The following is a 118301-nucleotide window of genomic DNA, read 5'->3' as shown; positions in this document are numbered from 1 at the left end:
AATTCCGCGTAACGCCGCGGAACTGCGGTGTCCTCGGCGGAATTCCGTATCCGTGCATACCATGCACAATGACGGACGTCAGCCGCGGAATTTCGGCACGCCGGTCGGAATTCCACCGGGACGGGCGCCATTGCTGATGCTCTTAGCACACCTAATGGCATATTATAGGTAATGCATGAGGCTAAAGGTTTCGGATTCAAGTATATCATGACATAGTCTTTAAATTTATGTTTATTATTATACCTGACCTAAATGTGGATATTATTGAGTGTGGGGATGATATTAATTATATAGTTAAAGACGTTTTTTAAAAAGCTACTAGTATTTAAACTTAAAGTGATATTTTTTCTATTTCGAAGTATTGCATTAAAATATAGTACTACTATACATTTCTCTTTTCCAATCTCTCAACATCTAACTTATAAATAGAATCATAAGAGAGATTTTGATGACAGCAAAATCCAATGTGGATCCAACAACAAATGGGGTATGCACAACTCGAAAAGAGCCTGCAAGTTGTATGGATGTTACATTTTGGAAAGATCAGTTTACCATATAAATAAAAAATTTTGATACAATCATAAAAATAAATAAATAGCACATATTTATTTTTCTACTTATTAGCTATTAAATCAAAGAAATAGACCACATCTTTGTTAGAACATGCAGTAGCCATTAATATTATACAAGTGGCAATACTCTTAACAATTGGAGTTCTATATATACTTCTATATCTCCAAGTCTCAATCATCTTGCTAACATCCTGAAAAACTGATCAACTATGAATAAACTTGATTAATTCGTACACAAGATGATGTTTAGGAGTAGTATTATAACACCAGCACCACATTTGCAAGTTTTCTCGGTTAGAAAAATGTCATTAATTCAGTAAACATTACGATATACATCAAGAAACGGTAAAATAAAGATTTGATTTTAGGTGTTAGAAGTCGAGTTGTTGCAACGGATAACATCATGATAAATATATTAAATTGTCATTTAGGGAATTGAAATTGACAATGTTAAGGGTATAAAAATATGTTAATAACATATTAATTGCAGAACAATATTGACTAATGAGGACATGCATGGTGTTCGGTTTGAATGAATATTGCTTATTTGGATAAGCGGCTAGCTAACTTTTTATGAATTGAGAGTTTGTTGAGTTCTGGAAAAAAAATTAGAGTATTATATTCAATTATTTATTCCACCTCAAAATTCAATGTTAGATCCGCTATTGACTATATTCACATTTAATTAATTTGATTAAAAAAATAAAGTTTAAAATTTAATTCAATCAAAAGATTCAAACTCTAGTGTTGTATCCAACGTAGACTTCTAAATCAAATGAGTAACAATTATTTTGTGAGAATGGACTATAGTGGGATTCCTCGCAATACTTCCTAGCCATAGACTGCATACCTTATTATGATAACATAGATAACACTCACATGCCTCATTATACTATCTGCCTGCTCATTTTTGTATATATGATGAGTGCATGTGATCTCAAGCCACAAAATTTGCATATATGCAACATACCAGCCTCAACAAAAGTAGAGTCATGTCTTTATTAGCATAATATAAATATCATCAACATTAAATAAAGTAATCTCTATTACTACTATATATGCCATCACTTGCTTCACCCTATATATATTCTCTCCATTTATCTCTCTCTCAACCTCAAAACATCACACCAATTTGTTTTTTAACTATGGTTAGCAAAAAACCCAGGGTGGTTATAATTGGCGCCGGAATGGCCGGCCTCACGGCCGCCAACAAGCTGTACACAGCCGCCGCGAGCTCCCTGGAGCTCACGGTGGTGGAGGGCGGCTCCAGAATCGGTGGGCGAATCAGCACCGCCGAATTTTCTGGAGACCGGATTGAGCACGGCGCCACGTGGATCCACGGGATCGAAGGCAGCCCCCTTTACGAAATCGCCGGAGATACAAACTTGCTCATCTCCGATCAGCCGTGGGAGTGCATGGACGGCGCTCTCGGAGATCCCGTCACGGCGGCGGAGGGCGGCCACCTCCTATCCCCGGCCTTCGTCGACCCGATTTCCCGCCTCTTCACCAGTCTCATGGATTTCATCCTCGGAAAGGCCGATATTCAATGCCTTGTTAACGGCGGCGATCTCAGCGTCGGTTCCTTCCTCCGCCGCGGCCTCGCCGCGTATCTGGAGAAGGAGAAGAAGGGTATATCTGTGGGGAGATGGAGCAAGCGATCGCTGCAGAAGGCGGTTTTCGCGATGCACGAGAGCATACAGCGGACCTACACCTCCGCCACCGACCTCTCCAGCCTCGACTACAATGCCGAGAAGGACTACGTTCTCTTGCCCGGCGAGGAGATCACCGTCGCCGGCGGATACTCCGGCATCATCGACCATCTCGCCTCCGTCCTCCCGGACGGGGTCATCCAATTAGGCCGAAAAGTCGAAAAAATTGAATGGGCCTCGTCCTCCTGCGAAGGCCGCCCCGTCGTTCTGCATTTCAGCAACGGGACGGCCATGTCCGCGGATCACGTCATCGTGACAGTGTCCCTTGGGGTGCTCAAGGCTGGAACCAGCAGCGAGGGATGGAATCTGTTCCATCCCTCGCTGCCCAGCTGCAAGGCCGGAGCCATTTCCAGGCTCGGCTATGGCCTTGTTAATAAGGTGTTTTTGCATCTTAGCCCGAGTTACCGTGACAACGACGGATTCCCCTTCTTGCAAATGGTGTTCCATCCCTCGGATTCCGAGCTGAGGAACCCGAAGGTTCCTCAGTGGATCCGAAGGACGTCGTTTCTATGCCCTATTTATAGCAACTCGAGAACTGTCCTATCCTGGTTTACAGGACAGGAGGCTCTCGAGTTGGAAAAGCTGACCGATGATGAGATCATCGGCGGCTTTTCGAGGACGGTGTCGAATTTGTTGCCATCACAACAACATAATGAAATCAGCCAGAAATTCGATGAAGTGTTGAGGACACAATGGGGGAGTAATCCACTGTTTTTGGGATCATACAGCTATGTGGCAGTTGGTTCGAGTATAGATGACATGGACACATTGGCTGAGCCGCTGCCGAAATACGGCGGCGGGGATTCAGCTCCGCCGCCGCTGCAAATCCTTTTCGCCGGCGAAGCAACGCATAAAACGCATTACTCGACAACTCATGGAGCCTACTTCAGTGGCCTCAGGGAAGCCAATAGGCTGCTTAAACACTATAATTGTATTAATTGAAATATTTTGTTTGTTGCAGTATTAGAATTTTTTTAAGTCGGGGAGTTTTTATTTTGGAAAGTGTTTTTCTTGGATATTATGGTTATTTAATTTTTCTTTCTCTACATTCAATTTGGAAAATATCTTTTTAAACCTTCTTCTCTGTCCTTGTAAAAGATGTTGGGGAAGGGAGCAAAGAAAAGGAGAGATGGGGAAGCATGTTTCAATTTCATATGTGGTGAATTGAAATTAATGAAGCTTCGTTTTCAATATTTTTGAATTGATTCTTTAATTGAGATTAGTCTTGGTTTATTAGTATTACTATTGATAATTCTATGTGACAAAAGTACTTTTTGAACCTATGCTTTTATTATTCTGGAACTGATTCTTTAATTGAGAGTTGAATACCAAATAAAAGAACCGTGTGATAAATTAGATAAGATTGACTGTTACTAATATTGTTTGGTTGAATAAATGTTTATGTTATTTATTCTCAACAAGAGGTTAGTTTTGGTAACTCAAAATGTTTAATAGAAAATCAATGATGGGATAGAAAAGAGTAAAAGAGGACGTTTTGAATCTCATTTTGTGTAGGTTTGATGGGCTGTTTTTTAAGCTATGGGAGAGGACAGGATCCGTGAAAATCGGCTAACATTTTCCGTCTCCATACCCCCTCCCTCCATTTTTGTTTTTGTGGGGTATCTTCAAACTTCTTTTCCTAATTTTTTATTATTGTTTTAAATCATTATTTAATTCGTGCATTACATAAACGATTAGTTCAGCTAGTCTAGATTAATCATTGACTTACATATAAGTTGACCTAATTAGTTTGTTAAAAAAATGTGGAATCTTGGACATCATCATTTGAGGGGGTACCCCTCTTTGTATATGACCATGTTTTAATTAAAAGTGTAATTCCATTATAATGATAACGTGTGTGTCTAGTCATATGGAGTAGGCTTGTGGCAAATTGTGTAGATTTGAATTGTTATTAGGTTATCTTGATAATGATATAATTTAATAAGGTCTGTTTCGAATTTGGTAAGGAAATTGTCAATTCGAACATAAATTTGATCGGCAACCTTCAAATCTAAACATGATCCGCATGCATACAATACAAACTTGTTAACGATACAACATAACATGAGTGGTACGGCATAAACAACATGATAATGACATTAACCTGACTTGCACGATAAAAATATAACATTGCACGACTAAACCTGATTTACATGAACTAATATTTTTAAATGAGTTATCCAGACTCAACCCAACTCGATCTATAGGATTCTAACGGACGAACCTCAGTACACGAACTCAATAAGGCTCGAATCAAACTAATTAATTTTGTGTGTGTTTGTGTCAATCAACCGTCATAATCTCAAGAGTGACTTTATAAAAAAGTATTTATATCGTTAATTATTAATAAATCTCCCTAAATATATCAATATCCTCCCAATATCAATTTGTTACCTGGCATTGTGGCCTTTCCTGCAAATCATAACCTAGTAACAAATCAACCAATTGACATAAAGTTTCGGCCACCTTTTCAATAATTACTAAATTGACTGGAGATTTCTTTTCATGTTAGCCATTAATTCATCAACAAGTAATTTATGTGGTGATGAATGCATAGTCGCTGCTGCTTATTCCTCAGGTTAGAAGCATTGTTTTCAATTAGTACATCAATTACAATTTACAATAAAGGAAAAAAATACCACACATTATAAGTATGTAGGACAATAATCGAGTGAAAATCCTAAAATTAAAATGGGAAGTTGGAATCCATTTAAAGTATTCCATTCAACATGATGATATTTAATAAGTACTAGTATGAAATATGGACCATTTCTTAAATACTAACTATGGAACCGAAAGTGTGCCTCCCACATATATACTACTCCATTTACAAAGTATGTAGGACATATAAGTGCACATTTTATTTTTATCTTTCTTACTTTACTATTTATATATTAAAATTGGTATTCCTTTAAAAATATTTATGTTTTTGAGAAAAAAAAATTAGTTCACATACGGGTATGCAAGTAGAGAGGCAGAAATTTTATACTCCATTGGGGCCAAGAACACATTGCATAGTTCCATCAATATGACTTTTATATCAAAATATCATCTAAAATATTAAAATTTATATGTTATTTACAATTTCTGTACATTAATCTTGGAACCAAGCATTAGAAAGAAAGGGAAATTAGTCGTGACCCATCAATTTTAAGTTCTAACATGAGATAAGTTTCGAAATTCTCAAATTTAGTTACAAATTATATAAACAAAATAAAATAATTAAAATTTCTTATAAAAATTCAAAATTATTAGGGGTACGTGGACTCATAATTACATTTAACTTATTTTACTCATATTTTATTGTTGAAGTAATATAAGTAACACATAGTATTACACTAAATTTTTTACTCAATGCTATACTAGTACTAGTACTAAATGCTATTTACTCCAAATATTATGCCGCAAACATTTACTCCAAACATTATTATTCACTTTCTTAATATAGAATACTTAATGTAATATACTACTACTACTACTACTAATTCATTCTTATTCATTCTCTTAGAATAGTTCTGCATTTTGTTTTAAACACAACTTGATGCCTTGCTCCAAATATTATGCCGCAAAATCAAATGAATATTCCCTACTAATATGCATACCCATACAAGGCCAGATAATAGCATAAATCCACTTCATTTCTACATATTCAACAGAATGATGTCATTGTCACACACAAGTCTTGGAGCACTCACTCACATGGTCTTTGAATTTCTGAAGCTCAGCCAAAACTTCATCTTGAGGTAGGGATAGAAGATCTGTCATACGCCACATCTGCAAAACAAAACGTAGCATAATGCGGGATGAGTCAGATTTAAAGCCTATCAGGACGAGACGGCTGGAAGATGTGTCAACTGCCAAACAGTATGATACCTGAAGAGTACCACCCCCACCGGCGAATTCCCCATCATCAGATACACTAACAATTGTCCATGGATCATCAACATTCCAATGGAAGTCAACAACCTTATCCCTGAAACTCAAAATAACCACTATTTAAGAAAAAAAACAACCTTATTCCAATGCACGCATTCGATATGTTGTAATTATCCTCACAGTATATCATTCATATATAAAACACAGCATCACACAAGAGTAACAGAAGTGCATAATAGTTATGGCCATTCACCTGTGCCCAGCATGTTTGAAAAACAACCCTGCTGGAGTATCAGGGTCTGACCCTGTGTCTTCCTTCTGACCAACCTGTGTCGCAAAATAGCATGCACATATCAACCAAAGAGTGAAGTAAAAACAAGAAGCATTCTTTTTCGGCACATGGTTTTATGCAATGTTTTTAGTGCGTTAATTGGAGATAGAATAAAGTAGAGAGGATGGCATTTCCATTTTTAGAAATGTGTCGCTTTGAAATGGCATCCCAAAATGGAAAAAGCATCACTTTGAGTGGGACGGAGGGAGTATACAGTATTTATATTGCAAAAATATCACCTAAAATCCTCATAGTCCCAGATGTTTAACAAGCCATCTTCTGCACAGCTCCCAAATACAGAGCATTTGTCAGGTGACAACTGGGATTTCCAAACATTTAATTGTATTAGGATAAGAAAACATACTATATTCATTGTGAAAGGATGTGATACACTTATAAGAAAATGAAATACCTGGACAGAGAGAACAGCTGCACTGTGACCTGAAAATTTATGGACAGGGGCACTTACTCCACTCGCTGAAACATGCACCTGAAAATTTACATATTAAAATCAACATAAGCATATTAAAATCCTTACATGCCCACTTAGAATATAATTCTCATCATGCGAATTCCAATCAATGCAATGAATATCAGCATCGTGTGCCTTCTCAACCTAATAGTTTGAGCAACATCTTAGGGTAAGGAAGAAGTAAAATGAACTAACAGAAACAGCTTTACTTGAAAACAACTACCAAAGAAAACACATATTCAGGAAGATACGATGCATAAAAAGGAAAACTTCAATAGAAACACAACTATTTATTTGACCAAAACCTTGAGCTCCCTCCTTAACTTTCACCATGAAACAACCAGATACATTATATAGTTCAACGATTTTGGAAAATTAGGAGGCAGTTTTGATTGTCTAATGAATTACACTCGAGATAAACTACACTACTTTGATCTACTTCAGATCAATCAAATCTCTTTATTGGTTATGTTTTGAAACTGAAAGACTAATTATGAATCAGGACAAGCTGACTCCCAAGATCCAACTGCTGTACACAGACTACTAGTTTCTGAAGCTAAAGAAAAGACAACAAGCATGCAGATAAAAAAGAAATCAAGAAAATATCCACCCAACCTTAACAACCGGATCACTTCCAATCCTTGCGTCCCAAAATATCAAACAAGAATCATCTCCAACACTACAAAATTGCTGAGAGCTACAAAGTGCAACGAATATGACACATCAGCAAAGAGAAATCGTTTACTAACACTTACTAGTATGGAGTAGCAGAAACATAATAGAACAGACACAATTTAGAGAAAGAGAAAGGCATCTGAAAGCAATTATTAAAGCACATGCAAAAAATTAAAAACAAAATATTAGTACTATGAATTAATGTAATAGGTAAAGAGAAACATAAATAGGTGTATACATACAATACTCATCATATCATTCAATATCAAGGAGTATTACCTTGATGGACAAAACTGAACATCCTCAACTGTATCAGTGTGGCCTTGGAAGATCCCGCGTGAGCCAACTGTAGAATTATCAGCAGCCTTTATGATTGAACTAGCAGACTCAGCAGATTGGGTTCCAGCATTGGCAAGTGTTGAAACATGATCCTGAATACTCCACAACACAACAGATTTATCCCTCCCTGTAAAAGAACTTGTAATTATAATCTTTAAAAAAGAAAACCCCCAAAAATTATGTGAAAAAACTCCGTACCTCCAGAGAGCACAAAGGGTTCGGCTCGGCACATTGCAAGAGCAAATTCTGCAATGTCTTGGTGTCCTGATAAGACCTGATATATGTGAAAAGTTTAATTTTCAATGTTCTTAAAATCATTAAGTGTGGAGAATACAGAAAGGTAATCAAAATAAAATATATAGAAATTCTCAATTCTAGTATGAAAAACAACATGGTTCCAATTATTAACAACTCACAAACCAGAGCAGAGAATCTAGCATCACATTACTAGACCAATGTAAATATTCAACTCGGGAAACATTATAAGACCCAAGTAAAACATTAAACATATTAGATAGTCAATAAAGAAAGAACCTAACATTAAACATTATAAGACCCAAGTAAAATAATTAATTAAGCACCAAATCTGGGCGAGACTCCTCAGCTCCAAGAATAGCTCGCCGATTAGGTTGTGCCTCCACGTCCCAAATAAAAACCTAATATAAAAAAAATTCAAGCAAAAGATCAAGCAGTTCTTGGGTAAATAAATTTCTAAATAATGTGTATCAAAAGAGAAGATAAACCTAAATAACACTTGCTACAAATACACTAATGTAAAACAATATGCAAAGAGTCAGGACAGATGCCTGGATACAAATACAGGGTAGGGTACAACAGAATCAAGTTCCATATTGAATATAAAAACATAGAACCCATTTCAAAAGCAAGAAAAGAGATAAGTATATGATAATTTAAACCAAGATTTTAAAATTATACAGGCTCTTGTTAAGTAACGTGCTAAAGACCTTCATGTGCTGCTTAAGCACTTTTGACCTCATTAATGGAATTAACTACAACTGAGAATTATAGAAAGTTCACCTGCTCAGACAGGTAAAGTGTTGCATGCATAATCCACATATGTGCATGCAACAATTCGCGGAATAGCCGCGTTATGCAATGAAGGAATAAGGGTCGTATGCGGATAATAATAGGTCCACATGGACGTCCGAGCTGGCATGGGAAAGAGGAGTACGTGAGTTCGCTGAGCAAAGGCACAGGGGAATATAGGCGGATGCGGTGTGCATTGCGTGAACTATAAAAGGAGGGACCACACTCTCATTTTGTTATGTTAGTTGTGTGATTGTTGATTTGGGCTAGGATCCGTGATCCGTAGCAGTTCTGAGTTTTCATTCTCATTGTTATCGTGGAGTTATTGCTTTGTTGTTGCTAATTGTAATTCCTCTTTTGCAATATACATTCGATTTCCCAGATCTATCTATCTTAGCTCGATTACTCTGTTGCGTGAAGTTGTGTTGCTTGCTTTTGCTGTGTGATTTGCAGTGATCGTTGCGGTCTCGCTGGCTTCGAGCTCGAATCGCAACAAGTGGTATCCAGAGCTACCGGTTCTCGGTGAAATGACGCCGGTGAGCACGAGGGGATCGACAGAGGCGGAGAGGAAGGTGATGGAGTCGGAGAGGCGGGTGATGGAAATGATTGTGGAATTGGGTCAGAAACAGGAGAGAGCGGAGCCGAGAATGGAGGAGATGATGAAAACGATTGTGGCGATAAACGTACAGAATCAGACGGCGGGAGTGAGAGGGGAACGGGAGGTCGTAGGCGATGGTGGAGGTAAGAATGAAGGGGGAAATGATCTCGGCCGATCTACTCGGTAAGAATTCCCTAAGTTTGATGGAACTGGACTAGAAGGTTGGGTGATGAGATCGGAGTTCTTCTTCGAAATCGCGAAGGTGACGGAGGATAGGGAAAAGGTGAAAACAGCAGCGCTGCACCTAGAGGGGAAGGCATTGCAACGGCACCGGGGGTTTGTGAGTTTGCAAGGGGAAGGAGCCTACGCAGATTGGGGTGGATATGTGAGAGCTATGTCAGCGCGGTTTGGGACACACGCCTATGAAGATCCATTAGCTGATCTGAGAAATTTGAGGCAAACCAATTCGTTGCCGGAGTACATGGACGAATTTGATGAGTTATACCCGAGATCAAAGGTGTCGGGAGAGCAGGCGCTCAGTTTCTTCCTGTCCGGGCTTGTGGATGAGTTACAGCTGCCCGTGAGGATGTTTAAGCCGCAAAGCTTAGACGATGCTTATGCCTTAGCCAAGCTGCAGGATCTCACTGTCAAGGCGATGCAGAGCAAGCCTAAAGTGAGCCAAGGGGGAGGTTCGCAGGGGAGCAGTTACAGTGCGAATAACAAATCACTGACGGTGACTACCACCAACTACAAGCCGAGTGGAAGTACGGGCGGCTATGGGAGCATTAAGGAGAGTGATAGAGGGAATTCAACGAGACCACCACTTAGACTTCCAAGTAAGGAAATGGATGAGAGAAAGGCTAAGGGCCTCTGCTTTTGGTGCCCAGAGAAATTCACACCGAATCACCGCTGCTCTAAAAGGAAATCCTACGTGATGCAATTGCTTGAGGAATTGAAGCAAGAAGAGTCTGAGGAGCAGGAAGAGGAGGATGATTGTGAAGCTGCCCAGGACTTGCAGCTATCTTTGCATGCTATGTGGGGAATTAATGGGGAAAGAATTATGAGGATGAGGGGAGTTTGTCAGAAAAAATACCTTAGAGTTTTGGTGGATACAGGAAGCGCGCACAACTTTTTGAGCCACATAGCTGATAAGATCAAATGCAAGTGGACACAAGTAGCACCCGCAGCAGTTGAGGTAGCCAACGGGCAACTACTGCAGTGCACAAAAAAATGCAAGGAGTTTCAATGGGAAATGCAGGGTTCTAAATTCACTACTGAGGTTCATGTTATTAACTTGGAAACCTATGATTTGATATTGGGAGTGACTTGGCTATCTACATTGGGGAATATTGGCTGGAATTTTAACACACTCAGTATGGTGTTCAAGTTAGATGGTCAGTTGTATCAGCTGCAGGGAGAGAAGTGGAATTCTAAGGAGAAGCAGCTCAATTGCATCCAACTAATAACTCAAGAGGAGGTCTCTGGTCAACCAGTAAAAATGAGCCAAGTGGTGACAGCGGTGGAGGGAATTACTTGGCAATGTAATGGAATAGGTAAGGAAGAAATGTGGCCTGAGTTGGAACAACTACTTGAGGAGTTTGCTGAGATTTTTGAAGAACCTAAAGGCCTACCACCACAAAGGGAGCTGGACCATAAGATCATTCTGAAGGAGGGAACTGAGCCTATCAATGTGAGGCCCTATAAGTATGCAGCTCATCAGAAAGATGCTATTGAAACAATGATTAAGGAAATGCTAGAAGCCGGGGTTATAAGGAACAGCAAGAGCTCTTATGCTAGCCTTATAGTCTTGGTGAAGAAAAAGGATAATACTTGGAGAATGTGTGTAGATTACAGGGCTTTGAATGCAGCCACTGTGAAGGATAAATATCCTATTCCTGTGATTGAAGAGCTGTTGGATGAGCTAGGAGCGGCTGGTTGGTTCACAAAAATTGATCTCAGGTCAGGTTATTGGCAGGTCAGGATGAATCTGGAGGATGTGCACAAAACTGCTTTTAAATCCCATGAGGGCCACTATAAGTTTATTGTCATGCCCTTCGGCTTGACAAACACACCAGCTACTTTTCAGAACTTGATGAACACCATATTCAGGAAGTACTTGCGGAAGTTCGTGTTGGTATTCTTCGATGACATATTGGTATATAGCCGAAGCCAAGCTGAACATGTTGGGCATCTTAGGGTGGTGTTGGAGTTAATGAGAGAGCATTCTCTTCTAGCTAAGAGGTCCAAGTGTGTTTTTGGTGGAAAGGAGGTGGAATTTTAGGCCATATAATATCAGAGAACGGGGTGGCTACAGATGAAGCTAAGATTAAGGCTGTCAAAAACTGGCCTCAGCCTAAAACGGTTAAACAGGTTCGGAGCTTCTTGGGTCTAACGGGGTATTACATGCGATTTGTTCAGGGCGATGGTGCTATAGCAAAGCCTCTGGTGGAAGTTATCACAGGGTCGACCTTTGAATGGACAGAAGCAGCCCAGGCAGCCTTTGAAAAGTTGAAATTCTTGATGAGTTCAACCCCTGTTTTGGCCTTACCGGATTTCTCCAAGGACTTTGTGGTGGAAACTGATGCATCTGGGGTGGGAATAGGAGCAGTATTGATGCAAGAGGGGCATCCAATTGCCTTCATCAGCAAGGTATTATCTCCTAGGTATCAGTCCTTATCAGTGTATGAGAAGGAATTATTGGCTATTCTCTTGGCCGTGAAAAAGTGGTATCACTATTTGCAATGCAGAAAGTTCGTGATTATGACTGATCATCAAAGCTTGAAGTACCTTTTGGAGCAGAAACTCACTACACCTACACAACAAGCTTGGATGGCTAAGCTAATGCACTTCGACTATGAAATTAAGTATAGGAGAGGAGTAGAGAACTCTGCAGCTGATGCCCTCTCAAGAGTTCCTGAAATTATGGTTTATGCTCTCACCTCTTACATCATTCCCTTGGAACTCATAGCTAAAATCAAATCTACATGGGAGAAGGATCTGCAGCTACAACAGGTTATCTCAGAAAAACAGCAACACCTAGAATCCCATCCGAAATTTAGTTGGCAGAAAGGGGAGTTGAGGAGATATGGGAAGTTAGTGGTGGGAAATGACATCCAGTTGAAGGCACAAATATTGGCAATATTTCATGAGTCTGCTCTAGGGGGGCATTCTGGGGGGCATTTTGGGGCTCTGCCTACTTATAAGAGGCTATCAGCCTTACTATATTGGCCTAAGATGATGAAGGAAGTAAGGGAGTTTGTGAGGCTCTGTGTCGTTTGTCAAAGATTCAAGGCAGGAAACTCTCCCCCTGCTGGGCTACTACAGCCATTGCCTACTCCAACTTCACTCTTTACTGACTTAACTATGGATTTTGTGGAGGCTTTGCCAACTTCTCAATGGAAAAATGCCATACTGGTGGTAGTGGACAGGCTGAGCAAGTACGCTCATTTCGTGGCAATGACTCACCCTTTTACCTCTAAACAAGTGGCTAAAACTTTTATGAATTCAGTTTTTAAGCTTCATGGGATGCCACTAAAGATAGTCAGTGACCGGGGTGCAACGTTCATGAGTGCTTTTTGGGCTGACTTCTTTGCCTTGTTGGGAGTCGATCTCCTGTACTCCACAGCCTATCATCCGGAGACAGATGGCCAGTCCGAAGTAGTTAACCGATGCTTGCAATGCTATTTAAGGTGTTCAGTTGGGGAGAAGCCGCATTCATGGCATCAATGGTTAGGTCTCACCGAGTATTGGTATAATACCTCGTACCATTCGAGCATCAAAATGACTCCCTTCGAGGCTCTGTATGGGTATGCTCCACCTCTACATGTGCCGTATTTGCCCGGGGTTTCACGGGTGGAGGCAGTAGATATTGCGTTACGGGACAGAGAGGAAATGATTTCAGTGCTCAAAGCGAATATGCAGAAGGCTGCGGACCGGATGCAAAGGCAAGCCAACAAGCACAGGGTGGATCGCGAGTATGAAATTGGTGATTGGGTGTGGCTGATGCTGCAGGATTATCGACCAGTGTTGTCAAAAACGCGCCCGGGGCGCGCTCGGGGCGCGGGTTGCCATGATCGAGGCCGGCTTCGCCCCAACATGGGTGAGCCGAGCGAGATACGTGGGGCGCCGTCGGGGCGCGCTCAGGGCGGTTGGGGCGCGCTCGGAGCGGTCGGGGCGACTGGAGCAACTGCTAGGGCGACGATGGCCGTGAATCTGTTTTGTGTAGAGGGAGGAGAAATATGACTTGTTTTCCTTTTTTAATACTAGTACTTTTAATATGGAGTAATATTTTGATAAAATCGAGGCATTACACCGCCTCTTTGCCCATTAAATCATTCCAACTTTTTACTTTTCCTCTTTTCTATACTTCAACTTTTTACTTTTCCTCATTTCTATACTGCTATTAATTTATTATTTCTTCCAATCTTTCATCTTTCCAAAATGACTCTATTATAAAATTGAACTTTAAAAATATTTTTTTTCCTGTTATGTAAATATAAGTATTTTTATTATAGTGAATTATCTTTAATCATTATTATTACTAATATATAAATAATAAATAATTTTGCGCCCCGATTCGTGGGTCCCTCGCCCCGGCGCCCCATCGCCCGCGACCCGGGGTCCAGCCTCATCGCCCCGGACCGACCCGCGACCCTAACAACACTGTTAACGACAAAAGTCCATCCGAGGCAAGCAACATAAATTTGAACCGAAGTTTTTTGGGCCATACCAAATTCTGGACAAGATCGGCAAGGTGGCTTATAGGCTGAATCTTCCTCCATCAGCCACCATCCACAATGTGTTCCATGTTTCTCTACTTAGGCCGGCTTCTCAACCTACTGGTCCGGTGCCCAACCTACCTGCTATATCTCACATTAAGGATGCTCTGCCGCAAGCTATACTTGAACGAAAAATGGTGAAGAGGCACAATCAAACTGTTACTCAGTGGCTCATACATTGGGAAGGGTATCACCCGCGGATGCTTCGTGGGAATATGCGGATGAAATCAAAGCACGTTTTCCTTGGTTCCTTGAGGACAAGGAACCTTAAGGGGGATATTGTTGCATGCATAATCCACATATGTGCATGCAACAATTCGCAGAATAGCCGCGTTATGCAATGAAGGAATAAGGGTCGTATGCGGATAATAGTAATAGGTCCACGTGGACGTCCGAGCTGGCATGGGAAAGGGGAGTACGTGAGTTCGCTGAGCAAAGGCACAGGGGAATATAGGCGGATGCGGTGTGCATTGCGTGAACTATAAAAGGAGGGACCACACTCTCATTTTGTTATGTTAGTTGTGTGATTGTTGATTTGGGCTAGGATCCGTGATCCGTAGCAGTTCTTAGTTTTCATTCTCATTGTTATTGTGGAGTTATTGCTTTGTTGTTGCTAATTGTAATTCCTCTTTTGCAATATACATTCGATTTCCCAGATCTATCTATCTTAGCTCGATTACTCTGTTGCGTGAGGTTGTGTTGCTTGCTTTTGCTGTGTGATTTGCAGTGATCGTTGCGGTCTCGCTGGCTTTGAGCTCGAATCGCAACATAAAGTCGTTGTATGTTCTTTTGAGCTCCTCGTTCAAGAACAGGCCCCCAGCTGCAAAAAAAGGAAGTTGAAATATTTTGATAATAATTAAAACAGAGGCATTTGAAGTAAGACAGAATTCAAGAAAACACAAGGCACCAAATGTGAAATTCATGAGGCGTAAAACCCTAAGTTTGGGAGACGTAAAACTTTTTTTTTCTGAGCAGTAAATGTAATTGCGGGATTAAAGATAAACAAGATATAGATTCGCAGAAGTTGCTGTGTTCAAGAATGCGCCAAACAGAAAAGGAGCAAGTGCTAAAGGCGTACCGGCAGGAGAGAGAGGGCCAGGTAAGATTGTGAGAGGCGATCCAATCATAAAGCACGGGGACGAGCTGTGCTTCCAGTGGTTATAACCCTCGTTAACGGCGGGCTTCCTCTTGTGGGAGGCAGACGGTTTAATTCTGGAGGGCGTTCCGGCGGCATCTTTGCCCTTGCCCATGGAGGATGTCGTCGATCGCTTCAGCCTCCCGCGCTTCCTTGGTGGAGTCCTTTCCATTTTCGACTTGTGTTTGTATTTTGGTTCCCCCCCTTTTTTCTCTCTCTCTCTTCTAATTTTGATTTGATTTTCTTCATCCGCTCCTCACTATTTAAAGCACCTCACTAACTAACTCGCATTTCATGGAGTAACCGTCATTTTCTTGCTCATAAAAACTCTTTCTTTATGAGATGTTTTAAAGGCTTATATATAAAGCTACAAGATATAAAACGCTCATTCCTTTTGTTTTATATTTAAGCAACAAAAAATTGAAGAATGCAACAAGATCAGTAAATTGTCGAATCAAATCGTGGCTCGTAGAAGCAGACTTGGCTGTTGTAGGATTGAAGATCGCATCCAGCAATCCAAGACCACGCCTTCTTATCCACGTCGTACAGAAGACCTTTCCCTTGGTTCCACGACGTGAAGCATATCAAATTGTCCTGTCCGAAGCATTCAAATCTCTCGGCTGAGAGTCTCAGAAGAGATCGAAAGAACTTTGGTGGCATCTACACACCTCGGCCAAAATAAATTTTGTATGATCAAGCTCCCAAATCCTCATACTCTGCAGAGTACTGTACAGTCCGATTCTTCCAACTAGAAACAGGCGTTTCTGAGTCCCGGCCACCAAATATCCATCCAACAAAGACCGGGGGAACTTTGCAGGTATGTGCTCCCAGTACCCTGTATCGAGCCGATACATCATTGACTGAGTGGTGAAAGAGTCTCCAGATACAATCTTGAGTTGCAGAAAGCCATTTTTGAGGAGCACATGTTCACAGCAGGCATGGTTTGGTGAATTGACCATTTGTCGAGCTTTGAGTCATATACTTCAGTGGGCAATGACTTGTCGCCATAGATATCGCTAGTGGCTATGACTTTAAACAATCGATCCTTCCTATCAACAACCATAATCAACTGCCTCTGCTGATTAGAGCATCTCCAGTGGTCGGCGAGCGAGCGGCTCGCCGATTTTTGGCGCTCGACGAACTATTGCAGCCGGCGAGCGCCAAATCGGCGAGAATTTCGGCGAGGCTACGCCGATTCTCTCGCCGATCGGCTCGCCGCTATTGCAGTCTCCCGATCGGCGAGGAACCGGCGAGCGATTTTTTTTTTAAAATTTTCGAAACACTATATATACGCAATTTGCACGACATTTTCATTCACACCACTTGTTTTCTGTACAAGATCAACAACAAAGCAAAATGAGTAACGCGGGTGGTAGTAGTAGTGGTAGTGGTGGGGATGCTGAGGAGTACGAACGGCGTTTGAACGAACATTTGGATGCCTATACGTCCCGAGAGATAGACCGGCTGCTACAACGGGCTTCGCAGCCGGCGGTACCTCAACCTCGACCCGTTGTCCACCGCCGAGCAGTGATTGACCGGGATCACGTAGCTGCACATCAGCGGCTATACGAAGACTACTTCGCACCGGAGCCGCGGTTTAACGCCAACCTTTTCAGGCGGCGTTTTAGGATGAGCAGGGCCTTGTTTATGCGTATTGTCGACGCTTTGGAACGTCGATATCTGTGTTTCCGCTTCAGGCACGATGCGGCTGGCAGACCCGGCCACACACCTATTCAAAAGTGCACTGCGGCAATCAGGCAGCTGGCCTACGGAGGCGCGGCAGACATGTGGGACGAGTACCTCCACATCGGCAAGACGACTGCCCTTGAATGTATGAAGTATTTTTGTCAGGGCGTGGTTGAAATATTCGGTGAGCAGTACCTTCGAAGCCCAACCCCCGAAGACTGCCAGGAGCTGATGCACGGGGAGAAGCATGGGTTCCCCGGTATGTTAGGCAACATAGATTGTATGCATTGGGAGTGGAAGAACTGCCCTGCTGCCTGGAAAGGGTTCTACACGACCGGCTACAAGGGAAACACTGTGGATGCTCTTATAATGCAAACTTGGCAAAGTCCTCCAAGTTTGTGTTAACGGGTTACAAACCAACGTCTTGAAAGTTGTACCATCCATTCCCGAGAAACACACCAGACCCCCGGAAGAGCCAACCAACCAGAAAGCCCACGGTGGTAGAAAATTAAACGGAATCCTGAACCACTGCTTCATTGGCAAGCTGAACACGGAGCACTGAAGAATCTGTGGATTCCTCCAATAAGTAAGAAGGCAAGGCCCGTGAGACGGTACCTGTGAATGAAATCTCAGAAAGCTATTATCCTGCAAAATCGAGTTCCATCTTTTGCAAACAGAACGGAGCCTAAATATCATGGACGGTGGAATTCTAGCCAGAATCTCATTCAATAAATCCTCAGGCAGCATAGCCCAAATGGTATCCTCCATGCATACATCTGGCCGAACAAATTTACAAAATGTTGTCTCAGTTTCTTCGTCCAAACCCCGGGGTTTCGTCTTAATGACTTTCTGCCTGGAAGGGCTTGTGTTCCTAGACCCCAATCGGCCGAGAGGGCTAGTATTCTTAGCTCCACTGCTCCCATAGGTCATCTGCCGGAGAAAGCGCTCGTCCTCACCACACGAACTACTTCTCGCCAATCTAAAACTCAACATTCTGGACCCGGGTTCAGATGCCTCCCCTAATTCAATCATTGCATAAACATTCAAAGACTACTCCGCTCACTGATCCCCAATGCCCAAAATCTTGCTCCACACTCTTGGAACCCTGATTAGCTCCAATTCAGCTGAGGTAATTGAACATTACCAAGTTATCAAACATAAAAGGACCAAGAATTTCATAACAAATCACACTGCCTCTCAACAAACATATCTAATAACCCGATTCAAACAATAAGGCTATCAGATTAGAAAGCTAGAGTTGCTGCATAAGTAGGCAATCTGATGAAATTGGGAAGTGGAATGCGCAGCATAAAACAAGCTAAGTAACAAAAGCAATGCTCGATCAATTAGATCACAACCCAAGTCTTTGAAGTGCAAAATCGAATCAGTTAGGCAGAAAGACTGAATCTTTTGAAGCAAAATGGTAGTATTAGAAATCAGTTTAGCAGAAAGACTGAATTTTGACGCAAGTCTGAGATGATGAATTACCTTTCTGTAGTTGAAAACTCTGATTATGACGGAAGGTCAGCAGATTTCCTCCAAAATTGTAAAATTCGTCAATTCGAATGCAATCAATGTTTTCATTCCAATCGCCTCTATCTGATCGTCTTTTGATTTTTGAATATATATAGGTGCGAATCACCTCAATTCAATAATATTTGATCATAGATTAGTGTATAATCTGCAGAATCAGTACAAAAAAATTTGGTAAGTGTTGGTATAACTAAATTTTTTATTTGAAGTAACTGACCAAAACATTTGACTCGTAATCAATTTATAAAATGTAAAATAAGTTCCAAAAAAGGTTATATGTATAAGGGATGTATTAATCTGACAAAAAAAATTTTATTGTAACACCATACCATTATTTTAGACTTTAAAAAATTAAACTCTTGATTATGATTTAATTTTCATAATCCTATAAGTAACAGTAGTATTTTTTTCAAAAATATATGCTGTAATTCGTTATTTTTAATTTACATTTTCAATTTTAACTGTATTTTATTTTAGTCAAACGCCCATTATTATGTATTCGAATATTGAGAATATTTCAGATGGGATTCAAGTGCTATTTGTGAAATTTGACGGAAAATAATTTGTTATGGCCCAAAAAATGTATATATCTACTACTAACATTTCACAATATTCCTTTGAGTTTTTCTTCTGTTTTTTTTTTGTGAAATTTGAATGAATTTTGTTTTATATAGTTCAAAAACTTGGTAGAACCAAATCGATTAAAAACGTATAGTGAAATGTTATTTATTTAAATGTTTTCATTGAAATTAACAATTTTAGAGTCACACGGCTAAGAAAATAATTTAGAGATTTTTATTTGAGATCGGATTCAAAGAATATTAATAACCAGGGAAGCAAGCTCCAACTCATGTTCATTTTTACGTGTGTAGTACTCCCTCTGTCTCGTTACAAGTGAGACGTTTCTTTTCGGCCGTTGTTTTGCGAAGATGATAATAAATAGTTATAATAAAGATAAAGTAAAGTAAGAAAGAAAATAATTGTGACATCTCTAACCCAAAGAAATACATCATTTTGCATATTTACATATTTCATTTGCAATGGCATATTTTGTGTTCATTTGCAATATATATATATATATATATATATATATATATATATTGATCAAGATATAACTAATCTTAAGTGTATAACTAGAGAACAAATCTCAGCCACACATCTTAATGGAACAAATATTATTTATTTTAATAATATAAAATAGGCAAAGGGTATTTTCGTAAATTATATTATGAAATTTAAATATGGGATCAAATTACTCGGTTTGTTCTCTCCTTCACGTCTAAAATGGCAACCTCCCTCTCGAGCATCTGAACACTGGCTCTGTCCCTCCCCCTCCGCTTCCTGTACAAAAGCGGCGGCGGAATGTGCTTTCCTCTCTGTGGCGGAGCTGCAGCAGGCTCCGCCCACTCCGACGCCAGCCCTCTGGTGCTCGTCCCTGCGATTACGTCAAAGTAGTCTGCAATTCTAGCATCTTGGCCGTCCAATTTCTGGAGCTGGGATTCGAGGAATTGGATACTCTTGGCAGTGATGATGCCGCCTCCATTACGCCTGAGTATGGCTTGTTGCGGTCGTCCATTGCTTGAATCGCGGTTTCCTCACGGATCGTCGGAGAATCGCACGCAGTGGATGTGTTTTGCGAGTTTTAAGAGAGAGAAAGTTGGTGCTAACTATGTTGATACAGATCTGTAAGCAGAGATTTGGGTGAAGAAGAAAATTAAAGGAATATTTTTGTAAATCTTATGCTACTAAATATTCATTTCTGAGAGAGACAACTTTCATTCCTATGTATTGCAAAAGAAATTAATTGCTTTACGCGTGAAGGATTGCTTCATTTATTCGTTTAATCTCAAAGCGATTAATACAGTAATAAAAGAGGTATAAATTGGGAAACAAAAAAATACGGATAAAATATTTGATTGATATATTGATTACTTGTTGTCATCGCTTTGATTTTTGACATGATTTTACTTCACTCTTATTTACAAAACACATCACTCTTATTCTGATTTTACTTCACTCTTGTTTACAAAACACATCACTCTTATTCCGATTTTACTTCACTCTTGTTTACAAAACACATCACTCTTATTCTGATTTTACTTCACTCTTGTTTACAAAACACATCACTCTTATTCTGATTTTACTTCACTCTTGTTTACAAAACACAAAGAACAACACATAAATATGAAGTGATCTAATTCCAAACTCAAGCACCATCAAGATTCAAGAAATCAAATTCTCATAATAGTAGTGATCAAAAATAAATCCTATTGCAGCAAACACAAAATTGAAGCAAATTAAGTGCATTATTTAGCAACAATTATCCAAAACTGAAACTTTAATCAACAAAAATCAATGATTTATGTGAGCATGGAAGTAGAATATGACAGCAGCAGCAGTGGCAATGGCTGTGACCATCCACCTCCTTCCACCGCCGATCTCCCTAATCACCATCTCATTCTCATCAAAGCACCTCTGCATTTCCTCCTCCGCCAAATCTTCCGATTCTAATTTCTCCACAATCCTTTCCAAAACCTGGATTCTCTCATCTCTAGCATTTAATTCCACCATCAGCTACGTCTTTTTCCTCCAATTCAGCGTCCGATTCCTGCAGAACGTGACGGCGACGGCGACGGCGACGCCAACATCGACGAGAAGGTTGAATCGCACGAATTTTGCAGAAGAGAGAAGAGAAAGTTGAATCGCGCGACGAGGTTGAATCTCTTACGTACATCCATCTTTTCCATCACATTTTTGCTCTACATTTCGTAGTAATAAAAGCACGTCAACATAGTGTAACATTCGTTTCTAAATAATGACATTTCGAACCTGGCTTTGTAAAGCCTTACCTTGTTGTTGTCATAAACTACTACCATTGTTGTTGGCACTGGAGTTGCTGTGACAGGCAAGCCATCATTTGATTTGGCATTCAAACCCTCATTCACGAAATCATCATCGACATCTATTTCTTTAAACGCATCCAATACAGACTGTATTTCCGCCTCCACACTAAAATTCTATTCAGCAAAGTATATGTAAACATTTTGTTTCAACTATTACCAATAAACAAAAAGTCATACTTTTAATCAAAATTTGTACATGTACTCCAACATCACTTGGCTGATTATCTTGATGTAGCCTGGAATTGCTAGTTGTGTTTTGTACATAATGGTCTGCGGTTGTCGTCGTAAGAACACCCTGACAGTTGTAGTAGACGACTCCAGTCTTTGGCTGAAATACTTCAGCCAATCTCAATATTGATTTCATATTATAGAGAATTTGGTTCATCATATATGATCATCCATTACACAATAAGCAATTGGTTCATATAAATTTATACATGTACTCCATTATCCTTTGGCTCCTTTTCTTGACGTAGTATGTCGACGGACGTTGTGTTTTGTTCGATATGGACAGCGGTTGGTGTCATATACACGTCCTGTCAATTGTATTACCCGAATTCAGTAAATGGCTAGATTTCTTCATCCCGATACCGACTTTGTTACATATTATGAAGAATTTGGTTCATCAAATTTGCTCTATCATTAACTAATCAACAATAGGTTAACAGTAGTTCAGTGCAATCGGACTATGTTTCAGACTATAGAACAAATTAGCTCCCCGAATGCGATTACAATATTTCGAGAAAAAAAGTTCATTCATTTAACATTTACGTTCATCCTCAAGACATATTATTTCAAAACAATCTAATAAGTCCAAAACAATTTTGCAAGAGAGTTATTTACATTATCCAGAACGCATGTTTGGCATTTTTGTTTTGAAGAACGAGACTCATTTGAGAAGCAGTGTTTTAAATTAACGCAACTTGTTGGTGTAGTACGATCCTGCCAATTGTTACATAGTAAAAAAATTAAAGATATCCCCAATCAATCACACCACACGAAAAGAAAGTATATTAGGTGCGAGGGAGTTGAATCATTATACAAATTACATATTAATTTGGTTCGCATACAGTTCATCAGGGGCCATATTTAATTAATTACATACCATGGTTAGATGTGTACGAATTACATTCCCCGTTAACAATTACCAAAAAAATAAAATTAACATCACCACAACAATTGACAAGTCAGTCTTCAACCTACCTGTTTACCACCAACGTCAAAACCATGATCGAATGATGGTCCATCAGTTGCCCATCTCTTCCTTGCCTCAGCCACGTGCATCACCTTCTCCAAGACAGAAAGAAATTCAAGATTGACAATTTCTTCTTCCTCCATAGCTTGCGTCATCTTTTCTACTTGATTCGCATCATCTTCTGGCTCCATTTCGTGCACGCCTATCATCTTCAATGAAGCCTTTGCTGCAATTTTGGAGCACTGGTCATCCTTCACATCAATAGAGACCTCTTCCATCATTCTCATCAGTTCGGCAATGGCATCTGCAGTCTTGTCCATGGTAGCCATAAAAGCACGCCTACGTTTTTCACGTGCATTACCAATAACGCTCCCCTATATATATATATGGATGTAATCAAATGCAAACCATATATATTGTACAAACCCTATATATCACTACATTATGTGTGTGTGTGTGTGTGTGTGTGTACACAGAGGCAATGGGACCTTCGGGTCATATACAATGGAATCCTGGGCAGATACCATACTTGATTTGTCACAGAATAATAAACTGAACAAAGTGGCATGTGCATATGTATATGAATTTGTTTTTAAATATTTGTTGGTTATTGCTATATATTGGTTAAAGAATATGTGTGATATTTGGGATATGGAATTAAAGGTAAGGTTTATATACACTGAGTTGTGGCTCATATAAACCAATAATATTTTTCAGGAATAAGATATCAGTGAAGTTTTTGATTGACATGGGTCGTAGGAATTGCACGTGTTGTCAGGTTCGGCGGCTGGCGCGTTTTGACAACCTTCTTTTCCTCATCATTTTTGCATGTAGATAAATGTATAGTATATCGAGCGGTGAGAGGGTCTCACTACTGTTCAGAATGTTTTGAATTATGTACCTGATAAATGTGTGTTTTTTAACTTAGTAATATGTGTGTTTATGTAGTCGACACGTGGGTTATTTATTTTTAAATTTTGAATTTATTTATTCTATGTGCATACGTCATAGGGGGTTGGGTGTGACAATAATATAGAAGAGAATCGTATATACATTATTCTCTTACTTAATTTACTACCTCTTCATTTTAACTACTCCCTCCGTCCCAGATAATTCGTCCCAGTATTCCATTTTAGTCCGTCCCACTTCAAACTTTCCATTTTTGGCAACAAATTACTCCACTCCTAATCAACCCTCGGCTACCCAAATTACCCAAATTCAACTTCATTTCATCTCCTTCAACTTCAAATTCAATACTCCACCGATTCCCCTTCTTCCTCTTAATTGCTGGTTCACCTACCCCAATTGCACCATTTACTCCACTTCATTGCACCATTTAATCTCCTTCTCCACACAACCTATTCCCCTTCTTCCTCCATAATCTCCCTCTGAAAACCCTAGATCTACAAAACGCCTCCACCATTTTCATCCGCCTCCACACAAAATCGAACCCCATCAGGTCCAAATACTGGACCTACGCTTTCTGAAAACCCTAAATCTACGGCGATGGGTGATCATTCTGACTCTCCTGGCATTTTATCGGCCGATCTGGACGTTCTCGTCGTCCCAGAGACGCCAGAGTATATGTGGGGTTCCCCCTCCGCCATCGATGAGTCTGTCGTCGCCGGAACCCTAGCTGAAACTGTTGTTCCCGAAACCCAACTGGAATCCTTCATTCCCGTTGATGTTTGGCCTTCTCAATCCGCCATCGATTACTTGGACTGTGGTTGCCCCTACTACGGGCCGCCACCAAAAGCCCCACTCTACAACCGTGTACCACCACCTGCCTCCGATGGTCCACCAGCCACCCCCTCCGATGGTCCACCAGCCACCCCCTCCGATGGTCCACCAGCCACCCCCTCCGATCCAGCTCAAGCCCCTCCCGTCGTGTATTCGGACTTTGAGAGGCAGATGCTTGCCATTTTGCTGCCTGGTTATTTAGATTTAATCTAAATGTATTGTCCCTCACATTTGTTGGGTTGGGTTAGAGGCTGTGGTTTTTTTATAGGGTTGGAGGCTGGTTGTTTTTTTTTGTGTGGGTTAGAGGCTGGTGGTTTGTTGGTATGGGTTGGAGGCTGGTGGTTTTTTGGTGTGGGTTTGAGGCTGGTAGTTTGTTGGTATTGGTTTGTTGTAGGCTGTGGTTTGTTGGTATGGGTTTGTTGGAGGCTGTGGTTGTTGGTATGTGTTGGAGGCTGTGGTTGTTGGTATGTGTTGGAGGTTTGATGTTGTGTTGGCTGCTGTGGTTTCATTTGTTGATTGAATGTTGCTGGTTTGTTGGCTGCTGTGGTTAAACTAGTTGATTGAATGTTGCTGTTTATTGTGTTGATCATACCCTATGATGATTTGCAGTGTGTTGTTATTATAGATATGTGTTGAATATTAAGCCACCCCTATTGTTTGGTTAGGAGGCTTACTTGTGAGTTGATATAAACAGCAATATCTGAGGGAAATAAAAACCACACACTGACTTTACAACAGCCACCCCTTTACATGGTTAGGAGGCTGTTTTGGTAGTATCCCCAGCCCTATGATGACAATGTTCTGAGGGATTAGGATTTTAGAAGCCACCCCTACATATGTAGGTTTGGAGGCTTTACAAAAGTGTACAAAAAACAGTTGATAGCATAAGCCACACCTAATCTTGAGGCTTCCACATTCAACTGCCAAAAAATGTTCCTTACCTTACTGATCTTAGAACCCTACAACTCTACTGATACTTGAGATGTCATATGAGGTGATCTCATTATTTTCAGGCTGCTGGAGGTATTCCACTGCAGCTTTCACTATGTGTTCTTCAACCTCCAATGTCTTTGGCAGTATCCCCAGCCTTGTCAACCTTTCTTTGTTAATGTGTGGAGTTTTGTAGCCATTCCCCCCTTCCCCCTTCAAAATCTCAGTTAAACATCCTTGAAGAGTCAGAAAAACCTTGTTCAATGTTCCTGCACTAAGTTCATCAAAGACTGCTTGCACATTAGCCACTAACTCATCCACTCCCCTAGCCAATTTGTCATCCTGTATAGACTGGATGGCCCTGAAAAATCCTAAATCCAAGACATTACAATCAGGAGAGTTAGATGGCTGGCAAATGATATGGAATCTGAACCCATCTGTGTTTGCAACTGACTGAAATTCTGCATCATTATGCATGATGTGAGGTCTGGCATTGTCTTGTTGGATGAATATGTCCTTGCTTATGTTATCTGGCCATTTAGCCTTGATTGCTGGTATGATCTGCATCATTATCTAAGTGTGTGAGGTCTGGAGTATGATTAGATACAGTTTGACTTAAAAAATTGATGCAAAAATAGTGTACCTTATGAATAAGGCATTCTCTCATTACATCCTTGTTCACTGATTGAATGGGCTTGGTCTCCAAGGTGCCTCTTGGCCTGTTCTTTGATTTTCTCATTGCTGGCTCTTGTGTTGTGAATGGCAAGATGGCTATTTTTCCATCGAATATGACATCTCCACTGTCTCCAACGTATGGTCTACACACTGCACACATAAACATCACTTTTGCGATGAACCTCTTTGACTTGCATGACCTATATGGTTCTTCCTCATCTGGCAGCAGGTAGTACCTATCTGTAGTCTTTGTCATGAAAAATCATTTTTCATCTATATGCACTACGTTGTGCATTGAGTGGTATTTGAGCATACCATTGTTAACAACAGGCTGCACATGAGTTAAGGCCCATTTCATTCTTGATACCTTGTTTACGGCAGTAAGCACCGGCTTAACAGCATTTGTGTGTGGCCTCAGATCTCCACATTTCACCATTCGGCCTACTGTGCTCTTACTTAAATCTAGCTTGAAAGCCATTTTGCGGATGGTGGATCTTTCAAGAACAGACAGAGCTCTTACCCTGTTTGATCTAGCTTAATTTGATCATTGCGCTTGAAGCCTTTAACACGATCTTTTATGCTCACAGGTTCACCACGTTGGATTTGCTTGCTGGCCTCTGCCCAGATTCGATGGACTGTCTTCCTACTCACTCCAAAGTCCTTGGCTGTTTTGACAAAACCTCCATATGGTATTTTACCTAAACGGCTTCCTTGTAGCATGCTTTGTGCTATCAAATTCTTGGTGTTCACTCCTATCATTCGCGAGGCTTTATCTCCGGCTATGTCTCCGGCTGTCTCTCCGGCAGTTTCTCCAGCAGCAGAATCCATAGCCCTATGATGAAAATTTTCTGAGGGCAATACTTCTACAACTCTCCTTTTGTTGTGTAGGTAGTCCTTTTATAGGTAGTGGTAGTTGGTATGGGTTGCTGCTAAGTTCCCTCCATAAAATTTTGGATCTTGGCATTTCCCTCCCAAAACATGCTGTGTGTACTTTGATTCAAAGCTCAATGTTGTATGTTGTGGAGTTGAATGACAAAAGAAATTGACTTCACTGATTCGAATTTGTTAACTGCACAGGTTGACAATTTTTTTTAGCAGCTTGTTTATGTAAGTTTGCTAAGCATTTTGCAATTCTGCCATTTAATCCACATTAATTAAAAATTAAACATTGAATATAAATTTTTAATTATACTCAAATTATAACCAATTCAGGATTTACATGAAATTGGCAATGAAAAAGTAACAAGGTGGGGTCCATTTTCACTACATACTTCAATTAAATCAAAGTCAAACAAACATTTCTTAAAACCCGTGCCCGGTCAAACTGACCCCAATTATCTGGGACGGAGGGAGTATTTATTAGTATCATTTTTGCAAAACAATGTCCGAATTGAAACGCCTCACTTGTAGTGAGACGGAGAGAGTATATATTTGTGGTTCTGTAAAAACTGAATCTTAGATATTTCACCCATTTTGTTTGTTGATTCTTTTTATCAATAAGTACTGTTTAAATCAGAGGATATCACAAATTTTACTGCAACTTAACTTGCAATTCATTAAGAGCAATAATTTGATTAAATTTGAATTGTTTGATTTGTATCACAATATGTTTCAATGATATAAATAACATACTTAAATTAATTAGAATTTCACGCTTGGCCTAATAATGCTCATTCCCAATTCTTTTGGAATGTGAGCTTCAAGCAGAAAACTGATATTCTTGCTCATTATCAACTACTACTACTCCACTTATTTATACCTTCAAAAGATGAAAAGTAACATGGGTATTTTCACAAAAGTCTAATTTCAAAACAATGACTACTTGCATAATCTAGATAAATGACAGTAATTATCAGGGAAGATTGAAATTAATTTCAAAAGCAATACCTCAAATTGCGGCGAATCTCCTTAAAGTCCCGAAAATTACCCCTTTTTTTTTAAGTGTTCGAATGAGAAATATGATTCGTTCCGACGCAGTTAGGGGTAATTATATGTTTCATACGAAATGTTTTGTCTTTGTTTCAATTTAATACAAAAAGTATTAAGTTTATATAGTATTTCATACAAAAAGTTACATTAGTGTTTTAAGTTAATACATTCCGTCAAGTTCCTACAAACACCGTTACTTCCAATTACATCCTACATACACAAAGTTTCATCAATCTTTCAAATTCGTACAAAAAAATTTAAATTAAAACTTTCCATTAATTATTTCAAACACAATTATTTTTATTACTCACAAAAATGAAAAACACATACAAAAAAAATTACCACTCTTCACCATCAAATTAGTGAATTGCATTTTATTGTCAAATTTTTCTCATGTAACAATGGAGAATACGACTAAAAAGATATTGAATCTTTTTTGTAAAAATTAAATATTGACAAAATTAACCATTTTGTAAAGATGAAATATGGACTTATTTTATAGTGTGTTCTATAAAGAATACAATAAAAAAATAGAGTATATTGAGAGACATAATTTTTTTAACCATGATCAATTGCGGGAAGAATTAATATTGACGGTTATTTTTTAGAGTGATTAATTGTGATAAATCTCTAATTATTCTTTTATTATGATGATAAGTTGGATAAAATATAAACTAACTAACGGTGTTTAAAATATTTAACAGAATATATTAACTTAAAACACTAATGTAACTTTTTAAATGAAATATATAAACTTAATACTTTTTGTACTAAATTGAAACAAAGGTAAAATATTTTGTATGAAACATATAATTATCCCACGCAGTTACACAACTTTACCTAATCGGGAATTTTTAAAAATGGATAATCACAATTTAAGTCATAATTTTTTATGAACTTATGATTAAACTAATAACTTAACTTTTGAAATCGAAATATAAAATCACAATGTTAAAATTTTTTCTCAATTATCCAACAATTAGCTAAAATTGAAATTAAATTAGTAAAATAAAATGCAATACGAAAACAAAACCAAACAGTTTTGGATATACAGACATCTTTTAACAATAAACAAAATACAATAATGTTGTTTAGAATTAACATCACTTTGTTATTATGTCGTAGGGGTCCTTGGTTTTCCATATTTATTTCAATTTTGATTAATACAATTAAAAATATTTTAAAAATACTAATATTTTAAAAAATTAGTACTGTACTACATTAACCTAAAATCAAAAGTTTTAAGAATAAATGTCTAAAAAATTACTACAATCTCAAAAATTGATTACCGCCCTAACTCACAGCAGTGTGTGTTGATCAGTAATGGCGGAGAAACCCCTACCAGTTCAGGTTCTCTACTGCGGCGTATGCAGCTTGCCCGCTGAGTTCTGCGAATTCGGACCCGATTTTCAGAAATGCAAGCCCTGGTTGATCCAGAACGCCCCCCAACTTTATCCGGATCTCATTAAAGGTTTTTCGCCCTAATCCTTTTTCTTATTCGCTAATTTTAGTTTTAGGGATTTGCTGCTTCAAGTTCGCTGCTTTTTGATGCCTTTTTCTTCTGTTAATTTTCTCTTCCAATTTTCAGATGCTGGTGAGAAGGACGGATTATCTGATCAGCTTCAGTCTACTTCTATTTCCGATGGTAATACATACTGTTGTGCTTATCTGTGCTTGTGGGTGTATTCATATTCCTGCAAGTTAAGTTTTTTCTATGTGTGTGTTGTTTGTTGTTTGCTATCTCTTTTGGGATACCCTCTGGCATATGTTTTTCTGTGATTAAATTGATTTTCTTGGTTCATGGGGGTTAGTAAATGTGCATTTTTATGAATTCAGGGGTTAAAAGTATTAATTTGTGTTCATTTTTTATGTTGTTCAGTTCATAGAATGTCTGAACAATATGTTCATGAAGCAGACCACAGCATTTTTTGAACTTCTTGTATATCTCTTCTTCTGTTCTAATTATAACGGTTATGTTTACATTGGGGAATCATACTGTTGTGTTCTGGATGGTTAGCTTCATCCCTTCATCCATAATTAAAGTATGTGCTGCATTGTACCATGTATGCTGAATTTCTTACCTCGGTTGCAGCAGGTTCTTTAAAACCCAAGGAAGAAGTCAAACGTCTGCCTGGTGGGAAGATTAAAAAGAAGGTAAGCCTTTCAGTGATCATTCTTCTCAGACCATGGGAAATGTCATTTGTTTGCAGGATTTAGCTCCTTCCACACGTACCTCATAATACCTTTTTGCTTGTGCTATATACATTCATGTGATTGCATCTATGATGGGAAGCTGGGAAAGTCTATATATTTGATTGAACGTCATTCCTTAAGGAGGATTGGTTGGTGCATAATTCGTAGCTACTTCAATAAGTTTTGTCTCGCATTAGCACTATTTTGTCGTTCAGCTTTGAGTTCAGCTTTTGAGGGTTAATATTCAGAATGTGAACTTCCAATCACATTAGCACTATTTTGTCGTTCATTCTTTTTTTGGGCTACATGGGAGTTATTGCGAGGTATGGAGGGAATGCTTGTGTGTAGTTTTTTTTAATTACAAGGATTACAAATTAAAATCAGTCAACTTTTAATTTTCTAGTATATTATTCACAGGATCTATTTTGCTGGGTTGGTATTGACTAGAGTTTATAGATCCATACAATTCAAGTTTTTTTTCTGAAAGCTAGAATTAAAAACTTTTGGTGGATTTGAAGTAGCATAATTATAACAGGTTCGTATCTGTCTGATCATGTGAAACTGATAACATCACACCTGTCCATGGAAAATTATTGCATGCCAGTTGGTGGATACTTATAAATTTACATTTTGTATCTAGTGACTGGTAGTTACAATGAAAATACTAGTTAAAATTCCAAAATTTGTTTTCCTTCCTCAGATCCTTATACATATTTTGACTGATTAATGTATTTCATAAAGTTGCTTGTACTCTTATGTTGGTAGGATAGGATTTAGTGCATAAATCAGCCACTGACACAGCTCATTTATTTTTCACAGGATAAACAAGAAGTTATTATTGAAAAGATGACCCGTAACAAACGAAAATGCATAACTACAGTTAAAGGCCTAGAGCTTTTTGGTAAGGAGGTGTTTCATGTTCTTTTACTATCATATCTAATTCATCTTTCTGATATTTTTATACCATTTTGCAATGCCACGTTACAGGTGTTAAACTAAATGATGCATCAAAGAAGCTTGGCAAAAAATTTGCCACTGGAGCTTCTGTAGTTAAGGTTGGTTGGGTTTTCGGAATTGAAATCCTTTGGACACTGAGCAACTGTGAACGAAATTTGATCCGTTTCATTCTGTAATTCCCACTAGGGCCCTACTGAGAAGGAGCAAATTGATGTTCAAGGAGATATATCCTATGACTTAGTGGAGTTCATAATAGACACCTGGCCAGATGTAATCTCATTTCTCTCAATCATAATTTTGTTTGCTCTATGAATTTACTTTTAAGTAGTTTTGTCTGCCTTTGTGTTGCATATCTAGGATAAGTAATCAATGGCTGCAAAAATGTGGCTGTATCTTATGTAACTTCAGCTAAAGTCGCCTGAACTTTACATGTCTATTGAGGTATAGGAATCTTATAAGACCGAAAATTGGTTAACTATCAGTTCAGGACCCTATGGATGAATTATAGTACTATCAATTTAGGACTAGAAAGATCTATATGATCAATTTAAGGCTGACCTTTTAATGGTGTTAAAAGACCATAAATTCTATCGATTTAGGACTCTAGATAAAAAAATTTATTAATTTGATGACTTATCTTAATGCTATTGAAATATCATCCAATGGAAGCCGATGTGGCTGTCTAATAATAACCACTTCATGCAGACACATCATTTTCTTCATGAGTAAATTAAAAAATTCAAAATACACAATTAAATTTGAATAGCACAATCTTAGTGTTCTGCCTGTGTCATATGAATTTTAGTTGAATTTCGAATGAATTTTAATCGAGAAATCTCCTTGGATACAATTTTGAATGGAAAGGTTTTTCTGATTGCTGCAACTTGGTTGACATGTCCTGATGGAATCGTATGTGGCATGTGTTTTGTTAATAGTTTTTTAGAAGTTTTGTTATTAGTTACTTAGTCAGTTATTTGTTTGATTGAGCCTTGGTGGTCGGTTGCAGATTGCTAAAACCTGCCCCAAGTGAGTGGTGCACTTGTTGCTTTGATGCTGCTTTTTTTTGTTAATAATATGAATAATCTTTTAAATGATTCAAATTGGTGATGGTGATTGCGTAGTCGGATATTAAGAAAGATTGTTTGTCCTTATGAGTTGCAGCAGCGGTGATTGTCTATGTATGATCTCACATCCCTTATTTTCTTGTTATTTTCACATGCAATGTAACGACAGAACATTTTCTGGCGCTGAAAGAGGTCTTTGAATGAATAGACATGTCGTTTTAAGACTTTTGGAAGGTTCTACATGTTGTATGGACATCTTCATGTCTGGGAATTCATGGTCTAGAAGCAATGGCTTTTGTATCTAGTGGTGATAACTTTATTTGCTGGTGGCATGCATTTATGCTTTACTACCAGCTAGATATTGAATTGCTCCTACTTTTTTTCTTGGATTTTTAGGTCCCAGAGACTGCAATTTTCTTTATTGAGGATGGGAAAAAGGTGGCTGCCGCATAGATGCGAAAAGGCTAAAGAAAGGAGATATTGAAGAGATGTGGCAAAAACAGACTTTGCCTTGTAGTTGACGATTGCATTGAACAAGTTTTTTTGCTTGTATAGAGGTAGAACAAACTTTGCCTTTTTATTTCTGTATACACATTCACTAATCCAATTGTACTTTGCTTATTTATTACGAACGACTAACTCTCATAATTAAATCAATTAAGGAATCAAACTTTCATTTAAACTTTCATCATTCTTTTATTCATTCTCGTAAATAGTTATCATTCAGTTTCGTAGCTTCGTATAGCCATTACTCATACTTACTCCACCACAGATTTAATCTCCTCACCTACATTTGCAATTTGTAAAATATTACTACTTTGATTTATTACCTGAGATTCTTTTCTCAATATTTTTCGACAGTAGAAACGAGATTTGCACATTAAAATTAGCATCTGGTTGTTAGGTGATTTCCTACGGCCGTAAGCTACCGATTAGAGTAAAATATCCGTATTCAACAATTGAATTACACCCTTGATATATTTTTTTAAACTATATATTCAGCCCTATTTATTCTAAACTGTGCAACACTACAAAGCAAACAGAGTTGTGATTAAACTTTTTTAGCTGTGCATTTTTTTAAAAATTTTAAAAAATCACAATTCAAATAAATATGTAAAATAATGATGAATTAAAAAATAGAGTTGTGATTAAAAATTTTGGTTGAATTGTTGGTGTTTACACTAAACGCGAGATGGTAATATGGCAAGTGAATAGTAAAGATGTAACTAAGAATTTGAAGTTAAGTTGTGGATGGCCTAAACCGCCGCCACCCTTGGTAACCTTTACTTGACAATAATAAATTCACAAATGAGAGGAAAATGCATCATTTCTCTGCTAACCATGAATTCTGCTATCTTCAAAAGATAACCACAACGCACGTCTCAATCTCATCCATTTTTTAAATTACAAATTCCAAGTTGTACTTGAATTTTTGGAAGTCATTACTCACCTAATAGTGGTGTAGTAGTACTTATTAGCTATCATAAAACACCTTCCAAATGATAAGCCAATGTTTTAAGCACAAATGATGAGTTGATTCGCATAATAATCGGTAACGGTCTAACAGATATTCAAGTTGAGGAAATCGACCAACTTAACTGGGAGGCATGTATTCATCGCTTTGCACACATTTCCTTTAGGAAAGGCAAAACAACTGAGACCAATTCATCTTGATGTGAAGAGTATCCATGATTGGCTCCTTCTATGATTTTTAGCTCGTGGTTGGGCAAGATCTTGGCGAACTCTTTCGCATCTTCCAGTGGGATAATCTCATCAGCTGATCCATGGACTGTCAGCAACCTTAACAATACACATTTTCATAAGTTAGGTAACTTCTGCTAATATTTTGATCATTACTGATGGGTAAACTAGAAATCAAGCACACACACTAAAAGTAAGTCCTTCAAGAAAAGACCTTCATGACAAAATGTCAACTTTATGAATGCCCATGTTTCTTCTTTTGTTCAAGTTGACTCTATAGTACATTTGCTCTAATACACAAGTCTCGCTTCAAATTTATAGATTTTTAAACATCTTTATAACTAGTGCTGGGGCACATTTATTTTAGATGAAGAAAACAATACATCTTGCTTGATTCCTGATGGAGCCATTGTCTCTGGTACACGCATGCATGTATTGCCTAAAATAATAAACAGTAGGATAAAGAAAACAAAGGGTTAAGATTCTTGAGAAAAAGTTCTCATAAGAAACATCTTTTACACACTTTCCAGAATGGACTTTTAAAATTCCGACGAGAAAGGAATGAGAATAGTATTCAGAAATTACTACTGCACATTTGGCCATTAAGTTTGTGATTTGAGTGCTTAGGAAAGAGCGATGTTAATCTTGCGAGTTGAGCATGGAGGCACTTTCTTTCACAGTCCGCAAAGAAGGTAAAATAAGAAACTATTGTAAAATAGAATAAATTAACATTAAACTGACCTGCAGCTCGGATCAATTAAAGGGCATGCTTCATGCATGTTTGTATTAAGTCGCTCCTTCATGCTTTCTTCAGTGACTCGGTATTCAACTTCTCCTATTAACAAATGTTAGGCTTTATTTACTGAAAACTACATTGCATGCGCTAGTATCCAAAATGAAAAAGAAAAATAAAGGTAGTAAGTTGTGCATTTAACATTCCATTTTCCTTCAAGATCATTCACCTAATGCAGATGTACATATGTATAAAACCGTAGTAGCTTTTAAAATAATAAAGGAGAACCAGTTTTCCATTAAGTAAACTCTAATAATATAAAGCTTAGAAAAGAACCATGATACATTTATGTTCCTGTATGACCCTTCCTTCCGGAAACATTCATCAAATGCATTTATATGCATATCATACAGAAAGAAGCTTTCAGAAGCATTTATCTCCAAGTGAAGTTGATGAATGAGATGTTAAAGAAGCTGCATAGAAGCATATGTGAAATGATAATTAGAGTTAAAACCTATCAAGTTTAGAAAAAAAGAGAAGAGGGGAGGCTAACAATCCACCTTATAAGGGACCTATTCTTCAATTCAGGATATCAAGAAGGTTTGAAAGAAAAGTAAAATTCATCAAAGAAACTTTCAGATCACTCATGAGTGATAGAAACTCCAGCCCAGACCTAGGGTTCATTCAGTAACAAACCAAAAAATACCTTATAGTTTCAGAGACAAGCAAAACCAAACAATTACCTTTTGTGGTTTTAACATCTATGTATCCGTCCTTCTTGAGTCTTTCCATGAAATCATTACCAAACCGTTCCTCAATTCCTCTTTTGAGATCATAACGACCAGAAAGGTTTACCACAGCAGGTACATCATGATATTTTGATGCATACAGAAGGACAACATCCCCTCCTTCAAAGTGGAAAAATTATTAAGAAGATCTAAGTCAATGAAACATTTAGATAGCCAATACTATTATACTGGGTTGACAAAGTGACTAAATGGTTATTTCAGTTTAACTGGCATTACAACAGGATATAAAGACAACACTGCCCACAGCAACTATACAAAGATTTTTTTTATTTATGTTTTTTTCAAAAAAGAAGAAGAAACAGCAAGAATTAGTAGACTATTGAAAAGAGGACAGGAGGCCATCCCAAAAACCAATTAATTGCTCAATTACATAATGATATCTACTTTCTAGAAAATGCTATCAAGATTCTGGTGGTTCCAGGTTGTTTAAACTTTAAAGTATAAAGAACATACAAACAGAAAGTACTATCCACAGTCTATCCTCAAGGTAAATTAAGTGTTATTATTTCAGAGGTTCTCAAGATAGTCTAAGATACTACCGAGATTAGTAGCTTCCACTGTAGGGTAGAGTTAGCGGTTAACTTTATTTGATTTGATTTGATTAAAATTACAATTACAAGCACAGGAAGAGAAATGTGACTCTACTAGCATAAAATTCACACATTCACTGTAGAAGATTTGTTCTTTGTGTATCTGGAGACATCAAAACACAATAAAACTTGCAAACAGACACTCTTCCTCCTCTCTTTCTCTTTCTATCAAATGAATGAGTAAACTTTATGTCATTAATAGCCAGAAGTAAATAATCATGAATTACATGGTAGAAATAATTATAAAAATTATCAGAATATGTGACTGGATACTAAATTCAGACACCGGATGCACGTGTTACACCAAAATGGATATCATTTGGGAGGAATAGGTTTAGCTGAATCTTATCCACTCTCATCTCTAGGATTGAGTGAGTGGAAGTTCTTGGTTCTCTTGAACTTTTCTGATCGTCATTCGTCATTTAAGCATTCTAAGATATTTGGATCTAGATACTCGGTATACCTTTACTGTGACCAAGCACTGCAATGGTTGAGCGGTTTGACCCAGCAAAGTAATCAACCACAGATCTCAAGTCATCAACCTCATCAAAGTAGTTACCGAACTGAAATGAACCTTCACTCTCCCTGCAAATCAAGTAAGCACATGAAATCCAGAAATGAAAAGAAAAATCAAATTCAGGTGGTTAGCAAATAACAAAGAAAATAACTGATAACATATCATGTTCTAAAACCATACCCATTTCCAGAGAAATCAAAGCGAAAAGCACTGATTCCTTCTTTTTCTAAAGCACCAGCAAGATTGACCATTATTTTGTATTCCTACAAAAGGAAGCATGATTTGAGTTGAATTATTAAAGATAATCTGATTGTAGCTGCTACACTGAGATTTCCCAGACTTCTAATACACATACTCGTATGAAAATTCTAAATGCAGGATGGGGTTATGTTTCATGAGGTTCTAATGCATGACCCTACTATATTTCATGAGCCTCTGAAAGTAAAGTATGACCCCACCGTATGCCTTATAACCAGTGGACAAGATTATTCTTGTCTTCAGTGCACCCAATATAGGAGTATCTTTTACTTAGAGATGGATATACAGGTCCAGTCAGTCGTTAGTTAAGACATATCAAAACTAATCATCTTAGACCTGGATGCTAGATGTTAACTTCTGCTAGTTGCTACAGGTTAAGATTCTTCAAATTGAGAAATCGAAATGTGAAGTAAATCAATCAGGATTTGAAATGTTCATATACTCAAAAGAATTGAGACCTAGTAGTTACAAAAGGCCAATGCAGGCATCATGTACTTGAGTAAGCAAATATCCATTCCACACATATAGATCCTATATGACTTCTTTTGGCACTTGCAGCAATCAAAATATCCACGAAAGTTTATCTGCGTCGCAATTCAACCTTCTTTTCAGAGAGAAGAGGAAGATAGATAGACAGAGAGAGAGAGAGGGAGAGAGAGAAGATGAGGAGGAGGAGGAGGAGGAGGAGGAAGAGAGAGATTAGACCTCAGATCCCAACAAGTTGAATGAAAAATGAGTTAAAAGAACTGGATATCAGTGAATAGAGACATACACCAACCAAAGGTTTACGCCCATACATCTAAAAGTCCAAATACAAAAATAAAAGCATAATAAAGCATCTCCCACCAAAAACCATCTTAACATCATACTGCACTTAAAATATCCAAATCCATTCAGATGTCTGGGGTCTCAACCAAGAGAAATCTTACCAAATTTATGCACCATTTATTCCAGAAACACCATAGATATGATACAGTAGCAAGTTTAAAGTAAGCAGACATAAAAAGCTCATGATATTTAATGAAATATTAATTCACATGCAATGGTTACATCACTAGCTTGCATCTCAAACTTATCTCTAATAGAAAATCTCATAATTTTTCTTTATGCAAGGAGGAAGGTGAAATCTTGTTCATGTGGCTTAAAACTTGAAAGTAGATCTGTATGAAAATCTTAAATTCTATTAATTCAATCACTAAAAGCTCAAGAAAGTGGTCTACCTTTGTGGACCTAAAACCATGGCAGAGAACAACTAGTTGTGGTGATCCCGTGTCATGCAATAAGCCAACAAGTTTTTTACCATGCTTATTCGGTATCGTTACTTTCTGCTGCATAGCTGCTGAAAAACTGCAATTGATATGAATCATCCAGCAGAAAAAATTATGGTTATTGCGTTTACTTTGTGTAACAGAACAGTCACGATCGAGATTCGAGCATATAAAGGATAAAATGATCAAACAAATTCAAAATCGATCAATTCATCAGTTGTAAATTTAGGGCACCTAAATACCCCATCGTGAGATCAACGGCTATAGTAGTAGAAATATGCGAAAAACAACCTTCCGACTACTCAAAAACCAGTTACATACATAAGAAAAGAAGAATAGATATAATCACTCCAGCAAGGAAATCCCCTCTCTCATTCGATCACATTCAACACCCATGATTCCACCAAACCAATCAGGTTTTTTCCTACTTGATTGGGGATTCAAATAGTATATCTTACCAGAGTATTGAGCTGCGACGAAATCTCTGGGTTGAACGCAGTTTAAAAGATGAGAATCGAGAGCAGTCCTTGAATTGTCAGTTGCTCAACATTTTCAATTACAATTATTATTCGATTAGAGCCTCGGACTTCCGCCATTAGGCCACTCACGCGCGGATACGAAATTCGCATGAGGACATTGCAGGTCCGCGCCCTTCCGCGGAATTCCGTCCTGACGTCCGCCATTGCGTGGACGGTCACGGAATTCCGATTTTTGCATTTAATTTTTTTTATTTTCTATAAATACGTCTCGTTGAACTTCATTTCATTCGCACCACTTGTTTTAACGACTATCTATCTCTCTAAATACATTTCTTTTGAATCATCAATGGAGCACCACGATAGCGATTCTTCTCCCGCCTCGGGCGATTCACCGGCGTCGCATTTTCCCATCGGCAAGGAGTACGCAATTTTCCCAGTCGATGTCCCAAATTCCGGGGATGCTGCCCTAATCTCAAATGCCATCGGGCATGATGTCGGGGTACTACAACATGTACCCACAATGGTATGGGATGATGCCCCAGATGTCGGGGGTGATGGCCCAGATGCCGGGGACGATGCCCCAATCTCAAATGCCATCGGGCATGATGCATGGATCGTCTGGCGCTCCGGGGGGAGTAGGTCGTCGGTCCCCCAATCGCCGGTGGACAACGTCTATCGGCCCTTTATGGACTTACTGTCGACAGATAACCCGGTGAGTCCTCCTCTCGAGACTCAGTTCACTGGGGTCGACACGTTCTCGTTCAAGGAGTTGGGGCTTTCTCCGATCCGGGAGACTCCGCCGGCGACAGAGAGGAGGGGGAGGCCTGGGCGAGGGAGGGGCAGGGGACGGGGCGTCCCGACGTACGCTGCTGACGTGGGGGAGGGATCCAGCCGGACCAAGCGGACCATCTGGAGATCAGACGAGTGCGTCGTGCTAGCGAAGGCGTGGATCAGTGTGGTTGAGGATCTATACGTCGGGGCGAACCAGCACATCGACCGGATGTGGTGGCGCATTAGCCAGAGCTACCTCGAGTTCAAACCAGCGGCGGGGAAGCCCCACAGCTTCGAGCAATGCCGGAAACAGTGGGATCGGTTGAAGAAGCCGCTCAGCCGATTTGCCGGCATTTACACAAACAACCTCTGCTCGGCAACCAGCGGCATGTCTGCCGAGGATGTGAAGCTCCTGTCTCACCAGCAGTTCCCCGACTCCGAAAAGGGCTTCGGAGAATTCAATTATTGGGATGTGTATCTCGCGGTGCGGGTGTGGAATCCGGCTGGCCGAAGCGGACGAGGATCGGCGCATCCGGAGATTACAGCAGCAGTGTTGGTTCCACTGAACTCCCCCCGCTGATTCAGAGTTCCCCACTCCCACATCCTCCGCCCGCCGCCGTCGCCCGATTGGGCAAAGGGTCGCGGCGCGTTTGTCGATAGGAAGTCCCAGCGGTTCCGCCTCCGCCGATGCCCAATCGGCAGCACCCACCCAGAACGAGCCGGATCCCAAAAACCCCTCCTATGCCCGCATCGCCGCACACGATGCCTTGTTACGTGCGATGCAGGAATGGCGCTCGGCGACCGACCCCCACTACAAGCGGCAGCTTAGACCCGTCGTCAACAGTATGCGCCGCGACTTGGGGATCGACGCGCTGACGGATAGCGACGGCGAGGGTGGCGGCGGCGGTGACGGCGAGGGAACCGGCGGCGATGGATCCGAGGAGTGACGAGCCGGTTTTTATTTTAAAAATAATGTACTTTTTTTTAAATTAATTATGTATTTTTTTTAATGAAGTATGTTTTTTTAAAAATAAAGTGTGTTCGTTTTCTCCGTATTTGCGTCGAAATTTTAATTCCGTAAATTATTTACTTCCGGAAATTGGTTAATTTGTGAATTTTTTTAATGTGGGAATTCCGTCGGGAATTCCGCCACTGTGCAGTGGGAAGTCCTTATGACGTGGCAGAGCAGTGGGAGTGACAGTGGAAATTCCACGGGGAATTCCGCCGGGACATCCGCACCACTGCGGATGCCCTTAAAAGAATGGACGTACATAATAATAATTTGAAACAAATTAGGAATCTTAATGTATTAATTAGATCGATTTTTCTCCTTTTTAAAATGAAATTTAATCAAGTCTGTAATTAAGTTGTGAGTGAAGGAACAAGAGTTAAGAGGCTCAAAATAACTCAGTCAGAGCCGGTAAACGAGCCAAGCTCAAGCCGCATTTGAGAATGATGGTGCTTGCTCCTCCATTGCTCTGGCGAACCTTCAATATTTGGATTTGTTTGTTTAATAACATGATCATCCTGAGCTTCTTTGCAAACCTTCAATCAAACTTTCAATTTTTATTGTATTTCACAAGCTTTTAGATGTTGTCGAAATGAGATACAAGTCTTGCCGGGCGAAAATTACAATGAAAATAAACAAAGGAAAATTACACGGAAAAACTGAAACAATTATACGGGAAAATATCTGTGGAAAGCGGTAAGCCGAGTCGAGGAGTCCTCTTTCCGCAAGACGAGATACGCCCCGGTAGTGCTCTCGGTTTGGCGTATCGTCCCCAAAGATAAAACGGCTTCGTCTCTGAAGTAGCAGCACCGCTAGCAACAGAGCTCACGCGAGTAAGGCGGGGGCAGAGCTTCGACGGGAAGATATGCAGAGAGGGAGAGAGCGTGTATGCAGGAATGCTTGTGTATTCTATGTCTAGAATGCAATGGATGCATGCCTATTTATAGGTCAAGTCCACCTGCAGGGCATTGATGGAGTCAACAGCCATTATGTGTGCCATGATGGCTTGACCGTAACCGCCGGGGGTTATTGACTGGTGCACTAGCCAGTGGGAGCTGAAGAGACACGACGCACCTGGACATGCTACACGACGGGATACACCATGGACCGTCGGGGTCCATCGGGGACCTTTTATCTCCCGTTATGCGTCGGGGTCCAGCGGGGACCTTTTGACTCTCGTTGTGAGTCGGGGTCCAGCGGGGACCTTTTGTCTCCCGTCATGCGTCGGGGTCCAGCGGGACCATGACGTGGACCAGACCCGTCGGGGATAGCGTGGAGTTTGGGGTGGTCTAAAAAGAACAAGCGGGGCTCGAACCACGCTCAACGACCAGCTCCAAAGAACAGCCCAAAGACCACCCAAAGACCAATTGCCAAGATCCAAGGCACAAGGCACCAGGCACCCGGTGCACGGGGCACGGGTCACGGTGCGCGGTGCGCGGCTCGCGGGCGGGCGGCGGCGGTGCGCGCGTGTGGGCTCTGTCACCCGTCTTATTCCACGATAATTATTACACATAATAATTCATCTGATTAAATACTCCATCAAAGAAGTCTATCATCCCCGATGTGGGGATAATTAACACTTAGTTAATTAATCTCTTAGTCTTTTCACATAGCTCATTTCTAGCTTTATTGTGACCAACTTTAATATATTATTTCTCACTCACCGGGAATCGGATTTGAGAAAATGAATATACTGCGGTCATCTACTCGGAACGTAGATCGACGTTATTACATTTAATTTCATAAAATTAAATGTCTTGTAATATTTATTATTAGTCAAAAATTATTTGACCAAGCACGATTCCAACAATCCCCCACATGAGTGGATATTGCCAAATGCATATGTATGTAGACACAAGCTCAACCCTCAAGAGGTATGTAAGCATAAGGATAAGTAGTTTTTTGCTTTGAACCATCCATAGTCAACACCATCGGATACACAAGCGGACTAGTAGCGCGATGCTTTGAACTATTCCTCCATGGCTTGCACCGAGACAATGATGTTAACACTTAAACACCTCAACCTCATCCGTTCTCATGTTTTGTGTCCATTTCAGGCCTTGGGCACCACTTTGGATTCATAAGTGTATAGTTTGAAGCGGCCCCACTTCACACTTAAATAGGTGATTCCTCGTTAAGTATCTTGCCATACTTAGTCTCCTTGAGAACTTCATCTCAACGAGATCCTTTAGGAATTATTAAAAGTCATAGACTTAACCTCACCACTAGGCAAGTTTTTCAAACACTCTATTACTCTCTAGGGAATAGATATAGATGAGTGTTTCACACGAACTCTCATAGCTTAGTTTTTCCTAGGGCTGGCAATTTTCGACACGACACGATAATCTGACACGAATCCGCACGAAATTATTGGGTTGGGGTCAAGTCTTATTGGATCCGTGTCCTTATCGGGTTGACCCATTAAGAACTCGATAATTTCGGGTTGGGTTCGGGTCGGATGCGGGTCGGATACGGGTAACCCATTAAGAAATAATATTATTATTTTTATTATTATTTATAAAAATATATATTACTTTAATTTTTTAATTTCTTATAAATTAGGTTTAAATAGTATAAAACGAATTTTAATTGTATAAATTAGGTTAAAAATTAAGGTTTAATCGTGTAATATTAGGTTTTAATCGTGTAATATCAGGTTCAGGTTGTTATCGTGTAGTGTCAACCCATATTATATCGTGTCGATAACGGGTTCGTGTCGGTGCGGGTCGTGTTCGGATTTGAAGGTAGCAGGTCGGGTTCGTTTTCGGATTTACAGTTTCCTTAACAGGTCGGGTTCAGGTTAGGCCTTATTGGGTTGGGTCATTATCAGGTTGACCCGATAACGACCCAATCCGCACGATTTGCCAGCCCTAGTTTTTCCATTGAACCAAGTTCTTGGGATCTCTAGTCATCATTGTTGGGTTACCACTATGACAATTCTTTAGTTTGTGGATTTCAAACTCATTCCCTCTATCAATTTATTCATTTGATCATGATTTAACCCTTTGGTTAGCGGATCCGCTAGATTATCCAATGACTTCACGTAGTCAATTGTAATCACCCCTGTTGTGATCAAATGTCTCACGGTATTGTGTCGTTGACGAATGTGTCGAGACTTACTATTGTACAAGCCACTGTTTGCCCTCCTAATAGCGGCTTGGCTATCACAGTGAATTAACACTGGAGGCACGGGCTTTGACCAACATGGAATATCTTCAAGGAAGTTTTTAAGCCATTCGGCTTCTTCCGCGGCTTTATCTAAAGCTATGAATTCAGATTCCATGGTGGATCGGGCTATACATGTCTGTTTCGTGGATTTCCACGAGACAGCACCACCCCCAATAGTAAAGACATATCCACTTGTTGAAAGTGAGTCTTTGTTATCGGATATCCAATTTGCATCGCAGTACCCTTCAAGTACCGGGGGGTATCTCGAAAAGTGTAGCCCATGATTTTGAGTATACTTGAGATATCTCAAAACTCTTACAAGAGCTTTCCAGTGCTCTTTGCTTGGATTGTTCGTATAACGGCTCAACTTGTTCACGGCGCAAGCAATATCAGGTCGAGTGCAATTAGTAAGATACATAATGCATCCAATGACCCGTGCATAATCTTCTTGTGCAACGGGCTCACCCCTGTTCTTGCTCAAGTGAACATTGAGCTCTATAGGCGTCTTAGCCGGGATGCCATCATAGGCATTGAATCTCTTTAATACTTTCTCAACATAATGAGATTGTGTTAAGGTGATTCCTTCGGATGTTCTTAGAATTTTCATTCCAAGAATTACATCGGCTAGACTCATATCCTTCATGTCGAAGTTTTTCTTCAACATGGCTTTCGTGTCGTTAATCACTTGGGTGTTACTACCCATGATTAACATATCATAAACGTAGAGACACACTATAACATATCCATTATCAGTGTTCTTAATATAGACACATTTGTCACATTCGTTGATTTTAAATCCATTTGATAACATCACGTTATCAAATTTCAAGTGCCACTGCAATGGCGCTTGCTTCAATCCATAGAGGGATTTAACCAGCTTGCATACCTTTTTCTCTTGTCCAGGTACTACAAAACCTTCAGGTTGTTCCATATAGATTTCATCTTCAAGGTCACCATTTAGAAACGCAGTCTTAACATCCATTTAATGAATCTCAAGATTGTGCACAGCAGCAATCACGAGAAGCACTCGAATTGATGTAATCCTCGTTACAGGTGAGTATGTATCGAAGAAATCGTACCCTTCCTTTTGTTTAAAGCCTTTGACTACCAGTCGAGCCTTATACTTGTCCACTGTTCCATCGCCCTTAAACTTTCTTTTAAGGACCCATTTGCATCCTAAAGGTTTAGCACCTTCAGGTAGATCAACCAACACCCACGTGTGGTTTAGCAAATTTGACTCAATTTCGCTTTGAACAGCTTCTTTCCAATGCAACCCGTCTGGGCCAGCAAAGGCTACTTTTATCGATGTTGGTTCTTCATCCAACATGAATGCAATGTAGTCAGGACCAAATTTCTTTGGTGTTCTGACCCTGCTACCATGTCTTGGTACCGCATCGTTTGGATCAGGCCTTGTTCGCTTGCGCGATTCTGGCTCTTCATCCGCTGATTTAGAACTAGTGGCTTCATCCTCAATTCTCGTCTCAGAATTGGGTGCAATATTTTCCTTGTCTTTGCGAGGAAATATATTTTCAAGAAATACAACATTTCTTGACTCGATTGTTGTTCCCATGGTCACAGTCGGTATTTCAGACTTGTGGACAACGAATCGATATGCACTACTATTAAGTGCATACCAAATAATGATACAATCAACCGTTTTAGGACGATTGTAACTTCTTTGGGAAGACGAACCATTACCTTAGCCAAACTCCCCCACACTTTGAGGTATTTGTAGGATGACTTCCTTCCCTTCCGCAGCTCATAAGGAGTAACGTCCTTACCTTTGCGTGGGATTTTGTTTAGGATGTAGTTGGCTGTCAAAACAGTTTCCCCCCACATGTTCTGGGGCATCCCCGAACTGATCAGTAACGCATTCATCATCTCTTAGAGAGTTTGATTCTTGCGTTCTGCAACACCATTAGATTGTGGTGAATATGGTGCAGTCGTTTGGTGAATTATACCACATGCGTTGCATAATTCCTCAAACGGGGCTACGTATTCACCCCCTCTATCACTTCAAATCATTTTGATTTTACATCCAAGTTGATTCTCGACTTCATTCTTATAATTTTTGAACGCTTCTATTGCTTCGTCTTTACTTCTTAAAAGATATACATAACAATATCGTGTGCAATCATCTATGAATGTGATAAAGTATTTTTTACCACCTCTCGTTTGCACAAATTTTAAGTCACATACGTCCGTGTGAATTAATTCATGGGGTTTCGTGTTCCGTTCAACCGAATGAAACGGTAACTTAGTCATTTTTGCCTCAAGACAAGTTTCACATTTGTTTTGAGTTTCTACTTCATTTGCCTTTAGTAAATCTAAACTTACTAATCTTTTAATGGCATTTTGATTTACATGTCCCAATCTATTGTGCCACAAGTTAGAACACTCAGCCAAGTAAAAAGAAGTAGATGCATTCTTATTATTAGCCAACGGCTTAGGGACATGGCGTACAGCTACACTAAGCTTGAAAAGTCCGTCGGTTACAAAGCCTTTTCCGAGTGACTTTCCAAACTTGTACAAAGAAAACCTATCAGATTCAAATACAAGTTTAAACCCCTTATTCACTAGTATTGATCCTGACACTAGGTTCTTCCGGATGTCCGGGACGTGCAGCACATCCTTCAAAGTGATGGTGACCACAGCAACAAGGTCACTTTCATCCCAGTCCTTGAATTTTTTTTCAACAACGTGGGCAGCCGGCTTCTTCTTCGGCTTGCGGCAGTCCTTGGAAAAGTGGTCAGGTTTGCCACAGTTGTAGCAGTTGCCTTCAACCTTCCTCGCAGGCTGCTTCTTCTTGCCCTTGTCCTTTGCAATTGGACGGGAGCGTTTGTTGGAGGGACCGCCCCGCTCCAACAGATTGGCCTTTGCAACAGGTGGGCCATGGCCCTTAGCCAAACCATCGCGTTTGCGCACGTCTGACTCGATGCTCAACTTCACGATCAAATCTTCAAGATTCATCTCCTTTCGCTTGTGCTTAAGGTAGCTCTTGAAGTCCTTCCAGCCGGGTGGAAGTTTTTCAATGACCGTGCCCGCCGTGAAAGCTTCAGGCAGGGCCATTCCCTCGACGGCGAGGTCGTGGATGATGAGCTGGAACTCTTGCACTTGGTCCATGATTGGTCTGGAGTCGACCATTTTGTAGTCCAAGTACTTAGCTATTACAAATTTCTTAGTACCCGCATCATCACTACGGTACTTCTTATCTAGCATTTCCCACACTTGTTTTGATGTGTGAATAGTACAATACACGTTATAGAGACTATCATCTAAAGCACTTAAAATAAAGTTTTTACAAAGATAGTCTCCTTTGCGCCAAGCGTCATACTCGACGTACATCTCGTCACGTGCCTCATCCTCGCTTGGAGGGGTTGGCTCGTTCTCCTTGAGGAAGTTAACGACGCCCAACGTTGTTAGGTAGAACATTATTTTCTGTTGCCATTTCTTGAAGTCCGTTCTAGTGAACTTCGACGGCTTCTCAGCGGGTGGCATCATCCTTGGTGCCATTGGTGCCGAGCTTGTCCCATGAAAGAGACCAAGTCCGTTGCCCCCGTAGGAGCTAACAATTGGTTGGGGCACAGTACCCCCCACAGTTGCGTGGAGCATGGAGGCCCCCGCATTTGTGCCGACCCCGAAGGATCCAGCTCCCGTGCCGACCCCGAAGGGTCCAGCACCTGTGCCATGCCCGAAGGCCCTGACACTTGACCCAATGAAGGATCCAATGGAACCACTGAAAGTGGAACCGACCGACCCACTCGAGGTTAATCCAAAAACCGTCCCAAATGGGTTGTCAAACACCCAAGGGGCTGTTGATGAAGAGGTTGAGAAGCCTGGAGTCGGAATCATCGTTATGTCCGACGACGTGTTGACGGGAGCGACGGGGGACACGGTGGATGGAACGGTGGCAGCGGCGGTAGACGGGTCAGTCGACATCTCCAAGCAAAGGTGTTGATTCCAGTTTAGTTGGTGTGTGTAAAGTCCTTTAGTGGCAAGAATATCTCGTCTTACGATTGTTGTCGAAATGAGATACAAGTCTTGCCGGGCGAAAATTACAATGAAAATAAACAAAGGAAAATAACACGGAAAAACTGAAACAATTACACGGGAAAATATATGTGGAAAGCGGTAAGCCGAGTCGAGGAGTCCTCCTTCCGCAAGACGAGATACGCTCTGGTAGTGCTCTCGGTTTGGCGTGTCGTCCCCAAAGATAAAACGGCTTCGTCTCTGAAGTAGCAGCACCTCTAGCAACAGAGCTCCGGCGAACGGGAGTAAGGCGGGGGCAGAGCTTCGACGGGAAGATATGCAGAGAGGGAGAGAGCGTGTATGCAGGAATGCTTGTGTATTCTATGTCTAGAATGCAATGGATGCATGCCTATTTATAGGCCAAGTCCACCTGCAGGGCATTGATGGAGTCAACAGCCATTATGTGTGCCATGATGGCTTGACCGTAACCGCCGGGGGTTATTGACTGGTGCACTAGCCAGTGGGAGCTGAAGAGACACGACGCACCTGGACACACTACACGACGGGATACACCATGGACCGTCGGGGACCTTTTGTCTTCCGTTATGCGTCGGGGTCCAGCGGGGACCTTTTGACTCCCGTTGTGAGTCAGGGTCCAGCGGGGACCTTTTGTCTCCCGTCATGCGTCGGGGTCCAGCGGGACCATGACGTGGACCAGACCCGTCGGGGATAGCGTGGAGTTTGGGGTGGTCTAAAAAGAACAAGCGGGGCTCGAACCACGCTCAACGACCAGCTCCAAAGAACAGCCCAAAGACCACCCAAAGACCAATTGCCAAGACACAAGGCAATAGGCACAAGGCACCCGGGGCACGGGTCACGGTGCGCGGCTCACGGGCGGGCGGCGGCGGCGCGCGCGTGTGCGCGCGTGTGGGCTCTGCCACCCGTCTTATTCCACGATAATTATTACACATAATAATTCATCTGATTAAATACTTCATCAAAGAAGTCTATCATCCCCGATGTGGGATAATTAACACGTAGTTAATTAATCCCTTAGTCTTTTCACATAGCTCATTTCTAGCTTTATTGTGACCAACTTTAATATATTATTTCTCACTCATCGAGAATCGGATTTGAGAAAATGAATATACTACGGTCATCTACTCGGAACGTAGATCGATGTTATTGCATTTAATTTCACAAAATTAAATGTCTTGTAATATTTATTATTAGTCAAAAATCATTTGACCAAGCACGATTCCAACATTAGCAAGCTCGAGCTTGAACGCCACTCTTACTAAACTGGTTGCATAATGTTATTGATAAATACACGTATAAAGAAGAAAAAAATATACTTCACCACTGTAATATTGTTAAGTCAAAAACAATAAACAATAAATGGCTTCATTGGGTAAGAAAATATTTAAGACAAATAGAAAATCAGATGTTTGGATTAGGAAATTGTTGTGAACATAGTAGTTTGTAAACAACCCCAAACATACATCATAATCATATTTTGTTGAAATTTAAAATGTTCAAAGTTGCATGAGTCTTTTCTGGATGTGATCACCGAGACACTGATCACAATACTTCTGAATCAATCCCTGCACCCTCCACTCTTAAAGATGGTAATCGAGAGTGGTGATGATAGGCATTGAGAACACAGAGAGAATTGGGAGTAGAAGATCGTTTGTGTGTATTCTGTTATATCTTTTCAATGTTTACAGCTCCCAAATATATAGGGAAGAATAATTCCTATCTATGGAAAATAGTATATGCCTCAATCAATTACATTATTCTTTCTCAATCAAATATTCTTTCCTTAATCAACTATTTCCTCAATCTTCTTCTTCTTTTGCAGATTTCTCGGTTGATATCTTTTGACACTCCCCCTCAAGTTGAGTAATGGTATCCCCAATACTCAACTTGTCCAATATTTCCTTGAAGACTTTTGGATGAACTGCTTTGGTAAGGATATCTGCAAGCTGTTCTTCGGACCGAACGAATGGGAACTCTATAATTCCTTCTTCAAGTTTCTCCTTGATGAAGTGGCGATCAACTTCGACATGTTTGGTTCGGTCATGCTGCACAGGGTTCTCTGAGATACTGATTGCTGCCTTATTGTCACATAACAATTGACTTTTCCTCGTAGGTGGGAAGCCAATCTCTGTCAACAACCTCCTTAGCCACATTATTTCCATCAGCCCACTTTTGATTCCTCGGAACTCGGCCTCTGCACTAGATAGAGCTACCACTTTCTGCTTCTTACTTCTCCATGTAACCAAGTTCCCTCCAACGAAGGTGAAGTATCCCCCAGTGGATCTTCTGTCAACAGGATTACTTGCCCAATCAGCATCGGTATATCCATTGATCTCCAAGTCATCTTTTTTTGCTAGGAATACTCCGTATCCAATAGTTCCCTTAAGGTATCTCACAATCCTTAAAGCAGCTTCCATATGATGACTTTGAGGACGGTGCATGAACTGGCTGATCACACCGACTGCATACGTGATGTCAGGTCTGGTGTGTGAAAGATAGATGAGTTTCCCTACCAATCGTTGGTATCTTTCCCGGTCTGCCAAGTCAACTCCTTCTTCAATCTTCAGTCCGTGGCTAGGAATCATTGGAGTTTCTGCAGGTTTGCAGTCTAGTAGTCCTGTCTCTGCAAGTAAGTCTAGAACATACTTCTTCTGCCTCAGAAATATTCCATGTCTAGATCTTAACACTTCAATCCCCAAGAAGTACTTCAAGGCTCCTAAATCTTTCATCTCAAATTCTCTGAATAAGTTATCTCTCAGGTTTTGGATTTCCTCGGTATCATCTCCAGTAATGATCATGTCATCCACATAAATGATTAGACATGTCACTTTTCCATTTCTCCTTTTTGTGAAGAGTGTATGGTCTGAATGACTTTGTTTGAACCCGTGTTTGACCATTGCTTGACAGAACCTTCCGAACCATATTCTCGGAGATTGCTTCAACCCATACAGAGTTTTCCTGAGTCGACACACTTCACCCGTTCCAAACTCCACAGAACATCCAGGAGGGACTTCCATATACACTTCCTTGTTCTTCTCCAACTCACCATGAAGAAATGCATTTGTGACATCGAATTGATGTAGAGGCCATTCCTTGCACGCTGCCACAGACAACAACGTTCGAACGGTATCCAATTTGGCAACTGGAGAGAAGGTCTCATCGTAATCTACTCCATACACCTGTGTGTATCCTTTGGCCACAAGTCTCGCCTTGTATCTCTCGATTGACCCATCTGCACGTCGTTTGATGGTAAATATCCATCGACATCCAACAGGTTTCTTTCCCTTCGGTAATGTACACTTCTCCTATGTCCCATTCTTCATGAGAGCATCTATCTCTTTCTTCATGGCTTCTCTCCAATGTTTATGTTTTGATGCCTCCTCAAATGACTGTGGGATCTCCTCTTCTTCATATAGGGCAGCTTCGAAAGCACGCGCCATTTCAGTGAGGTGCCCTTGTGCAATGTTTGCCACAGCATATCTGGTTTTCCTTCCTTTCCATTCTGGTGAATATCTCCGTGGAGGAACTCCCCTTGTAGTTCTATGTGGCAGCTCAAATGGCTCACCAGAATCTCCGTCTCCACCATTGCCCGAGTAGTTTTCTCCATTGTTCCTGTTCACGTTAGTATTCTCCAACGGTACATTATCCACATCTAAACCGTTTACCTCAGGAATCGAAGAAGGGGTCGACGGTTGAGCAGTGTCACTTAACTCCACGTTTTGTTCAATGGGGTTTGACGGCCCGGCGGTATTGCTACTTTCCTCTGTTGGACCGACTTCTGTGACAGGGATTGATTCTGACCCTCCCCCTGACTGGTTTCTCCCCTGACTAGGCATGGGTATAGGTAGCCAATTTAGTAGATCACTGTTAGGATTATTATCCGGTTGTATCTCCCCCTGACTACTAGATTGGCTAAAGTAATATTCCCCTTCGACAAAGTCGCAGTTCATGGTAGTATGCATTTGACCAGTGGTCGGATCGTAGCACCGATAGCCTTTTTGATTTTTTCCATAGCCTAAGAAGACGCACTTGAGGGCACAAGGTGAAAATTTTGTACGTTCATGTTTAGGAATATGGACAAAGACTGAACAACCGAATATCTTAGGCTCAAGGGACAGTGATGAAGGCATTTCAAAATGGTTGGAAAATATGTCTAGGGGAGTTTTGAAGTTCAGGATTCCTGTGGGTAGACGATTCATAAGGTATACTGCAGTGGCTATAGCTTCGGGCCAAAACTGTCTGGGTATTTTGGACTCGATGAGGAGGGCTCTTGTAATTTCAAGGATATACCGATTTTTTCGTTCGGCAACCCCATTTTGTTCTGGAGTGTAAGCACAAGTAGTTTGATGTACTAAACCATTTTCCCGAAAGAAATCTTGCATTTTCCCATTAACAAATTCCCCCCCGTTATCAGTCCTAAGGATTTGGATTTTCTGATTAAATTGGGTTTGAACAAGCGCATAGAACTCAGTAAACTTTTCAAAAACATCGGATTTATTTTTCAAGAAATATACCCACGTCATGCGAGAATAATCATCCACAAACAACAGAAAATACCTAAATCCCTGACCCCCAGTAATTGGTGCCGGACCCCACACATCAGAATGAATTAAAACAAAAGGATTCTTCATTCGAGTATTGTTCAATTTAAAAGAGTGTCTATGGCTTTTGGCCAACAAACAAGTGTCACAATGAAAGGAATGTGTAGAAGAAACTAACTTAGGATAAAGTAGACGAAGATATCCTATAGACGGGTGTCCTAACCTACGATGCCAAAGCCAAGCCTGTCTGTCAGTCAGTCCGTGAGTCAGCATTGCAGTACTCTGTTGGGCTATCTCATCCACGTAGTACAATCCGCGTTGCTCAGTGCCACGCCCAACTATCATCCCCGTCTTGATATCCTGTAACAAACAAAATTGCGGTTGCATTAGTAATTTGCAATTTAGTTCTTTAGTCACATGACTAACGGATAACAGTTTATGTGATAGTGACGGAACAAAAAGACAGTTAGGTAGGCGTAGAGTGGGGGAAATATTAATCGTTCCCGCCCCCTGGACTTGCGCTAGGTCTCCACTGGCTGTTTGGACATATGATTTGGAGGATTCTGAAATGGTTAGGAAATCTGAGGCATCAAATGACATTGTGTCAGTTGCTCCACAATCGAATATCCACTGGGTATCTTTTATACTGGACTGGGAGGTAGAGGAACATGCAAGGGACTCAAAGGAATTTTGGCAATGAATTGAGGGCTGAATTATGAATTTTTCGGTTTGTGGAGGTGAGATTTGTAAAGTTCTGGCAGTATTGGGGTCAGTTTGATATTTCAAAGAAGTTTGAGGTGGCTTTTGAGAGGTTTGGGTGGTATGGGGTTGTTTTTGGACAATATTTCGGGGCTGGGGTATAAAATGGGATATTTGGAAGTTGAGGGGGTCGGTTTTGAATTTAGGAGAAGTGGAGGCATTTATCGGATAATGCCCCTCATTCTCCCAAACCCTAGCCGTCACCCCCATGGGATCCGAAACCCTAGCGCCGCCCTGTCCGTCGGTGGCTGCTTCCGTTGCGGTCGTTTGACCACCGGAGACGTTAATTGCTGGTCGATTACCTTCGGTCCATGCTCTGACCACCGAGGCTGATGCCACTGGCTTCTTCTCATCGCCGTTTCTGCTTCTGTCTTCTCCGGTGGCGATTGGAGTCGCGATGCTGCCCGCCGATGGAGTGTCGGCGTAGGTAGCTCGCTCTCCGACCGCTATGGCTGCTCTGCCTCCTCCCCCTCCTCGATTTGAGTTTCGATTCGCCCTTGCCTTCTTCATCTCATCCCACCACTCGGGATATCCGTGAATCAAAAAACATGTGTCTCTGGTATGCCTCTTTCCCCCACAATGAGTACACGTGAGTTTATTCTTGTCTTCCTCCTTGCGATTCGACTGGAATTTGGGTTGGTTGAACCCTCTGTTCCTGTCTACCGCACTGAGTCCGATCCCAATATCGGAATCCTTCGTTTCTGTCTTGGATGATCTGATTCCAGCGTTGACTGCTTCTCGCCTTATGATCCCATAGGCGGCTCTAACGTCTGGGAGTGGTTCCTTGTTTAAAATTTCTCTCTTGATTGGATCATACCGATCATCGAGAGCCCACAAAAACTGGTAGACTCTGTGCCTTTGAATGATTGAGTTGTATTTTTTGATGCTTGAGGGTGTATCCATTGGATTGGGGTCGCGGCTGTCTATGGGTAACCATAGGTCCTGGAATTTATTCCACAGTGCCTCCAATGTCATTCCTCCTTGCTTCATTCCATACGCTTGTCTGTGTAGGTCCGAGACTTGGAATGGGTCTGCTCCGCTGCCGTATGTGATGGCTAGACCTTCCCATAGGTCTTTGGCTGTCTCGTATTGAGAAACCTGGTTTACCAGAGACGGATCGACGTTGTTGATGATCCAATTGAAGCAACAATGGTCGCGTTGCTGCCATTTCGGGTAGATCGGATCGGTTGGTGAGGGAGGGGCTAAAACTCCAGTGATGTGAGATGTCAGGCTCTTCCCTCCGATGGCTCTTTCCATCATTCTCGCCCATAGAGGATAATTGTCCCCGTCGAGCTTTGTGAGGAGTTTGATATCTCCCAGTGATTCTGGTTGGGGTTCGTCTGGGGGCTGTTGTTTTGGAGGTTTTTCAGACTTGTGAGACATACTTAGTCTCAAAAGTTCTGCAAATTGGTCGGCAGAGAGAGTTACAGGGGTGTTTGAGAGTGGAGTTTTTTCTCCGGATCCAGAGTCAGATTCTGACATCTTGATTTTTGGCTGTTTTGCAGGTTTTGGAAAAGGTCGGGGAAGGTATAGTGAGGCTATGATGATATTTTTCTGAGCCCCAAGCCCGGATTAACCCGCTCTGATACCATCTTAAAGATGGTAATCGAGAGTGGTGATGATAGGCATTGAGAACACAGAGAGAATTGGGAGTAGAAGATCGTTTGTGTGTATTCTGTTATATCTTTTCAATGTTTACAGCTCCCAAATATATAGGGAAGAATAATTCCTATCTATGGAAAATAGTATATGCCTCAATCAATTACATGCCTCAATCAATTACATTATTCTTTCTCAATCAAATATTCTTTCCTTAATCAACTATTTCCTCAATCTTCTTCTTCTTTTGCAGATTTCTCGGTTGATATCTTTTGACATCCACATGATGAGACCTAATAGCAAGCACCAAATATAAGTTAAGATTAGCAGAAAAAACCAAGAACAACTTTTGAAGCACGTAAGATCAAGAGATCGACATACCTGAGTGGAGGCGCGGCTCATGCATTCCTTGAGGAAAAAGCCAGAACAGCTGAGTCCATCTCTTCTTGATGTGAAGTGTATCCATGATTGGCCCCTTGTATGATTTTCAGCTGGTGGCTTCGTATCATCTTGGCGAACTCATATGCATCTCCAACCGGGATAACCTCATCATTTGTCCCGTGCACTGTCAGCACCCTTGATTCAAATTTCACAAGTTAGAGCCATTGCTATACTTTGTTACCATTAACCAATGACTGTTTCTTCATTTGAAGAATAAATTAGCATAATGCTTACCTGTAGTTCGCATCAATTGAACGGCAGGCTTCACGCATGTCTGTAAAAGATTAAATTTCAGTTCATCGAATGCAGATATACACCTCCAACAGAAGATACCGTGTAATTTCTATGTTCATCTATACCAGAATTAGTACCAAACGATGATTTACAATGCGATCCTTGAAAAGGTTTTCATCTATTACATCTCAACAGAAGGTGATCAAAACTTTCAAAATCGAATAGGTCAATCCTTTCATTATTTAAACTCTAGCAATATAAAGGTCACAAGCCAACCATTTCATTTAGTTCATTAATAGTAACATCTAAAATTATGACATTTATATGCAACTAGAAAGACTAAACAATTACCTGTCTTGGATATAACATCCACATATCCATCCTTGGTGAGTCTTTTCCAGATATCTTTACCAAACCGGTCCTCCATTCCTCTTACGAGATCAGGACTAGAAAGATTCACCACAGCAGGTATGTTTCTAAAATTTTAAGTCATACTACTATTTGAATAACTTTGTTGAATGGAGACCGTGTATTTGGTATCAGAGAAAAATCGTGAATATAGAATTTAAATATCCACATTCAAAATATGAGTGTGCTCTAATACAGAAAATTAAATCATAGACAAATATTCACTATTTATATTCAGTGTTTGCAATACTATTAATAATTAGACAATGTTATGATCGCTATACAATTCATTTATTCTCAAGTATTTTGTTGTAAAAATAATACTAACAAAAAAAAGTTACAAACAATTCATATATTTTCTTCATCACAATTCGATAATACCAAAATTAATCTATATGTCAATTCATGGTGTAATTTCTACATATTTGGTTGTACGAATTAGGGCTGGGGGAAAATACCAAAATGTCGAAATACCGGCCTTATCGTACCGAAGAAATACCGAAAATATCGAATTTTTGGTATACCGTGATTTTCGGTACGGTATGATACCTTACTAAAATATTTCGGTAAGGTAAATGTATGAATTTTTATATACCGCGACATACCGAAATTTGGTATATACCGTAAAATCTAAATATAATAATATATAAAATATTTTATATATTTTTAAATTATAAAATTTATTGTGAAATATAATATAATATAATATAATATAATATGAATAAAATATACTAGTATTTAATACCCGTATATTATTTAAATTACTATAAAATATAAATAATATTCTAAAAACTCAAATATTCAATTCCACATTTTCTTCTTTATTTGAAGTGAAATTTAACTAACTCTTTAATTAGGTTGTAAATGAATTGGCTCCCCTGAAAACAGCTCTTTAAAGTTTGATTTGAAAGTGAACAAGCCCAGTTTGAGCTTGAAGATTATTTGAGCCAAGCTCGAGCCTGACGGTGCTCAGATCACTAGACTCGCGAATATGTTCAAATTCGTTTGTTCGCGAACATGTTCGTGAGCTTTTTAATTGAGCTTGTCCCCGAACCTTCATTCAATCGAGCTCATACATGAGTCTCGGATCAAACCTTCAATTGAGTTCGAGTAAAATGTGATCAAGAGGACATTTTGAATATTTTTCGAGCCTTTCACAAGCTATTAGCAAGCTCGACCTCGAACACCATATACACGAATATCAGAGAAGTCGAGCTCGAGCTCAATTCAAAGACAATGTTATCGAGTATCATACGAGCTGAGCTCAAACAAAGATTAAGCTCGGGTAAATAAGTGGCGATCAAGCCTCGAACATCAATATAGAACCTCAAGTGATCAAACTCAAACCAACAAATCGAAAAGCAGAGATTTGGATTGGGAAATGTTGTAGTTTGTAAACAACCACAAACATACATCTTAAACCTCTTGTCTTGAAATTTATAAAGTTCAAACTTGCACAAATGTTTTCACAAGAACAAAGGATGGTGCATTATTATTTAGCAGGATTTGATCATTGCACTTTTCAATCAGTCATTGCACTCACTGCACCCTCCACATGATCAACCTAATATCAAGCACCAAATATAAGTTAAATTAGCAATAAAAATCAAGAACAGCGTTTGAAGCACGTAAGATCAAGAAATCGACATACCTGAGTGGAGGCGCGGCTCATGCATTCCTTAAGGAAAGGCAGAACAGCTGAGACCATCTCTTCTTGATGTGAAGAGAATCCGTGATTGGCTCCCGGTATGATTATCAGCTGGTGGTTTCGTATCACCTTGGGGAACTCGTATGCATCTCCAACCGGGATAACCTCATCGGCTGTCCCGTGCACTGTCAGCACCCTTGATTCACATTTCACAAATTAGAGCCATTTCAGTATTTTGTTACAATATAGATGAATTTAGCATCATGCTTGCTTACCTACAGTTGGCATCAATTGAAAGGCAGGCTTCACACATGTCTGTATTGAGTCGCTCCATCATGCTTTCTTGAGTGAGACGGTACACAAAATCATCTGTTAAAAGGATTATATTTAGTTTTCTCTGTTTTATGTGAACTCTGCTAATAGGAAGGCTAGAAGACACCATGCCGTTTCTGTGTTCATCTGTACCAGGCGTGGTACGAGATGATACAAGCCAACCATGTCATTTCGACTCATTTATAGCATCTACACTTGTGACATTTATATGCAACCAGAAAGCCTAAACAATTACCCGTCTTCGATTCAACATCCACATATCCATCCTTCTTGAGTCTGTCGAAGATATCTTCACCAAACCGCTCCTCCATTCCTCTTCTCAGATCAATAGGATTGGAAAGATTCACTACGGCAGGTATATCGTGATATTTGGACGCATACAGAATGACACCATCCCCGCCTGCGAAGCAGAAAAACAAGACATAAAAGTAATGCTAAGAAGAGCTATGATGTGGAGTAAAGGCAGTTTGAACACAAAAATAACAAGACCAGAGGAAAACAGAAGAGAATATCTGGAATTTAATCTCAAATGAAGAACAATCCTCCGAAGAGGTCTAGGGTTGATACCGTCCTAAATTCTTTACTTTCTTAGATATATATATCTAGCCTAGCACTTCCGAAGAGAAACTATTTGTTGCTCTAAACTAGGAAAGTAAATCACTTATAAAGATAAACAAGGACACAAATTATCAAACATGGAAAATAAGTGTAAGCATTAGAATATATTTGGATATAAATACTGGGCATACCTTTACTGTGACCAACAATTGCAATTGGAGAGCGGTTTGATCCAACAAAGTACTCAACCACAGATCTTATGTCTTCAACCTCCTTTGAGTAGTTACCAAACTGGAAAGTACCTTCACTTTCCCTGCAAATTAATCAACTCTAAACATGAAATCTATAAATGAAACACAAAATCACATAACAACTCAAATGCATTTACTAATTTACACTAAAACATAGTATCAAGAAGAAAGAGAGATGATTGTAGTCAAACAATAATTAAATTTATCCTTTTCACTACACAAAATACTGTTCAATATATCAGTTTGTGAGAATCATACATACCCATTTCCGGAGAAATCCAAGCGAAAAGCACTGATTCCTTCTTTTTCTAAAGCAGCACCGATACTCACCAAGATCTCGTCGTTCTGCATTAGAAAGTGAGCATGCTATGATATGAATTGAAGTATTACAAATAATCAAATTATAGCTTCCACAACAGAAGTGAATGCAAATGAGAGAAATTAGAGGTTCAAATACTAAAACTGAATAAATGCATTAATTGTTGTTACTACATATCTTGAAAGTTGCAATTAGTAGTGAATGAAAATCAAAGGTTGAAGCAGTTGGTGTACCTTCGAGGATCGAAAACCATGGCAGAGAAGAACGAGCTGAGGAGAGCCAGTATCGTGCAATATGCCAACGAGTTTCTCGCCATGCTTGTTGCGAATCAATAGCTTCTGCTGCGTAATTGTGCAGTTCATATCCATTGTCGCAATCAGCAAAGAAATACTATGATTAAGAGAAAGGAAAAAAAACTAAAAACTGTAGAAGGAACATACTCTCTTTCGCATTAAATATCTTCACGAGATAACGCAATCACTTAGCAAGTTTTGAAAGATTCTGAATGGAGTTAATGCACAGCACAGCACCATGTTGTGCTACAAATATACATGATTAGTACTTATCTATATGACTCTATCATCATATCAAATCCTAATCAATTCAATAATCTTTGAAATTAAAATATTAAATCACTAAATTTCAACTTTTCCCTTTCATGCATGTTGATAGAAATCCGTGGGTTCCATCCTAAAACTAATTGGTGATAGGAAGAGGGGCCCATGAGACTTATATACTAGTTTCAGTTTTATCTTGACACCGATGTGGGACAATTATATGTTATATTTTTAGTTTCAATTGTCAACACATGTAATGGCGTCTTTTGAAATAACATCATTTTTAACATGATTTATTCACGAATGGAATAAATGAGGCGACAAAATGAAAAATCTTAATTTAATATTCCGACTGACCAAAATTTGACCAAATTTCATAATTTAACCGACTATTATCCATATATATATATATATAACCCTCTTTAAATAATACTATTAGTAATATTGTTTTGTAAATAAAATTATGTTGCCTGCAAATTTTATTGATATTAATGCATTTGAAAAGACGATGTATTATGGAAACCAGAATATTTTATTATGAATAGTCATTTTGAAACTATTTGTGTGCTAATTGTCTTTTCGAAATAGATGTAAACCTAAATATTTTATTATGTATAGAGAGTCGTTTTAAAAATATTTGTGTAATCTACAACGAAATATTCATGCATCAATTTTAATAAAATTTGCATGTGTACACAAATTTAAATCATACTCTAGTAAGTAGTACTACTAAATTACTAGCTATCTATGTTCCGTGCTTATAATATTAAAAAATACTAATCGGAAATTGCAATTTAATTTCCACTGCTTTTTCTGTGAATATGAGTTGTCAAAATTTATATACACGTAAGTATGAAAGCACTACCAAAAAAAATGAAAACATTGATGCTGGAAATTTAATCGTTCATTCTGTTCCCACACAAACAAAATCAGTTACACAAAATGAAAACAATGATGCTGAAAATTTAATCGTTCATTCCATTCCCACACAAACAAAATCAGTTACACAAAATGAAAACAATGATGCTGAAAATGTAATCGTTCATTCCGTTCCCACACAAATAAAATCAGTTACACAAAATGAAAACAATGATGCTGAAAATTTAATCGTTCATTCCATTCCCACACAAACAAAATCAGTTACACAAAATGTAAACAATGATGCTGAAAATTTAATCGTTCATTCCATTCCCACACAAACAAAATCAGTTACACAAAATGAAAACAATGATGCTGAAAATGTAATCGTTCATTCCGTTCCCACACAAACAAAATCAGTTACACAAAATGAAAACAATGATGCTGAAAATGTAATCGTTCATTCCGTTCCCACACAAACAAAATCAGTTACACAAAATGAAAACAATGATGCTGAAAATTTAATCGTTCATTCCGTTCCCACACAAACAAAATCAGTTACACAAAATGAAAACAATGATGCTGAAAATTTAATCGTTCATTCCGTTCCAACACAAACAAAATCAGTTACACAAAACGAAAACAATGATGCTGAAAATTTAATCGTTCATTCCGTTCCCACACAAACAAAATCAGTTACACACTCTAGCGCGAGGACACACAGGAATCAAATCAGTTACTCCCTCCGTCCGTGAATAGGAGTCTCATTTCCTTCTGGCAGGGTTTTAATAAATGTTAAGAAAAGTGGGTAGAAGAAAGTAAATGGAATATGGACCTCACTTGTAGTATTAGTTTTAAATGATATGTTAGTGGACAGAGCGGATCACCACTCCAAAACACTAATCAATTTCCTACTCCACACTCACAACAAAATAAAATGGACCCACCATCACTTATTAAAATTGCTCATGTTTATAAGATTATTTTATTTTGTTGTGAGTGTGGAGTAGGAAATGGATCGGTGTTTTGGAGTAAGTGATCTGCTACGGTTAGCGGAATGAGTTGGTGGAATGTGGGGTCTCTTTATCATTTATAGTAATAATGAACCGGGATTTCAATTCGCAGACGGACCAAAATGGAAAAATGAAACTCATATTCGCGGACGGTGGGAGTATTATCATAAATATTTGTTTTCTTGCACTTGTTTTAGAATATTCCACTAGCATTATTTGTGTGAAGCTTGCGTGAGCCACATGCTAATTGTATTGTGGAGTTGTTATTGCTAGTGAAATTTAGCCTAATATCTGCAAGTATTGTTGATTTGCCGTTGTAAAGATTGCGTGAAACGTTTTTAATATTCTGCGAGTATTGTCATTAAAAAGATTACTATATTAAATCTATTATGCAAGTATCTTGAGACGTGTGATTTTTATACTTTGCTCCTTGCCGGTTGTAATATATACAAAACTAATTCCTAGTGCTGAACTATCGAACCAACAAGGAGTTTATGTAGATAGCACGGAGTTCATTTTAAGATTGTTTAGACTCCGTATAAAATAAACTAAAGCGGATAAAAATGAACTCCGTGTTATTTAACAGGTTCTAAAATGAACTAAAACAAACTACAAATAAAGGGTTGCTTCGGCACTAGAAATTAGTTCGATATTGATTATAATCCTTGCTCTATATTGATTAAAAAAATTTGTTATCCCATAATTATTGTCTCAAAATAGTACTCTCATACCGTGATTAGAAACTGATGACATTAGATGCGTGGCTATGCGTATGACATGAGATGATGTTTTCTATTTTTTTCAAAATCTTGAAACATCACTACTGACTAGAAGATCATTTGGAAGTTGAGAGAGAGAGAGAGACCATTTATTCGAATATCATCAGACGAGTCAAGCTCAAGCTCAAGCTCAAGGCCTAATATAATATTTTCTTGTATCACACGAGCTAAACACGGGCTGAGATCAAACTCGGGTAATCAAGTGTCGAGCCAATCTCGAAAACAATGAATATGCATAATTGGACAAGAAAAATATTAAGACAAATTGAAAAGTACGAGGTTTGTATTAGGAAATGTTGACAGTAGTTTGTAAACAAACACAAACATACATCTTAAACCTCTTGTCTTGAAATTTAGAAAGTTCAAACTTGCACAAGTCTTTTCATGGAAGCAGGCAAACATAAACATAGGATGGTGCATTATTCATTAGCAGGACTTGTTCATTGCACTGTTGGATCGGTCACTGCACTCCACTCTCCACATGATCAACCTAATATCAAGCACCAAATCTAAGGTAGATTAGCAGAAAAAATCAAGAACAACTTCTTAAGCACGTAAGATCAAGATATCGTCATACCTAATTGGAGGGGCTTTCTTCGCAGCTCATGTATTCCTTGAGGAAAGGCAGAACAGCTGCGACCATCTCTTCGTGCTGTGAAGTGTACCCATGATTGGCTCCTGGTATGATTATCAGCTGGTGGTTCCGTACCATCTTGGCGAACTCTTTTGCTCTCTCAACCGGGATAACATCATCAGCATCCCCGTGCACTGTCAGCACCCTTGATTCACATTTCACAAGTTAGAGACCGTCACCGAATAGTAAAATAGTACTCTCATGAAATTAGCAACACGCTTACCTGCAGTTCGCATCAATTGGAACGAGAGTGTCGCTCATGTCTGTATTGAGTCCCTCTGCCACGCTTTCTTCTGCGAGACGGTATTCAAATTCACATGTTACAATAGTTAATGAAATCCCAAAATGGAAATGAAAACTAGGAATCAGTTCTCTTTTATGTGAACATCTCAGCAGAAGGTGATTAAGAGCTTTCAAAATAAAAATATGTCAATCCTTTCATGTTTTAACACTTGTAATGAATGAAAGTTTACAAACTAACCATCATTTAGGCTCATTTATAGCAACCAGAAAGACTAAACAACCTGTCTTGGATTTAGCATCCACAGATGCATCCTTCTTGAGTTTGTCCCCGATATCTTTACCGAACACTTCCTCCATTCCGCTTTTGAGAAAACAAGGACTAGAAAGATTTACCATGGCAGGTAAATCGTGATACTTGCATGCATACAGAATGACGGCATCCCCACCTGCAAAAATCATCGAGAATTAAAAAAATAACATATTCTAAGCAAAATGAAATACAGAAATAACGAGAAAAGACAATCTCAAAAGAAGACTATTATGCCTCAAAAGGGGCATACGGTTGATACTGTCCTAAACTAGGATTAAAGATTAATAAGGAAACAAATCCTCAAATAATGCTAAGAGAATCTTTATAAACTTGGTTTGATTTTGGCAGATGAAACAACTTGGACAACATAGAATTAGCATTGAGAAATTCAGCACAATCATACGTTTCTCATGACTGTCAAAGATGACTCTCTCATCCATCTATAGGATTACAAGAGGAAGTTCACGGTCATCTTCGACATTTACGAGGGTCGTTATGCTCTACAAGATATTTAGATCTAAATACTCAGCATACCTTTACTGTGACCAAGAACTGCAATTGGTGAGCGCTTTGAACCAGTGAAATACTCGACCGCAGATCTTATGTCTTCAACCTCTTTTGAGTAGCTACCCAACTGGAGATCACCTTCACTTTCCCTGCAAATTAATCAACTCAAAACATAAAATCTAGAAATGAAAAAGAGAAGTGGATGATTAGCAAATAACAAGTTCAATGCATATACTAATTTACACTTAACATATCAAGAGAGCATGTACATGAACAAGAAAACACAATAGACTTAAAGCCATATGTATAAATATAATAGCTATGTTATGATCAACCAATCATACAAGTTTATTCTTTTCACTACACAATATAATGTTAAATAGTAGTATATCATTTTCTCAGAACCATACCCGTTTCCGGAGAAATCCAAACGAAAAGCACTGATTCCTTCTTTTTCTAGAGCAGCAGCAATACTCACCAAGATTTTGTCATTCTGCGTAAGAAAGTAGTCATGATAAGAATTGAATCAACAAAATCAAATTATAGTTGTCACAGCAAAAACAATGAAAATAACAGAACCAACTGGTTTTAAATACTAAAATGCACAATGGAATATTTGTTTATACTATACTTAGCATGAAAGTTGTAATGAAGATACAAGATTCAAGCAATCGGTGTACCTTTGAGGATCGACAACCATGGCAGAGAATTACAAGGTATGGAGAGCCGGTGTCGTGGAGTATGCCAACAAGTTTCTCGCCATGCTTGTTCGGGAACGATAGCTTCTGCTGCGTAGCTGCAGAAAGATTTGCAGTGATATCCATTATAGCAACAAGCAAAGCACTTAAAGAGGTTTTGAAAGGAGAAGAAATTTAGAAGGAAGGTCTCTCTCTCTTTCTCTTTATATATGTTCATGCAAGCAATGGAGTTAATGCACAGCACAGCACAGCACAACGCTGTGCTACAAGATGACGCCACTTTTTTGCCAATTTTTAGTTTTCTTTTTGTAGCTTTTCATTTTTAGCTCAAAAATGTGCCAAAATAGCATACTTTCTTTCTGTGCCACAACATGATAATTTTTAATTAAAGACTCTCTCTATCCCAACGATGACTATCCATTTTCTTTTTCTTTTTTTGCCTATCTCATCTTTCTTGTTTTATTTTCTCTCCTTGACACTTTTTTTTATAAACTACAGTAATATTTTCTAACAAATGATAGGAGTGATAAGATGAAATGAAAATTATACTATTGGTTTTTAACTTTTCATCAATAATGATATTGAGTTGAAATGATAATGATATTGTATTTTACTTTTGGTGTAATTATGTACTAACTAGTACATTGAAAAATAGGAACCGATCCCAAAAAATATATACATGCTCATTTTCTTGTTAATAGAGATGTTTCTTTTTGTCATTGACAATAATGAAGCCACGTAGGGACCAGATGGGTCCCCACCAATTACATATTTACTAGTACTTCCTCCGTTCCATCTAAGTTGAAACAAAACTTTTGAGCACAGAGATTAAGAAATTGTGTTGAAAAGTAAGAGAGATGAATAAAGTAGAAAATATAAAGAGAGAGTAAAGTAGATGGTGGAATAAAGTAATAGTGATGGAATATTTTGTTTTTTTGTTAAAAAATGAAATGACTCAACTTAGTTAGGACATCTCAAAGAGGAATACGATACGACTCAATTTAGTTGGGATGGAAGGAGTACTATATAGCATGGGCGCACCAAGTGAAGCTCATATTTTTTTTAACATTTTTCTTCTATAAATTTTGTTGGCAATTGAAACTAAAAATATAACATATAACTGTCCCACATCGGTGTCAAGAGAAAACTGAAACTAGTATATAAGTCTCATGGGCCCTTCCTCCTATCACCAATTGGTTTTAGGATGGAACCCACTGATTTCTATCAAATTTTTTAGTATATTTTTTCAAAATTTAGTGTAAATTATTATGCAAATCCATTATCAATCATCTAAATTATCTAAAAATGTGCTTTCAAATAAAATTTAGAAAAGATAGCCCTTGTCAATATTAGTTTCTATGTCAGCCCTGTATAGTTTTACTATGGATAACTAGCCGAGATATGGTTGTTGATTTTGCCTTTTTCCCTAGTGTCATGGGGATCAAGAAATAAAATAGTTACGTAAAAAAGATAATAAAATAAGAAAGAGCAATTGTACTTCCTCATCCACGATTAAGTATCTCAAGTTTTCTTTTCCGTTCGTCCACAATTAAGTGTCTAACTTATTTTTTATAATTTTTAGTAATGGACCTCACGTTCCACTAACTTATTTCACTCATATGTTATTTTAAATTTAATATATAAAAGTAGGATTCACACTCCACTAACTCATTTAACTTATTTTATTTTAAAATTAATTATATAAAAATAGGATTCACGCTCGCTCCATTATCTTATTCTACCCACTTTCCACTATACCGTTTGTCAAGTCAACTTAGGACACTTGATTGTGGACGAGTATTCTCTCTGTTTCTGTTAGAATATCTACCTGCAAGCACTAAGCAGTGAAAGATCCTCTTGTTGTATATGCAATGGAGTTAATGCACAGCACATCAACACCATGTACTAAAAGATGATGCCACTTTATGCCAAATTTTCGTTTTTATTAGCATACTACATTTTATTTTCAGCCTCAAATAGGATACTTTGTTATCTGGGCCACAACATGATAATGAAATAAAATGCATTTTAACAAAATTGAGAAATTTTGTAATATCATTATCATAAAATTCAAGGTGAACATATTTCAATTAGTATATCGTTACCATGCTCATAAAATTACTTTTAATTTAATATTATATCTTGTGAAAAAATAATTTAAATTAAGATCACTGTGTAAAATTAAAAGTAAAATAATTTTAGGAGAGAGAGTGTGTGATTAGCTTTAATTTGATGTATGTAATTAACGTCCGCTTGGAGAAATTCGGGTAAACAATTAAATGAAAGAAAGGTGGTTCTTGCTCCATTATTATACACTCTAATCTCAACATTTTTCTTTGTAGCTCTTGTAAGTGTGAACATATTTTTTTTCAATTTAGTACTCACGACTCAAACTCAGGTAATAAAATACAAAAATGAAAAATGGACTCTGAATACTTGTTATCCAAAAGGTAGGTATAGATTTAACATGACAATTTCAATTAGTCAAATGAACAGTTATACAATCAAAATCATGAAAATGCAAATGATGAAATTGATTACTTGAGTGACATCTTATTAATGCATCTGATATTGAAAATGCTTGTGTTGACGAATAAAAATATATTCCTCATTTTGATAATTATGATCGTAAAAATTGGGAAAATCTTGAAGTAACCATTGAATTCAACATGACTCAAACGCATCCTTTAGCTGAAATCATACAATCGGCTTCATTCTGATACTAGAAAGCAAAAAAGTCTAATAATCAATAAAAAAAAGAAGTTAGTTAATACAATGCATCTGTTCAAGCTTTGTAATGTTTTATTAAGTAATCACAAATTTGAAGAGCTGAGCTACGAAATGATAGATAACTACACACAAGAAATATGTTTAAATGGCCCTTAATAATTTTACCAGAACGAAAGAAACAATGAATCGAAATGGACAAAATGTGCAGAGGCAGGTACCTCACACATCACCATTGTTGAATGCATTGAAAGAAATCTTATGTACAATACAATCACAAAATTAGTTAGGTGAAATACGATCACAAAATTTTCATGCTCTACTGACCTGTAATGCATGCGAAGGGCAATTTACTTGCAAGGCTGCAGTTTCAAGATACTAATGAAGACCGGAAAAAACATGGAATGGGCCATGAATTGTCCCGTCGATTTTCTGTCAATGTGCAAAATTTCTTCACTCTGAAGAGTACTATGCCAAAGTATATCTTGGCCATCAGTATTTATGCCTCAGCAGCAGCAGTAGCTTCCTCATCGGTCATTTCAGATGCAGGAACGTCCTCAACCAACTTTTCACTGTCTTGTTCACCATCTGTAATCTTCTGTCTTAGGTTCGCCATAAGTTCGTCTCTCACACTTACATTTTCAGACAAGTATCTCTTGAAAGCATCCTTCCCATTAATAACCTGATCATTTATATGATAGTATGCTATGCCAGTTTTTGTGATCAGGTTATATTTGCTTCCCAACTCTATAAGCTCGGCCTCTCGAGAAATCCCTTTCCCAAACTCAAGCTCAAATTGTGCAGTTCTAAATGGAGGTGCGTGCTTGTTCTTGACGATCTTTACAGCAACTTGGCTTCCTATAGTCTGCATTACAGTTAAGGAATCACTACAAATACATACACTATTTTTCATTATTCGACAAAGATGTAGAAAAATGTACTACTTCACAAGATTTAACTGCAAGCATAGAGTCCCAACTTTATAAAAACACACAAATATCACATGACAGCTCTCTACAAGATATATCGGTATATGTTAATAGACATGGTGTTTCTGTATAATTCGGGAGATTACAAGTGTTTTTATAAAAATCATTATGAGAGTCATGAGTACAAATGCACAGATATATAGTCCTATGCATTTCGTAATTAGATTTAAAGCATTCAAGATGAAGTTTGATAATCCTGGAACCTATGGGCAGTGTCAAAAAAGTTGATCCAAGTCCAACATATTCCAAGTATTGTGAGTACATTTCATTAACCATAGTGAAGATTGTGTTGCACTTGGTAGTCATTAAACGCAAGCTGTAAGCTTATTAGACTCAGCATGCACAGAAATACCAGCCACATATTTTCAGATTTGAGATTTTCCAAAAGTAATACTACTATATAAGTTATAACCAAGCACCTAAGAAGGTATATTAATCGCAACTGACACTGTTAGATCAAGTTAACTAGGCAAGTTTGTATATGAGAAACATGAGAGATCAATACCTCTTCTCCCCTCTTTACCATCCCTATTCTCCTGATATTGAGGCGTACAGAAGCATAAAATTTCAGGGCATTTCCACCACAAGTAACTTCGGTTGGACCGCCAAATCCAGTAATAGAAAGCTTTGCTCGAACCTAATATCAATTGTAACTAATCAGGGATGAAAATTAACTACATGAACTTGCCCTTTTTAAGCAAGCCCTAAATAATCTCACTTTGCCATGAAAATTTAGAGAAAATAGCACAACATACATATATTAACTAGGCAATAAAGTAGGGCAGATATGCAAAATATGAAAGGAAAAAAAATCACTCAATGCATCAGAATAATGCCTGATTTGTGAAAATTAAGATTGTCTGTGAAAGAGAGAGTGAGTGGCTCAATTTCCGAAGTGCTTGACTCATAAGTCTAGCTTGCATTGCCATGTGTGCATCACCCATTTCACCATCAAGTTCGCCTTTAGGGACCAAAGCAGCTACCTGCAAGGAGAAATTGTAAATAAAAATATAAGTATGTCAAATTGTCAATCCCCTTAGCTCATGACCAAAACATGCAGAAACTATTCGTCTTACACTATCAACAACGACAACGTCAACAGAACCACTCCGGATTAAGGTATCCACCAAGCTGAGAGCCTGCTCACCAGAATCTGGTTGGGACAGAAGCAAATTTTTGGTGTCTACACCAATAGCCTCAGCTAATGTTGGATCAAGAGCATGCTCAGCATCAACGAAAACACAGTAGCCTGTATATAACAAAGAAATTAGAAGGATAAATTTGGAAGAAGAACACTGTAAACAAAGTAATATGAAAAAAAGAAAGTTGCAGTAGTATATATGTTCACAAATTATTGTTTATTAATAAGCTCATCTTCCATGCATGTACCTGTTTTCTGTAGCTTGCCTTGCAGATAACCTATTCTGCCTTATACAATCCTCATTCTTTAATTTATCTCAAAATTTGTATATTTAAATTTAGATATTTCGTTTATAAATAAAAATAACTGAGTGCCTCTAAAAAATGTCTCAAACTATACCCCAAACTATCAAACTATACCCCAAAAATGCCGCATCATCATTTTAAGTATGTAGCACATAACGACGTAGTTTTGTGTCATCAATAATAATAATAATAAAAATTTCAATGTGGCATCCGACGAGCTATGTCAAAATTCCGGAGGCTGAAAAATTGACGCAAGATAATTTTTATACAATGCCAAAAGTTTGGGGTTTAATTAGTACGGATTAATTCTTATAGTCCGGGACAATTTTGATAAGGTGGGTATAATTTGGGGCCTAAAGTGATAATTCCCCTTCTAAATTATCAATAAAGGGAGAACTTCATTTTGTACACTAAAGCAGAAGAATTGAAGCTATCCTAAGGATTAAGAAAAACAACAAGTTAAGAAATTTTATTTTTTTCATTTAGATGGTTCACATGAATCACATCCTTATCTAAACTATAAAGAGTCAATAGACTCAATACTTTGTAGTTACAATTGCAACGTAAATTTAGCCAACTAAGGTTCAATAGCATTGGTACTTTCTATTCAATTAGTTGGCACTAATGTTGGTAGCAAAATTTAGTTTTATAAGCTAATCAAGTTCATTAGACATGACTAACATCACGTCAAAAAATATGTGAATAACATCCTTAGACATAGACTAACATCAAGTCAAAAGTTCTCTATAATTTCCCAAGACGTATATCACTATTGTATTCCGAAATTCCTTAGCAAGACAATCATACATGCCTTGACACTTGGGTGCTTGTTTAAGCATGTTATTATTTTTTAATGTTAAAGCGTCTTAGTTTTTAGTTTGATAAATAGTAAATAGAATCTTCAAGAGAATTGTGAGCTCAGCAAGCAATATGGTGTTAAATAAACATTCAGTGACCCGGTCATGATTAAAGTACCTATCATATAATCAATTGAAAATTCTTGACATGTAATACTACTAGTATTAAACAAGGTTTTAATGGACAACATCACAAATTTTTAATAAGACAACCAAAGAACAAATCCAGATAAAGCAAATGAATAGATACAAGCCATGTTATATCTCAGAACACTTCACCATAATAATGATATCCTAACACCTATACAGTCTGAAATAGGATAAATACATGAGTTCAATATATAGATATAGTGCAGAAATATGTCACGGACATGCCTATAAGAAACTGATGTATATGGAGAATATTGGTCTGACAACGAATTTACATGTTCATAAAATATTATGAAACTAACCTCCTTGTTTTTGTGACTCAGCGATCACATGCAAAGCGAGGGTTGTTTTCCCAGAAGCTTCTGGGCCATATATCTCCACAACACGTCCCTGATAGAACTCTGTTCTGTTATAACTCCAGATACATAGATAGACCATATGGCTATTTAATGAAACAATCAAACGTGAACAATTTGATTATGTGTAATTTAAAATCAGCTGAAAGGGAGTGAACCACATAAATAAACCCCCAACTGTGAACATGCCGCATATACATAGGGAGGGTGAAACACAAAGGTTATGCAGGTCTACGCTAGAAGGAAAATTATTACTTATATCTACACAAAATATTCAAGAATGAGTTTTGGAAAGTAAATGGTATCATGATAAGTATGCATCAAGGAATCTTAGAATGATATGATTGGTTGCATATTCACTGACAAGCCCAAAGAATAAACCAGCCAAGTTTCTCAACAAACGACCATTTTATAATTGGCCAGCATTCAAAATCTTAGTTTAATACGTTATGTTATGTTTATTGTGCCTGACACAACAATTTATATGTTTAGGATGATACATATATGACCCCGCCTCTTATGAATTTAAATTCTGCAGGTCTCACAAAATAAAATATGAAAGTGTACAATGAATATAAATAATCTAGAGTTTTCTTATACTATATGATACCTTTGGTAGTCCTCCTATTCCCAGTGCCATATCCAAAGTAAATGACCCAGTGGATACCACTGGAGTGTGTCTATAAGACTCAGAGCGGCCAAGCCACATAATGGATCCTTGTCCAAATGATGATGTTATCTGATCCAGAGCTAGCTTTAGAGCTAAATCTTTCTTTGACATATTCTCTTCTCCAGAATCACTTGCATCTGCCTTTGATTTCCTTCTACCTTTAGACATAAGGAATTATTTGAATTCACGAAACTTTCAAACATAAGAGGAAAGAAACCCCAATGGTAAAAGCTTTAAGAAGGGAAACAGCTAAAGCAACCTAGGCAAAAGCAAGGATAATACAGAGACAAAATCCTCATAGAGCAACCATTAATGCAAAAGTCATCCTTATCAATACAAACCCGATACACACCCATGGAAAAGATGGAACCATTCAGGTTATATGCTCAATAAGATACAGATAAGGAGCAGAGGAAGTCAATATATTTGGTGACCCAATTTTCTAACTAGAGTCCATTGTCCACATGAATATAGATAAAAGCAATAAAGACTAGTGACAAAATAAACCTAATGTTCAACTAAATGCATCATTACATTACCAGAGTCACCATACTCTATTCAATGAACAATCGACGAAAATATAGTACTACTACTTCATGGCTGAATGTACTTTCAGAAAATGACCTACATATAAGACCTTAACAGCCCTTAACCGAAAAAAATGATAGGACCAAAATATACATTTTACTCTCTACTCAAGAACTAAATGTAAAGCATATTAACCAAATGAGGTATCATGCAAGATGATTAGTCGAATTCAGGGAGGAAACATCTCAGGATACTTTCAGTACCTTTAGTGGCAAAGTAACATAGCTGAGTAGAAGTTTCCAGTGATCCTCTCCTATCTCCCTGCAAACCAATACCAGCACCGTTAAATGTTCGATCTTGCAAAAGTTATTTTTATCCAATTTCTCCAGAAATACCCGTAAAGATAAACAAATACAAACAAGACAACAAACAACATCAGTAAAAGTAAAAATAAAGCATTCAAGGAATTCCAAATTCCTGATAATAACTAGGTTCTTCTCATTCCCGCAAGAGAAGGCGAAAAAGGAAATTTGAATTAAAAACAGATTCACAAGCATGTGCGCTCGGGCATATGCAGCAAATATTTAAGTGAGAAAAGAAATAGAAATGGTAGAAACTGTAAGCCAGGTATCCAACATGCATAAACAGAGAGCGCTCAAAAAATATTTTACTTCATATGTCTAACAAAAGCAGCAATTAAGGGCGGATAAATTGAAGTGAAAACTTCATATGTAAGAGCTAAACTACACCTGCAACTGAGAAAACAAACAGCGCCTGAGAGAAGAAGCGTTTCGAAGAAGCCGAGCCATTTTCGATTCCGGTTGAAGAGAGCTACAAAAATTAAGGGGAAAATCTCTTATTTTGTAGTATCAGTAAACAGGTAGGTGTTCACTAAGTGAGGCGGCAAGCATCTTCTAAATTAGAGATATCCATGAGCAACTATCTCAGAGCAACCAATAATCCAATTTGTGAAAATTGTCAACAAGTTTTTCAGTTCTAGTGGAAACAAACAGGGTTTCTAGGGTTTATAGATTTTCCCTCCTTTTGCAGGCAATTACCGTTACTAATGTTTTTTTTATTTTCATCCAAAATTGGATCATTTCTAACAATTGTGTTTTTTTACCAATTTACTTATGATAACATTATTTTTGCAGTTGAGTATATTAACTAAAATACATTCAATAATATGCATGTACAAAATTCATCTGACTATTCTTATCCAACTTCCAAAAGGAGAGTTTTGAAGATATTTATAAAAATGCTAGTATTTCAATAACAAAATTGTTACTTATTTAATTAAATCTATTTTTTGTTAATGTATTTGCACATTTTTTAACCGCCTGACAGTTTCATATATAAACATAATTAAAAAATTAATTTCCATCAAGCAATCTTACAGAGATAGAGGGATGAAAGGGGCGAGAGGCCATTAGGTAAAATGTATTTGTTGGGCCATATGAATATTGAAATATGATTTGATTATGTGTATTCATAATTTGATTTCATTGAGGTAATTATTTTAAGAAATATTAATTGTACAATTTAATATAGTTTCGTATTTGCTATCATAAACAATAGAATATGGCTGTGAATTTACTCAATTTATCATTTTTCGTACAAGACTAAGTTATTTTTAAAATACGTATCTATTTATATAATTGGTGCTTACAATTATGGATGATTACTGCTTAAATTTACTGCGTAAAAATTATATATCATTATTTTTATGGTATATAATTACTTCTTGAAAAATTAAGCAAAACTACTTAATTTGATCGCCATAATTTTTTTGTAAATGGTTTAAAATCATAGGTGATTTCAATTTATTCAATTTTACATAGACTTACCAATATGAATCAATTAGTTAAATGCGAATCTGCGATTGCGTTTTATTATCAAACTAACTCTAAAGATTAATCGTTTAATTATTTGAGTAACATTTTGATTAGTTATATGAATATAATTAACAAATTTGTTAATTATATTTATCTGTATATAGAGAATTGATAATGAAAAGAATGTCATAATGTGTTTTTTAATGATTATTAAATAAAAAGATTATACTATTTATTTTTGTAATAATTAGTGGAAGTGAAAAAGTTTTTAAAATATTAAGAGTGACATTATGAATTTTTTAATATAGTTAGGAAAACGAAAAGATTTTGTATAGTACATTACAATTTCCATTTTATATACTATTGGAGATATAGCTATAAAAAACACTAACCGGACGTAATACAACCCGAGAGAAGAGAAATAAAACAGAAACGAAAATTACAGTGGAAATTCGAAACTGTAAAGATGAACTTAGCCGAGTCGAGGAAGGCCTCTTTCCGCAAGACGAGATACGCCCCGGTAGTGTTCTCAGTTTTGGCGTGTCGTCCCCAAAGATAAAACGGCTACGTCTCGTTCGTTGCAACACCGCAGTTGGAACGAGCTCCGGCGAACTGGAAGAGGAAGAGGGCAGAGCTTCGAAAAGACTTATGCAGAGAGGAAGTATGCTTGTGATATTTCTGTGTATGTAATGCAGTGGAATGTCTAGCATATTTATAGGCCAAGCCACCATGCAGGGTCAACCAATCCATTAAGGCTCATCATGGCTCATTCGTAACCGTCGTCGGTTACAAGCTTGTGGCAGGAGTGTGCCTTTCGTGTGTGGAGAGTGTGGATTTCTCACGTGGCAGCTTTGATTGTGCCACGCTTGACGATGTGTCAAGCCACTTGGATTGTTGACTCAGCGGTAGTCTAAAAGATTAAGTTTGGGTCAGGGACAATCCCAAAGACCACCCAAAGACCAATTGTCAAGATCCAAGTCCAAGTCCAAGTCCAAGTTCGAGATCGAGATCGAGATCGGGCCCGCGTCCCGCGGGCGGCGGCGCGTGTGGGCTCTTTCACCCATCTTGATCCACTATAATTATTAAGTAACATAAAGTCACTTAATTTAGACACATTAAAAGATGTGTTACTTCTCCAATGTGGGATAATTAACACTATTTAATTATTCCCTAAGCTCAAACTTCAAGCTTTAATTAAAAGCTAATTATGCCCAACTTTAATCCACTATTTCTCACTCACCGGAAATCGGATTAGAGAAAGTGAATATACTACATTTATCTACGTAAAATGTAGATCGACGCTATATCATTTAATTTCACAAAATTAAATGTCTCGTCACATTTATTGTTTGGTCAAAATGCATTGACCGGGCATATTTAATCCATGATTTTACAATCCCCCACAAGAGTGGAAATAGCCAAATGCATATGCATGCAGACACAAGCTCAACCCTCGAGAGGTATATAAGCATAAGGATAGGTAGTTGTTGGCTTTGAACCCTCCACAGTAGACACCATCGGATACACTGGCAACTTAGTAGCGCGATGCTTTGAACTAATCTCCCACGGCGTGCACCGAGACAATGGTGTTAACGCTTAAACACCTCAACCTCATCCGTTCTTACGTTTTGTGTCCATTGCGATCTTGGACACCACTTTGGATTCATAAGTGTGTTTTATGAAATGACCACACTTCGCACTTACATAGGTGATTCTTAGTCAAGTACCTTGTCATACTTGGTCTCTTTGAGAACTCCATCTCTTTGAGATCTTTAAGAACCATTAAAAGTCATAGACTTAGCCTTTACCACTAGGCAAGTTCTCCAATACTCTATTGCTATCTAGGGAATAGATATAGTTGAGTATTTCTCATGAACTCCCATAGCTTAGTTGTCCCTTTGAACCAAGTTCTTGGGATCTCCAGTCATCATGGTTGGGTTACCACTATGACAATTCGTTAGTTTGTGGATTTCAAACACATTCCCTCTAGCAACTTATTCATTTGATCACGGTTTAACCCTTTGGTTAGCGGATCCGCTAGATTATCTATTGACTTCACATAGTCAATTGTAATCACGCTAGTTGTGATCAAGAGTCTCACGGTGTTATGTCATCGGCGAATGTGTCGAGACTTCCCGTTGTACAAGCCATTATTCGCCCTTCCAATAGCGGCTTGGCTATCGCAGTGAATCATCACCGGAGGTACAGGTTAAGACCAACATGGAATGTCCTCGAGGAAATTCTTAAGCCACTCGGCTTCCTCACCAGCTTTGTCTAAAGCTATGAATTCGGATTCCATGGTTGATCGGGCTATACAAGTCTGTTTCGTGGATTTCCACGAGACAGCAGCACCCCCAATGGTAAAGACATATCCACTAGTGGAAAGTGAGTCTTTATTATCGGATATCCAGTTTGCATCACATTACCCTTCAAGTACCGGGGGGTATCTTGCAAAATGCAGCCCATGATTTTGAGTATGTTTTAAGTATCTCAAAACCCTTACAAGAGCTTTCCAATGCTCTTTGATTGGATTACTCGTGTAGCGTGCTAGCTTATTCACGGCGCAAGCAATATCAGGTCTCGTACAATTAGTCAAGTGCATAATGCACCCGATAACCTTCGCATAATCTTCTTGTGCGACAGATTCGCCTTTGTTCTTGCTAAGGTGAACATTTAGCTCTATAGGCGTCTTAGCCGGCGTGTTGTCATAAGCATTGAATCTTTTTAGCACTTTCTCCATATAGTGAGATTGTGTTAAGGTGATTCCCTCAGATGTTCTTAGAATCTTCATTCCAAGAATTACATCGGCTAGACCCATGTCCTTCATGTCAAAATTTCTTTTCAACATGGCTTTAGTTTCGTTAATCATTCGGGTACTACTGCCCATGATTAACATGTCATCAACGTAGAGACATACTATAACATATATGTTATTAGTATTCTTAATATAGACACACTTGTCACACTCATTGATTTTAAATCCATTTGATAACATTACATTATCAAATTTTAAGTGCCATTGGAGCGGCGCTTGTTTTAATCCATATAAGGACTTAACCAGTTTGCAGACCTTATTTTCTTGTCCAGGTACTACAAAACCTTCAGGTTGTTCCATATAGATCTCATCCTCGAGTTCACCATTTAGAAACGCAGTTTTTACGTCCATTTGGTGAATCTCAAGATTGTGCAATGCAGCAATCGCGAGAAGCACTCATATAGAAGTGATTCTCGTTACAGGTGAGTACGTATCAAAGAAGTCATGTCTTTCCTTTTGTTTAAAACCCTTGACTACTAGTCGGACTTTATATTTATCAACTGTTCCATCGGCCTTAAATTTCCTTTTAAGGATCCATTTACATCCTAGAGGTTTAGCACCTTCGGGAAGATCAACCAACACCTAAGTGTGGTTTAGCAAAATTGAGTCAATTTCGCTTTGAACAGCTTCTCTCCAATGCAGCCCGTCTGGGCCTGCATAGGCTACTTTCAAAGATGTTGGTTCTTCATCCAACATGAAGGCAATGTAGTCGCGACCAAAAGATTTTGGTGTTCTAACCCTATTGCCTCGTCTCGTTACTGCCTCATTTGGATCAGGCCTAGCACGCTTGCGAGATTCTGGCTCTTTATCTAATGACTTAGAGCTTGTTATTTCATCCTCAATTCTTGCTTTAGAATTAGATGCTACATTCTCTTGATTTTTACAAGGAAATGTATTTTCAAGAAATACAACATTTCTTGATTCAATTGTTGTTCCAACAGTCACAGTCGATATTTCAGACTTATGAACAACAAATTTATATGCACTACTGTTAAGTGCATATCCAATTAATATGCAATCAACCGTTTTAGGTCCGATTGTAACTTCTTTGGGCGGAGGAACCATTACCTTTGTCAAACACCCCCACACTTTGAGGTATTTGTAGGATGGCTTCCTTCCTTTCCACAACTCGTAGGGAGTGACATCCTTACCTTTTAGTGGAATTTTATTCAAGATATAGTTAGTTGTCAAAACAGCTTCCCCCCACATGTTATGTGGTAATCCTGAACTGAGTAGCAGTGCATTCATCATCTCTTTTAGAGTCCGATTTTTGTGTTCTGCAACACCATTAGATTGGGGTGAATATGGAGCAGTTGTTTGATGAATTATACCACTTGTGTTGCATAACTCCTCAAACGAGGCTACATATTCGCCTCCTGTATCGCTTCGAATCGTTTTGATTTTACAACCAAGTCGATTCTCAACTTCGTTCTTATAATTTTTGAATGCTTCTATTGCTTCATCTTTACTTCTTAAAAGATAAATGTAGCAATACCTTGTGCAATCATCTATGAAAGTATTTTTTACCACCTCTAGTTTGCACCATCTTTAAATCACACACATCCGTGTGGATTAGTTCAAGGGGTTTCGTGTTTCTTTCTACTGAATGAAACGGTAACTTGGTCATTTTAGCTTCAAGACAAATTTCACATTTATCTTTAGTGTAAACTTCATTTGCCTTTATTGACTCTAGATTTACTAGTTTTTTAATGGCATTTGAACTTACATGTCCCAATCTGCAGTGCCACAAATTTGTACACTCAGCCAAGTAGGAAGAAGTAGATGATTCATTCTTATTAGCCAATGGCTTGGAACACGAAGTGTTGCTACACTAAGCTTGAAAAGTCCATCGGTTACATAACATTTTCCGAGGGACTTCCCAAACTTATACAATGCAAACCTATTGGATTCAAATACAAGTTTAAAACCCTTATTCACTAGTATTGATCCTGAAACTAGGTTCTTCCGGATGTCCGGAACGTGCAGCGCATCCTTCAAGGTGATTGAGACGACAAACGTCATCTTGAGGACTACATCACCAACTCCGAGGACTTCAGACGAAGCTTGATTCCCCATGTTAATTTTTCTCCCTTCAACGTGTTGTAGGTGGAGAACATACTCCTATCTGCACAAACTTGTGCAGTAGCGCCGGTATCAATATACCAGCCACCCTTGTTGTTAACAAGGTTGACTTCTTCGGTGACCATGCAATGAGGTCGCTTTCATCCCAGTCCTTGAACTCCTTCTCAGTGACGTGGGCAGCCGGCTTTTTCTTCTTGCTGCGGCAGTCCTTTGCAAGGTGGCCCGCTTTGCCGCATTTGTAGCAGTCGTCTTCAAACTTCTTTGTAGGCCGTTTTCCCTTCCCTTTGTCACTTGGACGATTTGGACGAGGGCGTTTGTTGGAGGGACCGCCCCACTCCAACAAGTTGGCTTTTGCATCCAGAGTGCCCTTAGCCTTTTGATCGTTTTTCCGCACGTCTGCCTCAATGCACAGCTTTACGATCAAGTCTTCAAAAGTCATCTCCTTTCGCTTGTACTTGAGGTAGCTTTTGAAGTCCCTCCAGCTAGGTGGAAGCTCCTCAATGGTCGTGCCCGTTGTAAAGTTGTCAGGCAACGCCATTCCTTCGGCAGCAAGTTCATGGATGATCATTTGGAACTCCTGAACTTGTTCCATGACTGGTCTTGTATCGACCATTTTGTAGTCAAGGAACTTAGCTATTACAAACTTTTTGTTTCCCGCATTATCACTACGGTACTTTCTCTCTAGGTTTTTTCCCACACTTGCCTAGAGGTGTTTACAACTGAGTATACATTATATAAACTATCATCTAAAACATTTAGAATAAAGTTTTTACAAAGGTAATCTCCTCTATGCCATGCATCATAGTGGGCCATGACCTCGATGTTCGTCTCTTGGTCACTTGGAGCGGGCGGCTCGTCTTCTGTGAGAAAGTTCAAAACGCCCAATGTTGTCAAGTAGAACAACATCTTTTGGTGCCACCTCTTGAAGTCCGAACCTCCAAACTTTGGCGGCTTCTCGGTGGGTGGCATCATTCTTGGTGCCATTGGTGCCGGATTGACCCCATGGAAAGAGCCTATCCCGTTGCCCCCGTAGGAGCCAACAGTTGGGTTGGGCATAGAACCCCCCATGTTCGTGTTGGGCATAGTGCCCCCCACATTCGTGTTGATCCCGAAAGATACAACGCTAGTATTGAGCCCGAAGGCACCAACACTCGATCCATTAAAGGATCCGTAGGAACCACTAAAAGTGGAACCAATCGAACCACCAAAGGTGGAACCAGTGGACGCCCCAAAAGGGTTGTCCCAAACCCATGGGACAGTTGATGACACGGCTGGTAAGCCAAGGGTCGGCATCATCGAGATGGTGGATGCATTGTCAGATGCACCAGTGGATGGAGTGGGAAGAGTGACGGCGGCGTCGGTGGCCGGAACAGTGGATGCGGCAGTGGCTGGAATGGTGGCAGAGGTGGTGTTGACGTTGGTCGACATTTCCAGCAAAGGTTTAAGTTTCGAAAGTTTTTTAATTCGTTTTCTGAAAGTCTAAGGTCTTCTGTAGTGTATATCTCGTCTTGCGATTGTTGGAGATATAGCTATAAAAAACACTAACCGGGCGTAATACAACCCGAGAGAAGAGAAATAAAACAGAAACGAAAATTACAATGGAAATTTGAAACTGTAAAGATGAACTTAGCCGAGTCGAGGAAGGCCTCTTTCTGCAAGACGAGATACGCCCCGGTAGTGTTCTCGTCCCCAAAGATAAAATGGCTACGTCTCATTCGTTGCAACACCGCAGTTGGAACGAGCTCCGGCGAACTGGAAGAGGAAGAGGGCAGAGCTTCGAAAAGACTTATGCAGAGAGGAAGTATGCTTGTGATGTTTCTGTGTATGTAATGCAGTGGAATGGCTAGCCTATTTATAGGCCAAGCCACCATGCAGGGTCAACCAAGTCATTAAGGCTCATCATGGCTCATTCGTAACCGTCGTCGGTTACAAGCTTGTGGCAGGAGTGTGTCTTTCGTGTGGATTTCTCACGTGGCAGCTTTGACTGTGTCACGGCAGTGGTATATTCCCAACATCGGCGATGTCATGTACGCATGTATCATAATGCACAACATGATTGTCGAAAATGAAGCTGCGGAACTGACTCAGTAGACCAATGAAGATGATACGGGTGCAGGTCCAAGTCACGGCGTGGCCACCGCGAATGTGAATATGGGGGTACCTCATGGAGAGGTCGAGCGGATGCGTGCATTTGCCGACATGCGGCAAACAGATGCCCATGTTCGACTTCAGCACGATATTATCGAAGAGGTTTGGACGCGGAGGGGTTGATGTTGATGTTATTACTTTTTTTGTTTTATTACTATGTAATTTTTTTTTTCAAATCATGTATGTTTTATTTAATGAAGTTGATAATTTTTCCCGTTCGTATTCGTGTTGAAATTTTATTTCTGTAAACGTAAATTGCTTTATTTGTGAATTTGTGATTTTTTTTTATTGTGGGAAGTCCTAGTGGGAAGGGCGGATGGTGAATGGGATGTCCTAGTGATGTGGCAGTAGGATGGGAAGTCCTAGTGACGTGGCAGGAGGTGTTTTTAGGAAGTCCTAATGAATGTCTGAGTGGGGCATCCGTCCACTGAAGATGCTCTTAGTTCTGGAATAATCGGTTCATTTCCTCCCATTCAATTCGTGCCCACTACTTCAACATTCTACTACTACTACTAAAGTTTTATAAGTCTTTTTTTATAAAATGATGGAGAAAAGGGGGCAACAATTAATTACCATGAGTTGGTGCATTAAATTTTTTCAACAACAACTAGACTGCTCTCTTATTTGAAACTTAAAAATGCGACAAATGGCACCAAGATGTCCCTATCACTCAATCAATCTTTCCTCTTTGGCTTAACTTTTTGACACCTCACCAAATTTCCATCCAAATACCAAAATCATTGCCAATACTTCAACATGAATTCAAATTCATCGCACCATACAATTCACAAGAATGGATATCTGTAAATTATAGTACAACCCCTCTCTCTCTCTCTCACACACACACACACACACAAAACACACACACCGCCGCTTTGCCGTGAGTGTACAGAAATAATCTTTTTGCAGTACAAGAGTACTAGTTTCGAGCAGAGAGAATGTTGGTGGGGCATGAAATGGGTGAAAACGGTTTTGGGTTAAAGGAGGAGGAGAATCAGAAGAGGAAGCAAGAGTTGGTGAGTGTGAAAGAAGAGGTATTTATGTATTCCGACGAGGAGGCGAAGCCGATGGAGGGGCTGAGAGAAATTGGGCCGCCGGCGTTCTTGAAGAAGACGTATGAGATGGTTGACGACGCTCGCACCGACTCCATTATTTCATGGAGCCTCACCAGAGACAGCTTCATCGTTTGGGATCCTCACAAATTCTCCGCCGATTTGCTCCCCAAACATTTCAAGCACAACAATTTCTCCAGCTTCGTTCGCCAGCTCAACACTTACGTCTGTATCTCTCATTTCTCATTCATAACAATTTATCAATACAACTTGAATCATGTGTTGTAAATTAATTGAACCGTGCAGCGCTTCAGAAAGATTGATCCGGACAGGTGGGAGTTTCGGAGCCAAGGGTTCGAGCAGGGGAAGAGGCATCTGCTGAAGCATATGACAAGGAGGAAGAATAAGTCCATAGCGATTCAACGAAAGGAAGCTCCTGATTCCACCGATCATGGAGCTGAATCGGTGGATGCAGAGCTCGAAAAGCTGAGAAGCGACTACGCTGGATTCAGAGCGGAAATCGCGAAGCTCAAGCACCAGAACCAGAGCTCGATGCAGGATCTAGCCGCGGTGAGGGAGCGTCTGCGTGTGACCGAGACGAAGCAGAAGCACATGGTGGTTTTCATGATCAAGTCCTTGAGGAATCCGATGTCTTTGCAGTACTTGATTGAGAGAGTGGGGATGATGAACAAGAGGAGGAGAGTGGAGCATCGTTGCATAGATGTTGAGGAGCTTGTTGGTGGTGAGACTGAGAGGAGTTTAGATCAGGTTTATCAGGAGATGATGATCGGAGCAGAGGCCTTCTCGTCGGATGAGTCGGGCACCAGCACCACCACCGCGTCTGAGAATGAGTTGTTGTGGGAGAAATTGATGGAGGATGATGTGATCTATGAGGATGAGGGAGACAATACAGGGACTTGGAAGCATTCGGATATAGTTTCGGAGTTGGAGGGCCTCATTGCAGAGCCTCCGGCCAATGGAATGGTTGGTTCTTGCGAATCTGCTTGATGCACAGCTAGTCTTGGCAATGGTTGAACTCAACTTTGCAATGTTTGGTAGAATTTGGATGCTCATCTTTTTTGTAGATACACAAACTTATGTTGCTTTGCTTTTCCAGTAAGTGCAGTGACTGTTGGTCTTTTCTTGAATGCTTTGAATGTCCCTTAAATTTGGAAGGTTTCTTGATTATTTTCTTTTTTCCCTTAATCGCATGCCAAATGAAATTTTCGCTTTGCAATTACACCATCTAAATCATGGTTTTTAGCTTGGATTGGATTCCATTTTATAAACCAGATAGTAGTATATTTTGAAATACATTGAGGTGACAATAAGAGAATATTTGGCTCTCTTCACTCTTGGTAGAATGTCATTATATTGGTGAAATAAAACTGGCATGCGATCTGGTTTAAAAACTAGAATAATATATCATGATTATTCTTAATACTTAGGAGTAACACACAATGTTACTCTGTCCAAATCAATGGTAAAATAATTGAGTTTTTACATAATGTATTAGGTATAACACATTGGACAATGTATTTTATAACTATTCTAACTTAAGTCCAAAAATTGAGTGATGTTCCTCTATTTTACGAATAAAATACAGTTCGCTAGAATGTTCAAGTGTTCAACGGTAGCCACGCGTCAGATGCCTTCCTAAAAAAGTAAGTGAGCAATTGAATGATTATGACTCATATTCCTGAAGAAGAAATTGCAAGATTAAGGGCATTCACAGTGGGGGGCCGTCCGATGTCTCGGGCATGCCAATCGTCCGCACACCCAGATTGAGGGCATCCACAGTGGGGCGGACGATAGGTCGCCTGATGCCTCGGACACGCCATCGTCCGCCACTGTGGGTGTGCGGACGATGGACGATGTGTCGTCCTCGCCCTAAGCTTAGTCCGCGGAAGAAGCGCAGACGATAGGGCATCGGCCGCCCACTGTGGGCGACGCGGACGATGACGCAAACGATGCAACACGTTTTTTTATTTTTTAAATTCGAAAATTGTGTTTATATAAATACCCCTACCCCACATTTCATTTGTAACCTTTCGATTCAGTTTTCCACTCTCAACTTACGCTATAAAATGGATTACGGTAAATACTCAAGTCATAGTAGCCCGAAGTTAGGAGACAATGCACGTTGGCCGGGTACACAGCTTGACGAATGTCTGTCGTTCGACCCCAACACGCAGTACGATCCCGATTTCAGTACGAATTCGTACGATCTCTCTGACATGGAGCCATCTCTAACTCACCCTGCCGCCCCTTCCCGTCGCTCCACCACCACCGCCCTCTCCGCCGACGCGCCGTCTGTCGCCGCTGCCGCCCCGCCCCGCCAGAAAGAAGCGAACCAAGTACAGGGCGTACAAGTTGCCACCTCCGGCAACGAATGAAGAGCACGCCCCCGAACGTACGAACTACCAACCGGATGAAACCCTCCTCTTGGCGAGGTGTTGGGTGGATATATCGGAGGATCCGATATTCGCGAACAACCAAAAACAGCTCGCGTACTGGGAGCGCATCGCCGAGCGCTACAATGAGGCGAAGCCGCCGATCGCGTATAGGGGCTATAGGGAGCAGCTCCGCAAGCACTAGGATCAGGTGAAGAAGCAAGTCAACCTGTTCGCGGCGGAGTACGAGAAGTGCTCGAGGGAGCAGGGAAGCGGCGAGAGCTTGAGCGATGTGCGCGATAGAGAGTTGTTGTCGTACAAGTCCCTGTACGGCGACTTCAAGCATTTCAGCATCTGGGCACTCTTGAGGGACAAGCAGAAGTTCCAAGGCGGGATTCTGCACACCGGTGCGATGAAGAGGACGAAGACCACCGACGCTGGTGGTTACACGAGTAACGAAAGTGGAACTCGTCCGGTGGACCTCAACCGGAAGTAGACGGAGGAAGAGAGTTCCGCCACACCGATGTCCTACTAGCGTCCCATAGGCGTCAAGGCTGCGAAAAACAAGGGGAAGGCGAAGGTGACATCCTCCTCGCAAGCCGCCTCCCCATCGCCGATCCCGACCCCGGCGACACTTGCCTACTCGGAGTTGGCAAAGGCCTCGATGGCGCGGACGTTGTTGAACACGCACAACGCCCTCATGAAGTGTACAGATCCGGTCAGAGCCGAATACCTCCAGGGGTTGATCGATGAGCTGCGACGGAAGTTGGGAATTTTGTAGAGTAGAACTTCTTTTTTATTTCTAACCCGTGAAACTTTTTTTTAATCAATGTAGTATTCGCCGTTTTTTCATTTAATCGTTGTGTTTTTTAATTAGTTTGCATTTATATATTTGAAAACATTTAAATTAATTAACAAAACAATAGCAAAACCTATAGGGCGCGCCTTAGGGCGCCCCACAGCAGGTGGAAGGGTAGGAGGATAAAATGCTGACGTGGCAGTGCATAGGGCGAGCTTTATGGCGCCCCACTGTTGATGCCCTAAGTTGGTAAGTTGTGACAATGTTCAAAGCAGAGAATGTGTATCGGGTGTGTGAATTATACTCCATGTTTCATGACCTTATAGCATACCCCACCCAGAAAAAATAAGAAATAAGTAAAAAAAGAATAAAAAATTAAGTTCTTAGAGTATCCACAGTGGGGTGCCCTAAGGGGTGCCCTAAAGTCCGCCCTATGCACCCCCACGTCAGCATTTTATCATCCTCCCTTTCCACCTGCAGTGGGACGCCTTAAGGCGCGCCCTAAGCATTTTACTATTGTTTTGTTAATTAATTTAAATGTTTTCAAATATATAAATGCAAACTTAGAAAAAAACACAACGATTAACTAAGAACGGCAAAAAATCATTAATTATAAAAAAGTTACACGGGTTAGAAATAAAAAAAATTGACTATCCTACAAAAGCCCCAACTTCCGGCTCAACTCATCGATCAACCTCTGAAGGAATTCGGCTCTGGCCGGATCCGTACACTTCATAAGGGCGTTGTGCGTATCCAACAACGTCCGTGCCATCGAGGCCGTACGAATCCGTACTGAAGTCCGGATCGTACTGCGTGTTGACGTCGAACGACCGATATTCGCCAATTCGCCAGGTTGTGTACCTGCCATCGTACGCCATCTCCAAACATCGGGCTACTAGGACTTGAGTATCCATCGAAATCCATTTTATAGCGTAATTTGAGAGTTTAAAAGTTAATCGAAAAGTTACAAATGAAAAGTGAAGCTGGAGTAGATATATAACAAAATTTTTGAATTTAAAAAATTAAAAAAAAACCATAAGTCCGCGCCATCGTCTGCGTCGCTCACTGTGGCGGACGATTGCGCGGACAATGTCCTATCGTCCGCGCTTCGTCCACAGACTAAGCATCGGGCGCGGATGACGCATCGTGCATGTCCATCCAAACAATGGCAGACGATAATCGGGCGCTATATCGTCCGCCCCACTATAGATGACCTTATAGTATTGAAAAAATGGTGTTGTTGAGAAAAGCGTGCATGTCCATCCAAACAACTGTCGAATGGTTTCTGTTAGATGATTGGACAAGACCCACTTCATCCAATTTTTCTTAACTAAAATCCAAAATAAATAAGTTTTGTTTGTCATATTCCAAATGAATACATTTCACTAGAAAGTTCAAACAAAGAAAATTGGCTCCAAGTCTCACAATTCAATGGTAGCCACGCGGCGGGGGCTTTCCTAAGTGGGGAAATTTAATGATGTGACTCAATACTAGTATATCTTTACAGATAACATTTGTTTCCCAAAGCGGCAAAAAAAAAAGAAAAAAAACATTTGTTTCCCAAAGCATAAAACTGAAAAAGATTGAGAATTGATCACAGCCACAAGCGCTCTCAGAAGTTATTACAACCACCGTGTAACAAGACAAGCACAATTATGAGAAGAGAAATTGATATTGATTTCCTACTAAGCCACAGTATTAACTTCTTCTTATTGTACAGATTGGTGAAAGTTACAATGTATGTATAACTTATGAGGACAATATACAAAGACATTCTGTTATGCTCACTATTTTAAAGACAGCATACTAAATAAGCTCCAACCTAATCCTGATGAGTCAACCGAAAATCCTACAAAAGAAAATAAGCTGCAATATACAGTTTGGAGAGGGCTCTCAGCCTATCCAAATATTCCTCTTTGATCTTAAAAGGTGCCTCATTTAAATGAAATTTGAATGATTCATCAACTACAGCAATATCCATGGGAAATAGGAGGCTGGTGGCCAATGCAACTGAAAGATCAATTATCAGTTTTAACTCCCACCATCATACTCTACACAAGTTACTGCAATACACAAACTACAATTACAAACATGCAATGTACAAGTTCGATTTTTTACACTCCCTCCGTCCCACAGTATATCACACTTTCTTTTTTAGTTTGTCCCACAAAAGATGTCACATTTTTTTTATGGAAAAAGCTACCTCTCATATTAATATAAATATATTATTTTCTCTCTCTATCTAACACACAAAACATCTCCTAAAATCCCGTGTCACTCCCCAAGTGTGTCATCTACTATAAGACGGAGGGACTACTTAGCCATTGCGAGAGACTTCTAAAAACACAGAGCATCTCTTTGACTAATGCCAACACAAACCCAATCAGATAATCTTTTTATTTTACCTATCTTTCAGTTTCTTTCCTTTACTTTCTCAACATACTTTACTTCTCCAAACCGTAGTACAGCTCAACCACTGCCAAGCACCACTTAAAGCATCCACTACGCGTCCCGCGCGGCTCGTGTTCCATCCCGGAGGGACGGTTCCGCCGTGGGACGCATTGCAGCGTATCGCCCGTCCCGTATCCCGTCGCTGCGCGACTCGGGACGCGACGTCGAGCCACGCGCCTGGCTGACGTGTTGCTCGTCCGACGCATGCGTGACGCCCACTCGCTGGCCAGCGAGTGGGCGTCGTCACGGATGACGCAATAATTCAATTTTTTTTAATTCAAATTTTAATTAAAATAAAATTTCAAACGGTAATGTTACCGTTTTGTTTTTTATTTTCAATTTTTTTAAATTTTTTTTATTTCTTTACTCTATAAATACTCTTGTTTCATACTCATTTCACACACAAACACACATTTATTCCTCTCAAATCCTCTCTATATCCACTCCAATTTCCATCTCAAATCAACTCAAACTAATGGATCCTTTTAAGCAAATTGGTCAAATAATGGAACAATCACTTGAAGAAGATCGACACCGAGAGACGGAGGAAGCCGCGCCGCCCCCACGACGCTCCCGGACGTACATCCATTGCAACCGGGAGGAAGCCGCCGCAAGGTTAGTACGCGACTACTTCTGCGATAACCCGATTTGAGGAGAAACCTACTTCCGTCGCCGTTTCCGCATGAGTAAACCTACTTCAATTTTCTATTTTTTTGAATTTTAATGTTGTTTTAATTTTAATGAAGTTTGTTTTTTTAATTGAATTTGTTGGAAAAAAAATAAAAAACTGAAATTGAATGAATAGTAATTTAAGGGACGGAGCGTTGCAGGTTCCGTCCCTAGTTAAGGGGTGGAGGAATAAAGTATAATGGGGCCCTCAAATAGTAGTTTAAGGGACGGTAGGGGGACAGCGTAGTGGATGCTCTTAACGTCTTCACCCCCTCTGAAAAAGTAGGAAACTCAAACCCAAAAGGATGTATCTAAACTAATAGAGTGAGTTACATCTATTTTCAAGATAAAGTAACTTGTGGCATAAATCAACGCCAGCTATAGCAAGAGACATGGAAGCTTCTCCCAGTAATGAATCTCGTCTCTCAGCTTGCTCCAAGATCTCTATGCACAACCGATCCATCGAAATAGCTTTTCCTTCTTCTGTACTTCTATAGTAATCAATAGCCTTTGTAAGCCTCGTAGAGATCTAAAGGGATTTTCTGCGATCGGAAGTGAGATCAGATGGTTTAGCTCCCTTAGTCAACAGTGACAATTATTTTTGGGTCTTTACGCATTGCAGCATTAAGGACAGTGTATCCTCTTGGATTTCAGAGATTTATGTCATCAACTGTCAAATAGTTCGGCTGTGGTTTTTGAGTCGCAGTAAGCAACACAAATGCATCATCTAGATTGGTGTCCTCTTCTTTAAGTACTAAAGTTTGGGATAGCCTTGCATTCTTGTTGCATACACCTATCTCACAATGCCTAAGCATGTTTGGGATAATGTAAAAATGGTTTTTTGCCTTCAGTTTTTTATACAATTAATCTGCATCCTAGGCAGTTGACTAGGGGCACAAGATCAAGCCGCAACAAGAGGAGAACCAACCACTCCTAGTTTTAAACAAAACTGGTGTCAAAACACTTGTTGTACGAGGCTCATTGTATGCTGCCTTAATTTAATCCATTATGAGTGGACAAAACTGTGCTCGTCCTAAAACATGAATCCATGATAATATAACATCCCAATACATCAATTGAGCGCTCAATAGAGAAACACAAACAATTAAACTACGAATAACAAATTCACAAAAACAAGATAAAATAGTTAAATTGAAAATATTCAATTCTAGATAAGTAGAATCGAGCTCAGTACCTGGTAAGTGGTAACCAATTCAGAGCATCTCCAGTAACGGCGTCAAAATCGCGACGCCGATTTTTCGACGACGCCGGTTCTGACGCCGAACCATTGGAACCGGCGTCGGCGAAATCGGCGTCAAAATCGGCGTGGCCATGCCGATTCGCGCGATGACGCCGGTTCCGACGCCGATCCTCACGGCGCCATTGTGGGTCCCGGATCGGCGTCAAACCGGCGTCAGATTTTTTTATTTTTCTTTTGAAAACACTATATATACGCGCTTTGAACGTTATTTTCATTCGCACCACTTGTTTTAACGAGTACTCTCTCTCTACCTTACTTTCTAAACAAGAGCAATAACGAGCAATGGAGAACAACTATGAAGGTACTCCAGTGACTCCCGGGGGATGGTCTCAGACTCCCCCGCCTCCCGGTGTAGGGTCTCAGACGCCCCCGACTCCCGGGGTAGGGTCCCATACTTTCCCGGCTCCTGGGGGAGGTGGTTGGCCTCCGATGACCGGGTACTACAACATGTACCCGTGGCAGCAGATGATGCCGGGGTGGGCACCCGGCATGCAGCCCCCTATGCAGATGATGCCGGGGTGGTCACCCGGGATGCAGCCACCGGCGCAGCAAATGATTCCACCAGCGCAGGGGACGCACGGGGGGGACAACGCCTATCGGCCGACCTTTGATTTTTCCACCGGTTCTTCGCACATATCGACCCCAACGGATGCACAGTATACAGAGACATTCTCCTTAGCGGACTTGGGTTTTGATATTAACGACGCGGAGTGCGTTGCGATTGCCAAGGCGTGGGTGAGTGTCTGCGACGATCCTCTCGTTTCGAACAACCAGAGGATCGTCAACTTGTGGGCCAAGATAGCCGCAGCCTACAAGGCATTTTGCCCTGAAGGGAGACCGCGCACCGGGGAGGAGTGCCGGAAGTGCTGGGACCGAATCAGGTCTGGCGTCTCTCGATTTTCGGGTTTGTACGCCAACGCCCTCCGCATGCAGACCAGTGGCCAAACAGAGGAAGACTGCAGGAGGATTGCGGAGAGAGCCTACCCCGATCCGCAGAAGAAGTACTATGAGTTCACCTACTGGAACTGCTACGTTGTGCTCAACGAGTCGGAGAAATTCCGGGCAGGCGTCGACGCTGGCTGGCCGAAGAGGCAGAAACTGAACTATACCGGAGATTATAGCGGCAGCAGCGGTGTTCGACAGACCTCCCCCGAGACGGCCCAGGAGGTCCCGACTCCTCGTTCGTTCGGTCGCCGACCTCGCCCGGTTGGACCCCGAGGTGAAGGATTTTCTTCGTGTATTGCTCCAGAGCCAGCGTGAAGAATTGGAGGCGATGAGGAGGGAGACCGGCGGGAATAGCAGCGGCGTAGGTGGCGACGGAGGCGGCGATGACGGTGAAGAAGCGCTGGGCGACGACGGAGACGAGGACGGCGGCGAGGAGTGATTTTGTTTTACTTTTTTAAATTAATGTACTTTTTTATTTTTGTACTTTTTTTAAAATTATTGTACTTTTTTTTAAAATTAATGTACTTTTTAAGTTTTAATATTATTTTTCGAATTTTCCGTATTTGTCTCGTAAATTAAATTCCGTATGTTGATACGAGTGTAAATTAAATTATATAATTGTTATTAGTGATGTGGATATGTAGTGTGAAGGCTATGTGAGGGCTATTTGATGTCCAGTTGATGTGGCAAGCTGATGTGGCAGGAGAATTGTAGTGCTGATGATGTGGCAGTGTGAAGGCTATGTGAGGGCTATTTGACATCCAGTCTTACTGGAGATGTTCTCAATGATCTGGAAGACAAATGACGCATACATAACTTCCACCATGAATGCAGCAGGCCTACACGCCAAATGTAAGCACTCATCATCAACACAAACGCAAACATTTTTAGGGGAAACCCCTAACTTTTCCACTACAGACGTAAGCAAGGACCGTCACGGTGTAGCCAACAACATCCTTCATCTCCAAATTCATATCTCCTTTCCAATTTACAAACAAATTCTTAAAAAAAAAGAGCACCTGTGGATGGGAATCTCCCTACAAGAAGGGGAAACTAGCCTCGCGTCGGCAAAGAAATCGAAACCTGAGTGTTTTATTTATATTTTTTTAAAAATTCATGATATTTTGGTATATAAGGTTTAATTCAATATTGGTAGGAATACATTGATTTATATTATCTGCGCGAAGATCAATTGTTTAGCTAATGAAATGATGAAATAACACATCCATTTCTCTAAACAAGGTATTTTCTTCCCATAGACAAACTAAGAGGTAATACAGTCGAACACCAAAACACCAGATCTACAAACCCTAACGATTTCAACGTCACAGCAACTTAAAATAATAGCAGAATTTTAAGAGATTAGAGAAAATCTCAGCCGCCGAAGCCGTAGAGAGTCCGACCCTGCCTCTTCAAAGCGTAGACAACATCCATGGCGGTGACGGTCTTCCTCCTGGCGTGCTCAGTGTATGTGACGGCGTCTCTGATAACGTTCTCCAAAAATATCTTGAGAACTCCTCTCGTCTCCTCGTAGATGAGGCCGCTGATCCTCTTCACACCGCCTCTCCTCGCCAGACGCCGGATGGCCGGCTTCGTGATGCCCTGGATGTTGTCGCGGAGCACCTTACGGTGACGCTTTGCTCCGCCCTTTCCCAGCCCCTTGCCTCCCTTTCCGCGCCCAGACATTTTCGCTGTGAGAGATTTGTAGGAGTATTCGATTTGGCAAATTGAAGAGATAGAATTAGTTGTGAGAATCTCAAGGGTTTTAAAGGCTGGAGAAGAGAGGGGGGAGAAGAGGGAGGATTTGAATTTCGTGGTCAGTTTTGGCGGAAATGCTCTGAGCTGTAGGATTTTGTGGTGTTGGACGGCTGGGATGGCGATCTGAGTGAATTAGAAATGTTAGATTTTGGCTGTACGATATTTGAGATCGACGGCTGTGAATAAGTATAATCTGATTGCGGATAACTGATGTGGCATTTAAAAATAAGAACTCCACTGGGTTTTGTATTTTAATAAACGAGTGATAAAAGAAATGGAGTGGAAATGTAACGTAGCCTAAGAGCATCTCCAGTGGGCGGATGTCCCACTCGGACATCTACTAGGACATCCCAAAAATACCTCCTGCCACGTCACTAGGACTTCCCATCCCACTGCCACGTCACTAGGACATCCCCTGCACAATCCGCCATTCCCATCGCCCTTCCCACTAGACATGCCCACCGGTTCCGGTTCCGGCGGTTAACCGCCGAACCGGAACCGGCGGTTCTGGAACCCGAACCGGAACCGGCGCAATTCGGTTCGCGGTCCGGTTCAGGTTCAAGATATTTCGAACCGGAACCGTCACCGAACCGGCGGTTCGGGACGGTTCGGAACCGGCGGTTAACCGTGGAACCGCCGGTTCCGGCGCTTAAATCGAGGCATGGGGATGGGGGCCGGTGGTGATCTTCAAAAACGGTCGAAACCGCCGGTTTTTCGGCGGTTAACCGGCGGTTAACCGGAAAAACCGGCGGTTAACCGCCGGTTTAGTGGCTTTCGAGGCGGCGCGGAGCACGAGGCGACAATGGAGCAGCTTTTGCATACGGTTCGTTGACCGAACCGGCGGTTTTATTTCGGAAACCGGCGGTTTTGGCCCGGAAACCGGCGGTTCCGCCGGTTCCGGCGGTTTTCCGCCAAAACCGCCGGTTTTGTGAAAATTCAAATTTTTTTTTTTTTTTAAAAATTTCAAATTCGAATTCTTCCATTTTCCCCCTCATTTTTTTCTATAAATACCCCCCTCTATCCTCATTTACATTCACCCCACTCTTGTGTTAATAAGAGTTTCTCTCTTCAATCTCTCAATTCTCTCTCTTTGTCTCCAATTTCTCATTTGTGCTATTGTGCTTCCATTTAATTACGCAATTGCTACTCTTATTACGCATTGTTATACACTTATACAGTTATACTTGTTCCCGTAGTTCTATAAGTTGTCTTTCTTTCTCAATTACTAAAACAAAAAAAAATATATTATTCCATATTTCTACATTTCTACATACCATTCCAATATGTCTTCATCCCGAGAAGGTCGTGTTGATAAGGGAAAGGGAAAGGCCAAGAGGCCATCTCGGAGATCCGTTATTGATGAAATTTCTCAAATGAACATGGATGAGTGGCAGGTTAATATTTATTATCTACTAATTTCATTAATTTTGAATTACATTTCATTATTGTTCATAATTTTATTTTGTATTTACAATACAAATATTATTTTGTAGGCTCGAGAAGAGCAAGATGTGGCACATGCTATTGCTCTCTCTCGCTCTCAATACCAAGGCGATGCTTATGTTGGTACCGGTAGTGGTGCTCCCGGTCGCGGTGCCTATTCCCAACAAAGTCCAACCCCCGTGAATGTTGATGAAGACGATGATGATGATGATGATGACGACGAGGAGGAGGGGGAGGAGGTAGAAGAGGTTCAAGAAATGCCACCCCCACCACCACCAAGGAGTCGGCGTGGTCGTGGTCGTGGACGTGGACAACCTCCTCAACCTCCTAGACCAGCTGAAAGGTCTTTAACCTCAAACATCTTCGTGAAACATTTCAAGAGGGTACAAGATAGTAACGATCCAAACACTTATAATGTGTATTGCAACTATTGCGAAAACGTATACACATTCCGAAAGGGTGGAGGGTACGGTACATTTACCCGTCACCTGGAGAAAGCGCATCCGGTCGAGTTTGGTATCGCTCCAACCCAAACTCAACTCAACTTTCAACATGGAGTCGGAAGTGGGACGACGGGTTCATCCCAAACATCAGGTATGTGTAGCAATACTCTTTTGAAATATGATCACAAAAATGCTCTTAATGTGATGTCTAGATTTGCCGTTATGAAACATTTTCCATTCAATGCTTTTGATAACGATGCTTTTGAGTCGAGTATGCGGCAAGTATATAATGCCGCTGCAAGAAAATTGAGTCGAACTTCAATGACGCGAGCCGTTGTTCGACAATGCATGGAAAAGAAGGCGCAATTAGGTACGTTTATTATTAACTTAGGGCATAAAGTTTCTATTTGTTCTGATGTGTGGACTGATTGTTTTTGTAAAAATTCGTATATGGGCATCACGGTGCATTTCGTTGATCACAGTTGGACTTTAAACAAACGTTTGATTGCATTTCGGGAATTTCCCGCACCACACACTGCACAAGCAATTGCTCAATTGATCATTCAAGTTTTGAATGAATTTCAATTGATCAATAAAATTTTTTCTATTGGTTTTGACAATGCTAGCGCTAACACTGCTAGCATAGATGATTTAATCAGTGCATGTTCTCCTGTTATTGATGGTAAATATTTCCATGTGCGATGTATTGCCCATATTTTGAATTTGTGTGTTCAAGATGCCATCGATTTGTGGCAAAAGTATGTTGATCCTATTAGAACTGCTGTGAAGTTGATTCATAACAAAGCTCCTATTGGTAGAGCTTGGAAGAGATATTGTCATGGTAAGCAATGCAGGTACACCAACTTTCGTTTGGATGTTTCAACTCGGTGGAACTCGACATATGATATGTTGGAGTCGACTTTGAACCACATTGAGTATTTATGTGATTTTTTTAGAAGTTGTCCTCATGTTCCTTCTGATTTGATTTTGATACCCGCTTGTTGGGACCACAACATGGATTTATTTCGATTATTCCGCGCTTTCAAAAATGCCACTGTTGAGTTATCCGGTGTTTATTATCCTACTTCTGTGCGCGTTTTGGAGCATTGCATGTATGTGGCAATTGGTTTTAAAACTTGTGTGAAAAATACTCAATTCGTTGAGTTGAAGGCTATTTTGTTTTACATGGTTGAAAAATGGTTAAAATATTTTTCACGTATTCCAAATGTGTTTTTGATTGCAAAATGCTTGGATCCAAAGTGGAAGTTGCATGGTGTTTATAAAATTTTAGACATGTACTATGGTTGTTTGCACGCTTTGGATTTTTCTCAACTCCGCGAAATGGGCTTGACAAGAGGAGAATGCTTCGAACTAAGTATTCCGGATGTTGATGAAATCAAACATAGGTTAGATAGTGCACTTCGTTCTCTCTACGCGGAATATGAAATGCGGTATAACACCGCTCACCAGGTACGTGCTCCTCCTAGTCCTTCTACATTTGATTTTGGTGGAGGGGATTTTTCCAATGTCATGATCGATCCCGACGTAGTATCACAATTGCAAGATCTATACGGTACTACAACCAATAGGACTAGAGCGACTAGTGAATTAGATATATATTTGGAATCGCGCTCTATTTTTCAAGATGCAGGTCCTCCTACTCAACAAATTGACGTCCTTAATTGGTGGGGAACACATGACAAAGAGTTTCCGATACTCTCCATCATGGCTAAGGAGATATTCGCCGTTCCCGCTTCCACCGTCGCCGTTGAACAAGCTTTTAGTGTCGGCGGTTGTGTCCTAGACGACAAAAGGAGCAATCTCTCCGCCAAGAACATGGAAGCCACTATGTTACTTGACGATTGGGCAAAGGCGGACATGAGAGCACAAGAGCCGGATTTCGACTTCCGTGTAGAGAGTGATGGTGAAGAATTTTCTTCCGGTGGCGATGACGAGGTCAGAAGCGATAGCACTCAACATTAGCAATGAGTCGACGGGGGCGGTGAACGGCGAGCACTGCCGACCAAAAAGGTAAGCAAGGTAAGAGAACTACGTGGGCTTTGATTCCTCAATAAAATTGTGGATACGTAGGCACCTCAACTTAAATTTGAAAAGTTTAACTTCGAAAGTTTAAGTTGAGCTCAAGCCCTTTTCAATTTTTTTTTTCCCCCCTATTTCATAGATCATTCAGGATGCGGCTATGTTGTACTTGAAGATCATTAAAATATATTCCCCATTTGATAAATATCAAATGCGGAATATATTTTAATGATCTTCAAGTACAACTTAGCCGCATCCTGAATGATCTATGAAATCTTACCTTGGAATCAACCTTTTTTTCTTGCAAAATGTTGCCCATTTTCTAAGCAAACACATATCAGCACGCTATATACACATTGCTGCATTTCTAATAGGGGCAATTTGATCTTCCAAAGCAATCAATGCATCTCGAACACACATAGTCAGAACATTATTCAAGCATCTAGCATGGAAAAAATCAGAACAAACTATCTATTAGTACTAATTTTTTCCATGCTAGATGCTTGAATAATATTCTGACTATGTGTGTTCGAGATGCATTGATTGCTTTGGAAGATCAAATTGCCCCTATTAGAAATGCAGCAATGTGTATATAGCGTGTTGATATGTGTTTGCTTAGAAAATGGGCAACATTTTGCAAGAAAAAAGGGTTGATCCCAAGGTAAGAGAACTACGTGGGCTTTGATTCCTCAATAAAATTGTGGATACGTAGGCAACTCAACTTAAATTTGAAAAGTTTAACTTTGAAAGTTTAAGTTGATCTCAAGCCCTTTTCAATTTTTCCTTTTTCCCCCCCATTTCATTTTTTTTTAAATTTACCTTCCGAGTCCGACGAGGCGACGAGCCGACGCCCGACGACACTTGTAAATTATATTACATTGTTATATGTTGTTGTATTGTATACTTATGTATTGTAAATTGTAATGTATCGTTGTCCGTTACAACTCAAAATCAATAAAATTTATTTCATTTTCTCCTTATTCGTCTTATTTGTGCTTGAATTATGCATTGTCTTGTTCCGATTTGTTGTATAAAGCCAAATTTCAAATTTAAAAAAAATAATAATAATAATTGAACCGGCGAAACCGCCGGTTCAAAAACCGGAACCGCCAAAACCGCCGGAAAACCGGCGGTTCCGAACCGGAACCGGAACCGCCCGGTTTTCGAACCGGAACCGGAACCGTGAAATAGCCTCACGGTCCGGTTCCGGTTCCGCTTCCGCCAAAACCGGAACCGGCGGTTCCGAACCGGAACCGCCGGTTTTCGAACCGTGGGCATCTCTACTTCCCACTAGGACGTCCCGCAATTAAAAAAAATCACAATAATGTAATTACGTAAAAACGGAATTATAATTTTGACACGGAATACGGGAAAGCAAAATACGGGCAAAAATACATAGTCATAAAACATAAAAAAAACATAGTTAGAAAAAAAACAAAATACATAGTCATTCAAAAAAAGAAAAATACATAGTCCAATATCCCCGGCTCACTCCGCGCTGTCCTCGTCGCCCGTGCCGCCCCCGTCGTCCCCGCCGCTAATCTCGGCGCCATCATCTCCAATGGGTGGCATCCCCAAATCGCGCCGACATCCATCAATGACATCCTTCAACATCCTCATGTACACCGGATCGGTCGTGCTATGCCACCTATGCATGGTCCGGACCAAGCTAGTCGTTAACTGCGCGCGGGCGAGTCGGTCGATATCTTCTGGGGGAGCAGGGGCCTCCGATTGGATCTCGAACGACCCGCTGCTCCTTCCCCTAGCCCTCCGCTGCGCAACCTTTTGCCCAACCGGGCGACGACGGCGGCGAGAGTTTGATTGAGGTAGCGGGGACACTTCGTCGGCTTTCTGGGAGCTCGTGCGAACCAGCACTGCTGCTGTATTCACCAGAAGCGTTGTCGGAACACCCATCTCACCCATCCAATTGTACATATAAGGGGACATCATCCCACCCATTCCACCCATCCCCAACATTGTCGGAACTGTTGTCGCATTTCCGCTAACGTTTCCCTCCAGGTCGATGGGAAACGCCGGAGTCTGCGACTCGCTCGTGGCAGGGGAGTTCATATCGTTCTCCATTAAGTAGAAATGAAATTTGTAGTAAAAGAAGAGAGAAACTTGTTAACACAAGTGGTGCGAATGTAATGAAGTTCAACGAGCTGTATATATAGAGTTTTAAAAAAAAAGTTAATTACCGGACGTCCGACCCACTCCACAATGGCGGACGTCCGCCCGCCCGTCGCCCGCACGTCCGAGGACACCCGACGTCCTCACGGGACGTCCGTATCCGACCGGACGTCCGCCATTGGAGATGCTCTAAGATTTCTATGTGTATAACTCGCACCATGCTTTAGTTATCTCTATGTGATAAAAGAAATGGAGTGGAAATAAAACGTAGCCTAAAATTGAAATAAGAATTTCAATTTTTTCGTGGTGATTTGTATAACTCGCACAATGCTCTAGTTATCTCTCTATCTCTACTTTATGCAATTATTTGATAAGAGCATTCACATTCGTGCTCTTGCCAATGAGCACGGATGTGGGCTCAGCCCCACTTTTTTTTGTCTGCTTTTAGGCAATAGCACAACACTCACATCCATACTCTTCCGCAAGGACGAGCACAAGGATCCCACCATTCCATTATTCAATTTAAATAAAAACATTTCCACAAAATTAAAATGCATTAAAAATACCCGTAATAATATTACAAAATACATTAAAAATTAAAAATTACATAATTAAAATCTTAAAAAATAAAAATTGCATAATTAAAATCCTAAAAATTAAAAATTACATAATTAAACTCCTAAAAATTAAAAATTACATAATTAAATTCGTAAAATTAAAAAAATCCACTACTCGTGGCTGAATTTCGTCCACATGTGTTTGATTAGGTCTTCTTGTAGCTCAACGTGGGATGAGTGAAATACATTTGAGGTTTTGAGTGAGAGATGAAGGTGTAGAAAAGTTGTATGAAAAATATGAATGAGAGATAATTTGATGTGAAAAATGGATGATGAAAGTGTGTATTTATAGATGATTTTGGGGAATAAAAAATAAAAAATTCAAAAAAATACAAAAAACGGGCAAAAAAATGGCCATTTTTTGGGATTGTGAAAATATTTTTTTTATTTTTTGGTATTATTTTCAATTTTTAAAAAAATGATTTTCCAACAGATATGCCGTTGGCCAATCAGAACGCGTCACGTCGTCTGCTCGTTGGCACGGACGTGCTCAATGCATCGAGCAGCGTCGTGCCAGCGGCAGACAGCGTCTTCGTGCCGCTGGCACGGACGGACGGACGATTGCATGCTCGGCGATGTGGATGCTCTAAGGCCATCCGCAATGGGGCGGACGATGGCACGCCCGATGGCGCGCATCGTCCACGCCCGCCATCGTCCGCCCCATTGCGGGTGCGTGACATAGGCCGCGGACGATCGTCGCGCCCTATACTAAGGGCGCGGAGTATAGCGCGGACGATGTCCATCGTCCGCGCCATCGTCCGCCCTATTGCGGCCTACTCGGACGATGGCCGCAGACGATAGGCCATCGGCCGCGCCATCGTCCGCCCCACTGTGGGCTACGCGGACGATGGCACTCGTTTTTTATTTTCTATTTAAATCTCGTTTCTCATTCATTTGTACATACGAACATATCGACTATCTCTTTACATATTCTCTCTCAACATCCAACCAAAATGAATCTCGGCGACGACACAAATAGTTCTAGTTCGTCTGAGTCCGGTAGTTCGACGTCAGAAGCATTAGATGCAGCCGTTGAAGAGGCCATGGCGGCATGCTATGCGGCGCGAGGAGGAGGCGGCGGCAGCGGCGGCTGAGCAAGTCCATAGGCCTATTCGACATAGGACGTATGTCCGACGCGACCACCCGAAAGCTCACAGACGTCTGGTTGAAGACTGTTTTGCCGATCAACCACGATGGGGCCCGACTGTTTTCCGCCGCCGGTTTAGAATGTAGCGGTACCTTTTTCTCAGCATTGTTTGGATATTGTCTTCACATGATGAATACTTCACCTTTCGGGAGGACGGCATCGGCAAACCTGGCCTTACACCATTGCAAAATTGCACGACTGTTATTCGTCAGTTGGCATACGGCACCACGGCGGACCTTTTTGACGAGTACCTCCACTGCGGGGATTCTACAGGCCGCGAGTGTCTGAAGCGCTTTTGTCGGGGGATAGTAGAGGCCTATGGCGACACATATTTGCGCAAGCCGACTGCCACTGATTGCCAGGGTCTGATGCAGATGCACGAGACGGCGCACGGGTTTCCTGAGATGCTCGGGAGCATCGACTGTATGCACTGGCAGTGGAAGAATTGTCCGACGGTGTGGAGAGGCCAATTCACAAGTGGATACAAGGGCAGCCACCCGACGATAATCCTCGAAGCCGTCGCTGACCATTGACTCTGGATCTGGCATGCTTACTTCGGCGTAGCCGGGTCGAACAACGACATTAACGTCCTCAACTCGTCCACCCTCTTCAACAAGCAATGTAACGGCAACGGCCCGGCCATTGAGTTCACTGCCAACAGACGACAATACCATATGAGGTACTACTTGGCCGATGGCATCTACCCACGCTGGCCAGTTTTCCTAAAGACGATCAGCTGCCAATTGGTGAGAAAGAGGGTTTTATTTGCGCAAAAGCAGGAGTCGGCGCGGAAGGATGTCGAGCGGGCATTTGGTGTGCTCCAATCACTGTGGGCAATTGTGAAAGGGCCGTCTCGTTCCTGGTACAAGGAAGTCATCGTCGATGTCATATATGCGTGCATAATCATGCACAACATGATAGTCGAGAATGAAGGCGGAAGCATCACCGATTGGAATGAAGATGACCGTGCATCTAGCTCATCCGGCACATCGACCGAGACACCCGATTGTATGAGGACTACTTCGCTCCGGAGCCGCAGTTTGGGGATAACATATTCCGACGACGTTTTAGGTTGCATCGTCCGCTATTTATGCAAATCGTGAGCGCTTTAGAGAGTCGATACGAGTATTTCATGTTCATGGAGGATGCGATTGGTAAACCCGGTCACACGCCCATACAGAAGTGCACTGCCGCAATCAGGCAACTGGCGTACGGACGCGCGATCGACATGTTCGACGAGTACCTCCACATCGACGAGTCGACTGCCCGCGATTGTCTGAAGTATTTTTGTGAGGGCGTTAGGAAGATATTCGGGGATGAGTATCTTCGGAAGCCTACCCCCGAAGACTGCCAGGCTCTGATGGATATGCACGAGAGTCAGCACGAGTTTCTGGGAATGTTGGGCAACATAGATTGTATGCATTGGGAGTGGAAGAACTGCCCCGCCTCCTGGAACGAGGTGTACACTATCGGCTTCAAAGGTAAGAATCCCACGATGATCCTTGAAGCGGTAGCTGACTACCGGTTGTGGATTTGGCATGCTATTTTGGAGTAGCTGGGTCGAACAACGATATCAACATCCTCCAGTCGCCGCTCCCCTTTTCAACGAGCAGTGCATGGGCGTTGGTCTGGCCGTCAGTTTCGTCGCCAACGGCAACTAGCACAATATGGGCTACTATTTGACGGATGAGATATACCCTATGTGGTCCGTCTTTGAGAAGACGATCAGATGCCCATCAAACGAAAAGAAGGTCTATTTTGCGGGACGTCAGGAGACAGCACGCAAGGATGTGGAACGGGTATTTGGTGTGCTCTAGGCTCGATGGGCGGCAGTGAAGGGTCCATCACATGTGTGGTATATTGACAGCGCTGATGTCATGTACGCATGTATTATCATGTAAAACATGATTGTCGAATATGAAGGTCCAGCACTGACTGATTGAGCCAATGATGATGTTGATGTTGCTGGTCTAAGCCACGGCGTGGCCACCGCCAATGTACGTATGGGGATACCCCATGGAGAGGCCGATCAGGTCCGTGCATTTGCCGACATGCGCCACAACACGCCCATATTCGACTCCAGAACGATATAATTGAAGAGCTATGAACGCGGAGAGGTGCACGTTGATATTTACTATAATGTAATTTGTTTAAATTTTTTTCTCGTTGAACTACACTTTTTTACTTTTTTTATTTAATGAAATTATCATTGCACTTTTTCCGTCCGCATTCGTGTCGAAATTTTAATTCCGTAAATTGTTTAATTTGGTGAATTTGTGATTTTTTTATTGTGGATGTCCGCCGGGATGCCCTTGAAAATATCCGTCATTGTGCAGTATGAGGTCCTCATGACGTGGCAAGAGGTGTTTTTGGTGTAGAAATTGTTAAACTGAACATATTGAACTAAATGAGAGGAAATGGAGATTTTTATTTATCACACGAAAAGAAATCAGATTACAATTGCTTGAGCTAGCTATTTATAGGAAGAGCTAACTAATATCTCAACTAAGAGCATCCACTACGCGTCCCGCGACCGTCCCGCGTTTCGTTCCAGAGGGACGGAACCGCAGCGGGACGCGTTGCAGCGAGGCGTTCCGTCCCCAGCTCATCTCCATGCCGTCCCGTAGCCAGCGACCACGCGACGCGGGACGCGATGTCTCGCCATGCGCCGAGGCGACGTGGCGAGCTCCCAGGGCATGCGTGACGCCCACTCGCCGGCCCGCGAGTGGGCGTCGTCACGCTGACGCAATAATTCATTTTTTTAAATGAATTTTTTTTAAAAAAATATTTATAAAAATTGTTTTTTATATTTAAAAACAATTTTTATAAATAAATTAATACAATAAATTCGTATTAACCCATATATATTTGATGGGCTTGCGAATTTATGAAACTCATTCTTGGTTGTCTCTCTTTTATAGAGACATCCTTGAATGTTTTATGTTCCACTTTCGATGTGGGACAAACTCATTCTTGGTTGTATCTGTTTTATAGAGACATCCTTGAATGTTTTATGTTCCACTTTCGATGTGGGACAAACTCATTCTTGGTTGTATCTGTTTTATGGAGACATCCTTGAATGTTTTATGTTCCACTTTCGATGTGGGACAAACTCATTCTTGGTTGTCTCTGTTTTATAGAGATATCCTTGAATGTTTTATTTTCCACTTTCGATGTGGGACATACTCATTCTTGGTTGTCTCTATAAAATTGTATTTTAAATTATGTCATTTTTATTTTTTTAGGATTTTAATTATGTCTTTTTCTATTTTTTTGAATTTTAAGTTGTAATGTTATTTTATTTTTAATGAAGTGTGGTTTTTATTAATTAAATTTGTTGGAGAAAAAAAATAAAAAAATGAAATTGAATGAATAGTAATTTAAGGGACGGAGCATTGCAGGTTTCGTTCCTTAGTTAAGGGACGGAGTAAAAAAGTACAGTGAGGCCCTCAAATAGTAGTTTAAGGGACGGTTAAGGGACGGTATAGAGACATCGTAGTGGATGACCTAACTTCTAAGTAACAATTCTAACTAACTCGTAACTAACATGCTGACTCACAGCTGAGTCATTGCTGACTAGACGCCAGCTGTGTGACAGCTGGATGTAGATATTTCTTCCACTCACGCTTCTTCATCCATGCAAACGTGCTTCTTCTTCATGCACTCGCTTCATTATCTTCAACATTTTGGAAGTCCGCCAGGACATCCGCATCCTTGGGATGCTCTAACGTGGGTAACAAAATGTTGCCCAACTTACTAGTACTACTTCAGATTCTCTGTTTATTTTTTATTCACATTATTAGGCATGTTTATTTTATTATTAAAGTAGTCACTATGATTTCGAACAGCTTGTGGTATGGGGATTACATAAACATTGGTTTTGATTTAAAAAATGCCCGCTATGAAATTGTGTTTCTTTGCTTTTATCCTTCTTTAATTTTTGTTGCTGATGGGCTTTTATCCATTTTCCCGTTTTACCATGTGAAACGGTTAGGGGGCTCAGGGCGCTTAGGTGTCGTTCAAGTAAGGATACATCCTACTGGTCAGGATAGAGATTCTAATTAAACCTAGGCCCTGGTTTCAAAAATTCTTCAACCCACTCCTACTGATCAGTATAGTGGTGGTAAGGGTCGAATCCCACAGAGATGGTGCGTTAAAACTATTGTGGTGATATTCTGGATGGTTTGGTTAGCTACCACGCTCGGGTTGAGTCTCTACCTAGGCAAGAACTTAAAGGTAATTTCCTACTGACTAGAATGGGGAAAGTAGTGTAGAGGTGCAGCTGTGTACGTGGAAATGGGGAGGCATTTTTGTAACAGAAAATATTTGGAAGGTACGGGATTCTATTTTGGGCTAGATAGAATATTCAGAGGGTAGTGGTAGTCATAGTGACTAGGCCGACAGATCTGCAGGTTATAACTAAAAGTAAAGGACAAAAAGCAAAAAGCATCTAAAAAGCAAAGTGGTCCCCAACATTAGACTTGGACATCATCTTCTTCAACAACACAAACTAAAATCAGAAAATAATTCCAGATTCAACACAGAAACACAGTTTATCAATTCGCGAACACAGATCCACAAATAAGAACACCAAATCTGAAATCAAAACACAGAAACTGCAACTCCGCGTACTGGTCAACAGGAAACGAAACGCACTCAAACTAAACTTCACATGCAGCGATTCACTCACGATCGAACAGTTCCACGTTTAACTAAGGAAATTGCGACGGAAACAAGGAAAGAAAAGATTCAGCACTTAAAACACCAATGAACCTTAGATCTAAGCTAACTAGGCGGAATAGGAAGGAAAAGAAATCAACACCATAACTGAAGTAAGGCCTCGTCCTTCTCAGATCCAGCAGACCTTCCTTACTCTGATGTGAGGTTCGGTCCCCCAGCCATTCCTTCCGTTGTCGTGCCCGGTTCGTTCTGTACTGGAGACACCCCTGTGTCTTCCTGATCAGTAGCTTGAACAGGTTCACCTTCAGCCTCTTTCGGAGTGGCTCGCTCTTCCTCGCTTGCGATCTCTATGGGGTCCTCCGCCGTGTTCGGTTTTGCCCTGCTGGAGGCCCACTTACCTAAACAACGTTGCGATACCCTCTGCGGCTTGGGCGAGTCTGCCTTGGGGTCTGCTTTCACCACCAGTTTTCGCCTGACCGGAATCGGCTTTACAACCTGAGGTGCCACTGGGGTGGGTGCTTCTACTTCCGGCTCTGCTGTCTCTGTTCCTGCGTCCTTGGCTTCCGTAGACGCAGTACCTTCCTCTTCTACTAGTACTTTATCATCCCCGGCTTTCACTTGGGGGTCTACTGGTTCTTTTTCTTTACTCGGTACCTCTCCTTCCCCTCCTACCAACTGGAAAGGTCGGCCTTCCGGTATGGTTCCTGATGTGGCTTTCTCCCTGTTTCCTACTGCCCCCAATGCGAGGTCTAGACCCTCAGCCATTGGTGCAGTGTCCTCTTCTCTCCGGTTGACCCTGTTCAGAATCGAGTCAAATTCTTCGTCTGTCATGAGGCCTTGTTTTCTGGCTGATTCATTCAAATCTATTTCTGGCCTTCTCACTTCTTGAAATACCAGCTCCGCTTCGGGCGTTCTCTCTGTACCTTCGCTCCCCTCCGGAGTCGTCTTGCTTTGGCTCGACTTTTTCTTACGCTCCTCAGAGTCGGAGTCGTAATGTGCGGCAATAGCGTCGAGTTCTGCCGATTCCGGTACTGAAACTGCTGCATGACTTACCGGCGCAGGCGGAGCTTCGGTGGATGTGGTTCCGACGCCCCCCGTTTGGCCGAAACTGGTCAGAGCCGTCGTCCAATCCCTAGTTGGGTCCTGTTGGCGAAGAAATGCCATCATGGCATCCATGGAAATCATAGGTGGTGGCTGAGCGACGGGTGCTGGTGGGGTTGGCTGTGGTCGTGCCTCCGGGGTTTCTCGGCGGCTGGGTTTGGTTTTCTTGGCGAATGCCTTCTTACCCATGAGCGGAAATTACGATCTGGAAATTAGGGTTTGGAGTCGGCGGAGATGAAAGAGAAATTTTTCGAGAGAGAGTGTAATTGCAAAATGAGGGTTTGTGAGGGGAAAAGGTAAAGCGGTATGGTTATGTGGGAGAGAGAATGCAGTTCCAGGTGGTTGTAACCGGTTATCAGGGGTAGCCGGTCGCGACGTTTCAGACGGGAAGGGCGGTTGAGGTTTCTGGCCTTTGATTGGTCCGCGCGTCTTTTTCCTCTGCTCACGCGCCATTTTCCCTACTGCCACCCTGCAAAAGCTGCACAAGCTTTAATTCAAATTTTCGTCCTCTCCATAATTTCTCCTATACTTACCTAAAAAAGAAACTAATTCAAATGGGCACTTAAATAAAATTTTGAAATAGCACCAGATAAGTAATCCCTTGGTCAATGTGCACTTCAAATTAAAATTAAGGCCCGAAAATATTTTTGGATTTTTAGGAATTATCTAGCGTGCAAAGATTAATTACGTATTTACAATATTTACAACTTCCTTAGGCAATTTGGAATTCAACTTGGCCAGTATATGCAAACTATTCTCAAAGGGAAACTGGCCGCGCGGAACTCCAAATTCCTATCTTACTGATCAGTATGAAACCGATGTAAGTGGCTGTAGTGGAATTTCATCCACCAAACCCACCTCGCTATTATCCCTGAATATTTTCAACATATGCCCATTTACTATGAAAGGTTCAGAGTTAGAGAAACTCCCTGAAATTTCTACTGCCCCATTAGATCGGAGCGCAGTTATGATGTAAGGTCCTGTCCACTTGGACTTGAGTTTCCCTGGCATAAGCTTCAATCTTGACTGGAAGAGTAGTACTTTCTGGCCAACATGGAGCTCCTTCGTTCTCAGATTTCGATCATGCCATAATTTAGTTCGTTCTTTGTACCACATGGTGGAGTCGAATGACTCCAATCTAAGTTCCTCAAGCTCCTGCAGTTGTAGCTTCCTTTCCTCTTCACAGGCTGTAGCATCCATATTCACTTTCTGTACTGCCCAGTATGCTCGATGCTCGATTTCAACTAGTAAATGGCACATCTTTCCAAAAACAATCCGGTAAGGGGACATGCCTATGGGGGTCTTGTAGGCTGTTCGATATGCCCAGAGAGCATCCTCTAACCTTACACTCCAATCCTTCCTAGAAGTGTTCACCGTCTTCTCCAAAATTTTCTTTATCTCGCGGTTAGAGATTTCTGCTTGACCATTTGCTTGCGGATGGTAAGGGCTGGATAGTCTATGGTGCACACCGTATTTCTTCATCAAGGCTTCAATTGTGCGATTACAGAAGTGTGTACCTTGATCGGATATGATCGCCCTGGGTACACCGAATCGGCTGAAGATATGACTTTTTAAGAACTTGGCCACTTCCTTGGCTTCACACGTGCCTGTGGCCTTGGCTTCTACCCATTTGGAGACGTAGTCTACAGCAACTAGGATATACAGATTCCCATAGGATGAAGGAAAAGGCCCCATGAAATCCATTCCCCATATGTCGAATAGCTCGCAAACTATTACGGGTACCTGCGGCATTTCATCCCGGGCAGATATTCCACCGGTCCGTTGGCAACGCTCACAACTTCTGCAAAACTCGTACGCATCTTTGTTGAGGGTTGGCCAATAAAAGCCGCTATCCAAAATCTTCCTTGCCGTCTTCTTGGACCCGAAATGTCCTCCGCATGCTAATGAATGGCAGTGGGTTAAAACATCCCGTTGCTCCCAGTCAGGAATGCACCTCCTTATCACTTGATCGGATCCTACCCTCCACAAATAGGGGTCGTCCCAAAAGTAGTATTTCGCTTCACTCTTGATCTTCATTCTTTGGGCCTTGGTAACACTAGGCACTTCTGGAAGCTCTCCAGTCACTAGGTAGTTGGCCAGGTCCGCATACCATGGTTCCTGCCCTACCTTCTCTTTTCCTTTTGCTGTATCATTCTGACCAGTAAGCTTGAACACTTCTTCCCAATCAATTCTTCTGGGCGCAAAAATCACCTTACACAAATGTTCCTCTGGAAATTTATCGTGCACTTCGTCACCGTTTCCATCTTACACTATTCTGCTCAAATGGTCTGCCACCTTGTTCTCGACTCCTCGCTTATCTTCTACCTCCCAGTCGAATTCTTGTAACAAGAGTACCCATCGGATCAAGCGTGGTTTGGATTCCTTCTTGGCAATCAGATACTTAATCGCCGCATGGTCAGTATACACTATGACTTTGGATCCCAACAAATATGGCCTGAACTTCTCGAAAGAATACACCACTGCCAGCATCTCCTTTTCCGTGGTATCGTAATTCCGCTGGGCTTGATTTAAAGTCTTGGACGCATAAAAAATTACGTACCTCTTCCCGTCGATCTTCTGACCCAGCACGGCTCCTACCGCAAAATCGCTGGCGTCGCACATTACTTCGAAAGGATGGTTCCAGTCAGGAGCCCTTATGATAGGTATGGATGTCAACTTTTCCTTGAGAAGGTTGAAAGCAGCCTTGCATTGCTCATCAAAGATGAATTCCACGTCATTCTGAAGTAATCTAGTAAGGGGCTGGGCGATCTTGGAGAAATCCTTGATAAACCTTCGATAAAATCCGGCGTGCCCCAGAAAACCCCTTATTCCCTTCTGATCAGTAGGGTATGGTAATTTGGATATAACATCTACCTTGGCTCGATCCACTTGGATACCTCTTTCTGAGACCACGTGTCCTAAAACTATCCCTTCGGTGACCATAAAATGGCACTTTTCAAAGTTCAAAACCAAACTTTTTGCTTGACATCTTTCCAAAACTATATCCAAATGGTGAAGGCAAGAGTCGAACGAGTCTCCGTAAACCGTGAAATCGTCCATGAATATCTCTATGCAATCCTCAATCAAATCGGAAAATATGCTCATCATACATCGTTGAAACGTACCTGGAGCGTTGCACAGGCCGAAAGGCATGCGACGGTATGCATAGGTTCCAAATGGGCAAGTGAAAGTGGTCTTGTCCTGGTCCTCAGGATCTACGTAAATTTGGAAATACCCGCTATACCCATCTAGAAAGCAGAAAAACTTCTTCCCAGCTAATCTCTCCAACATTTGGTCGATGAACGGCAGGGGAAAATGGTCCTTCCTGGTCGCATTGTTCAGCTTACGGTAATCGATGCACATTCGCCAACCCGTGACTAGCCTCGTTGGGATCAGTTCATTCCTCTCATTCTGAACTACTTGGATGCCCGACTTCTTTGGGACCATGTGGATCGGGCTGACCCACTCACTATCCGGTACTGAATAGATAATCCCTAGCGACAACAACTTCAAGATCTCCTTCAATATTTCTTCTCGCATGTTAGGGTTTACCTTCCTTTGAGCATCTCGATGTGCCTTCGCTCCTTCCTCCAACCTAATGTGGTGCATGCAGACATCGGGGCTAATTCCCACTAAATCTGTAAGACTCCAACCAATCGCCTTCTTGTTCTTGCTCAGCACGGTCAGTAGCCTAGCCTCTTGTTCTTTCGTAAGGCTGCTACTGATGATCACTGGATATGAGTTCTCCTCTCCGAATAAGGCATACTTCAAATTTGGTGGTAACTTCTTCAGCTCAACTTGAGGTGAAAGTGTGTCTTTGGGTAGATGGTTTTTCTCAATCTCTCCTTCTTTTTCTAAATCTCCCTCCGATGGTTCTTCTATACTGGCTGGTAGCTGAACCCCTGCGGCTCCAATGAAATCCGATTTCCGACAGAATTCCTTGATTGCTGCTTCTATTTCCTCATCAGTTAACCCTTGGCTACTGATCAGATCACACCATGCAGCAGCTTCGACGTCAGCCTGCTCATAAACATCTAACGCTTGGAGTTTCTCCTGCAATAGTTCGGTCTCAAGAAAATCTTGGACAAGGGGGTCAATCACATCAACATAACACAAATTTTCAGAATCAATAGGTTTCTTCATGGCTTCATTGATATCAAAAGTGAATTTCTCTCCATGAAAATCAATGCAAATTGTCCCCTCGGCCATGTCCACTATTGTCTTAGCCGTTCTAAAAAATGGCCTTCCTAACAACACTCCACTAGATTCCCTAGCTTCATGCTCACTCATTTTGATCACATAAAAATCAGCAGGATAGGTAAAATCATGCACTCTTACTAACACGTTTTCTAAAACTCCCTCAGGACTTATGCACGACCTATCAGCCAGTTGGATCAACACCCTAGTATTCGACAATCTAACTCCCTTCAATCGGTTATAGATAGACAATGGCATGACATTTATGGATGCCCCCAAATCACACATTGCATGTTTGACCTTCACATCTCCTATAGCTATAGGCAGAGTGAACATACCTGGATCGGCTCTCTTGGGTGGCAACTTCTCTTGCACTATTGCTGACGCTATCCCTTCCACCATAATCTTGCCATCCTTCTGGGCTCTCCCGGCTATGAAGTCCTTTATGAATTTCCCAAGAGGGGGTAGCTTCACGGCTTGGAGGAATGGTATGGTGACTTCCAACTTCCCAAAAATCGACAAGTAGTCAACCGGGTTCTCTTTCTTCCTCTTTGTAACAAATCAGAATGGGAATGGTTTCTCCCCTTTTTCCTCCTCTACTGGTTCCTCAGCAACCTTCTTGGAGTTTTTCTTGGGTAGTTCCTGGGTCTGAGCCTCCATTCTGGGCTCTACCTCTTGAGGAGGTTCCTTCCTGGTCAGTAGGGTGTCGGGTTCACCTCGTATACTTGGTGTATCATCCAAGAAGAATGGATCTTTCATCCGAGGCATAGTTCTCCCTAATTCTTCCGCTGAAATGGTATCACCTCCTATCTTCGTTCCATTGGATCCTCCACCAGGTTGTTTCGGTTGAGGCGCGTCATAAGTGGTTCCTGACCTCAACGTAACCTTACTCACATTTGCCTTTTCGGGCATTTGGACTGCAGATGGGAGTTTCCCTGCATTTCTCTTCAAATCACCCACCGAACTGGCCAGTTGAGCTAACTGCCTATTCATCATATCCATGTTCGCCTTATGTTCCTTCTGGGCGTTTTGCATCCCCTGCACGACCTCATTATGGGATTGCAATTCTCCTTTGATGCTCTGTTGTGACGCTAGCATTTCACCCATCATGTCCTCAACGGATCTCCTTGACCTGTTCGAGTTTTGGAAATGACTTGGCCCTTGGTGTTGATAGTTCTAGGAGTTTTGCTGGCCTTGATTAGGCGGGTATTGGTTATACTGGGCAGGAGGGGTCTGATCTTGAGGATATTGATTCTGGTGCTGGCCTTGGAATTGATTTTGGTTCTGATGGTTTTGGGGTCCTGGGTTTGGCTGATTCTGGAAGTTTTGGAAGTTTCTCTGGTGGGGTGGCACATAGACAGGGTTCGGGTTCTGGTTTTGTGGGTTTTGGTTTTGGGAATGTTGGTTTCTTCCTGACCAGTTGGGCTGGTAGTCTGGGTTTGCTGGTCCACGGTTAGGGTTTTGGTTCGGATGAGGGTTATACTGGTTCTGACCTTGGTTCTGATTTTGGCTCCCGTCACCCCATCGGAAGTTTGGATGATCCCTCCATGGTGCATCCCGTTGCCTACCTTGAATCCAATGCCCACTAGAATTGAAGTACCCCGCAGCATTAACTTGCTCCATATTCCCGAAGTCAGTAGGCTGATCATAGTTTGGTCCTTGATTTCCCTGCTCTGCACCCTTGTAATTCCCAGTTGGGGGTGGAGTGCTCTTCTCGATCGCACTCAGAAGTGACTTCTTCAGCTCATCCATTTTCAAATCCATTTTCTGCTCCAGTGTATTTTCCTGATCAGTAACCGAGGCAACGGCAGCCCGCTCTCGGTTGTATCCTTCCCTTGAATTGTCATACTCTTTCTTTGCATTCAATAGCTTCCTTAGGACTCTCTTTGCTTCGCTAACCCGTAATTGCGTGAAGCTTCCTCCTGACGATGAATTTGCCAGGTCCTTGGTTACCGCGTTCATGCCTTCGTAGAAAGTATGATGTACTTCAATGTCCGCCATGCGATGGTTGGGACATGATTCCAAAAGACCCATGTATCTTGCCCAATAATCACTCAAGGGCTCATCATACCCTTGCTTCACATTAGTTATTTCCCTCTTCAGCGCGCTTGTCTTGGATGACGGAAAAAACTCACCCAGAAATGCTGACTTGAAATCGGCCCAAGTCTCAATAGAATTGGGGGGCAGGCGCATGAACCAGGTGTTAGCTTCCCCCTTGAGCACAAATGGCAAAGCCTTCAGCCTATAATCATCCTCAGTTTCTCCTGCTGGTCTCCTCTGCGCCCTACAAATTTTGCAAAACTCATGAAGAAACTCATACGGCCCTTCGTAGTTCTTCCCGCAGTACGTAGGCAGGATCGCGATCACATGAGGCTTCACATCGCAGGCGGTTTGCCCTGGAGTAACGACTATGGCTTGCGGGGGTTCTCCTTCAGTATGCGCGTTCAGCGTCCCGATCTCTGGGTCCTCATCTCCCTGGTTGGCCATTTCCCTTGGGTTGCCTTCCAACCGTGGTATCTCTTCTGGTATCGGTCCCTCTATGGTGCCCTTCTCTTCGTCACTACTCGTGCCTAGGTCAGACAAGGTGGTCGACAGGCCAGAACGAGTGGTTACGAGTATAGATCCTCGCTGAAGTATCTTCGGTCTCCCTTGGTCAGGAGCCGAACTGCTTCTCATAAACTGAAATGAAAAGAAAAGAAAAAGAAGATTATGCACAATATATACGCCAAAGTATCACACACAAAAGTAACTAGTAACGCCATCCATTCCCCGGCAACGGCGCCATTTGAATTGGTTAGGGGGCTCAGGGCGCTTAAGTGTCGTTCAAGTAAGGATACATCCTACTGGTCAGGATAGAAATCCTAATTAAACCTAGGCCCTGGTTTCAAAAATTCCTCAACCCACTCCTACTGATCAGTATATTGGTGGTAAGGGTCGAATCCCACAGAGATGGTGCGTTAAAACTATTGTGGTGATATTCTGGATGGTTTGGTTAGCTACCACGCTCGGGTTGAGTCTCTACCTAGGCAAGAACTTAAAGGTAATTTCCTACTGACTAGAATGGGGAAAGTAGTGTAGAGGTGCAGCTGTGTACGTGGAAATGGGGAGGCATTTTTGTAACAGAAAATATTTGGAAGGTACGGGATTCTATTTTGGGCTAGATAGAATATTCAGAGGGTAGTGGTAGTCATAGTGACTAGGCCGACAGATCTGCAGGTTATAACTAAAAGTAAAGGACAAAAAGCAAAAAACATCTAAAAAGCAAAGTGGTCCCCAACATTAGACTTGGACATCATCTTCTTCAACAACACAAACTAAAATCAGAAAATAATTCCAGATTCAACACAGAAACACAGTTTATCAATTCGCGAACACAGATCCACAAATAAGAACACCAAATCTGAAATCAAAACACAGAAACTGCAACTCCGCGTACTGGTCAACAGGAAACGAAACGCACTCAAACTAAACTTCACATGCAGCGATTCACTCACGATCGAACAGTTCCACGTTTAACTAAGGAAATTGCGACGGAAACAAGGAAAGAAAAGATTCAGCACTTAAAACACCAAGGAACCTTAGATCTAAGCTAACTAGGCGGAATAGGAAGGAAAAGAAATCAACACCATAACTGAACGAAAATCAACTTCTTAGCATTAACACGTTCTGATCTTCAACAAGTTCTTCAAAAGCAGAAAATATCCAAAAGCAAGCAAAGATCCAACGTAAGGAAAGCAAGTAAATTAAACTACGAAAGCGAATAAAAGTGTTTTGCCACTCCGGGCGATGAAATCTCTAAGCTACGGTCTTGCTGGCTGGAACGGACGATGTGGAACTCCGGGAACATCTGGATCTTCAAGTGACCATGGCAGTGGCGAGGAACGAGATTCTGGACTGGGCTGAAAGACTAAACTCCGAGAGAACTCTCCTAAAAGTGATGATGATGAACAACTCCTCCCTTTTTTCTCCAAGTGGCTTCCTTTTATAGGGAGGCTTACCCTTGATTTTTAGGGTAAGACCTTGCGGTGAAATGACTTCTTTGCCCTTAATTGTAATTGAGCAGTCCCAGCTATCCTCCTTCTCCATCTCGAGCCATTTTTGCATGTATACTGGTCAGTACGTAATCGTCCTAACGCCCTTTTCACTTGAAGTGTCTGAATCTCTGCCTACTGGCTAGAACGCTTACCCTGCACGCTTAAGCAACTAGTTTTGCAGATATAATTCAATTATGCACATCATACTGACCCGTAACCTAGGCCTAGAATACGACTTATCACCATGGTATTCTCTTTCTCTTTGATTTCAATTTATAATTTTAAAAGTAATAAAAAAAATATACTGGTTTATTGCGTTGCATTTAAGTACTATTATACAATTGAACTACAGAATAGTCTTTATACAGCAGGGTTCTAATTTAGCGATCTCAAAGTAAATTATATTAGCATGGATAGATCTCATATTTTAATTATTTCTCACGATTTAAACTTTTAACTTTAAGAGTTTTTTTTGTCTTCTTACAATACCAAAATCTCTCTGTCTCTGTCTTAAACCATATTTATAATTGTCTCTCTCATTACACTTCTCACTATTTTTATTTTTTCTCTCACTTTATTCTCAACTTAATCACGGTAAATTTCAATTTTTAATTAATTATTCAAAATTAGATACAATTACACTATCTAAGGGTTAAAAATCATAAATATGTAAAAACAATTTAAATGTGTAACCCAAACATAAAATTGAGTAACTTTAACCCTTACTGGAATCAAAAAGAAAAAAAAATGAAATTTGCCAAAAAAGAAAAATGAATTAAATTTCAATTAGATGGTTTTCGGGTTTTGCTCACCCTTACTTTTGTCCACCGTCCACCACCGCATAAATTAGTCATCATAGCACGTCACATTCTTTTTTATATATAAATAAATGAGTAGTATTAATTTATAGGCCGTACCACGTTAGACTAAAACCCTTGATGTTTGATTTCAGAAATTACCGCTATATCATTTAGCCAACTCTCACACACTCATAGCATCCACAACCGTGCTCTTGTCAGCTGCACGGTTGTGGGTCCGACCCCACTTTTTCTGCCTGCTCTCTGTCAAGAGCACAACACCCACAGTTGTGCTCTTCCGCAAGGACGAGCACAATTAATTTAAAATTCAATTACACAAAAACATTTTCATAATACTAAAATTCATTAAAAAACCACAATAAATATTACAAATTACAAATAAAAAAGACATAATTAAAATCCTAAAAATTAAAGATTACATAATTAAAATCCTAAAAATTAAAGATTACATAATTAAAATACTAAAAATTAAAAATTACATGATTATTGGCTAATATTACCCGAGGAAGACTACGCATCTGGCGGCACCGACCCCAATTGTTTTTTGAGACCCAATATCATGTCCTCGTGCGTTTGAAGTTGCGTGGGGGTCATAGTTGACCTATCGGCCATATTGAGTTGGGCCAAAAGGGCCCACAACGAGTTGTTCGGGGGTGGAGGTGGAACATAGGGTGCGGGTTCGGGGGCCGATGGAGTCGCGGAGCGCCGGCGGTCGGCAGCCGCCTTCTTTCTTCCTTGCGGTCGGCATTGGGAACCGCTTGGTCCGGCGTCGGGGCTACCCAAGTTAGCTCCGGCGAGTTGGCTAGCCACTTCTTCGGAGCCAGAGTCGGATAGGGATACCGACATTGACCGTTTGGAGGAGCCGCTCGAGGAGGATGTTACGCCTCTCATATACCTCGGGTGGAACCACGTTTCCTGCCAAACGTTGAGGTACTTGAACGACTTACCGTTCAAGGATTGGTAGGTGCTCAGCGCGACAGTGATGATGTCGACCTCGCTCCGGCCGCTCCCGGCATTCTGCGACTCCTGGAGGAAATAGCCATTGAACTTGCCTATTTCTTCGTTGGCTAGGCCGATGCAGTTGCGCACCATACTCTCGTTGCGCTCGATCGTTCCAGGCGGCCGGTTTGCATTATACCGGCGAGAGACGCGCCACCAAAAGTGATCGCCGGATTGGTTCGTGCCAACCGCCGCATCTTCGGAGATTACGAAGTACGCCTTGAACAATTTATCCATATCCGGTGTCCACCCGTATCGCCCTTCGGAGGCACCTTGGTCGTCTATTGGGTATGGCCGGTAGCCACCCGGAACGGCCGAATCTTGGGTGAGAGGAGGGGCCGAATATTCCGTTTCCGGACTAGGAAACAGTTGTGCACCAAACCATTCGGGGTTCCAACCGTGAGAGGGCGGGTTGTCATCGCCTTGGCCGGACATTGTTAGGGTATGAGAGAATGAAGATGAAAATGGATATGGGAGAATGAAGATGAGAATGGATATTAGAGAATGAAGATGAGAATTGTGTAGTTTGATGTGAATTTTTTGGTGTGAAAGTGGGGGTATTTATTGATGAAAGTGTGTATTTTTGAAGGGGGGAAAAGTGTAAAAAACGGTAATAAACGGTTATAATTTTTTTGGGAAGTGAATTTTTTTTTTTTTATCGGTTTTTTTAATTAAAAACCGATTTTAAATTTAATTTTTTTTAAAGGCAACGGCTATGCCGTTGCCCAATCGCCGCGCGACACGTTAGCTGCTCGCTGGCACGAGCGCAGTGGCGGCGAGACACATCCGTTCCAGCGGTGGAGACGGCTGCCACCGCTGCGGATGCTCTCAACCTTGTTCTTTTTCTCTCTCTCTCTCTTCCGTTACAAGATAGAAAGAATTGCCTCTTTAGAGATTAACATAATAAAAAAGGATTAGAGGAACAATGAAATAGGCAAGGCAAAGATAAGTATCATGCTGAGACTGTGGAGTAATTACACCATATATACTAAAAGTTTCACTAATATTTCAAATTAGTACTACAAAACATTTTAAGTTCGCATATATCATACAAAAAGTTTAATCAATATTTCAAATTAATACATTCGGTCTAAATCATTTAACACCGTTAATTTTTTTTATTATTTTTATTGCGTTCTCTCTAAATCATTTAACACCGTTAATTTTTATTATTATTTTTATTGCATTCTCTCCCTACATCTATACGACCTAGCAGAATTGGTTTAGTTGATTATGTTAACTAGTGGAAATTCCTCAGCAAAATTTTCATTTGTTAATGCAACTTTTAATCAGCATCTCCATCGGTCGGGATCCATGGAAACTCCTTTGTCTATAGGAGTGTGTTTTAGACAAATATATTCGTTTTAATTTTGACTTGCTCCTTTCATACTGTTTTTTATTTGCGTCTTACTTGCTTTAAATTATTAAATCCTATCAGAAGATAGTACAAAATGAGCTTGTTGCGATTTTATTCCAAATATGGAATCGTGACAAAAAAATCCATTCTCACAGAACATATGAATACAAAATATTTGTCTTTTATTCTATTATTTTTTAGACACAATTATGTGAAAACGATGAACTAAACTGAACAGACTGAAAAAATTAAAATATACGTAATTTTTAGACACAATTATGTGAAAACGATGAAATAAACTGAACAGACTGAAAAAATTAAATATACTACGTAATTAGTAAATTAAGAAAACGCTATAATACATTAACTGGGCTATATTCTAAACCCCACCCCTAGATGTTGCTACAAAATATGAGTTGCTAACTTTATAGCATCCACAACCGTGCTCTTGCTAACGAGCATGGTTGTGGGCCCGGCCCAACTTTTTCTACTTGCTTTTAGGCAAGAGCACAACACTCACAACCATGCTCTTCCACAAAGACGAGCACAAGGGTCCCACCATTCTATTATTCAATTTAAATAAAAACATTTCCATAATATTAAAATTCATTAAAAAAACCGAAATAATATTACAAATTATAAATAAAATAAAAACTACATAATTAAAATCCTAAAAAATAAAAATTACCTAATTAAAATCCTAAAAATTAAAAATTACATACTTAAACTCCTACAAATTAAAAATTACATAATTAAACTCCTAAAAATTAAAAATTACATAATTAAAGGCTAAAAATACCCCCGTGGAAGACTATTTATCCGGCGACACTACTCCCAATTGTTTTTGGAGACCCAATATCATGGCCTCATGCGATCGAAGTTGCGCGGGGTCATAGTTGACCTATCGGCCATATTGAGTTGGGCCAAAATCGCCCACAACGAGTTGATGGGGGTGGAGGTGGCGCATAGGGAACGGGAGCGGGTTCGGGAGCATCGCCGGATGGAGTCGCGGCGCGACGGCGGTTG

General features: G+C 40.6%; 11 protein-coding genes and 2 pseudogenes across 13 annotated transcripts; 3 read left to right on the top strand and 10 right to left on the bottom strand.

Annotated features, from left to right (window-relative positions):
* The first annotated feature begins 1639 nt into the window (after positions 1–1639).
* Positions 1640–3327, top strand: LOC121746455 (probable polyamine oxidase 5). Its single transcript, XM_042140294.1, has one exon. The coding sequence runs from the start codon at positions 1718–1720 to the stop codon at positions 3221–3223; it is 1506 nt and encodes a 501-aa protein (XP_041996228.1). The 5' UTR covers positions 1640–1717; the 3' UTR covers positions 3224–3327.
* Positions 3328–5806: 2479 nt separating this feature from the next.
* LOC121747415 (WD-40 repeat-containing protein MSI4-like) lies at positions 5807–15712 on the bottom strand. The gene is made up of 11 exons (XM_042141451.1): positions 15476–15712; positions 15078–15217; positions 8556–8630; positions 8173–8248; positions 7915–8101; positions 7576–7657; positions 6901–6978; positions 6728–6807; positions 6411–6484; positions 6155–6254; positions 5807–6055 (listed from the first exon to the last, which is right to left on the bottom strand). The coding sequence occupies exons 1-11, from the start codon at positions 15702–15704 to the stop codon at positions 6043–6045; spliced, it is 1134 nt and encodes a 377-aa protein (XP_041997385.1). The 5' UTR covers positions 15705–15712; the 3' UTR covers positions 5807–6042.
* A 250-nt stretch (positions 15713–15962) lies between these two features.
* On the bottom strand, positions 15963–18896 carry LOC121747416 (annotated as a pseudogene).
* A 6018-nt stretch (positions 18897–24914) lies between these two features.
* Positions 24915–26356, bottom strand: LOC121747147. Its single transcript, XM_042141142.1, has 2 exons — positions 26163–26356; positions 24915–26080 (listed from the first exon to the last, which is right to left on the bottom strand). The coding sequence occupies exons 1-2, from the start codon at positions 26352–26354 to the stop codon at positions 25541–25543; spliced, it is 732 nt and encodes a 243-aa protein (XP_041997076.1). The 5' UTR covers positions 26355–26356; the 3' UTR covers positions 24915–25540.
* Positions 26357–29386: 3030 nt separating this feature from the next.
* On the top strand, positions 29387–33019 carry LOC121746395 (translation machinery-associated protein 22-like). Of its 2 annotated transcripts, none has more exons than XM_042140205.1 (7): positions 29387–29594; positions 29712–29768; positions 30219–30277; positions 31136–31217; positions 31304–31371; positions 31460–31543; positions 32734–33019. In XM_042140205.1, exons 1-7 carry the CDS (start codon positions 29447–29449, stop codon positions 32788–32790), a joined length of 555 nt encoding a protein of 184 aa, XP_041996139.1. In that variant the 5' UTR covers positions 29387–29446; the 3' UTR covers positions 32791–33019. The 2 variants fall into 2 exon arrangements, with proteins under 2 accessions (XP_041996139.1, XP_041996138.1); XM_042140204.1 differs by having other exon boundaries at positions 29388–29594; positions 30216–30277.
* Positions 33020–33664: 645 nt separating this feature from the next.
* LOC121749619 (putative non-heme chloroperoxidase) lies at positions 33665–38805 on the bottom strand. The gene is made up of 7 exons (XM_042144200.1): positions 38672–38805; positions 38166–38292; positions 36868–36950; positions 36634–36755; positions 35515–35679; positions 34780–34873; positions 33665–34137 (listed from the first exon to the last, which is right to left on the bottom strand). Exons 2-7 carry the CDS (start codon positions 38277–38279, stop codon positions 33951–33953), a joined length of 765 nt encoding a protein of 254 aa, XP_042000134.1. The 5' UTR covers positions 38280–38292; positions 38672–38805; the 3' UTR covers positions 33665–33950.
* A 15919-nt stretch (positions 38806–54724) lies between these two features.
* Positions 54725–55670, bottom strand: LOC121748173 (non-heme chloroperoxidase-like). Its single transcript, XM_042142398.1, has 4 exons — positions 55574–55670; positions 55223–55262; positions 54929–55123; positions 54725–54840 (listed from the first exon to the last, which is right to left on the bottom strand). The coding sequence occupies exons 1-3, from the start codon at positions 55647–55649 to the stop codon at positions 54946–54948; spliced, it is 294 nt and encodes a 97-aa protein (XP_041998332.1). The 5' UTR covers positions 55650–55670; the 3' UTR covers positions 54725–54840; positions 54929–54945.
* Positions 55671–56972: 1302 nt separating this feature from the next.
* On the bottom strand, positions 56973–59233 carry LOC121747307. 2 transcript variants are annotated; one of them, XM_042141324.1, is made up of 8 exons: positions 59180–59233; positions 58973–59080; positions 58683–58765; positions 58361–58482; positions 57847–58011; positions 57554–57647; positions 57282–57474; positions 56973–57194 (listed from the first exon to the last, which is right to left on the bottom strand). In XM_042141324.1, the coding sequence occupies exons 1-8, from the start codon at positions 59189–59191 to the stop codon at positions 57153–57155; spliced, it is 819 nt and encodes a 272-aa protein (XP_041997258.1). In that variant the 5' UTR covers positions 59192–59233; the 3' UTR covers positions 56973–57152. The 2 variants fall into 2 exon arrangements, with proteins under 2 accessions (XP_041997258.1, XP_041997257.1); XM_042141323.1 differs by lacking the exon at positions 59180–59233 and having other exon boundaries at positions 58973–59125.
* Positions 59234–62283: 3050 nt separating this feature from the next.
* On the bottom strand, positions 62284–64484 carry LOC121747717. Its single transcript, XM_042141800.1, has 7 exons — positions 64321–64484; positions 64051–64133; positions 63668–63789; positions 63105–63269; positions 62804–62873; positions 62524–62725; positions 62284–62436 (listed from the first exon to the last, which is right to left on the bottom strand). Exons 1-6 carry the CDS (start codon positions 64462–64464, stop codon positions 62524–62526), a joined length of 786 nt encoding a protein of 261 aa, XP_041997734.1. The 5' UTR covers positions 64465–64484; the 3' UTR covers positions 62284–62436.
* Positions 64485–67260: 2776 nt separating this feature from the next.
* LOC121749013 (DNA repair protein recA homolog 3, mitochondrial-like) lies at positions 67261–73090 on the bottom strand. The gene is made up of 8 exons (XM_042143619.1): positions 72811–73090; positions 72325–72382; positions 71474–71691; positions 70810–70897; positions 69131–69303; positions 68891–69037; positions 68560–68691; positions 67261–67930 (listed from the first exon to the last, which is right to left on the bottom strand). The coding sequence occupies exons 1-8, from the start codon at positions 72868–72870 to the stop codon at positions 67565–67567; spliced, it is 1242 nt and encodes a 413-aa protein (XP_041999553.1). The 5' UTR covers positions 72871–73090; the 3' UTR covers positions 67261–67564.
* An 8601-nt stretch (positions 73091–81691) lies between these two features.
* On the top strand, positions 81692–83181 carry LOC121747068 (heat shock factor protein HSF30-like). The gene is made up of 2 exons (XM_042141049.1): positions 81692–82218; positions 82300–83181. Exons 1-2 carry the CDS (start codon positions 81880–81882, stop codon positions 82999–83001), a joined length of 1041 nt encoding a protein of 346 aa, XP_041996983.1. The 5' UTR covers positions 81692–81879; the 3' UTR covers positions 83002–83181.
* A 3853-nt stretch (positions 83182–87034) lies between these two features.
* On the bottom strand, positions 87035–91485 carry LOC121749281 (annotated as a pseudogene).
* A 254-nt stretch (positions 91486–91739) lies between these two features.
* LOC121746915 (histone H4) lies at positions 91740–92269 on the bottom strand. Its single transcript, XM_042140878.1, has one exon. The coding sequence runs from the start codon at positions 92195–92197 to the stop codon at positions 91886–91888; it is 312 nt and encodes a 103-aa protein (XP_041996812.1). The 5' UTR covers positions 92198–92269; the 3' UTR covers positions 91740–91885.
* Between the last annotated feature and the right edge of the window lie 26032 nt (positions 92270–118301).

The sequence above is a fragment of the Salvia splendens genome, chromosome 9 (genome assembly GCF_004379255.2).
Source record: "Salvia splendens isolate huo1 chromosome 9, SspV2, whole genome shotgun sequence".
Classification (NCBI taxonomy): Eukaryota; Viridiplantae; Streptophyta; class Magnoliopsida; order Lamiales; family Lamiaceae; genus Salvia; species Salvia splendens.
This window is presented reverse-complemented; position numbering and strand designations above follow the sequence as displayed.

Coding starts and splice junctions, on each gene's coding strand:
- LOC121746455 (XM_042140294.1), top strand. CDS start 1,718: ATGGTTAGCAAAAAACCCAGGGTGGTTATAATTGGCGCCGGAATGGCC.
- LOC121747415 (XM_042141451.1), bottom strand. CDS start 15,704: ATGGAAAGGACTCCACCAAGGAAGCGCGGGAGGCTGAAGCGATCGACG. Junction 8,249..8,555: donor AGGAGTCTCGCCCAGATTTG/GTGCTTAATTAA, acceptor CACATATATCAG/GTCTTATCAGGACACCAAGA. Junction 6,255..6,410: donor TTCAAACATGCTGGGCACAG/GTGAATGGCCAT, acceptor TTTGAGTTTCAG/GGATAAGGTTGTTGACTTCC.
- LOC121747147 (XM_042141142.1), bottom strand. CDS start 26,354: ATGTGTGCAGTGTGTAGACCATACGTTGGAGACAGTGGAGATGTCATA. Junction 26,081..26,162: donor GAGAATGCCTTATTCATAAG/GTACACTATTTT, acceptor ATAATGATGCAG/ATCATACCAGCAATCAAGGC.
- LOC121746395 (XM_042140204.1), top strand. CDS start 29,447: ATGGCGGAGAAACCCCTACCAGTTCAGGTTCTCTACTGCGGCGTATGC. Junction 29,769..30,215: donor GTCTACTTCTATTTCCGATG/GTAATACATACT, acceptor CCTCGGTTGCAG/CAGGTTCTTTAAAACCCAAG. Junction 31,544..32,733: donor TAATAGACACCTGGCCAGAT/GTAATCTCATTT, acceptor TTGGATTTTTAG/GTCCCAGAGACTGCAATTTT.
- LOC121749619 (XM_042144200.1), bottom strand. CDS start 38,279: ATGCAGCAGAAAGTAACGATACCGAATAAGCATGGTAAAAAACTTGTT. Junction 36,951..38,165: donor ATGGTTTTAGGTCCACAAAG/GTAGACCACTTT, acceptor TTCCTTTTGTAG/GAATACAAAATAATGGTCAA. Junction 34,138..34,779: donor TTAATTGATCCGAGCTGCAG/GTCAGTTTAATG, acceptor TGTATTGTTAAG/GTTGCTGACAGTCCATGGAT.
- LOC121748173 (XM_042142398.1), bottom strand. CDS start 55,649: ATGGAGGACCGGTTTGGTAAAGATATCTGGAAAAGACTCACCAAGGAT. Junction 55,263..55,573: donor GGATGTTATATCCAAGACAG/GTAATTGTTTAG, acceptor AATCTTTTACAG/ACATGCGTGAAGCCTGCCGT. Junction 55,124..55,222: donor TCAATTGATGCGAACTACAG/GTAAGCATTATG, acceptor ATTTGAATCAAG/GGTGCTGACAGTGCACGGGA.
- LOC121747307 (XM_042141323.1), bottom strand. CDS start 59,107: ATGGATATGAACTGCACAATTACGCAGCAGAAGCTATTGATTCGCAAC. Junction 58,483..58,682: donor TTGGATTTCTCCGGAAATGG/GTATGTATGATT, acceptor ATTAATTTGCAG/GGAAAGTGAAGGTACTTTCC. Junction 57,195..57,281: donor TGAGCCGCGCCTCCACTCAG/GTATGTCGATTT, acceptor GCTTGATATTAG/GTTGATCATGTGGAGGGTGC.
- LOC121747717 (XM_042141800.1), bottom strand. CDS start 64,464: ATGGATATCACTGCAAATCTTTCTGCAGCTACGCAGCAGAAGCTATCG. Junction 62,874..63,104: donor GGATGCTAAATCCAAGACAG/GTTGTTTAGTCT, acceptor ACCGTCTCGCAG/AAGAAAGCGTGGCAGAGGGA. Junction 62,726..62,803: donor CCAATTGATGCGAACTGCAG/GTAAGCGTGTTG, acceptor ATGTGAATCAAG/GGTGCTGACAGTGCACGGGG.
- LOC121749013 (XM_042143619.1), bottom strand. CDS start 72,870: ATGGCTCGGCTTCTTCGAAACGCTTCTTCTCTCAGGCGCTGTTTGTTT. Junction 71,692..72,324: donor ATGTTACTTTGCCACTAAAG/GTACTGAAAGTA, acceptor TTATGTCTAAAG/GTAGAAGGAAATCAAAGGCA. Junction 69,304..70,809: donor TGAGTCACAAAAACAAGGAG/GTTAGTTTCATA, acceptor TGTTATATACAG/GCTACTGTGTTTTCGTTGAT.
- LOC121747068 (XM_042141049.1), top strand. CDS start 81,880: ATGTTGGTGGGGCATGAAATGGGTGAAAACGGTTTTGGGTTAAAGGAG. Junction 82,219..82,299: donor TTCGCCAGCTCAACACTTAC/GTCTGTATCTCT, acceptor TGAACCGTGCAG/CGCTTCAGAAAGATTGATCC.
- LOC121746915 (XM_042140878.1), bottom strand. CDS start 92,197: ATGTCTGGGCGCGGAAAGGGAGGCAAGGGGCTGGGAAAGGGCGGAGCA.